The sequence below is a fragment of the Equus asinus genome, chromosome 8, assembly GCF_041296235.1.
Source record: "Equus asinus isolate D_3611 breed Donkey chromosome 8, EquAss-T2T_v2, whole genome shotgun sequence".
Classification (NCBI taxonomy): Eukaryota; Metazoa; Chordata; class Mammalia; order Perissodactyla; family Equidae; genus Equus; species Equus asinus.
This window is the reverse complement of record NC_091797.1, coordinates 30,486,719-30,601,864: the sequence shown is the minus strand read 5'-3', so window position 1 is coordinate 30,601,864 and position 115,146 is coordinate 30,486,719. Positions and strand designations below refer to the sequence as shown.

Below are 115,146 nucleotides of genomic sequence, written 5' to 3'. Positions count from 1 at the left end.
AATAGGTGAAGAATTTCTACAAATCAATAGGAAAAAGACAGGAAACATAATAGAAAAATGAGCAAAAAACTTGAAGAGACACTTCTGAAAGGTGGTATTCAATAAACCTATGAAAAAGTACTCCACTTCGTTAGGTGTCAGAGAAATTCTGGTTAAAACCACAATGCAATACCACTACGTACTCCCAGAATGACTATAACGGAAAGATTAACAGTAGCAAGTGTTGGCAAGGAGGTGCAGCAACTGGAGCTCTCAGACTGTTGATGGAAATGCAAATCGGTACAACCACTTAGGAAAAGTGTCTGGCAGTATCCAAAATTGAACACACATTTATCCTATGACCAAGCAATGCAACTGTTAGGTACATATACCCAACAAAAATTTGTGTATAACGTCTACCCAAAATATTGACTAAAATGTTCATAGCAGCACTATTCATGGTAGCTCCAGACTGGAAATGACATAGATGCCATTAACAACAGAGTGGATAAATTGTGGCACATTCTCCCAATGGGATATTACAGAAATGAGAATGGATGAACTACACCTGCACGCAACAACGTGAATGAGTCTCACTGACATAATATTAAGAGAGAAGTCAGACACAAAAGATGGCATACTGTGTGACTCCATTCATACAAAATACAAAATAGTCAACATTGATCTATGATGTTAGATCTTGTGTGTAGTGTAATTGGAAGGGTGTATATGGACTGTCTAATAAGGTAATATTCTGCTTCTTGATCTGGGTGGTAGTTACGAGGCTGTGCTCACTTTGTGAAAAAAATCAAGTTGTATATTTATAACGTGTACACTTTTGGTAAGTATGTTACACTTCAATAAAAAATTTTCAAAGAAGAAACTGAAAAACAAAAAGTCACATAATTTTATGAAGCTTTTTACAAAAAAATAACGCCACTGATGACTCCTTTTGCCTCCATTCCTATTTATTGGTCCCAGCCTTTTTTTTAACTTACCTATTTATTTTGGTATTACTTTCATAATTTTATTATTTTTTATCAAAGTTATTCATGAACATAGTTTAAAGATTCAAATACTTCTACAAGGCTTGTTATGGAAAACAACCCCACTCCCCACCCCACCTTATCTGCCCACTTCTCAACCGCCTATCAGTCCAACATAGCATGTTTGGGTTGAATGGATATTCATTGTTTACCTATGATGAGCACACAAACGTTACTCACTGCATAACCTCTCATTATTCCTTGATCTAATAAATTGCCTTTCTGTGCATTGTTTCTATGTTCTTACCATTAATTCAACCCCCAAATACCCCCCAGTATGTATCTCTTCTCAATTTGTTCGAACACATTAAGTAATCTATCACATCTTCTGAAGGAAATTCCCTCTTGAAGCCTTTGACCAACCTCTGTGGTCTTTGGAGTCTCCCTTCACTGTCTTCCTAGGAATTCTCTTCCTCCTCTCTCATGTTGGATATCCTGTTTCATACATATCAAGTCTTCTTTTTTGTTTATCTCCTTGTGGTAGGGGAGTACATTCTCTATAAGTCTCAGGTTTCTAAGAAGTCTTTCTTCCTCCCAGGCTTTTTGCCAAGTAGCTATTGGGGGTGCGTGGAGAGAGAGAAGAGGCTTAAGTGATCTCCTGGGGGACAGGTGTAGGAGGAGAATTGGGGTCCTCATGTTCTCAGTGTGTCCTTTGGCTCCTCTGGTTTATGGGTCGATATGCACTTGGTCACATTCACCCTGATGGCCTTTGGTTAAAGTCAGCACCAGTCTTTCTTGGCTGGGTCTGATCTCATTGGTCCACCTCAGCTGGTTCAACCTCCCTGAGGCCCTGGAAAGCCCACCGGCTCTCCTGAATCTCCACCATGTCCCCCATCCAGCCCCTGACCCAAGCCATACAAACCACATGCCTCTGTTGCCCTTTTATCATCTTCCTGCCACATCATGCTTCATGGCAGGCCCGTGGCTCTCAACTCAATATCCACCCTTGGAGAAGGACTGGAAATGCAAACTAGACCCTATCTCCCTGCCGGTTCACCTTGATTTGCCCACTTATCTCTATTGGGCACAAGTTTGTACCAACTTCAATGATTTCTTCTATTTTCTGGATGTTTCTGAAGCCATTTCCCCAGTTCCAAGTTAAGCCTCTTTGATTCCTCTCTCACTCTCATCTCCCGGCTTTCTTCTTCTTCAATCCCCAAGACAAGAAGAGACAAGCTTCATTTTTATTCCTTTCATATCATATCCTTGGCTTCCTGGCTCTAGTTGTTGCTTCAGAGGATAGGTGTTCCTTTTGGAAGCAATCCTCGGAGGTGGGTGTTATTATCGTCAGTATGGAAGGATGAGGAAGTCAAAGATGAGAGATTAAATTACCTGCTCCTTTGGTAGAAACTTGGATCTGGGTCTGGATCTTGATTTTGTTAAATGGGAGCTAAATGAATGTAGAAGATTATTTCTGTCTCACAGAGTCCAGCTTTGAAGCCTATTTTCTTGTTTAAAAATCCTACTTTAAATTTCAATAGAAGCATATTAGCTCTTTTCTTCTCTATTCCACTATTTTCTTCTCTATTCCTTCTGAAACATCCTAATCTCCTCACAGGCAGATTGATGACACAACCAAATAAGGAAGAGGTCATTTAGTTGCTGGGGGCAAAGAGAAAAGCACAATAATAGTTTCTCCCTATATTACCCATCCAGCTCCCTGCTTCCACTTGACTTCACTACTCCAAAGACTAGGGAATTTTAATCTAGACCTTCGAATGTGTGCATGCACATGTGTGTCAGTGTGTGTGTCTGCATGTGCATGAGAGTGCATATGTATATATGCGACAGTGTTGAGAAAAATGACCTTTCCAATTATTCTTCTAAAGCTGTTTTCTTATGCCATGAGTCTTTGGCTTTTAAAACCCCAAAGTCAAAAATTGACTTTTTTTTTTTTTTTTGAGGAAGATTAGCCCTGAGCTAACTGCTGTCAATCCTCCCCTTTTTGCTGAGGAAGACTGGCCCTGAGCTAACATCCATGCCCATCTTTCTCTACTTTATATGTGGGACGCCTACCACAGCGTGGCTTGCCAAGCGGTGCCATGTCTGCACCCAGGATCTGAACCAGTGAACCCCGGGCCGCTGAAGCAGAATGTACGCACTTTGCTGCACCACCAGGCCGGCCCCTGACTTACTTATAGTGGGTATTCTACTATCATTCCTTTTTGAGATAATAAAGCCAGAACCCTTGTTTTCTGTGATGGGGGTCACAGGAAATATAGGATAATAGGTTACTATTTTAAAAATCTTATATCTCCAGGATCTAAGTCAATGGCAACAGAGATAGAAAAGAGGACAGTAGCGGTCACCCAACCAAACCGCCACTGAGCTGCCCAACCCACTGGCTCCTCCTTTGGCTTCTTTGAGTCATCACCCTGGCTCCAACAACCTCCGAATGCAGGAAAATGAAGCCAAGATATTTTGAGTCTCAGCCATATGCCTGGCAATGTGTTCTGTACTTTCATATACATTACCTCATTTTATCCTCAAAGCAATCCTTCCAGGTAGGTATTATCATTCTCACTTTTTAATGATGAGGGAGCACAGATCGAAAGAGGTTGAATAACTTCTCCAGAGCCTCACAGCTAAAACTTTAAAGAAGTGGGATTCAAACCCTGTCCCTCATCACTCCTGACCTCACCATCCTCTCTCCATGTTAAGGTGCCTCTTGAGAGAATGTGCTAGCGCTACATGGGGAGGACTCTATAAAGACGAGTGTTTTCTTCTTTGTGGGAGATTATTTTTAAGAGAAGCATAAAAGTAAGTTTACCTGACCTGGCTTTAAACTAAAGGGATGGGATTTAAGCCCCTGCAGAGAAACATCACCAGCGGAGAGGGAGGCCCCAGCTCCCTGCCGTATGTTAGACGGAGCTCATACCCGCACAAGTCAAAAAGCCACCCAATCTGGAGGTACCGTTTGGGACATTTCCCACTCTTGTCTTTAAATTTAGGCTTTTGAAGGATATAACAATGGGTAAAGAAAACGATGCCTATGGTTCATACTTTTAAAGATTTAAAAAAATTCTAAAATGTATGTTTTCTTTCAGACCACCAGACTTTCCTGGTGCATAGAGGAAGTCGCTCAAACATTAAGAACCCAAATTTCCCCTTGTGATTCAGTTTTGGTTATCTATTGATGCATAACAAACTGCCCCAAAGTTTGCCGTCTTAAAATAGTAACCATTTTATTGTTTCTCAGAATTCAGCGGGTCAGGAGTTCTGGCAGGTCACAGCTTGCCTCTGATCCATGTGGTGTCCACTGGGACTGGGCTGTCCGTGAGGGTTTCTTCACTCACGTGTCTCAAGCCTCAGGTTGGAGGGCTGGAGTGGCTGGGGGATGACTGGAGCAACTTAACTGGGGTCACATGTCTGAGGCTTCAGTTCTCATTGGTACTGGCTTCCTCAGTTCTTTGTCCTGAAATCTCAGGATCTCTCCATCTCCATGTGGCCTCTCCATTCAGTGACTCCAGCAAGATAGACCGACTTCTTACCTGGAGACTCAAAGTTCCCAAGAGAGGGAAAATGGAAACCACCAGGGTTTCTGAAGGCTTAGGCTCAGAACTGGCACATAGCCATGTCCACTGTACTCTCTTGGTTAGATCAGGTGACAGGGCCAGCACACATTCAAGGAGAGGAGACTACACAAGGCTCTGACTATTAGGAGGCATCCATTAGGGGTCACCAATGTAACAGACCACCACAAATCTCAGTCTGCATCAGCCAGTCCTGCAGAGAGTTCCCTCCCCTGGCTTTGCTAGATGAGCCTACAAGAGGCCTTACATGTGTTCATAAACATCAGCTATAACCACCATGAAGTGTCCGCCATGTTTCTCCTCTCCTATTCTGGTTCCATGTCCATAGTTCTCAAAGGTGCTCAAGGCAGCTTTGCTGTTACCTCAACTGATGTTCTACAGAAGATGCCATCAGTCAGCCCTCAGATGTCACATTAGTGCTGGGGCCTCTGACAAAATGGAGCAGTAAGTCACACCTTTGCAACTAGGTCCCACAGCAGTGGGGCTGGTGTCTAGAGTCTCTGACATCTCTCAGCAAACTGCTCCTTCTCCTGATGCCCCTGGGCCTACTGACCCATGGCACTCAGACCCATACTGCGGCCTGGGGTGGTGGTGAGCAGACATCATGTTATCCCCTTCCCTTTCCCATAGATAGAAAGCAGAGGGTCAGTGCTCTCAGGCTTCCAAAGCAATAAAGCAGAAGGTGGAAGGGGAAGACGTCTTCACTAGCCAGACGAAATGCCCTGTCACTCAAATAATTTTGTGACAATCATCTTCTGACAAATTACTGAAGTGGAGTTGTCCCAGTCTACTGGAGTTGGAGATGAAATGTCACATATGTCTATAATAAAATAGCAGATCATAAAAGGATGTAAAGGGGGGCCGGCCCAGTGGCACAGTGGTTAAGTTCACATGTTCCACTTGTTGGCGGCCCAAGGGTTCGCCGGTTCAGATCCCGGGTGCGGACATGGCACCGCTTGGCAAAAGCCATGCTGTGGTAGGCGTCCCATGTATAAAGTAGAGGAGGATGGGCATGGATGTTAGCTCAGGGTCAGTCTTCCTCAGCAAAAAGAGGAGGATTGGCAGTAGTTAGCTCAGGGCTAATCTTCCTCAAAAAAAACAAAAATGATGTAAAGGATATTCTGTAAGGAATTTCTTCTCCACACCGTGGCTTGATGAGCAGTGCGGAGCTCCACGCCCAGGATCTGAACCTGTAAACCCCGGGCTGCTGAAGGCGAGCATGTGAACTTAACCACTACGCCGCCGGGCCAGCCCCCCAAGGAATATTTTAATGGCACAAAATCACAAAGCAAAAAGAACAGAAGAGGAAACAATAGCAACATAATGTTGGACACTGGAAAGCTGGCAAAGCAAATGGTAACAATTTAGCAGATCACAGAAAGCTGAGGGAAGCAGAGAAGCCACCAAATTTACGTCACAGAAGCTACAAAAGGACTTAGTGACCCTAGTCACCTATGGAGGTGAGTATGGGGCTAAAAACAGAATGCTTGGTTGAAAGTCTGCTTAAGAAGCAGTTAAATCCCAGGTACCTCTCTTCTGAGAGCAGGTGTGTGACTTCCCCTCCTGAACCAGCAGAAGTCTGCGAATTTATACCCAGAAGGTACCAATTAGAGAGTCTCTGGACTGGGGGACACCAGAGAGCGATGGTGTCATCCTGAAACAGGAGGATTAAGTGAAAGTTTAGAGTTTCCCACTGAAAGTTGAGATTCCCAGCCTTTCCCCCGACTTCGCTCACAGAACCCTGGCAGCCAGACTGGAACCCTCCAGACAAGAGATTGTCAGGAAATATGACAAGGAAAAAAGAAAAGACCTGAAAATACAGATGGGAGTTCCCAAGTAACAGCCTAGCTGGGTCGCTGCAGCAGACATCACTGCCTCTCCCATATGTCCTGGGCAGTCCCACGTCAGTGTACTCCTGCTGACGTCCAACTGCCAGTATCTGAGTCTGAGGTCTCTCCCCAAAGCCAGGGAAGGCTACTCCACTCAGGCACAAGGCAGGCCAGGAGTACTAGGGAATTGATCCCCTCTTCCCCAGGAGCAGCTCTCAAACAATGACTGTTGTGCTTTGATGTATAAATACCCCAGCTCCCTTGCCCTTTCACGCAATAACTCTGAGGTGTGTGTTTTACACCGTTTCCCCAAAGTTTCTACATAGTATTAAGCTTTAGTCATGCTCAGTTATACTCAGCATTATGGCTGCCTTGTCGTCCCTGTCTCACGTCCCTGTCCCCTACCTGTGTTTCCACTGAGTATTTCATTCGAATACACGTCTCAGGGTCTCTTTTGGGGGAAACCTAATCCTAACCGTTTAGCAACCATGTTAAAGTTGAAAAGCCCCATGAAAAGTGAACAGAACTTCTAATCTGTTTTTCAGTGCCCTGTTCTTAAACATAAGCAGACAGCCAAGGACCAGCAGAAATTTAAGAAAAAAATCCTAACTTGAAATATAGAGATCAGACAAAACAAATATAAAGGAATAACTTAGAGGAAACAGAGACTCAAAGAGGGAAGAAAAATTACCCTCCAAAATCTATTATTAATACATTCTAGACAGTTAAGGAAAGAAATTACATTCCTGAAATAAGAACAGAATACTATAAAAATAACATTCAGAGAACAAAACAGAGCTCTTGAAAATCAAAAAAATATTTGACAGCAGAAACTGAAAATATGCTGTAAGATTCAGAAGACAGAGTTGATGAAATTTCCCAGGAAGTAGAGCAAAAGGAAGATTATATGAAAAATGAGAGAAAAAAGGATTTAAAAATTTAGGGAATCAGTCCAAGAGATCCAGTATATGATTTTGGGAATTGTATTAAGAGAATATAGAGAAAACTATTGGGAAGATATCATCAAATAAATAATTTAAGAAAATTTCCCAGAACTGATGAATATGACTTTCTAGAGTGAAAAGGCCCAGCAGATTGAGAGAAAAATGTGCCAGTTCCAGAGCTATATCATTGTGAAATTTCACCAGTGAGGACAAAGAGAAGATCCTAAAAACTTCTGGAGAGGATAAAGCAGGTTTTATTCAAAGGATCAAGAGCCAGAATGTCATCCACTGGAAGCAAGAACACAATGGAGCAATGGCTTCAAATTTCCGAGGGAAATTAGTTTCCGATCTAGGATTCTATACCAAACCAAACTATTAGTTAAGTGTAAGAATAGAATAAATACATTTTCAGACATGCGAGATCTCAAAGCTTTTACCTCCCATGCCTCTTTTATCAGGTTGCGAACAGCCTGTTTATTCCACGGCATTTCACTGAAACGACTCCAGCTTTACTGCTGTCCAGCAGATGAGGGCTATAAGAAATACCACATTGCTTACAGATAAACTACATTCCCTGACACCTCCAGTATAAGACAAGTGATCCTGCTAAAGAGCTCAGACATTGGTGGGATCCAAAAATGGCCTGCAATAGTCAGTGGTTGCTGTGTAACGAGCAGCCCCAAGATTTCAAGGACTTACAACAACAACCATTTATTTTCATACTCATGGTACTGGAAGTTGGCTGTGGTTTGGCTGATCCAAGTTGGACCTGACATGGATTAGTAAGGCTCTAGTCTTCTGGTTGTGCTCAGTTCTGACCCAGGGTCTCTATTCTGGGGTACAAGCTGAAGAGGCAGTGGATATCTGGAATTTGCTTTTCTCTTGTCAGGTTAGAGGAGCACAAGAGACCAAGTCAAACTACAGAAGCACATTTAAATCATCTGCTCGTGTCATGGCCTCTGACATTCTATTGGCCCAAGCAAGTCGCACAGCAAACAGCATGGATGTATACTCAACTAGTGAAGGACCAAAGAATTGAGAAAAACAGTCCAAACCATTACAGAGCCATTGTCCCCTGCCTGTCCCCCAGACAGTAATACTCCCAGATTGATCTGGGAAGTTCACGAGCAAAGTTTCCCACATGCCAAGAGTATCAGTGGAGTGTGACAGAGGGCAAAACAGCCAGCACACCAAGGATGAGAGAGCAGGATGAAGAGAGCCTGGGTCTTGGAGGATGACGCAGTCAAGGGCCTTTACTAGCCTCCTACCTCCTGATGTTTTTGTAATATGTAACAATTTAATGTCTTTATTGTTAGCTGAGTTTCCTGTTGCTTGCAGCTGAATACATTCTAACTGATACAGGACTCTTATTAGCCCTATTTTTCTATGATACCCAGAGAAGTAGGTGCTAGAGGCTGGGTTTGAACCCAGGCTTTGTCTCCAGAGCACATGCTTTCACCTACTATGATACCCTGCCTTCCAAATCTTGTGTGAGGCTGAAGTCTCTTATGTATGCGTCAGTTGATTCAAAGGATAATGCAGGTAAATGCCCCCATGGTGAAAATTGGAAGGTTTGGGCATGGCAGTGAAAACGTACCAATACGGCCTTGGTCTGGCCCTGCAGCCAGAGAAGATTCAGGACCAGTCTCCCAGAGGCCCCCACTCAGATGTAGGGCTAATCCTACATCTAGGCGTTGCCCTGACTTTTATGCAGGAGTTATGTCACGTGATCGTGACCCCAGTCAACAATTTAGTTAACCTGCATGCCTAAAACAAGCTCTCTCAAGCACCTCCTCCCTTCGTCTCCCTGTTCTCCTTTGAAACAATGGGAAGGAAATTTAGCAAATAACACGCTTAAGCCATCCATCTTCAAGTCTACTCTCTAGACCAAGATCTCTGGGTCACATGGAAATAGCATTAGAGGTAGATACCAGGGACCGAGCCAACTCCCAGACCAGAGGGGTTCAGGCAGGGTTTATTGAATGAATGAACAAACTACCAACTAGGATCAGGGCCTGATCCTCACTGCAAGTCTAAAGGTCTATCTGCCAGTGTATTCAGTTATTGGAGCTCAAGGGGCTAACTGATGCTAGTCAAAGTCACATGAGACAGATAAGCTAGGATACCCAGGATGTCATGTCTTTCCAGTGAGTGAATTTCTCATACCTCTGTCCAAGGCACTTCCTGGTTCTGAGGTGCAGATGCAGAATCAATGTGATAGACACGGAGCGTGAGTCAGAGGGGTGAGGATGTGGCAAGGGAGGTTTCTCCAGGGGCCCACAGAAGCCAGTGAGCCATCTCTGCCTCCAGAGGATTTGGGACTTTTGAAGGAGTAATTTAAGTTCTCAGGTTTGGATACAATTTGGTCACACAGTGTAAAAATATAAAAAAAAAGCAAAATCTTAAACTGATATTTTGGAGGACTCCACCTGCAGTAAAGAAATCTAGAGAAAACCTACCCCTGTTCAAGCCCCAAACTCTGTGAGAGAATCTCCAGGGTCTTCCCCATGACCCTGCATAGCACTTGGCTCTCAGTTGGCATTATGATGATCCCAGAATCTCTAGGTGGCCAGGGCCACCTCTGGTGGAACCCTCAGGGTTCTAGCAGACCTCCAGTGATGACGAGGTCCCTGGCGCTGGCACATCTTCTATGCCCTCATCACTGTCTTTTGATTCCAGGCTTCCGCACAGAGGGACCAGGATGGCGCATGCACCTCCTTCCCTGGGCTTCTGCTTCCACAGCTAGGGCTGCGGTCCCTCTTGGTTTTTATCTTCTCCCTGTTCTGAAGCAGAAAGACTTCATGGGGAGCTCAAGTTTGCCATATCCAGAGATAACTTGTTTCATGTCCCATTTTCAGGTTGTTACTGTCACTCATTCACCCAAACAAATAGTCAACAAATATTTATTGATGGCCCACTTTGTGCTATCAATGTGCTAAGCACTGGAGTAGTGGTGAACAAAAATTAGGTCCCTGCCCTCGTGCAGCTTGTGGTCTGGCTGAGAATACTAAGATTTAGTGAGACATTACAATGAAACGTGAAGTGAGTTATGATAGAGGAAATAAAACGTGCAATGAGAGGGTGTGGAACGGGGGCACCTAATCTAGTGTGAGACAGCAAAGAGCTTTCTAAGGATGTGAAGTTCACAATGAGAACAGAAGGATAAGTAGAAATTAGCCCAGCAAAACAGCGGGGGCCGCGGGGTCCACTGTTTTGTACAAATTGTTTCTTATAGTAGAAAACACTCCGTGAGATTATTATTACTTGGATAGAGTTATAACCAACCTTAAAAAAACAACAACATATGCCTTTCCAGAGAAGAGAAAAAGGAGAGTATACTTTCAGACTATTTTACAAGACATAATCTTAATAACAGTAGACAAAGACAGTACAAGAGAGGATAACTAGATGCTAATCTCACTGAGAAACATAGTTGAAAAATCCTAAAAAAATTTTTTACAAATCAAATCAAGCACGTGTGTGTCTGTGTGCATGCACCTGTGGACTGTTAACCTGACAATGAAAAAGGAAAAAAAAAAGACATAAATATTCATTGTATTGTTTATAAGGATCTGATTGTCTATATAGAAAACCCACCACATTCTTAGAATTGATAGGAAAGCTTAGAAAAGTTACTGGATATGATATTAATAAGCAAAACAACTGGTTTTCTTTATACCAGCAGCAGATAGTAAGAAAATAAAATCTTATAAGAGCCCTTTACAATACAATACAAATTCTAAGATAATTAGGAATAAATCAAACAAGAATGTTCAAGAAATTTCTGAGAAAAATGACGCATGTTATTGAAAGGTGCTAAAGAAGACCTAAATAAACAGAGAGACATACCATGTTTATGGATGAGAAGACTTAATATTACCATAATGTTAACTCTCCCCAAATTAATCTATAAACCTAATACAATTCTATTAAAAATCCTCAGTAACATTTTTTCTGGACTTTATGAACTGATTCCAAAATTTATATGAATGAAAAAAGGATCAAAAATAACCAACATAACAAATTTGAGGGTTTGCCTTACCATATATCAAGAATTATAATAATCTTTTAGTAATTAGGATAGTCTGGTATCGACACAGGGAAAAACAAATAGACCAGCAGAGCAAAATAGGGAGTTTAGGGGAAAAAATCATGTATGCGTATGGTTACCCAATATTTGACATAGGTAGGTTGTCGTTGTCCTGTGGACAGGATTGAGTATTCAACAAACTGTGCTGAGACAATTGGTTCTCCATACGAAAAAATAAAATTTTTTCTGTATCTCATTCCATACAGAAAAAAAGAAGTCCAAATGGATTAAAGACCTAAATGTGAAAAGCAAATTTTTTAAACTTTTAGAAAAAATATAAGACAGTACATTATTGGGATAAGACGGAATTTCTGAAATAAGATTCTTGAAAAGTACAAGCCCTAAGGGAATAGATTGATAAATTTGTCTGTGTTAAAATTAAAAGTTTCTATTTATTAAAAGTCACTATAAATGGGGTTTTCAAAAACAAACAAATTAACAACAAAACATCAGTTACCTCTGAGAAGGGGTAACAGAGTAGCCAGACAACAGGATTATGAGGGAGAGTTTTTATTGGTTATCTTCTTTTTAAGGTGAAATTCACGTAACATGCAGTTAACCATTCTAAAGTGTACAGTTCAATGGCATTTAGTGTATTCACAATGTTATGCAACCATGACCTTTCTCCAAGCTCAAAGCTTTTTTATCACCCCATAAAAACACTTCATATCCATCAAGTAATCACTCCCCAATCCCTCTGACCTCATCCCCTGGTAACCTCTAATCTACTCTCTATCTCTATGGATTTGCCTATTCTGTCGGCATCATTCAAAAGGAATCATACAATACGTGACCTTTTGTGTCTGGCTTCTTACTCTTAGCACAATATTTTCGAGGTTGATCAAAGTTGTAGCATGTATCAGTACCACATTCCTTTTTATGTCTGGATAACATTCCATTCCGTGTATACATCACAATTTATTTATCCATTCATCAGTTGATGGACATTTGAGCTGTTTTCACCTTTGGGTTATTATAAATAACGCTGTTATAAACGTTCTTGGGCAAGTTTCTGTGTGGACATATGTTTTCATTTCTCTTGGGTACATGCCTAGGAGCAGAATTGCTGGGTCATGTCGAAGATAAACAAAGCTGGACATAGTTAAAGTGGTAAGATCAGATTTTAGTTGGTAATATACCACAGCAATAGGGAAAGAGTCCAGCATGAACGGAATCCAACTTTGATTTGAACAGAGGTAACTGGGCGTTTTAAAAGGACAATGAGGGAATAGGGAGGGGAGCGAGTGGGAGCTCAGTAGAGTCGCGAAAGTGAAAAGTTATAAAAAACGGGAAGGGGGGTTTGGGTTTGTTAGCTGGTGCTTGTCCAAGTGAGGCTCCTACCCTCCCACAGAGGCAGGGAGACAGGGGCCCTATCTCCAGGTGTTGGCTGGAACAAACAATATACTCTTTTGGCAACCTTGAGTTTTCTCAAGCAGGCACTTTAAGAGGGGCAAGGGTCATCCTAGGGATGTGGCCTTGAGCTGTTAGAAACTATGTTAGCTTTTTTTTTTTTAAGTGTTTATAGGCCAACGTAGAAAGGACTTAGAGGAACGTGGGTGGAGTTGGTTGAGGAGAGAATCTTTTTCAGTCATATGCTGATTCTATGTTTGACTTTTTGAAGAAGCCTGATTGTATAGCTTTTTAAATACCTGTGAATATACTGCTATTCCAAAAATGAAATTAATAATAACAGGCAATTATAGTAGACTTCATATATAGGCATATAAACAAGAAAGAATTACTACCTAGGATTTATAGAGAGCTTCCGAAAATCAATAAGAAAATGACAATCAACTCAAGAGAAAAATGAAAACAGTATGAAAAACAATTCCTCAAAGAGGAAACACAAAATGCAAATTAAAATAGCAATGAGATAGTATTTCACATCTAGCAAATTGGCACTGATAAGTCCGGTATCATCAAATGTTAGTGAGGCTATGGGGCCACAGAGACCTTCTCACATGGATGGGAATGTAAACTGGAAAAACTGACAGGCAGACCATTTGGCAATATCTAGTAGAGTTGATCATACAGTTCCACTTATAAATTTATACGCAAACCCTTCCCACATTTGCACAATAAGGCAAACAGAAGTATGTTTATTGCAGGATTGTTTTATATAACCATAAACTGGATATAACTTTAATATCCATAAACAAAAGAATGGATACATTATTTGTAGTATATTTATATAATTAAATATTACAGAGCTATAATGTATATAATTAAATGCATAGAACTGTACTGCCCAGTGTAGTAGACCAAGCCAAATGTGACTATTTAAACTTAACTTTAAATTAATTAAAATTAATTCTATGTTTTAAATCTTAAATTTAGTTCCTCAATCACATTAGCCGCATTTCAAGCGCTCAGTAGCCATGTGCAGCTCGTGGGTACCATACGGGACAGTGCAGATCTGGAACATTGCCATCACTGCAGAGAGTTTTATTGGACAGCACTGTTACAGACAGAGAAAATGAGCTATCTGGGTCTACATGTTTCAAAAAAAGTGTCTCAAAATATAAAGTTAGTAGGAAAGAGCAAGCAGGTTGCCGAAGGATCCCTAGACTATACGACATTATTAGTTGCCTTCAAGGAAGGGAAGTGTGAGGTGGGGGAGGAAGTGGCTGGGAGACTTTTCACACATACCCTTTCCATCCTTTGAATTTCAAACCATGCAAGTGTAACACCTACTCAAATAGAATAAAATAAAGTCTCCTGGCCCCAACCAATTCAAGAAAAAGGCCCAATGCGTGGGCAGCCTGTTTGGACTTTGGCAAAACCATATTTATTGGATATTTATTGAAACCTATCCACCAGGTTATCTAAAAAAAAATAACCTTGTGTTTCTTTTCTGTGATATTTTTACAATTTCCACAAAATGCGAAATATAAATATCTGCGATGACACTTCTACAGCAAGATCTTGCTCAGTTCTCTGTATTAGTTTTATATGGAAATGCAAACCTTTGGGCGAGGCCGAAAAAGTCGTGAAATTCCTTGTAGAGGAAAGGGGCAACAGAGGGATGTAATGTGAACACGAAACGAGACAGCAGCATGTTAGCTAATAAATAAATCTGGCTTGAACACACTGAAAATGCTGTGTATTTTCACAGATACACAAAAATATGGTAATAGCACAAAAGCATTTGTCAGAAGGATAACTATCACATTCATGGTAGTGGGTACCTCTGGGGAGGGGGAAGGGTATGAGGAAGAAGTATGCAGGGGCATCAACTGAGTAATATTTTACTTACTTAAAAAACAGGGCCAATTAGTAGTGCTGGATAAGGGGTTGGTGATTCTGTGAGGCTCTTTACCATAAAGGGCTTGCTGAATAGATTAGGAAAACTTCAAAAAGCTAAGTACCATTCTCAAAGTGACTGCATTTTTGCTTTGCATATACTGCTCTCAAGATTCTGACATCCAAAGGGAAGAAAATAAGAATTCTCCTAGGTCTAAGAAATTTACAAAAACCTCTTATTATCTGATTTAATTGTTCCAAATGCTTGCAACACATTCTTTAGATAAATTACAATGATATCTGTGAAATTTAATGATGGTTCAAAATTGGTATCAGTTGAGATAAATGGGGCATCTGTGAGTTTACTAAGCTTTTCCCAAAGGTGCATTCTATTCGAAGGCAAAAATATCAGTTTGTGATTACATTGTTTAAAGATTCATCCCATTATATACATAGAGAGAGAGTTTTTGTTTGTTTGTTTCTGTTTTTCAACTGAGGAAGATTTGCCCTGAGCTAACATCTGTTGCCAATCTTCCTCTATTTTGTACTTGGGTCACTGCCACAGCATGGCTACCAATAAGTGGTATAGGTCCAGGCCCAGGAACTGAACCTGGGTCACTGAAGCAGAACATGCCAAACTTAACGACTAGGCTCCCGGGGCTGGTCCTATTATACATTTTTTAAATGAAGTAAATTTTGAGTAAATCTTAAATGAAGTAAGAGTTTTCCCCTCTGAAACCCAAACAAAGAATAATGCTGTTGCTTTAACTTTCTCTTCCAGGTCACGTTAAGAAGCTCAGACTTCAGACTTCAGCGATGAGAGGCAATGCTTCTGGATTAGGGAGAGATGTGATGGTATTTGCACACGCTGGCTACAAAATGGAGAAAGAGTTGGCAGAAATTAAGAGGGGGCAGGGAGGCAGTCAGGATGGAGCTGCAGTGGTCCACAGGTGAGAGGTGAGAGAAGCCTGGCCTCGGGTGGTAATAGTGGAGAGGCAGAGAGATCAGAGATGTAGAAGGATGCTTAGCAGACAGAATCTGCAGGACTTGAAAACGGATTAGATGTGAGGCTGGCGGTGGTGGTGGAGACAGGGTAGTTGGAGGGAGAAAGTTAGATTTCTGGTGAGGCCGGTCACTGGGAGACAGGCACCAAATGAGGAGCGGGTGTAGGGGAGAAGGTCAAGAGCTCTGTTTGGACATGTTGAAGCAGAGTCGCACCTAGTGTGTGCAGGGCTTAAGAAAATCTACAAACAAGTTGATTTTTAAATCTATTACAAAATACATAGGCCAAGTGAAGTATAGTGATGTATTGATGAAATGCAGATTAACGGGTGAAAAGATGAACTTACGTATTTTTTTAACTGTCCAATCTGTGCACGTGAAGATTTTTTGCAGTTTCCAGGCATTATCTCTTCCCATTCAGGCCCAGGAACCATCGCTTCATATTCTTTGTTGTCAAATGTGCGGTTCCTGGATAATTTCATACTTCCCGCTGTGAGGAAATAGATGGCAACCCTGTCAGTGTTCACAGTGGTGTGGATCTTTGGCATGTTTGTACGGAAACAACACAGATCTCTCGCCTCTGCCGTTCCCTGATACCATTTACCTGACGCTGGTACGTCATTACCCGGGACACTGCCTCATGTGTGAAGCCTGGCTCCTGATGACTCTCTCAACAGCTGTTACAGAGCTTCCTTGATGACCACAAATGCAAGTCTTACTCAGAGTACGCAGGAAAATGTAAAAGATAATTTGTTTTCTGGTCATGCTAAATTTATTATTCGGAATTTGATAATGTACACATTAAACAACCCACGTTTCCACCATATACTTTCATAAGCTCTTTAGGATGCAATCGCTGTCTTCTTAGAATGTGATCTTTTTTGGTGATGTGACATGCCTGCCTTTTACACGCTGCCACCAGCAAGATGGAGCAAAAAGAGTGGTCCCATTTATACAACGATGTCCATGCCTTGACCAGCATCACTAAAGACTAGCCTGAGAGAGCAGGAGGTCACCACAACAACTGAAGAGAAGAGAGCTAGGGCCTGTTGGGTTGTGAACTGAGGTCTTGGAAGCCCACAGAGGAGGTGGGCAGAGCCACCCCAGAGGACAACCTGGCACGAGGTGCAGAGACTGTGGAACAGGTGGATGACTTCCTGGGGTACTAACAGAGCCTGTGGAGCGGCGCCAGCAGCCGGGGACACACAGAGTGAATGACTCCTTTGCCCACCTGCCACCCTCTCCAGCCTCCTCTCCCCAATTGTTCTGTGGTCCAGACCTTTTCAGTTCCATACACTAGAAGAGTTTGGCTCTGGCCTTCCATTCCCTGCTGTGACTCAGTGATGCACACTATTGTACATGCTGCACTAAGTATGTCACATCCATGATGTCTTTCGTTTTTGTCATTGCTTCTCTATCTGCGCATCTATCTATACTCCTCACTGGGCGAGAACCCCAAAAACAGTAGAGACCTGTCTGTCCTGCTCATTGCTGCATTCCCCGGATCCAGCACAGTGTGGCACGTTCACACAGCCCCTGGCTCCATGCTACGTTGGCCCACAATAAGCATTTCTTATGTTGAATTTGCATCTTGCGTAAAAATAAAACGAGATGCTATTAAGTATAGTAACACTTTTTTTTCTTTTATGACTAATTTTTTCTGAGGAGCGTGGTTCTAGACTTACTTTAAAGGATGTGTCTTCCCTGGATCTTTGACATTGCTTTTTGCAGTGGTAATGAACTTTACATGAGCAGTGGCTGTCTCCTGGGAGGCCTACCTATGGAGGGTGTGGTGGTGGTGAGTGATGCCTCCCTGGCAACTGGGACTGGGGACTGGAGAGGGAGGTCTTTGTGACTCAAGGCAGAAATTGCAGAGAAGAGCAGTATGTGTACAGACTTGCTTTTGATTTAACACTTTCCATTTCCCATCAAAGAAATGACAGTAAGATACAGAAAACCACATCTCTTTCTTCTAACCCAACCTCTAGCCCGCTTAAATGACCAGTTATTTCCAAGTCTGGATATGAAATTTTCTATTATGAGAAACTCTCTAGGACCTTCACCCAGGATGGTTTGCAGGAGAGGAACTTTGTGAGATGGGCACGTGGTTAGAAATAACATTCCTGTAGCAGTGTGAGCTGAAACATAGGCGATGCCTGGCCTCGGAAAGTGTCCTCAAGGCCAATGTCACAGGGCCATTCTCAGCCCCCATCTTGCTTCCCCCCATTCCAAATCTGTGCTGTTAGCTGTATTTGGACAGTTTGGGAAAACAGGGAGAGGAAAGATGAGACGGCAAAAGACATTACAGCCATCTGTTTGAAATTAATGTCAGGAGCGTTCTTATCTCTCTAAGAGCTGGAAAGTCACTGGGGAAATAATTACCATATGGAATAAAAGTCCCCATTAGTCTTTAGGTAAAGAAATGCAAACAGAGGGCCCGGCCCCAAGCCCAAGTGGTTAGGTTTGCAGCCTCGGCTTAAGGGGCCACATCCTCCTCTGGGGGGCCCAGGATTTCACCAGTTCAGATCCTGGGCATGAACCTAGCACCGCTCATCGAGCCATGCTGAGGCTGTGTTCCACACAGCAGAACTAGAAGGATTTAGAATTAGAATATACAACTATGTACTGGGGGGCTTTGGAGAGAAGAAAAAAAGATTGGCAACAGATGCTAGCTCTGGGACAATGTTTTTTAATTTTTTTTTTCCTTTTTCTCCCAAATCCCCCTGGTACAGAGTTGTGTATCTTTGGTTGTGGGTCCTTCTAGTTGTGGCATGTGGGATGCCGCCTCAGCATGGCCTGATGAGTGGTGCCATGTCCGCACCCAGGACTCTAACTGGCGAAATCCTGGGCCACCAAAGCAGAGCGTGCGAACTTAACCACTCGGCCAAAGGGCCAGCCCCAAAGGGACAATCTTAAAAAAAAAAAAGGAAATGCAAACAGAAATTTTCCAGTGTCCCCCATCTGACCTTTGTGTCCTCAAAGGTCACAAGGAGGAGAGACTGACTCCTCGGACTCAGGGAAATGTTCTTAAAACAATTTTTTCGTACCTAGGTATGATAAGTATGTTACATGACACTTGAAAACATAATGAAAAGTTCTGCATTTTGATTATTTTTCCCCCTCTTTTTCTCATGCATCCTTTTTTTCTCAAACATAATTTTGAATATAGTGTATTAGAAGGTGGTGGTCTTCTTTACTTAGGTTACATCATAAATGCTTTCCTTTGTGGAGGCTCAAGATATAGTGTTGTGTTTTTGGAAGCAAATATGCTATCATACCATTTTATTTTACTTGTGACCCATAAAGAGGGAAACTCTAGACGTGAAATTCACTTTGGCAACATAATATACAGATATGATTAATCGTAATGAAATCAGCGAGGTCCTAAACAGTGGGTTATCAATTTAAGGTCAGTGTACAAATGTAACTTCACATAACAAATATAGTCTTAACTTGAAGGGAACAAACACGCTTTGCGGTAACACACACTCTGACAAGTGCAATTTCCTGTAACAAATAATCAAAGCCTTAAATTTTAGGCTATAACTTTTGAAATTAGAAATAGCCTATCACAGAAGTTATGTGACTTTATCACATTTTTAAAGATGGAAAGGTAGCTCCCTTTACTGGAGACAAAGCATGAATAAAACCAATCTTAAGCCTTCTTTCCCTTGGCCAAATGTTGGTCCACCGTGATACGTACCATCTGCACCTGTGCATACCCCTATACCTATCCTGCACTCAAAGACTCATATCAACAAAGTTCTTTTCCTGCAATGTTTCCCATTAGATATCCTCATGACTTGTAACTGATTTGAACCAAGGTTGAATTACAGTCTTCGAAAATTTCTAGTAATTTTTATGCCACACCTATTACTGTAGAGTCTTCAAAATCACTATTTTCAGCGCACTGCCTCCTGCTTCAGGTGAGACGTAGAGCTGAGCGATCAAGGCCGTGAGCGAGAAGCCGGTGGCCCTGGGTTCCTATGGACAGTCCCAGCCAAGCTGCTTTGACCGTGTGAAGACGGGCTTCGGCAGCCGGGGCGCTCTTTGGCAACTTTTCCTGTCTCGGGATCTGAATGCAGGGTCGGGAGCCGATGGGCAGCAAGGAGAAAACCATAACGTAGACTGGGGGTATCTTTGGCACGTTCCTGGCTATCTGGACAGGCATCCGATGCTAATCAGGGCAATGGTTGCTCACTACATCGACCCCTCCCATCAGTCCCAGCCCATGTACTATAATAAAACCAAAGTCTTTGAGTAAAAAAAGAATCACTATTTTCAGTGGCTGCATCATATTCCATATGTTCTCAAATGCCTTTCTTTCATAGAATCCATCTCACTTTACAGTCGTTCACTGAATGGTGTGACCATGTGTTTAACGTCTTCTCTTCATTTGACTCTAAGTTCCTTAAGGGCAGGGCCATGTCAGTTTTGGCTCAGGGTTGAATCACCAGTAGCAGCACACACAGTAGATGCATTGCCCCTAATATATATGTATTATCCATAATATCTATATGTTATTATAAACACATATAGATTAAATTTGCATTATGTAATAGAGTTTTGTCATCTTCTATTTAATAGTCATCCATTGGAAATTTTGGTTGTTTACTTTTGTAAATTTTTGTGTACATTTCTACGTCCTTAAATTCTTAAATTGGAACGGTATGTTAAGAGATGTTGGTACTTTCAAGTTCCCTGAACTTCTAGGAAGGTAGTGTCAATTTATGCTCCCAGCAGTAACGTCTGAGAGTGCCAATATGACAAGGAAATAGATTTCATTCTTCTCATTTCCCTTTAATTCTTTTTATCTTATTGCGTAATATATTCATATGGTTCAAAATGTGAAAGTGCGCCCCCTGCCCGGCACACTCTGAACTGCCTGGTCCTCGCGCCATCTTGGTCTTCACTTCCTACTTGGCATAGACAATATAGAGGCTTTTCTCTCACCCCCAGTACTTCTTTCCTTGAGGGACAAAAGGCTGATGGTGCACCTCAGGCCTCGTGGTAGTTGTATTCTTCAACCACTGGCTATTCAAAGCTTGGTGCCTGGAGAGAGTCCTGTAATTGTCACTAAGGATTTGGGAGCAAGTGGCCTGGAGGAGGGCTCCTCCTCTGCGCCCTGTGTCTCTGGGAGGTGAGTGTGTGGGAGCCTCAGAGGGCTCCTCTGCACCCTTTCCCCAGGGCCTGTAGACCAGGCCCAGGCAGTCACTGTGGCGCTGGAACACTCTGGGGAGAGCTGGAGGCCTTCCTCTCAGGGTAAATCACAGGCCACTGCCCCATGACTGTCTGTGGAAGTGAGTGGGTCCGCCTCACAGGAGGACCCGTATCTATCTATGCCTTGCTTGTGTTATCAACTGGAACTCTGCGATAAAGGGAGAACAACTTGGGGGGAAGTCAACCACCTCTGGCTGGGTCCCCTCAGACTAGGACCTCAGCCCCTGGCCTGTACCCACATACCTGACCCCATGTCTCCACTCCTGTCAAGATGGAAGCTGCTTTTTCTCTTCACTCTTACTTTTCTGACTGCTCACAGCTGAGATAAGAACTTCCTCTGGAACTCTTTCTCCAACTCTTCACTTCTTTTTCTTTTTTTTTTGTGAGGAAGATTGTCCCTGAGCTAACATCTGTGCCAGTTCCTCTATTTTATGTGTAGGATGCCACCACAGCGAGGCTTGATAAGCAGAGTGTAGCTTTACACCCAGGATCCGAACCAAGGAACTCTGGGCTGCCAAAGCAGAACACACGAACTTAATCACTATGCCACCAAGCTGGCCCAACTCTGCACTTCTGAGAAAGGTGACCTGACAGCTCCGGTCTTCCTTCTACCGTATGGTAACATTTTACTTTCTGTCTCCCCTTCACTCCCAAACTGGAAGCCCTGGGATGACATCATGTTTGCCTCCTTCTTCAGGGTAGCCCCAAAGCCCAGGACAGTGCAGGACACAGAACCGGCACTTAAGAAACACTGCATGAATTGTACTTGAAAATTGAATGACCTATTAAAGCTTTTTATAACAGTTTTGAAAAATAAAATTCACCCTTTTAAAGTGTACAGTTCAGTGGGTTTTAGTATATTCACAGAGTTGTTCAATCATCACCACTATTTAATTTTAGGACATTTTCATCACCACAAAAAGAAATCCATACTCACTAGCCAGTCCCCATTCCTCGCTCCCCTGGCCCCTGGCAACCACTCAATCTCTGTTCTGTCTCTAAAGATTTGCCTATTCTGGATATTTAACACAAATTGAACCATATAATATGCCAGACAGTTCATATAAATGGAATCGCACAATATGCGGCCTTTTGTGTCTGGCTTCTTTCACTTAGCATAATGTTTTCAAGGTTCATCCACGTCGTAGCATGTGTCAGTACTTTATTCCTTTTTATGGCCAAATAACATTCCGTTGTATAGATGTACCACATTTTGCTTCTCTAAAGTGTCTTTCAGATTTTTTTTTCACATTTCTCTGTTTGTTCATTTTTATCTTTGGAATTTCAACTATGCAACATAAGCATGGAAAAAAGGCTGGGAGGCAATAGAGGAAAATATGAACAGTGCTTATCCCTGACTAGCAGAACAATGGATTTTTTTTCCTCTAAATTTTCTACAATGAAAAAGTACCACTTGAGAAAAAGAAAAAAATTATGATGAACGTTATTTTTAAAACTCTGCAAGTGTGGGACAACCAGACATGTACCTCCTGAGGAGGTGCAACTGGCATTCAGAAGAGAGGGAAGGACATTCAATGACACCACAGAATTACAATAAACCCAATCCAGAACGTGACACAATAAAATGTATTATTTCGCCAACAAATAGAAGGCTTTTTAAAAGTGTTTGTGTGGTGGGGCAGAGGGCCGGGGGGCTGTCATAGAGAGATGAAAGAGACAAACCAATCAAATGTAATCTTTGGATCTTGTTCAGATCCTGATTGTAAAAGCAACTGCAAAAAGACAGTTTGGGGACAATTAGGGAAAACTGAACCCTGACTGCTTATTAGGCGATATTGAGGAATTTTTATGTATTTTGCTGGCATAATAATGGTATTGTGGTACATAATGTAATATAATAATAGTAGTATAATGGTATATATATGTATTTTCCAGGGAAATTATATGATCTCTGGGATTTGCTCTAAAATAATTTTTTAAAGATAGCCCTACAAGCTAAGAAAGGTTTAAACGTGCAAATGTTTGTTTTTGTGAATTTCACAACGGGGCCATGAAGGGACCTTGGGAGAAGGTGCTCTGGCTCATCAAAGGTCAGCTGGGCTGGGAGCACAAGTGTGCAAGCCTTTGTGAATCCTATGTCCCAAGCTGGGGAGAGGAGGGCCAAACTGGATAGGGCTTCCCTACCCTGAGGCCATGGGGCCTGAGCATCAGGGCGGTGACAACCAGCCTTGTGGGAGAAGGTGGCAGAGGCAGAATGCGCAAGGGCCAGGGCCAAAGCAACACACCTTCCAGGAGAGTAGACACAAGAAGCTGCTGGGTAGGATGGGGGGTGGAGGGTTGACGTCTTTCAGATATAGTCAAGGTAATTTCACTGTGCACCTCTCCATCTGTGGAGAGGCCTGCAAAGGGCTGGGCAGGAGAAAAGGAATCTTCTAGAGAAACCAGGAAGAGAAGCAGGGGAGGAGGGCACATGGGGTTCAAGGATGTAATTTCCAAGGTAAGCAATCCTCCCCAGCTTGAGGCAGGGATCTCTGGGGAGGAGGGAAGGACCACCAAGGGCTGTCCCACTCAGCCCGCTCCTGAGGTGGGCAGACAGAAGAGACTCTGGCAGGACCAGGCATCGAGGACTCTATCATCCCCCTTAGCCCAACACCAAGGCTTGGAGAAAATTGACATCTTTACAATATCAAGCCCTTCTCTGCAAGTACACAGTATATCTTTCCATTAATTTAGATTTTCTTTAGTATCTTCCAATAAAGCTTTATCATTTTCTCCACAAAGGGCTTGCACACCTATTGTTAAATTTATTCCTAAGTAATTTATATTTTTGTTTCTATTGCAAATGGTATATTTTTTACTAAAATATTTATTGCAGTATAACATAAAATGCACAATCAAGTATACAGCTTGACTTACATATGCATATATTCATGTAACCAAATGTTATATTTTTTTAAAGTTACACTTTTTTTTTTTGAGGAAGATTAGCCCTGAGCTAACTACTGCCAATCCTCCTCTTATTTTTGCTGAGGAAGACTGGCCCTGAGCTAACATCCATGCCCATCTTCCTCTACTTTTATATGTGGGACGCCTACCACAGCATGGCATTTGCCAAGTGGTGCCAAGCAAGTCCTCACCCGGGATCCGAACCGGCAAACCTCGGGCTGCTGAGAAGTGGAACGTGTGCACTTAACCACTGCACCATCCGGCCAGCCCCTACACTTTCTTTTTAAAGATTTTACTTTTTCCTTTTTCTCCCCAAAGCCCCCGGATACATAGTTGTATATTCTTAGTTGTGGGGCCTTCTAGTTGTGGCATGTGGATGCCACCTCAGCATGGCTTGATGAGCAGTGCCATGTCCGTGCCCAGGATCCGAACCCGTGAAACCCTGGGCCGCTTCAGTGAAGCCCTCGAACTTAACCACTCGGCCACTGGGCCAGCCTCTAAAGTTACACTTTCTAACTGATGGTTGCTGATGACAGAAATGCAATAGATTTTGTATAATGATTTTTCCTATATTGATTTTGTACCCAGTAACCTTGGTAAACTCACTTATCAATTCCATCTGAATTTTCTTTGGGGGTTGCTACATATGCAACAATTTCATCTGCGAATATTGACATTCTTGTTTCTTCCCAATCCTTATATATTCGTTGTTGCTGTTTATTGGACAAGCTAAAACTTCCATTATTATATTGACTAGGATTATTGAGAGCAGTCACCCTTGCCTTGTTCCTCATTTTAAGAGGAAGGCTTTCAACATTTCACCATTACTGTGATGTGTGCTGTAGGATTTTTGAAGATATCGTTTATCAGGTTGGGAGTTTTTTTCTTTAATATCAATAGATGTTGAATATTTTAGGGTAGTTTTTCTGCATCAATTGAGATGAATCTTTTTTCCTCTTTGATGTACTAACGGGTCCATATTTCTCCTAGTCTAATGTTTGTTTTTTTAACTGATAAACGTACGTTGCTTCTCAGTTTCTCATCTCAATTCTCCCTCTTTACCCACCCATTAAGTGTTGGTCTTCTCCGGTTTCCCCCTTCACTCCTCTTCTCCTGCTCCTCTTTTCAAGCCCCTGCTTTTTGTAGGTTTCCTAAGACAGCACAGGTTCGGGGATGACGACAGGGTTTTCAGACACCATAAGCGTCTCCCCACAGTCTGTTCCCAGCCACAAGCAGGTCTGAATCCAAGTTAAAGCACTGGATTATAAAATAGGCGGCTTGAGTTCCAATCCTGTCAATCTCCAATTACGTACCAAGACAGATCCCTTGGTCCCCTACCTTTTAGTCTCATAAATAAAATGCCTGTCCTGTCTACCCCCAGGATTGGTTGGAAACTCAGATGAATAAACATAGTAGAACCACTTTGTAAATTTTTCACACGTAAGGAGTTGTTTTTGTTACTAGGATTGTTAGCGGTAGTGTGGGATGACAAGAGAGAGCTTGGATTTTGAAGCTAATGGAATCTAGACCCACTCCCAATCAGCAGTGTAACCTTGTACTTGTTACTTAACCTTTCTAAACTTGTCTCCATCTACCTTGCAGATAAAATATGCAAAGCACTTGACACATAGTAAGAGCTCAGTAATTATTAGTAGTATTATTAGCGATTATTAAAGGGGATCATGCATGTGCATTTAGTCTGAAAAGCATAAAATACTCCATAAATGGAAGCACTAAATCCTCTGTGGGTTCGAGGCTCTGAAAGCCCTAAGCCAGTTCCCCAGCAGCAGTAACAGCGCCCAGGTACAAGGGAGGTACAACGAGGCAGAGGACTGCAGAGAAAAAGCCTCCTGCCCTGAGCCTCGAATCCCCACCGTGGGGGGTTCCATGGAGCGCTGAACTGTACCCAAGGTCCCTAAGTTTCGTGACAAACGGCAAAAAGAGCAGGGAATGGGCAGACGCAACCACCCTCCCGCCCGCGTGGGGGCTCCAGCTCCCACTTCCGGGACCACTTCCACTCGGCAGGGGGTCGCCGCGCGCGAACCGCAGTCAAGTCGATCCAATCGCGGCTAAGCAGTGCGCTCTCTACCGAAGTCACGAGGGGGCGCTCGTCCCACCCCGCGTCGGGCCCGGCCCTCGTTTGCGCACGCGCGCTGCCTTTCCTCCGGCGTCCCCGCCCCCCCCCACCAGTTACGCTCGGGCGGCGTGTTTGAGGCATTTTCTGACGTCGTGCGCGGCGGCCGGGAGCAGAGCGGAAGTTGAGCGCGACTCCTGCTAGCTGCGGGGTGCCGGAGGGAGGAAAAGTGGAGCCGGAAGTGTAAGTAACCGGCCTGCCGCCCGGGCTCGGGAGAGGCAGGCAGGGGACGGCGCCGGCCGGGCGGGGTGTGGCCTCGGGAGGCGGAGGGCGCTGCGATTGGCCCTCGGCTGTGGCGACGGCGACGATTGGCTCCTGCGTGCGGAGCGAGGAGAGCAGAGTGGCGGCCGTTGGAATTCAAAAGTGGCGGGTGTGGCGCGGGGCTGGAGGGCACAGGAGCCCGGAGCGCGCGTGCTGTGCGTCGCGAGCAGGCGGGAGAACGCGGGTCCCCGCAGCCCCAGCGCCCTGTCCTCCTCTACTGCGCTCCCTTGACGCGTGTGGCACGGAGCTGGACATGGAGCCGCAGGTGAGTAGGGGCCGACGCGGGTCCCCTGCCCCCGGGAGCGGGGACGACGGCTGACCGTCCAGATGCTGACAGTCCCCGGCTTCCGGCCAGCCTTGGTCCTGCTGGTCCGTGCCCCCCGCGCGGTGGGAAGGGGGGAGGCAGGGATAGTGGAGAAGGCAGGGAGCAGCCCCAGGAGGTCGGAGGGCATCTCTGCCTGCCAGCCCCCAGCTTCAGGGAGTCCCTGATGCCCTTCCTCGCGTTCGTGTCTCCAGGATTTCCCATTTGGCATTCTCAGGCTTGTCTGACACGTTCTCGTCTCTCCCTTCCAACCCGCGATTGCAGTGTGTGATTGAGACGGGGGAGTTCGGAGATGACTCCGCCTCTGGGGAAATGGTGTCTGAGCCAAATCCCGGCTGATGTCCTGTCGTCTCTTCTCTCCTTATTGCTGCCGCTTCAGGATATAGGAAGGGGGGAGAGGGAATGGTAATCTCAATTGAAGGATCTCTCATTTTCTCTCCTTCCCCAGGTTTTGCAGAGATCTCTGCCCAGTGAGACTGGTTGACTTAGTTTCTTCTCTTATCGGTGCCCTGCTGCACCCCACAACCATCTGCAGCCTCCCCTCTCCATTGGATAGAGATGTGTGTGTGTGACAGTGAGAGTGTATTGACTTCGGGTGCCAGAAAGGGCTCCTGCCTGAATCCTCTGTTTACTAGTGTTTCACATTCAGATTTACTGAAAGTCAAGTTTCAACCTGAAGAGATACTCATTGTATCCTGACAGCCAAAGAGCACAGCAGTGTAATGTAATAGGGGAAAAGAGTAGAAGCCTTCTCATATTTATTCATCGAATATTTAGTAAGCACCTAGTATGTGCCAGGCACAGTTGTAAATACGGCAATGAAGAAGACAGAGATCCCTGCTATCATGGAGCTGCCATTCTATGGGGAGACAGACAATATGTAATAAATAAATTATATAACTCTATTAGAAGGTGGTAAGTCCTATGGAGAAAAGGAAAAATTCAAGTAGATTAAGAGGGAGGGAGGAGGGCAGGATAGAGTGTTAGATAGAGTGGTTTCAGTAAGCTCCCTTAAGGTGAGAGTCGAATAAAGACTTGAAGGAGGTGAGGGAGATAGGCAAGTGGCTGCTGAGGGAAGAGCATTCCAGGCAGAGGGAATCTGCTAGAGAAGTCCCTAAAGAGATGTATAGCAAAGCTGGAACAGAGCGAGCAAGGGGGAAAGATGGAGGAAGGGAAGTCAGATAATGGAGAGTGAGGTTGTTGATCCCACTGCTTCTTGTAGGGGCGGTTGCGAGGACTTTGACTTTGAGTGAGGTGGGGAATCATTGGATGGTTTTAAGCAAAGAGACAAGATCTGTCTTACATTTAAGAGGATCACTAGCTGCTGCATTGAGATTAGATTGTAGGGGGGCAAGGATAGATACAAGAACTGTTAGGAATGAGGTGGGGTTTCTCAACTTTTATGCTATTGACGTTTTATTGTGGCGGGCTGTCCTGTACTTTGTCCAATGTTTAGCAGCATTCTTGGTTTCTACCCACTGGATACCAGTAGCAACCCCCACCTAATCATGACAATCAAAATGTCACTAGAGATTGTCAGATGTAAAATCGTCCCCAGTTGAGAACCAGTGGAATATGATAATCTAGATGAGAGAAGATGGTGACTTGGATCGGGGTAGTAGCAGTGCAAGTAGTAACATGTGGTCAGATTTGCAGATAGAGTCAGCCACACTTTGCTGACATTAGGTGCGGTATGTAAGAGGACCAGAGGACCTTGGGTGTTTTGGCTTGAGCAACCGAAAGATGGAGTTCTGTCAACTGAGATGGAGAAAGGTGCAAGAGGAGCGAGTTTGAAAGGGGGTTGGAAATCAGGAGGTCAGTTTGGATGCATTAAGTCTGACATGTTTATTAGACTTCCAAGTGGAGAGACGTTGAGAAGGCAGTTCCGTATACACTGAGGAGCTGGGTCTGGGCTGGAGATATAAATTTCGGAGTTGTCAGAATATGGATGGTTTTTAAAGCCATGGGAATGGACTGGAGTGTGGATAGAGAGTAGAAAGACCACCAGTAAAGTTTGGAGAGATGAGGAGGATCTACCAGTGAGGTAGGAAAACCAAGAGAGGATGGTCTCTTGGAAGCTAAATGAAGAAAGTGTATTAAGGAAGTGGGAGCGATCAGTGCTGCTGATGAGTCAAGAAACATGAAGATGAAGAATTGACTTAGCGACACAGGGTTACATGTGACCTTGAGAGCAGTTTTGGTGGGATGGTGGGAGAGAAAGCCTGATTGGGAAGGGTTTAGGAGAGAAATTGGACACAGTGAATACTATATAGACACACTTTGGAGGAGTTTTGCTGCAAAGGACAGCAAAGAAAAAGGGTAGTAGCTGGTAGAGAAAGCAGAGTCAAGAAACTCTTTTTAGGTTGGAAGAAATAATAGCACGTGTTGTGTACTGACTGGAATGATCCAGTAGAGAGTGAAAGTCGATTGTGCAGAGGAGGGAAGGAAGCATGCCCCAGTGCTGTTCCTGAGGAGGTGAGGGGGTGGGGTTTGATGCACGCCTGGAGGGGTTGCCTTAGAGCAGGGCCTCATCTCTGCTCTGGGAAGTGGGGATAGGCGGGGTTGGATGAATGTCTGGTTCTCTAGAAGGTTGAGTGCAGATGTGTATTGTGGAAAGTTGGAGTCGTTGTGTCTAGCTTTATAGATGGGAGAGGAATGCGTACTGTACTCTTTGGAGTTGTCCTGAATGAACAAACTTTTGAACACATTTTCTGAACCCACACAAATTCTAGGGAGGTAGGTCTTTAGTGTGGTAGTGTAGAGAGAATGAAGAGCGTGGGTTATAAAAAAAAAATCCAGTGTTGGACCTTGGAACACTTAAAGAAAAATTTGGTTTTCCTACCACATTTGATTAAACGAAATTAAAATAAGCATTCCTTGTGCACATTTCTGCAGGTGACAGGAAAAACATACCACCTTCTTTTTCTTTTTCATTTTTATTTGTATAGAAACCAATGGTTTGGATGTATTACAGTTTAAATATTAAGTATTATGTAAGTATTCCGCCACTCTGGTTATATAGTTGTGAACAAAACTTCTTACGATGCTCACAGTCTAATGTAAGGAAAGACAATAAACCAATAAACTAAAATTTAAAAAACCAGGGTATCAGGTCGTTTCACAGTTTCTCTATAGTGATGCTGAGGGAACATCCTTGACTGTATCTCATTGTCTCACAGGTAGCTCAGACTCACTTTCCCAAAGGTGAACTTAGCATCTTTTAGAAACTAGCCCTTCGCCTACTCTCGGATCTCTCTGTATCATTTCTTACAACTGCATGTGAATCTATTATTGTTTTAAAATGAAAAGTTTATTTAAAAAACAAAAAACAAAACCAGCTCGTCTTCCTGTGATCTTGGTCGCTGGAGCCGTGGCAGGCATCCTGGAGTTAGCTTGGACTCCTGTGTTTCCCCTGCTGCCGGCCCTCTTTCTCCCTCCCCCAGGCCAGCCCCCAGTTAGGTCAGTACTTGGTTTCATGTAATCCAGCCCCTCATCTTCATCCTGGCCTTCTGTGAGATGGATTTCTCCTTAGCCCTCAAACTCTTAGAACAGTCCCTTCAACTTGAGTTCCGTGAGAGGTAAGCTCTAATGCCCTAAGGCATCCTTTGTGTCAACAATTAACTGCTCTCTTAGGCACCTAGAATAGTAAGAGCTTATACATTCTCGGGAGAATTGAGAAAATGGATCATTTTCTGTAGAGCTTAATTCTCCTGTGGTACCCCAGTTTGGAGAGGCTGCCCTCGAAAGTAAGCTCTGGGAAGGCAGGGGCTCTGTGCTCCTTACTGTCACCCCAGCACCTAGCACGTCTGGTACAGAGCAGTCTTTCAACAAATCTTAGTGCAAGGAGTCCTTGTCGAATGGAGGAATGAGGGAATGATGCAGTCTCTCTGCCCATGACACCCTTTATCTTCTACTTCCGTTCATCTTTCACCTTACAGTTCATGTTTTCAGTACAGATCTAGTCATATTACTCTCCTGACTAAAAATCATCAGGGTCCCTCTTGCCCTTAGTCAATCGCAGACTCGTTGTCATGGGATAGTGAGCGCCACAATCTTTTCCCTTCTGCTTCTGTTCTCATCTCCCCACTTTCCATGCACATCCCTGTGTTCAGCTGAATAGAACAGTTTGTCATTCCTTACCTGCATCCCTCCTTACTTTCTTCCTGGAATGCTCTTCCTCAGCTCAAGCCAATCAAGCCAGCGCTTTTTCATCCTCAAGCTTGGCATCAAAGTACCTTTTAGAAGTGTTCTCGGACACTCTCCCCATCTAAACTGGATGCCCACCCCCTCCTCTGGACTCTGTTTGTGATAGCACTCGCTAAAGTTTTAATCATCTCTTTAAATGCTTCTCTTCCTCACTGTCCCATGAGCATCCTGAGGGCAGGGACTACATCTGTTACTCCAGAACTCAGATCGTTTCCTGGCACACACAGGCACTTAGTAAATATTGAATGAATGCACTAAACTGAAGACAGAGAGAGACTGGCCTTGGAGTTAAAAGTTGCCTGCAGTGAAAGTCAGAAGCTGATCTATCCATGGTGCTTTCCTGATGATGGCATAGGAGTAGGGTGACCAGTCGTCCCGGTTTGCATAGGAATGACTGGTTTTCGCACTGAAAGTCCTGTATCCCAAGAAACCCCCGAGTCCTGGGCAAACCAGAATGGTTGGTCACCCTGTGTGGGAGTAACTGTGGGGTGGGCGTAATCCCAAGACACTGAATTGGGCTGCTTAGAGGAGGGGAATCTCTCTTTCTTTCCCACTGCCGCCACCTCATACCTGTACTTTGGTCGTCTCCAAACTGGTCAAGCTACTTCCTGGTTGTCCCCATGCAAGTCTGTCTACTTACAACTCATTATTATTCTTTATAATAGGCTCTTTTGTGTATTTTTCACGTGCCTAATCAGAAACTGTATCTGGCTCTCCAGGGAGCCAATATGCCGGGCTAAAGCCTAAACTCTTCCCTAGCTTGGCATCAAAGACCTACGAGGCAGTGTGCTCTAATGGTTAAAACCATGGCCTCCAGAACCAGACTGTCTAGATTCTAACCCTGCTCTGCCTCTTACTCGCTGATGACCTTAGACAAGCTGTTTTACCTTTCAGTGCCTTCTTTCCCTCATCTGCAAAATGAGACTAATAATAGCACCTCCTTAGTGGGCTGCTGTGAGGATTGAGTAAGTCGATACAGACAAAGCATTTAAAACAGTTCCTAATACATGTTACTTGCTCCTCCCACAGTCTCCCACAGTCTTCAGCCTTATCTATCTTCCACTCTCTCCCTTATTTATGATTCTCAGCTGTAGCTAAAAGGTCCTATTGGTTTCCCAGCCACACCATGTGCATGTTTGAGGTTTTGCCTTCTAAGGGGTGTCCATCTCTCTGCTTGTTTAGGTACTGCCCTTAAAGTTAGCTGAAGTCCAATGTCCAGCCAGCTTTTCCCTTAGAGATTGCTCCCACTTTCGCATTATGTCCCACTTTTCTTCACGCTTTTTGGCTGGCACATAATCTGTGAGCTCCAGTTTGTGGCACAAGAGGTACTCAGTTAAAGCTTGTTGGAGGTGATGTTGAGAATCAGGCCAGGAAGCCAAAAAAGGGAGTTCTTAGGACATGTGGGCTCTAGGGTCTTTTCTTAAGGGTCTCTCTTTTCCCAGCAGAGGTCACCCTTGTTGGAAGTGAAGGGGAACATAGAGGTGAAGAGACCCCTGGTCAAGGCCCCTTCCCGGCTGCCTCTCCCAGGAAGCAGATTTAAGAGGGGGCCTGACCAGATGGAGGATGCCTTGGAGCCTGAGAAGGTGAGCTGGGTTTGGAAGGCTGTACATGTACCTGAGTGTGTGTGTGAGAGAGTGTAAACCAATCAGGGAGAGTAACTGTGGACCCCATCCTTGTCTTTCCCCAGAAAAGGACACGAGGCCTGGGCACAGCACCCAAAATTGCCACATCCCGCCCCAGAGCACCAGCCCTCACCACAGTGCCACAGACACAAGGCCAGACCGCAGGTGGGCTCTAGGGGTGGCCAGAGGCCAAGGACACGGAAGTCCAGTGCTCTTGAGCTCAGTTATTTCTTTTATTTCAATTTTAGCTTATTTTGAATAGGTAATAAGTTTCACTTGTTTCCAAATTCCAACAGCATAAAGGTTGTTATACAGTGAGAAGTCTCCCTCCTACCCTGTCCCCTGCCACCAAGTTCCCTCCCCAGGGGCAGCTGTGTGTCCTCCTAGGGCTGTTCTGTGGGTACTCAAGCAAATATGGACATGTTCCTCGACATTCTTTTATACAAATGGTAGCACACTTTATACCTGATTCTGCCCCCGTGCTCTTTTTTGCTTACCTTAGTCCAACTTGTTTCTTGGCATGTTGAGTAATTTCTGGTCCTCAGAAGGGTATCTTTAGGAGCTGGCCAGACTTAGGGGAAGAGGGAAGTTATCTTATTTCTGATCCTTAGAAAAAGCAGCTCCTCTGCCCCTAGCCAGCCAGAGTACAGGACAACCTGAGAGTGATCGCTCTGCCTTTTCCTCTCTCCATCTCCTAACAGCACCAAAAGTTCCCAAGAAGACAGGACCCCGATGTTCCACAGCTATTGCCACAGGTAATAGCGCGTAAGAGCTGGGGCCAAGAAGGGATTTGGGGGCATATGTTAAGGGAGAATGATGGAGTTGGAAGGACACTGGTGCTGTAATTCCTTATGTCGATTCCCCAATCCCATAGTGTTGAAGAATCAGAAGCCAGGCCCTGCTGCTGTTCCTGCCCAGAAGCCTGGCAGTAGGTGACAAACATAATCATTGGGTGAGAGGCTGGGATAGGGAAGAGGAGGGGGTGAGTACCAGAAAAATCCAATTGGTCTCTTCCCTGTCTGGAGGGGAAGGAGATGTAGCATCAGGTGTGGAGGCCCTAAAGGCTAGGAGGGAGGAGAGACAGAGAGCCAAGACTTCCTGACCTTTATCCTTTCTGTGCCCATCTTAGCAGCAGCTGCTCCTTCCATGCTGGGGGGGAAGAAACCCAGCAAACGTCCGGCCTGGGACTTAAAGGGTCAGTTATGTGACCTAACCGCAGAGCTGAAATGCTACCGTGAGAGGACTCAGACGCTGGACCAGGAGAACCAACAGCTGCGGGACCAGCTCAGGGAGGCCCAGCAGCAGGCCACAGTCCTGGGGGCAGAGCGCAGGACACTGGAAGGGGAGTTGGCCAGGGTACAGGCCCAGGCTGAGCAGGGCCAACAGGAGCTGGGGAACCTGAGTGCCCGTGTCCTGGAGCTGGAAGAGCGGCTAGGCACGCAGGAGAGCTTGGTACAAGAGCTCCAGAAAGAGCAGTTGGGATTGCAGGAGGAGCGGAGGGGACTGGCTACCCGGCTGGAGGAGCAGGAGGTAAAGGCCAGCTTCTCCCCAGATGCTGACCCTCCTTTCCAGGTTACCCTGAAGTCGCTTTGGGCTTAGAATCCCTGACCACCTCTCTTCCACAGTACCCTTCTGTCCTCTACCCTTCTCCAGCCCAGCCCGCTCCTGACTCTCTCTTGCTTTCTGCCCCACTTCTCCCTCTCCTTGACTCTGTTTTCATAGCTCCCCCGGGATCTGTGTCTCCCCTGCTCCTCTCTGCCCTTCTCTCTTTCTCGAATAAAAATCCCCATGCATTCTCTCTCCCTCTTCTCACATCCGTTTGACTCCTTGGTGTGCACCAACTAGATTGAATTACTTACAGTCTCTCAAATGGCTCAGTTCTCTCTGCAGAGCATTTTGCATATGTGCTTCCTTCTTTGTGGAGCGTTCCTTCTGTAATCCGTCCTTCCCTTGGTTTACGCCTAGAATTATGGGTGTCAGCCTAGATATCATCTTCCTTCTGCCCCTTCTGGATATTCCCATAGCACTCTCTATTCTAGCACCATGATTCCTATTTTCTTATCTCTTTCTTTACCAGGCTGTAAAGTCCCTGGGGGCAGGGACTGCCCCAACTCCTGCCCCCACGCTATCATGACTTATTCTTCTTGGTTGCATCTCACCCTTTGTGTGTCTTCTGTTCTGGGCAGAGGAGGCTGCAGACATCAGAAGCAGCTCTGTCAGGCAGTCAAGCGGAGGTGGCATCTCTACGTCAGGAAACTGTGGCCCAGGCGGCCTTACTGGCTGAGCGAGGAGAACGTCTCCATGGGCTAGAGATGGAGCGTCGACGACTACACAACCAGCTCCAGGAACTCAAAGGCAACATCCGAGTATTCTGCCGGGTCCGCCCTGTCCTTCCAGGGGAGCCTACCCCATCCCCTGGCTTCCTCCTGTTTCCCTCCGGCCCTGGTGGGCCCTCTGACCTTCCAACCCGTCTCAGCCTCTCCCGGTCTGATGAGCGGCGTGGGACCCTGAGTGGGGCACCAGCCCCCCCTACCCGCCATGACTTCTCCTTTGACCGGGTGTTCCCACCAGGGAGTGGACAAGACGAAGTGTTTGAGGAGATTGCCATGCTTGTCCAGTCAGCCTTGGATGGCTACCCAGTATGCATCTTTGCCTACGGCCAGACAGGCAGCGGCAAGACTTTCACAATGGAGGGTGGGCCTGGGGGAGACCCCCAGGTGGAGGGGCTGATCCCTCGGGCCCTGCGGCACCTCTTCTCCATCGCTCAGGAGCTGGGTGGCCAGGGCTGGACCTACAGCTTTGTGGCAAGCTATGTAGAGATCTACAATGAGACTGTCCGAGACCTGCTGGCTACTGGGACACGGAAGGGCCAGGGGGGTGAGTGCGAGATTCGCCGAGCAGGGCCAGGGAGCGAGGAGCTTACTGTCACCAATGCCCGATATGTTCCTGTCTCCTGTGAGAAAGAGGTAAGCACTGATGGGCATTGGGATTGGAAAATGGGGGAAGTGGGCAGGGTGACACAAGATGGAGTTGGATGGAGAAGGGAACATGAGAAAGTTGAAGGATGAAGGAAGGGTGAGGTGTGAGGATAGATTGCCACATTCTGTTTTGGCTGGTGGGCTGTAAGGTAGATCTTCCTTAATAGAACCAGGGAGTGGAGAGGAGCGATGCATCTGCTGGAGGGGGCGTGGCGCTGGCCCTTTGCCCATTGCATCTCAGGTTTCATTTCCTACTACTCTCCTTGCCCAATTCACTCCAGCCATTCCGGCCTCCTGGCTGTTCCTCAGCCTGCCAGCCACACTCTCGGCCGTCCCTGGCCATCCTGTCTAAAATTGCAACCCTCACCCGCTCTTTATTTTTCTGTTTTATTTTACTCCTTAGTACTCTGAGACATACTGTGCATTTTACTAATTTATTTTATCTCTTCACTGGCTAGAAAGAAAGATCCAAGCGGGCAGGTGCTGACTCTTGTTCATTGCCGTACTTGACATTGCTGTGTACTGACTTCTTGCCTTCCTTTGCCCCTTGCTGCTCCCCATCCCCAGGTGGAGGCCCTGCTCCATCTGGCCCGCCAGAACCGGGCTGTAGCCCGCACAGCCCAGAACGAGCGGTCATCACGCAGTCACAGTGTGTTCCAGCTGCAGATCTCTGGGGAGCATGCTGCACGAGGCCTGCAGTGCGGGGCCCCCCTCAGTCTTGTGGACCTGGCCGGGAGCGAGCGGCTAGACCCTGGCTTAGCCCTTGGCCCTGGCGAGCGGGAACGCCTTCGGGAAACACAGGCCATTAACAGCAGCCTGTCCACCCTGGGGCTGGTCATCATGGCCTTGAGCAACAAGGTGGGAATGGGGTGGGGGCAGGTGGGACCTGGGGATAGGTTGAGGCTGGCCATGCTGAACTCTGTCCTATCCTAATCATCTGTCCCCGTCAATTCTCTAGGAGTCCCACGTGCCTTACCGGAACAGCAAGCTCACCTACCTGCTGCAGAACTCTCTGGGCGGCAGCGCTAAGATGTGAGTGATGGGGCAGGTGGAAGGCGTCAGGTGGAAACTGTGATGTTGGGGTCAGGGTGGGAAACAGAAAACAGTGGAGACCTGGTCCAGGCTCCACCCAGCCACTGATGCTGGAGTTTGGCCCCCTTTCCTCTCTCCACAGGCTCATGTTTGTGAACATTTCCCCGCTAGAAGAGAATGTCTCCGAGTCCCTCAACTCCCTTCGCTTTGCCTCCAAGGTGCGGTTACCTCCAAGCCCGGGCCGTGTCAGGACCCCTGGGTGCCTGTGGGCTTCTCCATCCCAACCCCTTCTGTCCTTTAGGCTAGGGAGCACATTCATCTAGAAAGGATTTATATTTGCCAGGCATCTGGGGCATTACTCACTTGGATCCATTTTTTACCTATTGGCTTTGGGGGTTTTTAATTAAGTTTTTAAAAATAGGTAGTTAAAAGGTCAAAACTAATAGAAAGCTAAACACAACAAATGAAGTTTTACCATCACCCCTATCCACCCCATCCTCCCTTCCTGTCCTAGGAGATGTAGTCATTTCTATCATTTATCATTTTACTTATCCTTCCAGTGTTTCTTTTTGCAAATACAAGCAATATGCACGTGCTCATTCCTCTCCTCATATAAAAGACATCTCTCATCCTCTGTCTCTCATACATATGTGGTTTTGATTCACAAGATAGCCCCAGGATTACTCCTCAACAGCACACAGACATCATCCCATTATTTTTACCTCTGCCTAGGACTCCACTGTGTGGTTGCACCAAAGTTTATCTACAGTTCCCTCTCCTGGACACTGGGATTGTTTCCACCATTTTTCTATTACAGACAAGGCCACATTGGCTAATCTTGTACACATGTCATTTTGTATTTCTTTAGTCGCATCTAACTAGGGAGAGATTCCTTGAAATGGGATTGCTGATCAAAGGAGACTTAGAGGTTTTTCAGACCATTCCAAACAGTGTGAATTCAGCCTTCAAACCACACGAGGGTTAGCCGTGGCCATCGCCATGAATTTTCTAGGAGACTTATGCTCCCTCCACTAGAGTTAAGTCAGAAAGTTCTTTAGTGTCTGCCTCCGGAGGGTGATTTTTCCTCTGGTTACCCATCTTCCTGAGGGGATAGCCCTGCGATAGCCCTGGCTTTGTCCAGGTCTCTGCCGGTGAGCCCTGCTGCTCCTGGGCTTCAGCCCCGGTGGCTGCCGTGGAAACAGCCACCTCCGCACCCTGCCCTCGGCTTCTACTTTGAGCAGGATTTCTCTTGCTGTCTTGCAAGTTCAGTTAAAGTTATATCAACATCATTAACACCCAACAACTTGAACTCTTTCATATCCTCTAATACCCGGTTTACGTTCAATTTCACTTGATTGTCTTAGAAATGTCTTTTATATGTTAGGTTTGTTCCAATTAGGATTTAAGCAAGGGCCGCCCATTTCATTTGGTTGAAATTGTCTCTACGAGAAACTTAAATGTATAAAAACCCCACCCCTTTTATGGCATTTATTTGTTGAAGAAATAGGGTCATTTACCCTATAAAATATACCACCTTCTGGATTTCAGTTGGTTGCTTCCTCTATTATCCCTAATTTTTATTATCTGGTAGTTAGATTTGGGGGCTTGATTAGAGCTGAGTCAGGTTCAAATTTTTTGGCAAGAAAACTTAGATGGTGCAATGCACTTTCTATTGCATCATATCAGGAGGCACCTAAGAGCTGGTTGTTCTAGTTTTAATGATATAAAAATTGATCATTGGATTTGGGTGTTGTCAGTCTGATCTGTCCATTTTAAAACTCCCTGTTGACTTTTTCACCTAGTGATTTTATCAAACAATGATCATACCTAGATCTGTTATTTTACCAGGGAGTTTTAAAATGGTGATTTTCAAATTGTTCTACATTTATTAGTCATGATTTTTTTTGTAAAGAACTTCCCCTTGCCATCTATTTGGTTATTCTGAAATTCAGTCCCTATAGAAAAGGCAGGAGAAATGCTGGATTCTTTATCAATTTTCAGTATTATAAGTTTATATCCTGGCAACTTCCAAAAAGGTAACCAGTGAATTTTTATCTGGGGGGATCATTTTACAGATGCCTGTGTATTTGATAGATATCCTTTGCAGTAGTTGTTCTTTCTGACGCTCAAATTGTCACATCTTTGGCCAGTGGGAGCGCCTTCAAGTTGGTTCCTGTGTCCTTTAGAGAGGTCCCCAGTAATCTTTATTCTAGATTCTTCTTGTACATTTCCTGCCGTGGACTTGGAACCATTCATTTTCCAAAGAGCCTTCTTTCCTCCTCTCTGCTCCTGCGGGGCTTCCATCCCTTCTCAGGCCTTTTCACCTCTTCCAGACCCTGTATGCCTAGTGGGCACAGCAGAACTCACCATAACTGAGGCCAGCCTGAACCTCCTTCCAGAGCCCTTATTTCAGTATTCTCTGAGGGCAGCCCTAACCGTGGGGGTTGGGAGGAGATCTTGGGAAAACTATTCTGTTGGTTACTCTAAAAACTTTTTTATTCTGTCTAAATCTCCTGCCCACAGGTGAACCAGTGTGTGATTGGCACTGCCCAGGCCAACAGGAAATGAAGACAGATCCAGATCCTCTGTGCAGGGGGGAGGGGGGCGGCTGAGGGATGCTTTATTGGGAGGGGTTGCTGTGTTACCTGGGCTTATCAAATGAAGTTTTTTGTTGTTTTTTAAAAAATAAAGATTGTATTAGCTGTTGCCCAAGAAGGGAGATATTTTTCATATCTGTAAACATGGGGACTGTGAGTCTGTCCGGGTCGGCCAAGCATTTGTGTGTTTCGCAGGGCGAGGGCTTCGGCTTGTCTCCCGGACGGGCCGTCCCCTGGCGCCTGGGTGGCCTTCAGCTCCCCTACCCTCCCCGTCGTCCGTATCCAGGAGGTGTGCGCACTAGCCATCCACAGCCCTCCAGTCACTGGTTGTGCGTCCCCCTTGCCCCGGCCATCCCCGCCCCGGGCAGGCACGCTGCTTCGGCGAGGGTGGGAAGCGGGGCACCCAGGCCCAGGGGCCGGGCCCGCGCGCGCGCCGTCCCACAAACCGCTGGCTCTCTTCTCCCGCCCTTTCCCTGCCTTCCCGTTCGAACCGCCAGGGCCGGCCCCGCCCGCTGCCCATTGGCTGGCTCTGGGTGGCGTCACCGCCTCGGTAGTAACCTCGGGGCCTGTGCCCCCGCCCTGGAAGCGCGGGGCGGGACGCAGCCCGCCGACTCCCTCGCGCCAACCGCCAACGGCCGCCGCCCCATGAGGGCGGGGCTCAGCGCTCCCAGGTGCCGCGCGCGGGAGGGGTCACGCGTGCGCAGAAGCGCGGCAGTGGTGGGGGGACGACTTGCCACGGGGAGGGCGGGAGGGGGCGGGGCACTCGAGGGAGGAGGGCGTGGCGGGGGCAATGGGAAGGGTGAATGGAGGGCGGGGTCGTGAACTGGGGCCGGGGGGCGGGGCTTGAGGTGACTGTGGAGGTTGGGGGGGCAGTTAACGGATGTGGCATGGGGTGGGGGCCAGTCGGGAGGCGGGCGGCCGGGAGGGGGGATTCCCTCCTGCCCCGAGGGCGGGTGTCCCTTCGGAGGAAGGGGCTGCGGGGATTCCCTCTCCCGCCGGGTCCGCCCGCCCGCCAGCCCCAGCCGCGGAGAGGCAGCCGCACGCTCGGCGCCCTCCAGGCCTGTTGGAGGTGAGGGAGGTGGGGTGAGGTGGTGCCCGCCCCCCCGGCTCCTCCTTCCCCCAAGTCCTCCCCTCCCACCACCCTCCGCCCGAGCCGGTTTGTCCCTCCCCTCCCCTCCCCTCCCCTCCTTTCCCCCGCCGCCTCCTCCTGCCGCTGCTGCTGCTTTGGCTGCTGCGTCATACGCCCCAGAGCCGCCGGGACGGAGGGGCTGGGCCTGGGGACCCCCCGGCCTCTGCCTGCACGCCCCACGACGCCCAGGCGTGCCCTCCCCGCGCGGGGGGTTCGCCTCGGTCCCCCACGTCTGCCTCTGCTCGGCTCTCGGCGGCCCCAGCTGTCACTGGTAAGGAGGCGGCGGGAGGCGCCCGTGGGGGGGCAGGGAGCCGGGGGTCGGCGCGCAGGGCGCGGGCGGGAGAGCCTCGCCGCCCTGGCATCGGGTCCGGCTGGGCCGACTCAAGTCCCCTCTCGGACTCGCCGTCGTGGGGAGTAGAGACCGGGACGGGGACACGCCCCCCTCCCGGGGCACTCAGGGAAGTTATCTAACCCGGGGGCAGGGAGCCCCGAATTTGAGGGTGACCTGACATAACCTGGCATCAGGACGATTGTTCTGAATGAGACACGCAGGCCCAGGGAGGCAGCCGTTTCTACTCTGGAAAACCTCTCCAGAAAAGCTCCCAAAACACATCTGTGGGTGACAGCACCCCAATTATGATACCTCTAAACAGCAAGAGAAGGTGACAGTAGAAACTGAGCGGTAACCTTTGCTTCTGCAACCATCGTTTCTGCTAAAATCTCAAGACCAGGATATAATATCCCAGGGGAGCTCTGTAAGCTGGGAATCTAGAGAACTAGGTTGGGGGGGTGGTTAGGGAAAGGAGAGCTAGTCACTGGAGTTGGAAGAGCAGGAGTCAAAAAGCTCGTGAGGGGTGCGGAGTGGTTTCCTATCTGGGTGTCTCAGGGATTTGAAGACTAGGGGCGCAGCCGCTTGAGCCCTTGAGAGAAACATAGCCAGAGAAAACATGGCCAGTCTCTCAGCATTCATAACCTCCTCCTCCCATCCCTCTTCTGACTAGGCCCCCCCAGGATGCAATGGCACAGCCCCCCCGGCTGAGCCGCTCTGGTGCCCCCCCACTTTGGGACCCAGCTTCCCCTGCTCCCACCTCAGGCCCCAGGCCTCGACTTTGGGAGGGTCAAGATGTGCTGGCCAGATGGACGGATGGGCTGCTATACTTGGGGACCATCAAGAAGGTAAGACCTTTGACCTCTGACCTGTCACCTTTTCCCCATTCCGCTTATCTAGTTCTGGTTCTTGTTTCATCCTCTGTGCTCATCCATTCCAGGTGGACAGTGCTCGGGAGGTGTGTCTGGTCCAGTTTGAGGATGACTCCCAGTTCCTGGTTCTATGGAAAGACATTAGCCCTGGTGAGACCCTAGAGGCCTGAGAGTGTACCTCCCCGGAAAACAGAAACCTGGCTCGGGGACAGAGAGGGGCTGACAGACAAACCCCCTGACACTGTTCCTTCACAGCTGCTCTCCCTGGGGAGGAACTCCTCTGCTGTGTCTGTCGCTCTGAGACTGTGGTCCCTGGGAACCGGCTGGTCAGCTGTGAGAAGTGTCGCCATGGTGAGACAGGAGGACACGGGAATGGTCCAGCTTGCCCTGGTCCTTCCAGGCTACTTCTGACCCTTCACTCCAGCACTGGTCCCCAGGCCACTGCTCTTGCCAGTCTCCTCAACCATGTAACCTCACTCCTTTCCAGCACAGGCAGAGGCAGCCATGGAATCGGGATGTGTGAGCTCTGCAGGCAGAGGGTGGTTCAAATACACCCTTTTGTAATCGTATGACCTTGGGCAAGACCCTAAACCTGTAGGAACCTCAGTTCCCTTACCTGTAAGATAATGGTAATACACAGAGCCCAGCAGGACCATGGTCAAGGATTAAGTGGGACGGATAAGACTCTTCCTGTCCCAATACCTAGCACACGCAGGTTGAAAATAAGGCTGTAATACATGTACAGGTTGTAATAAGTGGTCTACCATCAATATTATCATTATTCAGCTTATCACCAGGACTGCCACGTTCCAAGGGCCCCAGCCCCTGGAGAGGGAGAGGGCACATCCTGGGTCTGCCGCCAGTGCGTTTTTGCCATCGCCACCAAGGTAAAGACACCTTCCTGTGGGAGCCTCCCACTCACATCCTCTCCCAAGCCTTTCCTCACTCCCCTGAGGTGGCCCACCTGTTCTGTCTCTGCAGAGGGGGGGTGCGCTGAAGAAGGGCCCCTATGCCCGGGCCATGCTGGGCATGAAACTCTCTCTGCCATACGGGCTAAAGGGGCTGGACTGGGACGCTGGACATCTGAGCAACCGGCAACAGAGCTACTGTTACTGTGGTGGCCCTGGGGAGTGAGTAATCAGAGGCAGAGGGTTAAGGAATGAGTAATGTGGTGGTGGCAGAGGGAAATCCTAGGGAGTGAAGGAGAAAAAACGGTGAGGGGTGCTGAATGGGGTGGAAGTAGGTGGTGAGCAGGGTTTGGGGCAGTTAAGGGGGGAGTGTCTGGAGGTCACTAGTCCTGTGTCCCCCTCAGGTGGAACCTGAAAATGCTGCAGTGCCGGAGCTGCCTGCAGTGGTTCCACGAGGCCTGTACCCAGTGTCTGAGCAAGCCCCTCCTCTATGGGGACAGGTGAGACCAGGCCAGACTCGCTAGGAGCCCAGGGAGCCCTCCTGCTCTGCTCCACCCTCTCAGATCCCTTCTCTTCCCCACCTCTGAAGCCTTCCCCACCTGTTCACCCCGTCCTTGCTTGTGAGTCCTTCATGGCAATGGTATGGTCTCCCACATAAGGTATGTTCTCTCCCTCTTGCTCACGTCCAGGTTCTATGAGTTTGAATGCTGTGTGTGTCGGGGGGGCCCTGAGAAGGTCAGGAGACTACAGCTTCGCTGGTGAGCTGGATTGGGCATGACCTCAAGCTAACTCCTCTCTCAGCACCCCCAGTATTTCACCCTACATGCCCCAACCTCCTACCTCGGGACTCCCTTGGCTTTTGTAATGCTTCCACGACCTTGACAACTCAATGTTTCTGCAGGGTGGATGTAGCCCATCTTGTCCTCTATCACCTCAGTGTTTGCTGTAAGAAAAAATACTTTGATTTTGACCGTGAGATCCTCCCCTTCACCTCTGAGAATTGGGACAGTTTGCTCCTTGGGGAGGTAAGGGGTATGAAGCTTTGGGGGTTAGGGTGGAACAGGGAGATGTGAAGAAAAGGGGAAGGGAGGGTTCACTGCTTTCCTGACCCCATTTTCCTTCCTCGCCTGCAGCTCTCAGACACCCCCAAGGGAGAACGTTCTTCCAAGCTCCTGTCTGCTCTCAACAGCCACAAGGACCGGTGAGTTGGAAGGAGGCTCAGAAAGAGATGGAGATGTGGATGTGGAAGCCTAGGAGGGGAGGGGCCGCAAGCTACCTGGATCATCTCTGAAAAGGACTGAATGATGGCATAAGAGGGGTCTTTTTCTATAGCACTGACCCTATATCATTTCTCTCCTCACCCCAGTTTCATTTCAGGGAGGGAGATTAAGAAGAGGAAATGCTTGTTTGGTCTCCATGCTCGGATCCCTCCCCCTGTGGAGCCCCCTACTGGAGATGGAGCCCCCACCAGGTCACTGGTCCAGGGGGGATGGGGTATAATCTGGGGGTATATGTATGGAGATGGGGAGGTCTTTGGGGTGTCCGGGAGGGGGCTGGGGGGATAAGGAGGCCTCTTACAGCTTCCCTTCAGGGCAGGGCCCTGGGGGAGGGGTCTCACGTCCCCTGGGGAAGCGCCGGAGGCCGGAGCCAGAGCCCCTGAGGAGGAGGCAGAAGGGGAAAATGGAGGAGCTGGGGCCACCCTCAGCAGTGCGCAATCAGCCCGAGCCCCAGGAGCAGAGGGAGCGGGCTCGTCTGCAGAGGGCACTGCAGGTACAGGGGCAGAGGGAACGCCATGGGGCAAATGGCGGTGTGGGAAGCAATCAAGGATTCTCTCTCAGTCCTTTGCTCCTTCTTCCAGGCCTCAGTGTCTCCACCACCCCCCAGCCCTAACCAGAGTTACCAGGGCAGCAGCGGCTACAACTTCCGGCCCACAGATGCCCGCTGCCTGCCCAGGTGAGTGCTCCTACACCCAACCAGATGTGCTCCCTTGGAACCTCCCCTCCAACTATCTATATCCTCTGGACTTTCTCACCCCAAATTCTTTTCCCTCTCGCCCTTGGCTTCCCACTTCTTGTCTTAGAGAGACTTCTAGAACCAGTGTCTGATCCCCAGTATTCTGGGGATGGGGGTTCCTTGGGGTAGTGTTTGAGCTCTGCCCTTCTCACGGGGAGAGGGTCTGTTCCCCTGCCTCAGGTCCTGACTTTCCCCCTCCCCAACCCCAGCAGTCCCATCCGGATGTTCGCTTCCTTCCACCCCTCTGCCAGCACCGCAGGGACCTCTGGGGATGGTGAACCCCCAGACAGGTGAGATTCTACCCCTTTACCTGTCACACCCCTCTTCACCTCTGTGTTCTTAAGTTCTCAGTGTCTGTCCATTTCTTCATTCCTCTGATCCACATGGGGCATCCACTTCTGGTCAGTCTTCATCTGCATCTGGACTCACAATTGCCCTCTTTCCCTAGGTCACCCCTGGAACTTCACATTGGTTTCCCCACAGACATCCCTAAAAGTGCCCCCCACTCGATGACTGCCTCATCTTCCTCAGTCCCAGCCTCCTCCCCAGGTCTTCCTAGACGCTCAGCTCCCCCTTCTCCTTTGTGCCGTAGTTTGTCTCCTGGGACTGGGGGAGGAGTCCGAGGTGGGGTTGGCTACCTGTCCCGAGGGGACCCCGTCCGGGTCCTTGCTCGGAGAGTACGGCCTGATGGCTCTGTGCAGTACCTGGTTGAGTGGGGAGGTGGGGGCATCTTCTGAACAGCCTGCCTCTGTCCACCTCCCCATTCACACACACCGGCACTTTCATACCCTGACCTCTGACCTCACCTACAGCTGGGATGTACCTGGGGAGGTAGGGGGTCATTCTCCCTGCTGCCCAGGCTGGAATCCAGGTGGGGGGCTGGGGAAGAGGCTCTCTCTTCTCTACTCCCTTCATGATTCCTGACCCTTCCCCCATCCCTCTTCCCATTTCCTTTGATGTTATTTTGTTACAGCTTTTTAAATATTTTTTAAAATTATTTAACCCCTGGGGACGGAGACTGAGGGGGGAGGGGGGAATGATAAAGGATCCCAGACTCTGTATGATTAAAATAAAGATAAATAAACAAATCCAGCATCCCTGAGTCATTGTGAAAGATAGGACTAGACTAATTTTCCCAACCAAATTTCCATATGTGACAAGGAAAAAGGCAAAAGGCAGCAAGAACCAAAGATAGGATTTATTAGGGTGCCATCACCTGGAAGTCAGAGGGCACTGAAGTGTATGAGGGGAACATGGCAGGAACAGGGCTCATCATGGTTGGACTGTGCTGGAGTCAGAAATAACTGTCACCTGGCGCACCCAATTCAGGTATGGGATGTTCCCCTGCTCCACAGGCAATGCAATCACCTCGGCCACTTCATAAGGGTGCACAGAACTGTGAAAAAGATGGGGGCGATCACTCAAAGACTTACCCAAAGGAGCCCACCCCCTCAGACTGCCCAGCAAGTCCCACCACACAGTATACACCCTCCCCCAACCCATCTCCAAGTTCTCACCGAACAAAATCTGTCAAAGCTGGAACCAAGGAACTTTGGGTTTTAATCATCTAAGGGGTGAAGACAGACATGGTTGAATCAAGGGGTGGGGGTGATGGATTTCAGGATCAGGTGAGGGATAGGGTCAAAGGGGTCAGCCAATTGACGTTTTGTTGGGTGGGGGAATGTTTCTCACCATCAGCACCTCACTGTCCTCCTCAATCTTTCCTTTCCACTCATAGCTGAAAAGGTCAGGGAGAGAGTGTTGTGGGAGAAAAGATTTCCATCAAGGAAAAAGACTGCCAGTCAGCCCCTAGAGTTAGCTTAACCCCCCAACTCCTATGACTCACATGGATGTAATCTTAGGGATGAGGTTGACGCAGGCTGCCAGGTGCTTCTCCACTACAGCCCTGAAGGTGAAGAGACAGCCCCATTCAGAGCGCCCCATGACCCGGATTTGTGCACTGGCAGCCCAGAGACAGGCTTCCCAAGCCGGAGCAGGCAGGAAGCTGCGGGCGGGCACTGTTCTCGCCCACCCCCAACTCTCCCTTCATGATCATTCTTCCCTGCTTCACACTGAGGTCCCCACCTGGCGATCTCCTTGGCAACCTTCTCGTTGGGGCAGGTGACGAAGGCTGCAGAGACGGAGCCGGGAACATAGCCAGAGCCCGAGGCCTGCGAGGGCTGGGACGGGGGGCTTCCTGAAGCCATGGACAGCAGGGCTCGGGGTAGCAACAGAAGGCGGGAGGCCCCAGGCTGCAGCACTGGCATCCAAAGAAGCGACAGGAGCAGAGCGGCCTGAGAGCAGGAGGTGAATTCGGTGTCTCCCCACAAATCCCCCCAGGAAACTGCATCCCAGGAACCTTTGGCTTGGGTAGATACTCAGATTCTGCCCTCCCTCTTTTGCACTCCAAAGGAAAAGGTCCCTGAAGGTCGGAAAGAAACCTGGAAAATTTAAGGCAAAGACTCTCTTTTCACTGCCTCCTGAGGGGCCAACCTCTGGGATGTGGGCGCAGGTGGTGGTCGCGGCTTCAAGGACCGGAAGGGGCGGGGCCGGCCACTCACCCCTCCGCCGAGCAGGATTGCGGAAGCCCGCCCCCGCCGCATGCAGCCTATGCTGGAGGAGGAGGGTTGAATATCAAAAGCCACACGTAACGCCGAGAAAGGCCCCCAAACCCAGGAACAGCGACCTCTTCTTACCTGGGCAGCAGCCACGTGATAAGAAAACAGCGCACACCACGTGACAGTGGAAACCGGACTACCCCGCGCCTCCAGAGCCAGCCAATCCCGGCCCTCACGTGGCCCGGCTTGCCCCGCCTCCTGTTGAGGGAGGAGCGCAGGGGAAATCTGACCAATCGACAGCCGGATCTGCAGACGTGCACAGAAATGGCATGCTCGCTTCCGTGTAAACCGGAAACGGCCAATTGCGGGCTGAGGCGAGCTCCTGCGGCGTTTTCCACTGTCACGTGAGGGGACCGGGCCCCTCAGGCAGCGGGACCTGAATGAGCGACGCGAAGAGGCCAATCACAGGCCAGCCCCGCAGGCCACGTGATGAGAGAGCTGGCGCTAGGAAAGGGGGGCTGGAGACCCCGCAGACTCGATGCGTCAGGTTGTGGAGTGGGGAATCATACTTAACCCCCAGAATGTGCCCAGTGACAGCCCCTGCCCTGTTCCCGAGGCCTTAAGGAGTGGGAGGGTCTGAGCAGATTGAACCTCGGGGGGCGAAGAGAGCGCCCCCTGCCATTTTGGTTAGGACTGACAGATGCTTGGGTTTGGGAATGAACAGTGATGATCTGAGGAGAAGCCAGCTGTCCCTGGGTAGAGGGAAGTGATTAGGCAGGCATGGGCTTGGCAAGACGAAGGCTAGGTGAAGAAAGATGCATTTTAAAAGGACAGAGTGAGACCCTGTAAATGGGACAGAGGGGCTGAGGGCGCCTCAGCCTTCTTAACTGAAACCCCAAAACTAGAGACTGTGAATTGAGGAGGTGGGGGCACATGAGAGCTGCAGGTTAGAGATATGGAGAGGACACCAGGAAGTAGTCATGGTCCTTTTGTCCCTTACACCCTTCCTATTTGACTCTCCAGGACTGGTCTACCTCTCAGCCTTGGGTCTCCTTCCATTAACCCATCCCCCCAGGAGCCAGGACCTGCCCTACATAACCTCCCTGGGGCCCAAGCACATCCTGTGACCCAAAAATGGAGAGAGGGGCCAATGAGAGGAGAGACAGGTGGGGGGAGGCAGCAGAGAAAAAGGCTCTTGCCACTCCCCTTACCCAGTATCCCCCCAGGGTCTGGGGTCTCCAGTCTGTTGGGTGGGTGTGACCAGGCTGATGTCAGTGTTCTCTCATAGCTGCCTCTCTGGGGTTCGGATCTCCCTGAGATCCCTGCTTTGGGTTTGGAGTTTGTCTCTGAGATGGAGCTCTGTGGGGTCTTTCAGGATTTGCCTTGGGATCTTTCTCAGGATGGAGTTTCCTTTTTGTTTGGGGGGTTTCTGTGTCTGCAATCAGTCTCTCTCTGAGGTCTTTCAAACTCTTCTTGATGTGTTTGGGGTTTCTGAGTTCTCCATCTCTGGGCTAGCTGAGTGTCTCTTCTCTCTCTCCCTTCTCTCCTTACCCCCCACCCACCCAGGTCTGGAGTGTCTCTGTCTCTGAGTCTGCAGTTTCTTTTTTCTGAGATCTAAGACCGGGGTCTCTGATACCTCTCTCTGGATCTGAGTTCTCTAAGACCTAATTCTAGGTCTAGGTTCTTCTGAATCTGGGTCTCATCCTTTTCTCTGAGTCTCCATCTCAGGTCTTGGTGCCTGAAATCACCATCTGAGTCTGGAGTCTAAGATTTCTGTGGCTGTGGAGAACCTTTTTGAGACTGGACGCTCAGATTCTGACCTTTTATCCCTCTCTCAGGGGAGAGTCTGGGGTCTTTTTTTTCTGAAATTCGGGTCTCTTTTCCTCTAGATTTTGGGTTTGTGCCTCAGATTAACTCCCAGGGGGTAGCAAGGTATCTTTCTCTGGGTCTGGGGTCTCTCGGTCTCAGGGTCTCGGGTCTGCATCTTTAGAACTGCTCTCTCTCTCTGGTGTGTTTTTGAGTTAGGGGTCTCTCTCTCTCTCTCTGGTTCTCGCTGAGTAGGGGTGGGGGCTGCAGAGTCTCTCTCTCTCTCTCCTCCTCCTCCTGCTCTCTCCTCTTGCTCGCTCCCCCGCCCCCATCTCTCTCTCTCCCGGCTGCCGCTGCTGCTGTTGGCTCCTATTCTCCTCCTCCTCCTCCTCTCTCCTCCTCTCTGCTCCTCTCCGCTCCTCTCTCCTCCTCTCTCCTCCTCCTCCTCCTCCACCTCCTCCTCCTTCTCCCCCTCTCTCTCCCCCTCTTTCTCTCTTCTCTTTCTCCCCCGTCCCCCCGCCCCCTCCCCCCCAGGCCTGATGAGCAGGTCTCGAGCCTCCATCCATCGGGGGAGCATCCCCGCGATGTCCTATGCCCCCTTCAGAGGTACGTGGTTGAGGGGAGGGGGAGGGCCAGTGGGGGGGGGGGGGCACGAGGGGGAGGGGCAGGGGCGGGGGGTGGGGGGAGCAGAGCTGGGGCCAGGGAGGGGAGCAGCTGAAATGGAGGGAGAGAGGAGGACCGGGAAGGCAGGGATGGGAGCAGTGGAGAAGGAGGGGTTGGGCGCCAGAGGATAGGGGTAGATAGGGGCCCGAGGGGCCAGGAAACAGGCTTTGAAGGGGGCTGAGGGAAAAATGATGAAGGGGAAACACTGCCAGAAAGGGTGGGAAGATAGAAGGATAGGCTTGGGGGAAGAGCTGCAGAAATAATTTGGAGGTGGGAGCTGAGAGATGAGGAAAATATCAAGGAAAATAGAAGAACAGAGTCTTAGAAGAGGGGCTGGGGGGATGAAAACATAGGGGTGAAAAGAGAAGCCAAGAAGATGGGGGGTAGAATATGGTGAGGGGGCTCAGAGAATGGTAGGGGGTAGGGAAAAAAGAGGAGGATGGAGGGAGAAAAGAAGGGGCCAGATGGAGAGAGAGGGAGGCAGGGAGGGGGGAGGAAAGAAGGGTCCAGATGGAGGGAAGAGAGGAGAGAGGGAAAGGGTTGGGGGAGGAGAGACCAGGGCGGGGGGGGGGGGGGGGGGGGGGGTGGGGGCGGACCACATTATGTGTGTGTTTGTTGGGGGGGGGGGCAATACAAGTAAGATTGAGTGATGGGAGTAGGGGGCAGGTTAGGACCCTGCCCCAGGCTCTGGCCCTCATTAAGGCCTTTGACCAGTGAAATGTAAGCCCTGGGGTCTTATCCGCTCCCTTCACTTCACCACTTTTACCCCCCTCCCCCACCTCCAATCCTTATTTCCATTCCTCCTCCCTCCTCTGGTGTCCATCACCTATATCTTTCCCCCTATATGGTGTCCGTTCCTTATATGAGTCCCCCTTCTGTCCTTCCCCTGTATCAGTCTCTTCTCTGGTGTCCATGCTCTCTCCCTGTCTTCTATCTGGTAGCTCCCTTATATCTTTGCCACCTCTTCAGCTCCTCCTCCTTGACCCCCTGCACTAGTACTCCTATTAGGTCCACCTCATTTCCGCTGCCCCGTGTCCATTTGGGCTCTTCTGGTATATTCCCTTGTCCCTAGGGATTTACCATCATTTATGCCTCCTTTTCTCTTAGATCCATCCCTGCTATTTGTCCCCCAGCCCATCCTCTACTCCCTACCCCATTCCCTCTCTTGTCACAAGTCTGTGCCTACCCACTTTCCCGTAATACCTCAGCTCTTATCACCTACTCCTCTTTGCTTGTCTCTTCTCTTCCTGGGGTGTTGGAGATTTGGGGTGCAAAGACAGGTTTTGACGGTTGGAACAGGGCCTATAAGAGATGCCCATCTGAGCTCTGTGGGATTTCTCATCCTAGTACATCTTTCTTCTTTCTCAGCTATGTTCCTGTCTCTTGCATCTGCCTCCTAGAGTCATCCTTAAACTTAAGTTCAGACAGTGTGTGTGTGTGTGCGTGTGTATGTTTCCAGAGTTGCTCCTAAGCTAAGTTCCGTGTGTCCTTCCCTGCTCCCTGGAGGAAGGTGCCCCCTGAAGTCTAACTGCCTCCCGGTGGCTGCACCCTGAACCATCCCCTCCCATAATGATCATGTGTATCAACATTCTCCTCCTCTGGGGGTCCTCAGAGTCTGAGTGTGCGGGGCATGTTGCCTGCAGTGTCTGCAGTCTCAGAGCCTAGGTATTGGTAATCTCTGCATCTAGGGGGTACTGCTTAGCGTCTCTGAGATGGCACCGAGATAGTGAGAGTTTCAAAGTATTGGGGTTTCTAGATATCTATATTCTGGGGGTTCATCCCTCACTCTGATCTGCAGGTTGGGGAAACTGAAGGACATGTTTGTAGACAGAAAGGGGCTAGGTTTTTCAAAACTCTCCTACGTAGGGCATTAAGTTGGAATGAAGCTCAAAGACCAGTTCTTTTCCTGCAATATACGTATGATTAATTATCCTGTAAAGGAGACAGAATTTGATTTTTCTTCCTCTAAACTTTCTCTTATTCTGATGCCTTAAGCTTATTTATTTTCTGTCACTTTGTCACCAATTTGATTTCTCTCTTACTCCCATAGGGCCTGTCCCCTGTGTTCCTGTGATGGTGTGTGGCATTGGGGTTTAAAGGAGAGGCAGTTTGCAGGGATGGGAGCATGGGAAGAACAGGAGAGTTGGGGAAGAAGGACCCTGGGGGCATCTCTGAGCCTGGGCAACCCTTAGTCTACTGTTCTTTTCTAGAAGTTTTGTCCCCATCCCCAGCTTTAGTCTTTGAAGGCCCCCTCCATATCATGGGCCTGGATCTTCTGTTCTTCCCTTCCTTCTTTCTTCCTCAAGCTCCTCACTGTGCCTTGGGAAGGTTCCTAACCTGTGGAGTTGGCTTCCATCCTGTCCATGGAAACTAGGTGGGGAGGGGAGAGGACAGTATTGAATCTTTTGATCTCTGGGCACAGAGTGGGGGAAGAGATCAATTCAGTCTTTAGTCATTCAAACAAGGGCATATTTCCTACCTCACTCCCCAGCCCCTCCACAGCCAGATGCTGACAACATCCATCCTCCCCCTACCACCAGAAGAACCAGAACTTGCCCCAAAGGATGAGCAGGGTGGGGCTAGGGGAGGAGGGAATGGAGGATAGAGGAGAGGCAGGAGGGGAAGCCCTCTCATGTCTGACTCTGTGCGCAGGTAAGCCCCCTCACTTCCACTCTTTTCCAGATGTTTAGCTCTTAGAATTTCATGACCCAAATGTTTCTACATCTCCAACCCCATTCTTCTTTCCCACAGCTGTGCAGCTTTCCTCTTACTCTCTTGCAGACGGGTGGTTCTTGTCTTCTGTAGTTATTCGGACACCCTCCCTCTTCTCAGACACCTGCCACCAATGTCTCATTGTGTTTTTCTTCTGCCAGTTTTGCTGTACCCTCCACCTTTTTATTTTTCTGAAGGGGATGGAGAGCTCCTTCACCTGTCTCTGCCTCCAAACCTGTACCCTCTCTGTCATGATATAATTTGCTTCCCTGAACCACCTCTCTGTATGTCTTCCCCCAAGTCTACAGAGCCCCCTGTGATGTAACTCCCTTCCCCTCTCTCTCCCCAGATATAGAGGCTTATCTTCTGTTCCTTTAAAGTTACCAGGTGCCTCACCCCTAACTGTGATCTCCTCAAGGTGGGTGGGGTCCCCTTCTCCCACTTTGTGGACTCTCTTCTAGCCGTTATAGGCCTCTGTCTCCCAAATGCATATAGCCTCCCTTACCATTTCTGTGTGTCTCTGTCCCCCAGATGTACGGGGACCCCCTATGCACCGAACCCAATACGTTCATTCCCCATATGATCGTCCTGGTTGGAACCCTCGGTTCTGCATCATCTCGGGGAACCAGCTTCTCATGCTGGATGAGGATGAGGTGAGCAGGGTGGGAAGGTTGGGAGAAGACCTCTGGGTAATGTGGGAGAACATGGAGAGAAAGATGGGGAGAAGCTTCATGAGTGAAGGGGCGAGAGACACAGGACGGCAGACAAAGAAGAGAGAAACATGTGCAAGTGATAGGAAGAGGGTGGCCATTGAGATTTGGGTTGGGATGTGGAAAGGAGCAAGAATTCTCTCACCTTGGCCAGGGGGGTCTTTGAGGGCCATGTCCAGTGTTGGGGAAGAAATGTGGTTCCAAAGATTTGGGGGGTGCCTCCTGTTTTCACCCAGCGCGTGTTGTGGGATGGGTTAGGATGGGAAAGGGAAACCGAAGGACTTGGAGAAAGGGTGAAGGAATGAGAATCACTTGTAGGATCACCCCAAGAACCCTAATCTCTCCCTTGACTGAGCAAGATCCATCACTCACCACCCCTTGTCCTTTCCCCACATGGGGCAGAGTGCAGGGAGGGGAACTGAAGGGCTCAGAGAAAAGGCAGGGGAGAGTGGGGTCTTTGGGAAACTGGGAGGGGGCTGGAGGGTACTAGGAGAGATGACAGAGGATGTTGGCTTGGATGGCGGTGAAGACTGGGAAGGTGCCTCAGACCAGAGTTGAGAGAAACACTGAGAGGGCTTTCTCCAGGGACATCAGGAAGGAATATAAGGGAGGAGATGCCTGGGGATGAGGGGAACTGGGAGTATGGGAAGTTGTCTAAAGGAGTAAGAGTGGGATAGGGGCAGGGACTGGCCAGAGAAAGATGAGAAATGAACAGAGGGTTCTTGTGGGAGGTGATGGCCAAGCAGGGTGATTAGAGAGCCAGGGGAGTGTGGATTCTGATCTGGGAGCTGAGTTAGCAGTGGAGGGTCCATCCGAGGAAACAGTGGATGTGAATATGAAGGGTGGATGTCCAGAGGTATGATTCAGGGTGTAGGGGTGATTGGAGGACCAGCTTTAGAGACTTAGAGGGTAGCCTGTGAGACCAGAGAGGTGGTGAGAGCTGTGCCCAGAAGCTGTTGGAGGGTGTAGTGAGGCAGGGCTAGAACTGGAGTGGGGGTTAACCAGGGTTTTGAGGGACCTGGGGGCAAGAGAGAGTGTGGAGAGATGGCTGGGTAGAGAGATTCCAGGCCACAAAGTTGAGGCGTCTAGGGGAGGACATGGGAACGTTAAAGGGTGGTTTGGGGAGTCAAAGTTTTAGGCATTGGGGGGCATTTGACTGATTCACTAACAGTCACCAGTCTTAAGCGAAGGTGTGGGGTCTGTTGGATAAATTGGGGAAACTGGAACCAATAAGAGTGGGGCCTGTTGTGAGGATGAAGAACGAGGACAATGGGTGGGGTAATGAAGAAATGACAGATGGAGACAGGTTGAGGAGACCGGTGGCCAGCAAGCTGAGGGGCAACAAGAGTGGCCAGAGTCTGGAGTAGGAAGGGTGCAGAGAGAGGGGAGTGGGATGGAATTGGGAAAATGAGCAGTGTGTAGGGCCACAGGGAGCTAGAATTGATGGCTTGTGGAACTAGGGCTGGGGACTAGTGGGGTGGGGATGGTTCCCGTAGGGGTGGAGGAGATTGGAGGGTTGGAGAGGGGATGTTGGGGATGAGGCTTAGGGAGAGGTAATGGCTAAAGGGAAGAGGGAAGTGAGAGAGGTTGAGTTGGGGGGGGGGGCGATGGAAAGAGATGAAATGTGGGGGGAGGTGACCAGGCCCTCTGGGGGGTGGGGAGGTTGGGTCCCAGTCTGGCCGCAAGCCTGGCCGTGGGAGGGAGACAAGCTGTGGATCCTGATTATAAATGCAGCTTCTGCTACCCCCGTGACAGGCAGGGAGGGAGGGAAGGGGGTGAGGGAGGTGGGAGGTTGGGAGGAAAGCAGAGAGAATGGAGGAACTGAAGGTCAAGGGGAAAGTGGATTCAGGGAGTAGCAGACTCCTGAGGGGCTGCGGGAAGAGCTGAGTAGGGTTTGGGAGAATTCCCTGGAGGGTGTTTCAAAAGAAATGGAGGGAGAAAAGAGGAGGGTGGGACGGGAGGGAGGGAGAAAGACTTGGAGAGAGAAGGCAAAGAGAGATCGACTCACCCAGAGACACTTAAAGAGTGTGGAGGGGCAGAAGGTGGGCAGGCCGGGTGGAAAGGGAGGTTCATCCTTCCTTGGTGGGGGAGGGAAAGAGGAGGGTCGGCCTGGGCCAGTGAGGTCTGACACACCCCCGCATCCCCTAGATACACCCCCTTCTGATCCGGGACCGGAGGAGCGAGTCCAGCCGCAACAAACTGCTGAGACGCACAGTCTCCGTGCCGGTGGAGGGGCGGCCCCACGGCGAGCATGGTACGGCGGCCGAGCAGGCTCTCGTGCCCCGGACAGTGGCGGGGAGAGGGCTGAAGGTGGACCGGGCTGCAGGGAGCGGGGAGTCGGGGACCTGAGGGAGCTGTCAGGGGGTGGGAGGAGGCGGAGACAAAGTCTCACCTCCTGCGTGTGGGAGCCTGGAGGAGAAGCGCCCTCCTCTGGGATCTGGAGCGCGACAGGGGCTGTGGGTGAGAGGCCCCAGTGGTCCTGGCTCTGTTTCGCTCCCTTTTTCCTCTCCAGCAGCGAAGTTTGACTGTTTTCCTGGTGCTTGTAAAAATAGTCTCTTTAGATCTTTAGCTTCCTGTCCGAGTGTTCCTGCCCCTGCCCCTCCCAGCCGTTGGTCTGGGATCTTGGAGAGAATGACCTAGTTCCTGCCCTCCCTCCAGACCTCTGCCCCACCCCCAAGCTCCTGATTCTTCTTCCAGACCTTCTGTTCTGTGGGCCCTCCCTCATTTCTTGCCCCTTTTTTCCTCTTCTTTTCAACTGCTTCTATTTTCTGCAATTCTGTCACCCCCTTTCTCTTTCTTCCCCGATTTCTCTTATTTTCTCTACCCCTCTTGATTCCTCTGTCTCTCCCCACCGCTCCCGGTGGAACTCCATCAGACCCCCATCTCATCTCCTTTCTGTCTGTAGAGCTATCTGCTCAGTCTGTCTCCAACTCTCTCCCTCTCTCCATCTGTCTCTTCCTCTCCCTCCCTCTTTCTGCCCCCCCTCCACCCCCCTCTTTAGTCATTTAAAAAAAGATTTTTGTCTTCCTGAGAAGTTCGCTTAAAAGGTTTCCATGGGAACAGTGAGGGGAGATGAAGGCAGAGAACAGTGATCTGCAGCCAAGGTGCAGAGAGACGCCCTCAGCCCCCGGAAACCCCCTAGTCACTGCCCCCTATTACCGCATTCCCCTTCCAGGACCAGGGATCTAGGTCCTCTATCCCCTCAAACCCTGGTGACCCCTTTCTTCCACCAGCTCCCCTTCCCCTCAGGGATCCAGGCTTCCAGTTTCTCTTCCTTAGAACCAGTGGCCTGTCTCCGTCCCTTGGCTCCCATCAGCCCTCTTCTGATAAGCCCAGGCCTCACTGCCCTTGGGGGCCAGCTCTGGGACCCTGGGTGGGTGGCCAGGGATGTGTGTCATTGTCATGGAAACCTCTGACCATGGGGGTGTGTGGGTGGTACATCTCTGTGAGGCAAAGCCAGGTGGTGGTGGTGGTGGTGGTAGTGGTGGTGGTGGTGGTGGAGTGTGTGTAGAGAATGTGATGTCTGTCACATCTGTGTGTGTGTGTGTGTGTGAGTCATGCCATGTCTGGGAAAGGTTTGTGTGCACGTGTGCATACCTGTGTGTCCAGGCCAGAATGGTCACATGCTCATAGAGCATGTTTATCATATGTCCCGTGGTTGGTGTCTCTGCCCACATTTCCCCATCTTCTTCCTTACCCTAAGTCCTCAGGGTCTGGGGTCTCTGATGTCGGTCTCCTGTGTGCTTTGGGTGGGGGGACTCGTGTGTGTTTGGAGTTGGGGATGGTATGTGTAGGTGGTTGTGTTGAGGGTTCAATAGGGGTTGGGAGGGGGTCCAGGGGTATAGATGTTTTGGGAGAGGGTTAGTGAAAGAGTTGATAGCTGGGGAACGTTTGGCGTTTTTAGGGGCACATGGAATGTGTAAAGGGTCTGGAGGATGTGCAGGGGACACTGGGGTCTTTGGGGCCTTGCGAAGACGTGTGCTGAGGCTGTGGATGCCCGAGCCCAGGAGAGGTCGCCGGACCTTTGAGGAGTATTAGAATCCAGGGCTCCTCCTCTGCTGGGTGGAGCCGCCACCCCTCGTTCCCTCCGCGGTTTTGGTGGGGGGTCCTGCTCAGGCGGGGATGGTGGGAGGCCCGGTTGGTTTTGGGGGTCCCCTCGCCCCCCTCCCCCGTCTCTCTCGCGCTGTCTCCGGGCGACGGGGCTCGTGACAGAGGCGGCCACGGCAGCAGCGGTCGCCTAGCAACGGCGGCGGGGCCCGGGCAACGGCGGCAGCGGCGGGAGCGGCGGCGGAGGGAGCCGTTCCCGCGGCCGTCACCGCGCGGCCGTCCCGGCCGTCCCGGGCCCCGCCGCAGCCCCCATCGCTCCGGGCGGCGCGAGCCGGGCCGCACCGCCCCCTCTCCCGCCGCACCCCGCCCCTCCCCCGCGCAGGGGCGGGGCCCCTCCCCCACCGGGGACACCCCCGACCCCCCCCCGGGGGGCGGTGCAAGGTAAGGGCGGGGCCGGGCGGACGAGGAGCGCGCGCGTGTGGGGAGGGGGGCGCCGCGCGCGTGGGGACGGGGGCGCGCGTGTGCGTGGGTGCGGGGAGGGGGGTGGGGAAGCCGCGGCGGCGGCGGCAGCTGCTCCCTCCGCATGTTCTCGCTGCATCTTCCGAGTGGGGGGAGTTATGGTAACTGGAGGGGGGGCAGCGGAGGTGGGGTGGGGGGGGTCTCGGGGACCGGCTTCATGGAGGCCAGGGTCGCTAGCGCGCGCGGGGGCGGCTGGTGTGGGGTGGTCTTGAAGACCCTCAGTGGAGACGGCAGCCCGTGTGTCCGCGTGTGTGTTCGTGTTCATGCTCGTGTCCCGTATGTCTGTGCCATGTGCACACGGGGGCCCAGTTCCTCGTGCACACAGGTGCAGCCAGCCGTGTGCAAGCCTGTCCTGTCTTATCCTGCCTCTGCCCGGTTCCTGCCTAGAGGGCTGCTGGCCCAGCCACTGTCTTGTGAGCAGTCCCTGGCCATACTGATATATGTCACCTCTGACCCTAAGCATGCATGCCCCTGGCTAGGGCTCACCTCCTGTCAGTCTCCTGTGTGTGGGAATGTGTGGCTGCATGAGCAGGATTTTCTGTGTCCCTGGTGGCAGGTGTGTGTCTTTGCATGTGTGTTCCATCTTTGGCCTGGGTATCTGTGTCAATCCCAGCATGGGTGTCCAGGGTGTGTCTGGATGTGGGTGGTGTGCAGGTGGGGGGAAGGAGTAAATGTGTGTGAGTGTGTTCCTTGGAATCCTACCGTATATAAAACACCTTTGGGCTACACAGGTGTGAACCCCTGCTCAGTTGGGGAGTGGGGACAGAAAAGCTGAAAAGGGAAAGAGCGGGATAAAGAGGAAAAGTCCGGGGAAAGGAGAGGAGGAATGAGAGGCTTGGAGAGGAGAGGAGAGAGAGCCAGGGAGGAAGAATAGCTGGAGAATGACAATGTGGGAGATAGTTGAGCCAGATTTAGAAGAGAGAAAAGAGGATAAGAGAGCTTAAGATGGAGAACTGGATGGAGGTGCTGGGAGAAGGGGCCTGGGAGCTGAGGAGGCCGGAGGAGGACAGTCAGGCCTTTCGGGAAAGTGATCTCTGAGAGAAGAAAAGGGCGAGAATGGGAGAGGCACCGGGTTCATAGAGGCCCTGTAAGATCAAGCTTGATTGGATCAGGGGAGGCCACTCAGGCATAGAGGCTGGCTCACAGTGAGGCCTGTCACGGCAGAAACTGTCATTAGAGGTTCCTGTCTCCAGCACAGAGTTTTGCCCCCATTTCTCTGTCCAACTCTGTTCCTCATCCTGCTCTGGCTACCTCCCTCCTCTGGCTCTCCTTGAGAGCTGCCAGCTGGGTGTGACAAGAAAGAAAGGCCGAAGGGAAGGTTAGGATTTGGGGAATTGGAGAGCAGAGCAAGATTCTGTGGGTGAGGGCAAGATTAGAGAGGTTGGAGAGGCGGGAGTCCAAGCCCTTGCAGTGTGTGTGTGTGAGTGCAATTGTGTGTGTACACAGGGTGTGTACATGAGTGGGTGTATGCACAATGCCTGTGTTACGGGTCTGTGTAGGTGGCTGTTATGTGTGTGCATGCGTGTATACATCATGCAGGGATGGGACATGGAGACCCAGGATCACACTGTATCCTTATCAGGTTGGCTCTGTGTGTACACAGTGTGTGCTGTGTTTTCTGTATGTGTCGCTGCATGAAGCACTAATAACGAGATGTCTTGTGTTTCTGTCACTCTGCCCCCTTTTCCTATGTGTCTCTGTTATTCTTTTCTTGGCAGCATTGAGAATCTTTGTAAGTATGTGTGTATGTGACTTATGTGTGAGTTCATGGATCTTAGTTTCTGGCGATATGTATAAGGTTATATTCCAAGAATCAAGCAAACCAATTAGCAAATCCGTTCTCTTTTTGTGAATTCTGTAGTTCCAAAGCAAAATTGTAGTGGATTTAAAGTTAGACTTCATGTCTTTCTTAGAGGAGCTAGCATATGAAAATAATGGCTGAGCTAGGTTCCCTGGAGTGAGAGTGAGGCAGCCATACCTGAGAAATGCAGAGACTAGGAAAAAGATAGCCTGCACCCTTCGAAGCATGGTTGAGTGTGTAACAGAAGGATAAGTAATGCCTTTGCTTCTTGGTTTTTCGTTATTCTGGTAGCAGTCACGGAGTCAGGGAAGGGCTGGTGAAGAAAAAGGGGTTGTCCTGAGACAGAGCGGATGTGGTTGTACTTTTCCTGTGAATGAAGGATGTTCGCGCTTTTGGGATATGGAGACACCTCGATGTCGTCAGATCCATGGTGTACTCAAGCATGTATCTTAGAAGTTAAACTGGCTTCCCCTGTGTGGGGGCCATGTGTATGTCTCAGGGTTAAATGTCCATCTCTGCAGTGTGCTGCCCACATGATTGCCCAGGGGACTCGGGCCACGCATCCACACCAGCAGCTCTCGTGGGTGCGGGGTTCAAGTATGTACTCTCCTGTTGCAGTGCTCACATATGTCTAAGCATGTATCCCGTGGGGTCTGTGAGCCTCAGGGTCTCAGAATGTGGATCCGTGGCACCCCAATGCTCACAGTTGTCTGTGTGTCTCATAAGCACCTAGATCCCCATTTATTTTTGTATTGTGGTTCTCACATGTGTACCCCCACAGCTCAGTGTATGTTTCTGTGCTCTACACATGTGTTCCCGAGGGACTGACAAGGGTTCTTGTGTCATGGGATCCACATTTTTGTGTGCAGACCTCCTAACACCTGGGTTTTAGAGGCAGAGGGAAGCTGGGGACTGATTCTAGGGAAGTTTGCGGGAGATTTGCAATTCTGGAAGCAAACAGTGAAAATGTAGCTGTGGCTCTTCCTTGTTCTGGAACCTAGAGGGTTAACAGGCAGCTCTTCCGGTCCACCCGCCCCCCAAGCCTGTAGCTTCTTGTTGCCGTGGAGATGGTAGCCCCGCCCCTGATGCAGTACCTGCCCCCCCATTGGCTGCAGTGGTGACTGTGGGGCTGAGGGGGGAGCCCAGGCCTGGGCAGCCATTCTGGAGCTGGAGCCGGAGCTTGGCATCCCCCCACTTTCATTCTCCTCTAGGCCCTCGGCCCCTCTAAATTCCCTGGCAGCACAGCCTCAGCTTCCCACCTCGGAGCTGCCACCCCTCTAGACTCTTGGCAGTCTGAGCTTCATCCGCATTCACCTCCCCCCCACCCTCACTTGGGAGTCCCCGAGCCTCCACTGCCCATCCTCCCCACTCCCCTGCATTCTTTTTTTTCCCCTTCCCCCCCTTCCCTTCTGAGTCCCTGCCACTGCAGTGCACGTGGAACCCACCCTTCCTCCCCTCCCCCCATCTGCCCCTTCCTTGAATTTTCTGTCCCCAGGCTTCTTCCCCTGCTACTCCTCACAGGTCCCTTCTAAGACTTCCCCCTCCAGTCCAGGGAGGGGGTCATGGGAGGCAGCCCTGGCCCTCCAGACAGACAGGGATTCCAGGAAGGGAGATCAGGTGGAAGATGTGCCCAGCTAAGAGAAGAGGAAAGCCTGCTTATGGGCAATGACCTTTAACCCAACTCCCCCCCCCCCCCCCAGCTGGCCCCTTCCTGGGGGGGTGAGCACCAAGGACCTAGCTTCTGTGGACTTTTGGTATCCTTTATTACTGGGGTTTTACTGACCCTCTCAGCCATGCCCCTCTGCTGACTGCCAGTCCCAGTCATGGGCCTAAGGCCTCCCACCCCGTCCCCCTCCGGGGGCTCCGGCTCGGGTTCCTTGCCCCCTCCTTCCCGCCGCCAGCCTCTCAGCCGCCGCTGCTCTTCCTGCTGCTTTCCGGGGGGTAGGTGAGGCTGGAGCTGAGGGGCAGAGGGAGGTGGGCAAATGTACTGGGGCCATGGGTGGAGACCCAGACTAACAGCGACCCCTCCCCACTTCCCTCTGGCCCTTTCCTCTCCTCCAGAATACCACTTGGGTCGCTCGAGGAGGAAGAGCGTCCCAGGGGGGAAGCAGTACAGCATGGAGGCCGCCCCCGCTGCACCCTTCCGGCCCTCGGTGAGTGAGTGAAGGTGCCTGCCAGATGTGGCTCAGCTGGGCCCCCTCCCCTCCAGCCCCAGCTGGAGCCTCAGGATTCTGAGAAAGGGGGCAGGAGGGGGAAAAGAGAGAGAGAATGTGTGTGTCTCCCCACCTCTTTGGTTTTCCCCTTCTTGGCTCTGCCCCCCTGCCTCTCAGACCAGCCCTCCCACCTTCTCCAAGCTGGTGTGTGTGTTTGTGTGTGTGCTTGCACCCGTGGGAGCAAAGGAAGACAAAGTGGTAGCAGGGCTTCTATCCCCCTTTCCTCGCCTCTAGAGACTTCCCTTTCCCCCCGTCCCACCTTCATCCAGGGACTCTTTACCAGCTGAGGGGTGAGTAGGTAGCATTGACCCTGCCCCAAATCACCCCTACCCCCATTGTCACCCCCAGCAAGGCTTCTTGAGCCGGAGGCTAAAAAGCTCCATCAAACGCACGAAGTCACAACCCAAACTTGACCGGACCAGCAGCTTTCGCCAGATCCTGCCTCGCTTCCGAAGTGCTGACCATGACCGGTACAGGGGCTGGAGCGGGTGGGATGAGTTGGATGCCATATAGTGGGCTCTGGATTGAGATTGGAGGGATGGGGGTTACCTGAGTACAGAGGTTGAGGGCCTCAGATTGGTCAAGGGATGTTATAAGGCATGGGACAGAACAGAGAAGAGGAAGCAAGAGAGGGGCAGGGAGCAGCGAGAGGATGAGCAGAGAGTCAGGAAAGAGAGTGAAGGTGAAGCCAAGGAGGGAGTCTCCTGGCCGACAGAAGGATGGGCTCCATCCAGCCCAGGACTGAAGGAGCTGCACAGAAAGGCAGAGGAGTGACAGAGCCTGGGAGGGGCATTTAAGGATCCAGGGAAGGGAGGAGAGAGAGCGGTGTGATCTAGGCAGACGGGTGTGAGGGAAGGGACAGCATAGAGCATGACAGAGAAAGGGGAGGCCGGCACAGGTATACAGGTTGACAGAATAGGGAGAGGCTGTGGTTAATCCGTGGCCTGAAGCACTAGGAAGAAGCCCTTGGAGAAGTCCAGAGGGCACTGTCTCTGAGCCGGGGTTGCAGGAGGCTCATGTTTGCTTCTGTTGTCTGCTTCTTGGGGTCCCTCTTTGCGTTTCCCCCTCACCCAATCTCTCCCCAGGGAGAATCCTGTTCTTCCTTTCCCCCATGTCTGGCCGCCCCCAGGATTGGGCAGGTAGGGAGGTTGGGATAGGTGAGTCACACCTTCCCCAGCCCCCCTCCCATGTCACCAGAGCTGGATTTGGGGCCGGCAGGGGGTGAGGGCATGGTATTCCTGGCCGCGGGGGCGGGGGGCCGGGGGAGCGTCGCGCTGACGCCCGAGATGACGGGGCTGCTATAAATAGCTTCTTGGAGGCTCCCACACCCGAGCTCCCCCTCCCGCTTCCCTACTGCTCTCCACTCTTCATCCCCTGGCCATCTCCATCGCCCTCACTCTCCTGTGCCTCCTGTTCTGTGCCCCCATCCTCCATTCCCCTCAGCTCCTTTCCTTCTGCCTTCCCACAGTGATTGTCCGGGTTTCATCCCCTCTGTTCCCCATCTCTCTTCTTACGTCCATCTCTCCAGTTGCCCCTCCTCATCTTCTCCATCCTCTGTCTCTCTGCACATGTCCTTGCCTCCCTCTTTCCTGCTTCTTGTCCTATCTCCTCTTTTTCCCCAGTCCCCATTTTCAGTTTCTCATCTTCATTTTCCTTTTCTGCCCACAGCTTTCTCCTATTTCTTGTGATTGTCTCTCACTTTTCCCCTTGATTCTGCTAAAACTTGACCTCTTACCTCATTCATTCATTCTTTGAATCACTAAATGTTTTTTAGCCACTAGCTGTGTGCCAGGCCCAGACAGACATCTTTGTACTTCTGTTTTTTTACTTGCACTTTTTTTTCCCCTTGTATCGAGGCTCTGGTTTTGGGGGGTCACCTAGAAGTCCCACCTGGAAGTGTCCCAGGCCCACTTGTTCCCTTTTTTTTCTGCCATGGTCCATTTCTGGGTTGAGATATTTCTAGGTGTCCCCAGTCCTCACAAACCCTTAGGTGTGAACTGGAGGGAGGGGGTTTCTTAAGTTTCTGATTTCTCTTACATTCCTCATGTCCTTCCCCAGGATAGGCTGGATTTCTTTCTGTCTGTGTCCGTGTGGGATGGGGGTTCAGGAGGCCCTTTCCCCAAGTCTCCGTCCTACAGCCAGACTGATGATGCAGGCCCCTGGGTGTGTAAGCAGAGTGGGGCCCTGATCCTCTCTCCTGAACCTCCCGCCTGCCAGGGCCCGGCTGATGCAGAGCTTTAAGGAGTCGCACTCTCATGAGTCCTTGCTGAGTCCTAGCAGTGCAGCTGAGGCCTTGGAGCTCAACTTGGATGAAGATTCCATCATCAAGCCAGTGCATAGCTCCATCCTGGGCCAGGAGTTCTGTTTTGAGGTACTGGATCTAGTGACCTGGGAAAGGCTGAAGGGCTGGGGTGAGGGAAGGTGAGGGCAGAGGGGCCTGGAGAAAGTGGCACAGGTGGGAATGTCAAGAGAACAGAAACTTTTGGGGCTGGGAGAAAGGAGGATAGGCCAGGGAGGAGGAGATGGTGGTGGGGTCTACAGTACTTAGGAGTCAGCTCCCCTCTGCGGCCCCGTCTCAACTCCACACCCCTCTCTAGGTAACAACGTCATCAGGAACAAAATGTTTTGCCTGTCGTTCTGCGGCCGAAAGGGACAAATGGATCGAGAATCTACAACGGGCAGTAAAACCCAACAAGGTATTGGGAGTAAAGGGGACATAGACAGCATGGGCAAGGCAAAGGTCAAGCCACAGTGGAAGCTGAGAGACTGGAGAGGAAGAGGAATTAAAGGAAGGGAGACTTGGGGGAAGAGCGGACAAGGTGGAGGGGACCTGGATGAGCAGGAGGTGACCTCCATTTTTTCTGAGTCCGTTGTTTCTTTCCACCTCATGATCTGTTTCTCTACCATAGAAATCACAGACTACAGGGTTGATGGGGCTCTGCAAGTCCTCTGGCCCATCTTCCCTGCGGGCAGAAATGCCCCACTAAGAACCTGACAGGCAGCCGCCCAGCCCCCGCTTGCAGCGTTTCTGCAGGCCACATGAGTTGTTGGCTGGCCCAGCCTCCAGACCTCGGTTTCCTCTCTGTAAAACTGGCGGGAGTCAGGTTGGAAGAGATGCTCTCTGCAGTGTCTTTGGCTCAGAAATTCTGTGAGTCTGTGTCTTCCCAAGGCTTCTGTTTCCCAGGAGAAATGCTCCTAATTCTGTGAGTTCTTCTCTGTATCCCAGTTTCCAGTGAGCTCACAGTCCTGGTGACCCTCCTTTGGGGGACCCCTTGTTTCTCAGTGTCTTTCTTAAAGAACTAGACCCAAGACACTGGATGCGATCTAACTCATGCACCTTGCTCCAGACACCAAACACCATGCCCCTTTTGCATTGCAGCATCATCAGAGTCTCACCATGAGCTTGTGGTCAGTTGTATCCCCTCAGGCCCTTTTGATACTGACTATATAGCCTCACTCATCCTGTATTTATGCAGTTCACTTCTGATTGTCTTTGAAGGAGTCCCCCCCGTCCCCTTCAAATTCCACCTTAATATTTTTGGTTTGTTTTTCTAGCTTTTAAAATCTTTCCCAGTACTGCTTCTGTTGTCTGATGTATGAGCTACCCTTCTGTAGTAGTTTCCTGGGGCTGCTGTAACAAATTACCAAGAACTGGGTTGCTTAAAACAACAGAACTTTATCCTCTCACAGTTCAGGAGACTCCAAGTCCAAAACCAAGGTGTTGGCAGGGCTTTGCTCCCTCTGAAGCTCTAGGAGAATCCTTTCTTGCCTCTTGATAGCTTCTGATGGTTGCCAGCAGTCTTTGGCATTCCTTGACCTGTAGCTGCATCTGTCCAGTTTCTGCCTCCCCCTTCACATGGCCATCTTCCGTCTGTGTGTCTCTGTCTCCAAACCTCCCTCTCCATAGACACCAGTCATTGGATTTGGGGCCCACTCGAATCCAATATGAGCACATCCTAATATAGGTATATCTGCAAGGACCCTATTTCCAAGTAAGGTCACATTCAGAGGTTCCAAGTGGACATGAATTTTGGGGGTACTCTATTCAATCCAGTACACACCTTCTCAGCCTTATGATTGCTGTCTCATAGACTGTCTCACTTTCTCACTGGCTCTCCTCTTTTGGTGTCTCTGTCTCTCTGTCCCTTCCCCTTTATCCGCTGTGCTCACCCCACCATGCCAGGACAACAGCCGCCGGGTGGACAATGTGTTGAAGCTGTGGATCATAGAGGCCCGGGAGTTGCCCCCTAAGAAGCGGTACTACTGTGAGCTCTGCCTGGACGACATGCTGTATGCCCGCACCACCTCCAAGCCCCGCTCGGCCTCAGGGGACACCGTCTTCTGGGGCGAGCACTTTGAGTTTAACAACCTGCCAGCGGTCCGTGCCCTGCGGCTGCATCTCTACCGTGACTCAGACAAAAAGCGCAAGAAGGACAAGGCGGGCTATGTCGGCCTGGTGACTGTGCCCGTGGCCACCCTAGCTGGGCGCCACTTCACAGAGCAGTGGTACCCTGTAACCCTGCCAACAGGCAGCGGGGGCTCCGGGGGCATGGGGGGCTCAGGAGGGGGAGGGGGCTCAGGGGGTGGCTCAGGGGGCAAGGGCAAAGGAGGTTGCCCAGCTGTGCGGCTGAAAGCACGTTACCAGACAATGAGTATCCTGCCCATGGAGCTGTATAAGGAGTTTGCAGAGTATGTCACCAACCATTATCGGATGCTGTGTGCAGTATTGGAGCCTGCCCTGAATGTCAAGGGCAAGGAGGAGGTTGCCAGTGCACTGGTTCACATCCTGCAGAGTACGGGCAAGGCCAAGGTGAGTGCTGTGCCTTCAGGAAAAGGCGACCTGGGTGTGGGCACTTGCGTGAGGGGACAGTGAACATAGGGCACTTCTGTCTTCATGAGCTTGGGTTGTACAGAGGCTGACCCTTGGATTTTCCTTGGCCCCAGGACTTCCTTTCGGACATGGCCATGTCTGAGGTGGACCGGTTCATGGAACGGGAGCACCTTATATTCCGCGAGAACACGCTCGCCACTAAAGCCATAGAAGAGTACATGAGACTGATTGGTCAGAAATACCTCAAGGATGCCATTGGTAATGGCCCACCCTCAGGTCCTCTTCTTCGCAAACCTACCAGAGATCCACCCCAACCCTAAACCCGGCTAGTCCAGACCCCAGATCCACCTTCCTCAGCTTGATGCTTCCAAGCCCAGAGTCCCCGGACTCAGCCTCCAACCGCATGATTCCAAGATTCCCCCAACCCAGGCAGTCCCTGTCCCTGCCCTTGGAAAGTGTGACGATACCCGGTTTTGCCCCCACCCCGACTCCCCAGGGGAATTCATCCGTGCTCTGTATGAGTCTGAGGAGAACTGTGAGGTGGACCCCATCAAGTGCACGGCGTCCAGTCTGGCAGAGCACCAGGCCAACCTACGAATGTGCTGTGAGTTGGCCCTGTGCAAGGTGGTCAACTCCCATTGGTGAGACTGGGAGCGCTGGGTTGGGGGGCCGGGGTCGGGGGAGTCGTGTGTTCATCTGTTCATCCATCTGTCCATCCTCAAAGAGGATTGAGTACCAGTTATGGGCAAAGCATTGTGCTGGGTGCTGTAGAGCAGACAGAAGAATGAGGCCTCGTCCCTGCCCTCAAAGGGCCTCCACTAGAATGAGGGACAAATTAGATGTACAAAAAGCCACAGAACAGTTGTAGTATGTGTTAAATGTCAAGGGAGGGTCCTCCAATACAACATAAGGTCAGAAAAGGCAGAGCTTTGATTGTGATAAGCAGGGAAGTCTTTGTGGAGGAGGTGCCCCTGGGCTGGGCTGTGAAGACTGGGTCAGGTTCTGATACATGGATATGGTGGGCAAAGAAGACATTCCAGGAGAAGGCTGTGGGACACACACATGCATAGAGGTGAGAAGGCCTAGGAGCTTTCAGGGGACAGCAGTTAGAACAGGTTTAACAGAGCACATGGCTCAGAATGGAGAGTGGAGGGAGAGATGTCTGGACAGGAGGATTAGAATGGGAATCTGGAGGGCCTCAGCTGCCAGGTTCAGGAGTCTGAGTTCATTGGTAGGTCATGGGATGCCACTATGGTGCTGGTGCCAAGAGGTATCATGATTGAGAAGATTAATTCTTAAGTAGAGTGGGGGGTGGGGGTTGACGAGTTGGGAGAATGAAGTCCAGGCTAGTTGGAAGCTCTTGTTCATGGGTCAGGCATGGAAGTCAGATCCTGAATCAGGATGGTGACAGGAAAGTAGAGAAGCGGCTACTGTAAGGAGCCACTGAGGAAGAGCTTTTTCACCTGACTGCGGGAGCTGAGGTCATGAGGCTGGTGTGTAGGAGACCTGTGGCCTCAGTGACAGAACCAGGGAAGTCAGGAGGAGGAGCCAGTTGGAGGTGTGGGGGCGATGGTGAGCTCCGCCTTACTCCAGTCAGAGTTTCCGGTGTTAATGGAACACTGAAGTGGAATGGGGAGGTGGGGAGAGTGAGCTCTGAGCCATTCCAAGGACTGGGGATCATGCCGGGGGCACCTCCATCCCCATTTCCCTGGAATCCAGAAGAGTTGGGGGGTCCGAGCTCCCTGTACCTCAAGTGACCCACCATCTCTCTCCCATCTCTGTCTCTCCCTGGTGTCTGTTTCTCTTCTCCTCCTCTCCTTGTCTCTCTCACACACCCTCCGTCTCTCTCCCGCGTGTCTCTCTCCCGTCCCCTTCTCTCCCCCTCCATTTCTCTCTCCCTAATCTGTCTGTTTCCTCTGCCATAGCCCTCTCCTTCCAGCAGCCTCCTGTCTTCCTGCAGTCCCTCCCTCCCTGTCTCTCTCACCTGTTTCTACACCCTCACCTCCTGCCACCCCCCTCAGCATGTTCCCTGGAAGCTGAGGGTCTCTGGGGCTCAGTCCCGGTCTCTCTCTTTCTTTCTCTCTCTCTCTGTCTCCCCACCCCTTCCCCCCAGCGTGTTCCCGAGGGAGCTGAAGGAGGTGTTTGCATCTTGGCGACTGCGCTGCGCAGAGCGGGGCCGGGAGGACATCGCTGACAGGCTGATCAGCGCCTCACTCTTCCTGCGCTTCCTCTGCCCAGCCATTATGTCGCCCAGTCTCTTTGGGCTCATGCAGGAGTACCCAGATGAGCAGACCTCACGAACCCTCACCCTCATCGCCAAGGTCATCCAGAACCTGGCCAACTTTTCCAAGTGAGGGAAGCTTCAGGGCTGGGGGTGGGCAGGAAGGGTCTCCTGAGTCCTCAGAGACCCTAAGACCGGGGTGGGTGTGAGGCCTTCTGCGTGTGTGACCTCTGCCTTCTGGATGCCTTGGCCAGGTTTACCTCAAAGGAGGACTTTCTGGGATTCATGAATGAGTTTCTGGAGCTGGAGTGGGGTTCCATGCAGCAGTTCCTGTACGAGATCTCCAACCTGGACACGCTGACCAACAGCAGCAGCTTTGAGGGTTACATCGACTTGGGCCGAGAGCTCTCCACACTGCATGCCTTGCTCTGGGAGGTGCTACCCCAGCTCAGCAAGGTCAGCAGATGCCCCTTTGCCCCATCCCCAGATGTCTCCAAAGGCTCCTGTGGCCTGAGGGACCACCCCCTCCATACATTTTTCTCCCTGCCCTGTCCTCCGACATATCACCACCACTCCCCCAGCTCAGACACCCTCCGCCTGCACTCTCTGAGGCCCTCTTAGAGCTGGTCACGTAGCCCCCAGGTAACAGCCTCACCCTTCCAGGAAGCCCTCCTGAAGCTGGGCCCGCTGCCCCGGCTCCTCAATGACATCAGCACAGCTCTGAGGAACCCCAACATCCAAAGGCAGCCAAGCCGCCAGAGCGAGCGGCCCCGGCCTCAGCCTGTGGTGCTGCGGGGTCCGTCAGCCGAGATGCAGGGCTACATGATGCGGGACCTCAACAGGTGAGCACCTGAGACCCCCACCCTTGTGCCCCAGAAACCCCTCCTTTTCTGTTCTGGATGCACTTCACTGGACATCATTCTAGGGCTTGAAAGAAAGGGAAAAACAGCAGGTTCTCAGAGAAAATGGTAAGGGGACAGGTACAGTCAGTGGTTAGGCTGAGAGTCCTTTAAAGCCAGAGGGAGCCCGAGGAGAAGTGTGGAGGCTCCTCCAGCTCCAGCTTGTTGTAAGCGTAGGGGTCTGGCTGTCCCAGAGCTGAGGTTCAGCCAGTGCATGCTGGATCAACAATGTGGTGTCAAAACATGCAAATATGTCTGTACTAGCTGGTAAATAGGCACCACCCCCAGCCTCCCACTAGAACCCCAGAGACCTTGCCATGATCCAGCACTAGAGAAGTAACACCAAGACCCTAGTGGGCCTCCCGAGCCACAGCATACGTTCCGATGCAACGGCGACGGGCCTCAGCTGCTGCTCACTGTTTGATGACCGCCCTGCTTGTTCCTCTGCCATCTCGCCCTCCATGATGCCATACCCATTCCACCATTCCCGCCTCCCCTTCCATTCGCCCATGTCTTCTGCCCACTGCTCTCCTTCTCTCTCTGTGCTCGCCCCTCTTTCCATCTCTCTCCAGCTCCATCGACCTTCAGTCCTTCATGGCTCGAGGCCTCAACAGGTGAGGGGCTCTCCCCTCCCCAGCCCTCCTCTCCTGTCTGCTCCCCCCTTCCACTCCAGTGGCCTTCACCTTCCTCGAACTCTCCTCTTCTCCTCCATGCACCCTCATCTCCTCCATATCTGCCCAGACCTGGCCCTCATCCCCCTCCTGCTGCCCACATCTCCCCTCCTCTAGGCCTCCCTCCCTTCCTGGCGGGGCCTTGTCCTTGCCTTCTGCCCACATGTCCCCTCCCATCCTCCCTGCCTGCCCTCTCCAGAGCTGCTGCCGCCAGCTCTCAGCCCTTCCCTGCAGGTCCCACTTTGCACCCCGAGGCCTGTGCCAGACCACAGCAGGCTGCATCACCAGCAGCCTTGGTCTTACCTCCTGCTTGTGTGCCCCCTTCCCTTCCCACAGCTCTATGGACATGGCTCGCCTCCCCTCCCCAACCAAGGAAAAGCCACCCCCACCGCCTCCTGGTGGGGGGAAAGACCTGTTCTATGTCAGCCGTCCGCCTCTGGCCCGCTCCTCGCCAGCATACTGCACGAGCAGCTCGGACATCACAGAGCCAGAGCAGAAGATGCTGAGTGTCAACAAGAGTGTCTCCATGCTGGATCTGCAGGGCGATGGGCCTGGCGGCCGCCTCAACAGCAGCAGTGTGTCCAATCTGGCGGCTGTTGGGGACCTGCTGCACTCGAGCCAGGCCTCCCTGACAGCGGCCCTGGGGCTGCGGCCTGCACCTGCTGGGCGCCTCTCCCAGGGGAGTGGCTCGTCCATCACTGCGGCTGGCATGCGCCTCAGCCAGATGGGCGTCACCACGGACGGTGTCCCTGCCCAGCAACTGCGCATCCCCCTCTCCTTCCAGAACCCTCTCTTCCATATGGCTGCTGATGGGCCAGGCCCCCCAGGAGGCCACGGAGCGGGTGCTGGCCACGGCCCACCTTCCTCCCATCACCACCATCACCACCACCACCACCACCGAGGTGGAGAGCCCCCAGGAGACACCTTCGCCCCATTCCATGGCTATAGCAAGAGTGAGGACCTCTCCTCAGGGGTCCCCAAGCCCCCCGCTGCTTCCATCCTTCACAGCCACAGCTACAGTGATGAGTTTGGACCCTCTGGCACTGACTTCACCCGTCGGCAGCTCTCACTCCAGGACAACCTGCAGCACATGCTGTCCCCTCCCCAGATCACCATTGGTCCCCAGAGGCCCGCCCCCTCAGGGCCTGGAGGTGGGAGTGGTGGTGGGGGCAGTGGTGGGGGTGGCGGGGGCCAGCCGCCTCCGTTGCAGAGGGGCAAGTCTCAGCAGTTGACAGTCAGCGCTGCCCAGAAACCCCGGCCATCCAGCGGGAATCTATTGCAGTCACCGGAGCCGAGTTACGGCCCTGCCCGTCCACGGCAACAGAGCCTCAGCAAGGAGGGCAGCATTGGGGGCAGCGGGGGCAGCGGTGGCGGAGGGGGTGGGGGGCTCAAGCCCTCCATCACCAAGCAGGTAGGTGAGGGTGGGAGGAAGGCCGGATGGGTGAAGAGCAGGGAGGGAAAGAAATGGGTTGGAGAAGTGGGGGTAGAATAGTCTGTGGTGTGAAGTTCCTCACAGTTTTCTCACCTCCTTTCATTCATTAAACAAATGTGTATAGAGTGCCCGCTCTGTGCCATGTGCTGTCTGGCACTGTGGATTCGGCAGTGAACAACAGACACAAATCCCTGCCCTCACGGAGCTCACGTTCAGAGGGGAGACATGATAAATAACGCACATAGCATTCCCGAGGTGACCAGTGCCAGAGCAGGGGAACAGGGTGGGGACTGTCAGCTCTTCTGGCAGTGCTCTCCCTCTCAGTGCACCCTGCCTTCTCCCACCTTCCCTCTCTCTGCCCCCACCTTGCCTCATCCCAGCACTCTCAGACGCCATCCACGCTGAACCCCACGATGCCAGCCTCCGAGCGGACGGTGGCCTGGGTCTCCAATATGCCTCACCTGTCAGCTGACATCGAGAGTGCCCACATTGAGCGGGAAGAGTACAAGCTGAAGGAGTACTCAAAGTCGATGGATGAGAGCCGGCTGGACAGGGTACGCTGGCCCCACCAGCCCCATGCCCACCTTGCCCTTTCCCCACTGGGGAGGCCTCTAGTCATTGCCAAGGGAGGCATCCAGGGTCAGGTAGTTATGATGGAAAGAAAAGACAAAGACCTGCTCCCCTCTCTTGAGAAGCCTTCAGTCTATTAGGGGAGACCAGATATAATCAGTCTGTTGAAAAGCCAATTTCAACTCTATTTTGTGGGTTATACACATCGTAGACCACGTGGGGAAAACATGTTCTATCTCAGGTTTACCTCCATGTTCTTCCTCAGGGAGAACGGAAGCCCTGGCTCTCAGGACTGCTCGGGAAAGGAAAGTTATTTTACCAGCAGTGTGAGCTGATAAATTGGGCAGGGGCAGAGGGGTTGCATTATGCTTAGCCAGTCACTGTCCCATGGGCATTGGTGACAGAGGGTCGGTGTTGGGATGTGGTATGTATTGACCCAGGTGTGGAAAGACCATCCAGACTCTCAGCTGGTGGTGGACCAGAGCAAAAGACAGCAAGAGTACTGGGGCACACACAGATAACTTAGCAGAAAGTTCCTTAGGGAAGCCGTTGCTCCCAGGACCCTGAAGAAGAGGGTGGCGGCAAGATTAGGTTATATGTGAAGAATGTAATGACTCCAGTTTGGGGGAGCAGAGAGGTTTCCTGGGGGAAGTGGTCTTTGAGCATAGGAAAATTTGGGGACTGATTAGATGGGTTTGGTCCAGCAAATTCCATGAGAATTAAGCCTTGATGCTCCAACGGAGCCATCGTAGGTAATGAATTAACATCCTTTATGTCTAGAATGGGGTTGGTTATGTATGTACCCTCTTTGGAGAATGAGAAAGGCCTCTCAGATCATTTATTCTGTTCTGTGCTTCAGATGAGGAGTCCTTGTTGAGGAAGGCTGTAGACTAGTACTGTCCAGTAGAACTTTCTGCAGTGATGGCAATGTTCTCTAATCTGCACTGACCAGTACGGTAGCCACTGGCCACATGTGGCTGGTACAATTAACTGAATTTTTAGTTTTATTTATTTATTTTGGTGAGGAAGATTGGCTCTGAGCTAACATCTGTTGTCAATCTTCCTTTTTTTTTCTCCTCAAAGCCCCAGTATATAGCTGTATATCCTAGCTGTAAGTCCTTCTAGTTCTTCTATGTGAGATGCTGCCATAGCATGACTTGATGAGCAGTGTGTAGGTCTGTGTCCAGGATCCAAACTGGTGAACCCCTGGCAGCCAAAGCGGAGCATGTGAACTTAACCACTATGCCACCAGGTCGGCCCCAGTTTTATTTAAATTTTAAGTAGCCATATTTAAGTAGCTAATGGCTACTGTGTTGGATTGGTTGGCACAGCTCTCAACTCGAGCTAACAGGGCAGATAAAATGAGTCTTCTGAGCCCTCCCAGCCCCCGTATTCAGGGTCGTTATCCACAGAGGGGCAGTGCTGGATTCTCAGCCTGGACTCACTTGAAGCCCAGATGCCGTGTCCCCAGGACAGAGCCTTTCCTCTCCCTAGCCAATGTCTTTTCCTCCTGGTCTCCCCAGTGTGCTCTGGGGCCTGGGTTGGGGCTGAGGAATCACCTTAGCTTTAATTTTGGGGTACAGTCACTCAAGGTGTGTCCGTGAGTCTCCCTAGGTTCCCGTGTGGGTCCTCATGTGTCCAGACACACAGGTGAGGACATGTATATACCTCTCGGGGTGTAGGGGTCTGTCACCTCGCTCCATCTTGAGGGAGCCTCAGCTCCATGGAAGGGCCTTCTCAAAAGCGAGCGTGTGTATGATCAACAGGCAGGGGACGGGCTGGAGAAGGCAGCTGGGATATCCCGCGCAAGGCAGTGGCTGTGCCTGGCAGGCAGGGAGGGAGGCTGGGTGGTGGGCTCAGGGCAAGGCGCCCCTCACAGTGCGGGGTCGTGTGCCCGGCGGGCAGGTGAAGGAGTACGAGGAGGAGATCCACTCACTGAAGGAGCGGCTGCACATGTCTAACCGGAAGCTGGAAGAGTATGAGCGGAGGCTGCTGTCCCAGGAAGAACAGACCAGTAAAATCCTGATGCAGTATCAGGCCCGGCTAGAGCAGAGCGAGAAGAGGCTGAGGCAGCAGCAGGTGGAGAAGGACTCGCAGATCAAGAGCATCATTGGCAGGTGAGGAGCGGCCCGGGGAGGGGTAGCAAGGGAGAACCTGAGGCTGAGGAGACCCAGGGAGCTCCCCCTCCAGCTGCCAGCCCCCAACTCAGGACGCCGTGAGGAAAACCCACCATCCTACTCCCACGGGTGCCACCGCTTACCCACCACCAGAAGGGAGAAACCTCTTGCTTAGTGCACTAAATGTCCATTTACCAACTCTGACCTCGCTCCTGATAGACTAACTTCTGAAGCCCTTGGAAAATGTGCCTGTTACTGTCCAGCCATCACTGTGTGTCTGCACCCAGCCTAGGCTGGGACTACCCACTGGTTATTCTCAACCCAGCCTGGGATGTTCCCCCAAACCTAGGCAGGGGTGCCTAGCCAGAGGAGCCCCTGACCATCCCCATCCTGGCCAGACCCTCCCTCTCCAGCCTTGGAAAGGTGTTCCGTTAGAAAATAAGTAACCCCTGTTTCATAAAGCCTGTGCATGCTTTCAATTGCTCTGCCAAGCAAGGGGGTCAGTTATCTTGAGGACTGGGCAGGACCCCGGGCCCCACTCCAACCAGAGCCAGCTCCATTTCGATCCAGTCTAAAAGTATTTTTGAGTACAATTAATTAGAAGAAAAAGGCTTGACTTGAAACTTTTTTTGAAAACGACTGCTCTCCTTGATATCCTTTATGAGAAATCACCTTGAGAATCTCTATCAAAGGCAGGGAGACGCTGGGAATGATAGTGATTGCAGAGATCCCTCTTGGGCGAGGTGTCAGGTCTTCAGCCACAGAAGGTCTGTGGGGGGGCACTGGCCTGAATGGAGGGTGGAGGGCCGGGGGGTCTGGGTGGTAGAGCTCTCTGAGGCCCAGAAAGCTGTCCTTAGCAGGGAGATGTGAGGGACCCTGAGAGGAAGGTGAGTAATGGAGTCTTTTGGGTGGAGAGGGACTGAGGGAGAGGGGAGAAGGATGCCCGAGGCTTTTCCAGAGAGGTGCAGGGGTTCCCTGAGATCAGAAGTTACATGGGCAGGTTCCGAGCCCGTGCCCGCCACTAACCCCACTGAAGCCCGTCCCTTCAGGCTGATGCTGGTGGAGGAGGAGCTGCGCCGGGACCACCCCGCCATGGCTGAGCCGCTGCCTGAACCCAAGAAGAGGCTGCTCGACGCTCAGGTGGAAATTACAATGTCATTTATCTTCTCCGTGTCCCATCCCCATCCATCCCACTGTCCTTCGTGCACTCACTGCACCAGCCAGCCCAGCCCCATCGCCATCTGTCTCTCCCACTGTCTTCCGTTTGTCCACTGGCTGCTCCTGGCAGCCCCTCAGTGACCCCATCTTCATCCCATCGTCTGTGCCTTTGTCACTCCTGGCAGCGTCAGCCCCACCCCCGTGCCTTCCCACCCTGTCTTTCCCACTCCTGTCTGCGTCTCAGGATCTCTTCCAGAACCTCAGTCTCTCTGCCCCTAGACCCTATCCAGTTCCCAGGTCCCCTGCCCCTTCTGTGCCTGCTCCTGTTCAAGTCGGAGTTCAGCTTCCTCTGAGCTCTTCTTGGGCCGGGAGGGCTGGAGGCTGCAGTTTGCTAGAACAGAGCACAGGGCAGTATGAGTTCTAGTTTCCCCAGGCTCTGGACGGTGCCCTGGGGAGTTGGGGTCCCCATCACCTCTGTTCTCCTGGCTCCCCAGTTTTCCTGACTCCTTGGCAGCTCCCGCAGAGCTTCCTGTTCCTGACTCTTCAGATCTTGAAGGCCTCCCCCGCAGGCTCTCCTTTCCCTCAGTGTTTAAGTCTAGCCTCCTTTGGTCTCTCTCCCTCTGGTCCTCACACCTGACTGGCTTTCCAGCTCTCTGCTGCCCTCCTTCTCTTCTCACCAGCCAGCTTTCAGGACCTCCCTCCTGTGCCCTTACCCCTTGCTGTCCCCAAATTCTGCTCACTTTCCCTCCCATGCTCCTCCTTCCTCTGCTCTGACCGCCAGGCTTCCCCACCACCACCACCAAGGCTCCTGACCCCATGACCCCACTCTCTCCCCCTGCAGCTCCTCATCAGGTAATTCTCCTGGTTCCGCTTTGACCACGGGCGGAGGACACAGGGGGAGGTGACTCCGGACCACTGCAGGTTGGTCATGAAGCCCACTCCCCTCCGACTCTCCAGAGCCTCTCCCCGCTCACTGCTGCCCTCCACACCCGACATCCTCCACAGACCCTACCGTCCTGACACCTCCCGCACAGACCCACCTCCCAAGGCACTGCCCCAAGAGAGCCCTTCCCGCTGCCTCCCCGCACTCTTAGTAATACCTTTCCAGCGCCAAGCACTCACCCCTAGACAGGCCCAGCCCCAGCGCATCCCCAGATCACACTCCCTTCCTACACGCCCTCCCCAGCCTCCTCCTGACTCAGTCCTCCTCCTCTACCTCTCCAGTGTATGTCTGTCACCCCCCATTTCACCAGAGCGTCCTTGGGGGTTGGGATGTTGGGGGTGGGGTTTGTTAAAGGGGTGGCGGTGATGATGGGTTGGGGGACCCTGGCTAGAGGGGCTGTGCTGACTGCAGCAGGTAGGTTGGGGGTTCCCTTCCTTCCCTAACCTTGGTTCTCTGCCCCTCCTCCTTCCACCCCCACCTGTTTCTCTTCCTCCTCCCTTACATCTATGAGGTAGAAGGCATCAGGGGCTCCTAGTCGGCCCCACTGGGTGGGAACTAAGAGTGGGTAGGTAACTCACGGAGACTTTGCAGGGCCCTGGAAGGAATGCTGTTCAGATGTTGGGACAGTAGGCAGGGTGAGTAAAGCAAGGAGCAAGAAAGGAGCCTTGACAGATGTTAGGACGTGGACTGGCCCATGTGGCGTGGGAGTTGGCAGTGGGGTGAGGCGTCTTCCTAAATAACATCATGGGCTCAGGAGCCATGTTGATTCCTAGGCAGAGATGCCAGGGACCGCATGTTAAATAATCTTTCTTCTTGTCAGAGCTCACATCCTGGGGTTGTGAATGCCACTCACTACCCCTCTCCCACCACCCAGTGGCCTTGCCGGACACATAATCCTACCTAAAAAGCCAGTAAATGGGAACCTGTCAGCCACCGACATCATTTCTGAGTTGCTTTATTTTCTGTGGGATTGATCTGCAGTGGGCAGTGGCTCCTCACACTGTAATTTTAACTCTGCCTGGCCAGCCTCTCTGTCAAAGTAGTTAGTGATCTGTAAACAGATGCTAAAAGGCACCAGGGGACCTCACCATTTAAAGGACTCCTGCAGTGACTTCTTTTGTAAAATGAATAATGGCACCCTAATTTATCTACTTTCTAAATTTGGGTCCATGGGGGTGTAGGGGGCATGCCTATGTGCTGTCACCAGCAGACAAGCAGAGGGAAGGGAATCTGAGGTTTCCTGTCCCTGCCCTCCTGCCACACTCAGGATCCCCCACCACACGCAGTTTCCTCTTTTGCTGACTTGTGGAGTGTGGGATATGCTCAGCAAGCTAAGAGGGCAGCTCTGCTTAAGACCGGGGTTTTGGTGACCTTCTGAGAGGTGGGCTCTGTGGTTGGGAAGGGAGAGCTGGTTTGGGAGCCTCTACTTGGAACATGTTTGTTTCCTTTAGAGCTATGGTCACACATAACTAGGTTGCCCAGGGCTAAATGCCCTGTGGCCCAGGAAATAAATTTGGACACTTTTTCTAAACCACTTTTAGGTACTGGTCCCTCTGCAACTCAGCCATTAATTTAAAAATTAATTTGGTACCTCTATTTTAAAAAGCCAAGTGAGCGACCAGAAGTGTAGTACAGATGGCTTTCTTCTCCTCTCCCAGCAGAGGAACAGAAGCCAGAGCTGAGGGCAGGAGCCAGGAGTTGGTCCAGGAGCGGTAGGGGGTGACAGAATAGGCCCAGGGGTGGGAGTAGGATCTGGTACCCCTGGCTCTCTAAGTGGGAGCCCAGGGAGAGGGACTGAAAGGAATGTGGGGGTGGAAAGGAATGAAGCGTTTCTGCTTCCTGGGGATGCAGAGATTGGGGCATGCTGTGTCTCTGCAGAAGCTCCTGGTCGTTTCTGCCTCTGCTGTTAGCATGAGGCAGCCCTCCCACAGTATTTGTACCTTCCCACATCACCTCCCTGAATCCCCTTCCTTTCCCCCCCCAGTACAGTTAAACCTCTCTAATTTGGAATGTTATATTTGAGAAGATGGCCACTCTGAATAAGTGACAAAAGTGAATGACAGTGTCTATTTAATGAAATGCATGTCTTCAAAATATATACAGTAAGTAGAACTCGATGAACAAGGCTTTTCCACTCGAGGCCCTCAGGGAGCATGCGTTAATGAACAGATAGGATTGAAAAGTCTGTTTTCTAGTACAGCTTAACTATTCCCTCCCACAGGCATATTTCCACTATTAATTTGCTTAGCACACCCTTTCTTCATAGATAAAGGAAAACTCAAGCCCAGTTTTTGTTCAAATTATGAAAAAATTCCAAATCCACGGGGGTTTGGATTAATGAGGTTTTGCTGTACTGCCTCCCCTTGTTCCCTCAACACAAAGCTCCTACCTTGGATTGGAGGTGGGCTGAGAGGGGTTCCAAGAGGAGGGTGGGCTGGGCAGGGCAAAATAACAAGGGTGAGGTTGGGGGTGAGGTGGGAACTTGCTTCTTTTGAACTGGTTTCCTGGTGTGAGTGACTCCCTGGGTTGAAGGAAGGCCCCTGTTAGGAGTCTGGGGTGAGATTCTCCTCTCTCTGATCCCAGAAGATGTAACTTCTACTGCAGGTGAGAGATACAAGAGGAGGATGGGGGAGGGGTGCTTCCGGGGAAGTGGGTGGACATGGTTTATGGAGGGGGCTGGTTATGGGGGAGGCCACTGCTAGGGGACTGGCACCCAGGCCCCCGCGAAGCGTCTCAATAAGTCCGCGCTCTCCTCTTTGGTGTCTTGCAGGAGAGGCAGCTTCCCCCCTTGGGTCCAACAAACCCGCGTGTGACGCTGGCCCCACCTTGGAACGGCCTGGCCCCCCCAGCCCCGCCCCCCCCACCCCGGCTGCAGATCACCGAGAACGGCGAGTTCCGAAACACCGCAGACCACTAGCCCACCCAGCATCACAGACCTTCTTCTCCCTCCCCATGCACCCCACCCTGGAACAGCACCAACCACCAGGACTGGACGTCGCCGAGGGACAGCGGGATTGCCTCCCTAAATGCCTCCTTGGGGGGCACCAATCCCCCACCCCCACTGCACCATTTCCAGGAGGGAGAGTGGGGACCCTTAGCTGCCCCCTTTTCCTTCCTGTTGGGGTGCTGCCCCCTGTGACCCCCAGGGACCCTTGCCCCAGGACACCACCTACCCCACACAGACCCCTTCACTCCGGGGTGCTATCCCCATCCTCTGCCTCATCGTTCCCCTGAGCACTGGGGGACAGACCCTCGCCCCCACCCTGGGGGTGCGGCACCTCCAAACTTTCAACTTCAGGGTGATTTTTTAGCAGTAACCAGAGCTGACAATCTAACTCCCCTCCACCGCCCCATTTTGGCCTCCCCTGTCCCCCTTGTTATGGGGAGGGGACCCCGGGTGAGGGGGCCCTATTACCCCTTGATTTCTCAGGAGCGTCTGGGGGGGCTCAGCACGCACAAACTCCTTCTCCTCCTACCACTCTTAAATTTACTCCCTCCCCACCCAGAACCCAGATGGGGTGGAGGGGCCACCGGGGCAGGGAGGGGGCGGCAAGGGGGGAATGGGAGTTGTCTCCCCTTCCTCCCACACCTGATCTGCTCTTGGCTGGTCCCAGAGCGGGGTGAGGGGGCTTATGCCCCCCCCTCCCCCAGTGTGTTGGGTGGGGTGGAATTGAGGTTAGGGTGAAGGGTTAGGGTTTAGGAGGGTGTGTATGTTGGGGAGGACAGACTAGTTGATCTGCCCTACCCTAACACATACAGTCCCCCCTGCCCCTCCCCTCTCTCTTCTTGGTCTCTACTCCCAGGGGGAGGGGGGAACTTACTCTAGGAAAAGCCATGTCTCTCTCCCCCAGGGTGGGGGGACCTGTGTTGGGGGGGGGGTGTTGGGGGCCCCCTTCCATGACTCTGTCCCCCCGGGGGGAGGCAGGACAGGGCTGGGCTTCCCTCTCATCCTCCTCCCCTCCCCAATCTCCCTCCACCTCCCTCCTTCCCTCCCGCCAGCTCCACAATTTTTCGGTGTTTCTCTGTATATAGCTCTCTGGCGGGATAGGGGAGGTAGGATGGATGGGGTTTGGGGTGGGTAGGTCATGGGAGGGGTGAAGCCCCTCCTTGGCACCCCCTCTTCCCTGACTGCTGTCCCCTACCCAGCCTTGCCCCCTCATCCCTTCTTGCGTTTGGTATTGAGACTCTGTTCCCAGACTCCACCCTTCTTTCTTTTGTATGGACAGTTCCCCTTCAGTCCCATTCCCCTACACACATACACCCAGCCGGGGCCAAGTTTATACTTATATAAAAGTTGTAAATATGTGATATTTTATCCCTGTGCCCTTTCCTTGCTTTCCCAACCCCAGACCCTACCCCTGAGCCCCCCCCCCCTTCTTTGGCTGTTGTAATTATCTGGGATTTGTACTGTACATATCCGGGGTGTGTGTGTGGGGGCTGGGGGCAACCCCTCTGTACAGAGCTTCCTGGCCCCCTCCCCTCCATGCTTCCCTCTCCCCCACCCCCCTAAGGGTAGGGAGATGCTCTTCCTACCTGTTTTATTTTGTTTTCTCGTTCTCCCTCCCCACCCCACCCCACTCCCAGCCTTCTCTATCCCCCCTCACTGTCCCTTTTTCTCCACTCCCAGCCCCATTTCCTTTTTTTCTGGAGTGTGTGGTGAAACAGAAAAATCATGTTTAATAAACGGAGATTGTTCTTTTATCGCTGTGCTGACTTTCCTAGGCTGGGATCTCCAGGGAGACCAGCAGGGTGATAGGATCTGCCTTTTGAGAGGAGGCTGACAGCCTGGGAGAAACTATATCCCTGCGTGATGCCATAGTCTCCCCCTAGAATCTCTCTCCCCGACCCAGTCAGGAGATTCACTCCGTTTTTGACCAGGGGTTTTGCAGTGGCCAAACGTACCCAGTCTAGCTCTTCCCTCACCACTGCTCCACTTAACCCGAGGGAGAAAAGAGTCAAGAAGCAAGCACCAGCATCTGATAAAAGATTCCAAGTATATTTATATGTATCTCAACAACAAAAGAAATTACCTAGAAATAGGGTTGGTTTAATTGCTGGTTAAAATGCTCCCGTGCGGAATGGAGGAAAGAACCTGGTTCCAGTCGCAGGCCGACCACTCGCCAGCCTCGGTGTCCCCCGAGGAAACAAGATGGCAACACCTACCTCGCGGGGCGGGGGGAGGACACAGGGTGCTGTGGACAACGCCTAGCCCACACAGCAGGTGCCCACTTAATCTCGTCCTTTCGGCACCTACCGGGGGACTGGCGCTACGTTTACTCGCCGCGGTGACTCCCGCGTCACTGACTCCGTCCGGGCTGCGCTCTCCAGAGCCGCCCTCCCCACTCCCGCAGGGACGGCCACCCCACGCGGCGCCGCGGGGGCCCGCGGCCTCTTGCCAGCACCGCCCCCTCACCCGCGCAGCCAATCAACACGAGGCTTGTAGGCCGCCGCCCTCCGATTGGCTGCGGCCCTGGCCCCGCCCACCGCGCCCGGCGTCGGCGTCCGGCGAGGAGGCGGCGGCTTCCGGCCCAGGACAGCGCGGCAGCTGTGGAGGCGTTCTGGGTCTGCCGGGTGAGTACTGGCGGGGTCGTGGCAGCGGGGTGGGTCGGTCAGGGCCGGCGAGCTCAGGCTCGTGGCTGAAGCGCTTCGTCCTCCGCGGTCCTGGAAGTGAAACCCCGGTTGGTGTCTTGTGGGCAGTTTTTGTTTTCTCGGTGGAGGAGTGCGCGGGACCGATCGGCAGAAACCACCGCTGGCCGAATAGTTTCCGCGTGTCGGGGGGTGGGGGAGGCGGGTGGAGTGCGAGGCGACCTGGTCCCTCTTAGCCGGAGCTTCTGTGACCCCATCTGTTTCCTCCGCAGCCTTCATCCCTCCGCAGCCTTCAGTCTGCCCCGGCCCCTCGTCTCCTGTGCTCGATCCTCCGGAGGCTCTTTCCGAGGAGGCCATGGATACCTCGACGCCCTTGCCTCCCGTAGCCCCCTCCCCGAACTTCAGCCCAGCCCCACGGACGATCCAGATCGAGTTTCCTCAGCACAGCTCGTTGCTGCTGGAAGCCCTGAACCGCCACAGGCTCGAGGGAAAGTTCTGCGACGTGTCCCTCCTGGTGCAGGGCCGGGAACTTAGGGCTCACAAAGCCGTGTTGGCCGCGGCCTCTCCTTACTTCCATGACAAACTGCTTCTGAGGGACGCGCCACGGCTCACTCTGCCCAGCGTCATTGAAGCGGATGCTTTCGAGGGGCTGCTCCAGCTCATTTATTCAGGGCGCCTCCGCCTGCCGCTGGATGCTCTCCCTGCTCACCTCCTTGTGGCCAGTGGGCTCCAGATGTGGCAAGTAGTAGATCAGTGCTCAGAGATTCTTAGAGACCTAGAAACCTCAGGTGGCGGACTTTCAACCCCTGGATCGACGGCTTGCCACACGCTTCTTTCCACCACATCCTCTCCAGGAGGCTGGTGCATAAGCTCTTCCTCTTTCCAGACCGAGGTGCAGTCGTCCACTTCTACACAGAGTCTTGTTGGAGGAGAGGGGAGTGAACTGGAAGATGTGTTACAGATTCAAATTGAGGAAGAGGAGGAGGAGGACCAGGGGTCAGCAGCACCCTCTCAGACTCCTCAATCTCAGAGAGCGTCAGGGGATTTTCCTCGCCCTCATGGATCCCAGCCACTGCCCGTGTCCTCTACTCCCCGCAGGCTTCCAGAGGGGGAGAGTGCACCACTTGAGCCTCCTGCCCCTCAGACTGCACGGCCTCTCAAAGTCTTCTACATTAAGCAGGAACCCTTTGAGCCTAAGGAGGAGAAATCAGGAGGTGGAACTCAGTCTGGAGCAGCAGAGGAGGAGACCAAAGTGTTTGCTGGAGGGGGCTCAGAGGGGAATGGAGAGCTAGCGTTCTTGCTGCCGTCAGCAGCAGGGGCAGCATCTGGAGGAGCGGGCTCGTCAGGGAAACCAGTGGATCTTCACGGGAATGAAATCGTGTCAGGAAGTGGGGGACCTGGAGGAGCAGGGCAGGCTGTGCACGGGCCTGTGAAGCTTGGAGGGGCACCCCCTGCCGATGGGAAACGCTTTGGTTGCTTGTGTGGGAAGCGGTTTGCAGTGAAGCCGAAGCGTGACCGGCACATCATGCTGACCTTCAGCCTTCGACCCTTTGGCTGTGGCATCTGCAACAAGCGCTTCAAGCTGAAGCACCATCTGACAGAGCATATGAAGACCCATGCAGGAGCCCTGCATGCCTGTCCCCACTGTGGCCGTCAGTTCCGAGTCCATGCCTATTTCCTTCGCCACCAGGACCTGTGTAAGGGCCAGGGCTGGGCCACTGCTCACTGGACTTACGAATGACTGCGGAAGCCAAATACTAACTTCCAGTCCGAGAGCGCCACTGCTGCTGACGGAGTCTTACCCTCACTCCCACACACCTCCATGCTGGATCTTGTAATCAGGCCAAGAGAATAGATACGTTGTAGACCTCCTTTTCTTGGGTGTGGGCCTCAACCTCACAGATCTGGAAATTCAGATTTCTCGTCTCACCCAAGGTTTTTACTAATAATCCTACAGGAAAGTGGTTTATAGGTATATGTAAATTGATCACTTGCCCATAATAGACTTTCTTTTCATACAGGAAACCTGATTTCAGGTTAGAAGTTTATTTGATGAGAGAAGAGTTAGAAGAAAAAGACATGATCATTAGTGTTTGATTCAGTGTCCACGAGGAGGTCAAGGAGCTGGTCTCCATCTCGAGATACGTTTGACTCAGAGTTTGAGTAATTTAGAGACCAAGCTCTAAGGTTGCCTCCCCCTCATCACTGCTGAGATGATGCGAACAGAGTTCTCTTTATGTACTTTCTTTTGTTATATCTTTCCAGACACCCCTCAGATCATAACTTGCTTTCTTACAGTAGGTACCTTCCCAGCACCTGTATTTTTTATGTTGTAGTTGAGCACGTTAACAAATCAAGCATTCCACGTGTCATTCCGAGCGCCCTCCTGAGTAGAGTGTGTGCCCTCGGCAGCCGGTGCCTCTTGTCTACTTTTGACCACCAGTCATCACTCATGTGTTGATCATAGTGATTGGAATGTGACCAGTGCACTCAGGAGATGACAACTGACCTGAAATGCTCTCAGGGCAACACCACTGCTCTGAACAAGTGGCCTTGGTCACAGGGACTCAGGGCTGAGATGGGGCATGCTGAAGGGTGGAGAGTAACTGTGCAGTGGGACAACACCCCCTCCCTCTCCCCGCACCCACACAGGACAGCCCCTTGGTTGAGAGGTAGAAGGGTAGATATTGGGATGGGGAGTTTGTCACAGGTTACTTAATTTCTTCAAATAAACTTTGTCCTGAAACCCAAGCTGACAGTGGACTGAGGAGTAATTTATGTGGGAGAGACAACCTGAGAACAGAATTGCAAAGACTTGGATGCGATCTGTATGCAGCTGGGCCATGTTGATGGGGGGAGAGTGGGATAGTTTCACACCATGCAGAGAACACTGTCCCGGACTTCAGTGGGCCGGATTCTAGGCCCTGACCTGCCAGTGAGTAACCTCTGGTGTGTTACCTTATCTTTCAGAATCAGCTGTCACTTTTTGTGTGTATGTGTTGGAGGGGGAAGGTGATAGGTACCTTTAACTGGTTCTCTGTCTTTTTTTTTAAAGGGATTGGTTCCGCTGACCTTTACCTGTAATACTCCCTGGCTTCGTGTATTATGTGTAACGTTTGGTCTGTTCTACAAACATTTAATGCAAAGCCTTGTACTGGACCCTCACTTACATTCTGCCCTCAAAGATTTCACAGCTACTACCATAGCTAGACAAGTAATGATGATGTGGTGTGATAAGTCCATGGTAGTGGGCAGGACAAGCTACTGTAGTGGCACAAAGGAAGGCCAGCAAAGACCTATTATAGGTCAGCAGAAGTTTCACAAAGGACTCCACATGCCAGAGTATGGCAGTGGGTGTGGGTGGCTGAACTGATGTGGAAACATGCATTGAAGTCACAACTACCGGGCCAGGAGTGATAGCCTTCCCCAAAGCATGTTCCTCAAAAGTTGTTAGTTCTGGCACCCAGAAGGGGCTGAAAAGTGTGACTTTATGGTTGAGAAGGTGGATTCTGGCTGGGATGTGTCAGCCTCTCTAAAGAGCCATGCCATGGTACCATCCCCATGGTAGGGACTGAGAACACATTGGGAAAGGGGTCAGAGGGGACTGCCAATCTTGGATCTACTAAAATCCTACCCCCCTGCCATTCTTTGGCACACGTTCTGTAGGTGGCTGTATCCATTGGCCAGGATCCTTTGTTTGCAAGCAATGGAAGCTGGCTCTGACTAACCTTATCAAAACAAGACTCTGTAGAAGGATGTGGGGTGGCTCCTGGAACGGAAGGAAGAGCTGAAGGACCAGCCTTTGGAAGGACAAGGCCCAGGTCAGCTCAGGGCTCCAGGAAGCAGGAACTCTTAAGGAATCTTTTCAGGTCGTATATTTTGGGATGATGACCCAGTCGTTTTTATTTCTTGTGTCACTCATCTCAAGATGAAATTTTCTGGGAGAGAACTCAGCCTCAGTCCGCCCTCTGGCCAGAGCACCTTGATCATATGTTCTATTAAGGCAAAAAAGTAGACATGGAATCCTCAAGGGGAAATTGAAGTCCTGGGACAGAAGAGTGGGGAATGGGTGCTGGCCAGCCCACAGCAACAGAGGCCCACCCCAGACAATCTCCAGGTGTTGCCCATCTTGGGATCCTTAAAGCCTCAGATATACCTGGCACTTAACAGGTGTTCAAGAAACGTTGAACCTGCCCAACTTCTACCTGTGCCCGCTGAACTTAAGGCAGAATTGCTTCCCCTCTCTCCTTAATCCCCACAGCACTTCATTACTACATCTATAATGCCTATTAAAACATCGTGTTAGGGGCCAGCCCATGACCAAGTGGTTAAGTCCACACGCTCTGCTTCAGCGGCCCAGGGTTTCGCTGGTTCAGATCCTGGGCATGGACCCAGCACCGCTCATCAGACCACGCTGAGGCAGCATCCCACATGCCACAACCAGAGGCAGTCACAACTAGAATATACACGAGGTATGGGAGGCTTTGGGGAGAAGAAGAAGAAAGAAGAGGGAAGAAAAAAAGATTGGCAAGCGATGTTAGCTCAGGTGCAGATCTTTAAAAAAAAACCACCATGTTAGAGGTTTTCTTTTTTTAAGTTACTGGGTATTATACAGAAAATAAGTTTCATGATGAAAGATTTGAGTTTAAACAAACTTAAACATGTACCTCTCTGCCTCTGTCCTTTCGTCCTTATAGTCAAAAAGATGTCCCTCCTACTGTCCAATGCTGGCCCCCTTCCCAGGGCCTTTGCTTTTTAAGTTATCCCCTCCATCCTGTATCTTCACCCTGTCTCTGGAGTTCCTCATTAGCATTTAATCATCTCATAGAGTTATGAGAATTAATACATGTAAAATGCTTAGGACAGTGCCTTGCACTCTGTAAACTCAGTAAACATTAGCTGTTATTACGAATGAGAACGTTAGTCAGCTCCCCACACCTTCGCTGGGTTCAGTTCTCAGGTAGGGATCACATACGTGAAGGGAAAACATTTTCACGTAACAGGGAAATGAGGCATACAGCGCTCAGCGAGGCTTAGATGTCATTGTTATGCCTTCCTCATAGATGCCGGAGTTCTTCAGGGCTCTTGCACCCTCCTTCTCTGTACACTGCTGGCTGATTTTTATCCACTCTGCTGAGTTAAACCATTTAAATACTGATGACCCTTAATGTTGTATCTCGTTTTCCTGACCCCCAGACCCACCTAGATTTCTTCCTTTCCTTCCTTCCTGCAACAATAAGTGCCTGCTGTGTATCAGACACTGATGAAGAAAGGGGAAGGTATCAGAGGGGCTTGGACCCTGGATTACCGCTGTAAGAGACATGTTTAAACCAGCTATGTGAATACTTCATAGGCAGCTCAAGCTCAACATGTCTGAATGCTCTACCCCACCTCTAGCCATCTGCTCCTGTGTTGTTTCCAGTTTTAGTAATGGCTCCACCATCCACGCAAATGCCCAAGACTGGAACCTAGGAGTGTTCCTGGACACCTGTCTCACGTCCCACACCTGTCCTACCAATGCTGTCTCTCCTAGATGTTTCAAATTGATACGTGCCTTCATTCGATACATTCCTTCATTCTCACTGCTGCTACTGTAACCTCCTAACATGTTGCTTTCTGTCTTGCTTCCCTGTAGATTTCACTCTACACACTATGGCCAGAGTGATGTTGCCAAAGGAAAAAGCACTGTCGCCAGCTCTCCACCTTAAACCTTTCATTTGCTTCCTCTTGCGCTTTCAAGAAGTCCAAATGATCTGGTCCCAATTACTACAGTTTCGGCTCTTATTACTGTCTCCCCTAGGCCTCTGCTTTTTCTGCTCCTCATGCTCATCTCTCTACCAGGAATAGTTACCTAGAATAGTGTTACCTACCTAGAAATAGCCCTCAATGGACTAATTCCTACTCTCTTCAGATATCAACTTAAACACTCCCTCTAGAAATCTCCTGACCGTTAGGCCAGGTAGGACCTCAGCTGTGTGCTCTAGTGGCTCTTATTTCCCCCTATGATGAGACTTTCCTAGAATTTCCTTTATTCAAAAGTATTTGCCAACTATCCAGGATTACCCATTATATGTGGGTGCTGTTTTAGGTGTGGTGGATGTTGCTTGCCTTCATAATATCACATTCCAGTGCTGAAAAGGAAATAAACCAGGTAATAAGGTGGAGAGTAACAGAAAAGGAAAGCATACTGTACACATGATCTAGTATCCACAGGCAAAGAAGGACCCAGACATGCAAAGCAAGTGGGGAAGGGGGTTCCAGTAAAGCGATTCATTGGTGCAAAAGCCAGGAAAGAGAAAGAGGCTGGTATGCTTGACGAGGAGACCAGTGGACCTGGAGAGGAATGAGATGTCTCAGTCTGTTTGGGCTGCTATAACAGAGTACCATAGACCGAGTGGCTTATAAACAGTGGAAATTGATTTCCCACCGTTCTGGAAGCTGAAAGTCCAAGATGAAGTGCCAGCAGATTCACTGTCGTCAGGACCTGCTTCCTGATTCATAGATGGCCATCTTCTCGCCATATCCTCACAAGGCGGGAAGAAAAAGGGAGCTGTCTGGGGTGTCTTCATAAGGGCACTAATCCCATTCAGGAGGGCTCCACCTTCATGACCTAATCACTTCCCCAAAGCCCCACCTCCTGATGCCATCACATTGTGGGGTAGGACCTCAGCATATGAATTTGGAGGGGACGGAAACATTCAGTCCATCGCAGATGTGACTGAAGAGGTAGGCTGGGCCTGGGTTATACAGAGCCTTTCAAAGAGTGATAAGAAAGTAGGATTTTATTCTAAATGCAGTGGGGAGGCAAAAGAGTTTAAACAGGGGAATGACGATCTTTTAATATTTTAAAGAGATTCTTCTAGCTACAGAGCAAATATTGGAGCATTAGAGGGCCAGAGTGGAAGCAGGGAGACCAATTAGACTGTTTCAGTAGTGCGGATAAGAGATGGGTAAGATATGGAGAGAAGTAGATGGATTAAAGCTTTATGTGTGGAGGTAGGACCCACACAGGGCATTCTAACAGATTAATATAGAGATTGTGGGAAAGTAAAAAAATCAAGGAAGACCTCTAGAGTTTTGGCTTGAGCAATTGAATTAGAGGCCATTTAACAAGTGGAAGACAAGAAAAGAACTTAGGAGTGGATCAAGGGTTTTGTTTGAATGACTAGAAGCTATCCAGTGGGCAGCTGGATGTACTCATCCAGTGTTCTTCTAGACCAGGAGTTGGCAACCTTATTCTGTAAGGGATCGGACAGTAAGTATTAGGCTTTGCATGCCAAGAAGCGAAATCAAGGATACTATGTAAGTACATAAAAATTAAAACAAATTTCCACAATTTTTTTTTTTAAAGATTGGCACCTGAGCTAACAACTGTTGCCAATCTTCTTTTTTTTCCTTCTTCTCCCCAAAGCCCCCCAGTACAGAGTTGTATATTCTAGTTGTGAGTGCCTCTGGTTGTGTTATGTGGGACGCCGCCTCACCATGGCCTGATGAGCAGTGCCGTGTCCACGCCCAGGATCTGAACTGGCAAAACCCCGGGCCGCCAAAGCGGAGCACATGAACTTAACCACTCAGCCACAGGGCCGGCCCCTCCAGAAATTTTTTACTGACAAAATTCAAAATATAATAATTGAGTACAATTTTTTATAATACAGGTCTGCTGCTTAACTGAGGCTCAAAGTTAGTGCTCCCTATCATCCACATCAATTGCAAATGTTCACCTGTTAATGCTGATCTGTAATGAGATTTTACAGATTTCATTTTTGAAAATGTCTTCACACAGATAGTACTGCCAAATACTGGTATCAGTCCAAGAGCATATGATTTTAATTGAGTGTATTCATCACTTGAAAGCCACTTATAGGATTCTGTTATCTTCTCCTCTTGATACTTGCCTTTTATCTCAACATTACATTGTAGATTAATCACATCCAGTTGAAGGTTAGGTGTAAGCTCCTTATATGCAATATAGAAATTTCCTTCGCGTTTGCATTGAGGTCTGAAAAACACTGTCGGAACTGTAGTTTGAGCCCAGAAAATATATCTGCTGCAAATTTATATGGGAAACGAGATCTTGCTTCTTGTTCTAACTTTCAGTAACACCGGAAGTATGTATGGCCGCTTGACACCACCTGTGATTCAGACAACGATAATGGCTGCTGCATATATGTCTCACAGAGGAGCACTGTTGTGCCTTGGAACTTTAGATTAAATTCATTAAGAAACATTACCATGTCTGCACCAAGTGTCCACTGACGGATGAGTGGATAAACAAAATATAATCTATTCCATACAGTGGAATGTTAGCCCTAAAAAAGAAGGAAATTTTGACACATGCTGTGACATGGACTAATGTTGAAGATATTATGCTAGTGAAATAAGACAGTCACAAAAGGGCAAATACTGTATGATTTCACTTATATGAGAGACTTACAGCAGTCAAGGTCATAGAGACAGAAAGTAGCGTGGTGGTTGCCGGGGCCTGGGAGAGCGGGGAATGGGGAGTTATTATTTGATGGGTACAGAGTTTCAGTTTGGAAAGATGAAAAAGGTTCTGCAGATGGATGGTGGTGATGGTTGCACAACAATGTGAATGTACTTAATGTCACTGACCTGTATACTTAAAAATGGCTTAAATTGTAAATTTTATGTTAGGTATGTTTTCCCACAATAAAAAAGTAAATAAATGAACCACGAACAGATTAAAGGATCTAGGCATTGAGCATCAGTGGCTGCTAACACCACCGAAAAGACACAACCAGACGTTATGTGCTTCTGATGGAAAATACCACCACCACCTTTGAATTCGTCTGGCCAAAAATACCGAACTTGAATGTGGTCAAGCCTTGAAATATAACTATCAATTCACAGAAAATGCAGAGGGCAGGAAAACACGTGAAACCACACCGCAGTGATGCAATCAGCAAAACGGAGACTGTAAGAAATTCTAAAGAACAAACAACCCATTTTCTTCACCAAAAATTGCCAAGGGGAAAAAGGGATGGAGGGAAACCTGTAGTTTAAAAGATTTAAAAAGACATATTAACCAATCATAATATGCCGACCTTATTCAGATCATAGTTTTTTAAAAAGATTTAAAGTAACATTTATGGCCTTTATGAGACAACTGGTGACTCAACTACTGGGTGGACATTTGATGATGTTAGGAGTTATTTTTAAAATGTTTAGGTATGATAATGGTATTGTGGTTAACGTTAAAAAAAAAGTCCTTGTCTTTTGATGGCATTGGTTATTTATGAGTAGATAAATTCATCCATAGTTATGGATTGAATAAAAATACCAAATACACATATATATGAGCTCTAGATAATTGTATAAATTATAATTTTTGGATATATATCAATTTTTAAAAGATTGAGAAATACGTTAGGAAATAGCTATACTCTTTAAGAATGTCTAATCAGAAATTTTATATTATGAACACATTCTGGTTTGTTATTCTGGTTCAAGTTAATAAAACTTTCTGCTTGACTCTTAAAAATAACATAATCAATTGCTCTATGTATCGAAGTAGAAAAATCTCCAATATATATTGTTGAGTGAAAAATATCGAAGTGCAGAACAGTAAATATAGCATGCTGTATTTTGTAGAGAGACAGTGCAGGTGGGAGGAAATAAGACAGGTATAATATTTGCCTACATTTGCAAAAACAAGCATTGCTAGAATAAACAAGAAACTTCTTTTCCCAATAAAAACAGGAAAGGAAGTTGAGGTAAGGACAGAAACGAGACTGTGTACTTTTAGACCTCTGTGTGTACTTTGAATCACGTAATTCTATTACCTAATCAAAAAACAAGAGCAAAAATTAAAAAATTCTTTTAATTTGAGAACAAATGAACTGAACCATATCAACTTGGCAACATAATCACGTAGAGACATGTTTCTTTTAAAGACTTTACACCTTAATGGGATGTACTTTAAGGACAAAAAAAAAGTCTCCAACTAAAATTTTAAACTTTATACCCTTAAATATGAAACTTTCTTAAATTTTAAATTTCTCTCAAAAGTTATATTGTTTGTAGTATTATCAGTACTGGAATTTTGAAAATATAGTATTTCTTATAAATAGGTTAAAGGACATAAGTAATTATATTAATAATGTAAGGAATCAATATTGTTAGTGTAAGAGAAAAGATATACAATTGGATAACCAAAAAAACTAGATGAAAACATAATAGTGTTAAAAATGAAACATCAATGTGAACTCATGGGTTTTCAAATACATGCTCTCTGGCCGCGTCCATTGAAATGGACTAGAAGCGACGAGCAGCCCTAGCGCGCGTGATTCGATCTCTAACACCATCCCCACGAGAGCAAAGTCTGGCTTCTCTGAGAAACTGCTGATTCCAGGTCTAGAGCAGGCACTTTTCACGGTGCACCCAGGACACCTTTTTGTGTAAAGAAGCAGGAAAGCTTTAGAAGATAATGTTATGTCAAAAACCTAGGAGCCCATGTGAAGGTGTCCCCACTGAACAGAGCTGTGACAATCTGAGCAGCTAAAAGAATAATGATTGTATTGAACACATTGAATCAAGGAAAATTAATTATTTTATAGTGATACTCAAAATGAGAGTAAGTCAAGAAGTCTCATTTGTTACCATTTGAGGCAACTATGAAAACAAATACTTACTTTGACAACTTGTAATTAAAGGGAAAATATTAAGCGTTTACTTTGCTCTTCCAGTAAAAATTTATCTTAGAATAACCAAATAGTCCTAGTTAATGAAGAAAACTTTCACAGAATGCTAGTTAAACAATGTGAAGGAAATAAAAGTATTAGAAAAACATGATTTCACAAACTCCAGTGAAATGATGGATTCAGGCAATGATCATGGGTTGGTGCTAAAACCAGTTGATGATTGATTGTTGTAAACATTCACATAGAAACAAAGTAACAGCACACAGACTACTTTCCAGTGTCGAGAAGGAAAGCATTAAATGTAAGTCGGGTGATCAGTGTGTGGCCACCCTAATCTGTGGGTGAATCCGCGTCACTAATGCTTGAGCATATTGTCTTCTAATGGAACACAGCACAAGTACACAGCAACACGACAACCCGGTGACTTTATTCTCCCTAGCACCTTGTGTCCCAGTTCAGGCATGCCTCAGAGAATCTAATCCGTTCCTAAAAACATGTTCGATAGTGAATTTTTAGATAGTGGGAGTCTGTGCACCATTATTTTAAAAGGAAAAAATGATAATATATTCTGAACCCATCTAAAAACCCCCACCAATTTCTCTCCGTTCTTGAAACATTCTAAAAATATGTATATAACAATCAACCATGTTTTTCTGCTTAGTATAAAGCCTTTAAAACACCAGTTACCTAATTGTTTAACGCTTAATTAACTCATTAATGACTTTGTGCAGTAACATTATAGGATACGAATCATGTTTTCCTTTTAACTGCAACAAGTGTGTACTGTAATGTAAATGAATAGCGAAATAATATGTCAAAGACACCTAATGAAAGTAAATAATACTTAGCAATAATAAAATAAATAAGGCAAGTTTTCAAACATGATGACTGAAGATTGCTGTGTTTCCTGAGCGAGGTTTGGAGATGAGAAGGGAGATGTGGAGGCCGTCATCCTGTTGCTGTTCAGTGGTGGATGAGGATGAACAGGAAGGAGTTGCGGAAGGAGCGGGTGACACAGTAAATGCCTGAGCTTCGTCCTTGTCCGGATCCGAGAAGCTGGCGGCGAGTCTGCTTTCCTTGGCAATGGAGTCTTCAGGAGTGGATGGTTGTAAATAATCTTCTGAAACTATTGACACAGCATAACAGGAAACTCGAAATGGACAAGTGTTACATTCCCTTTGCTCATGTTGTGCAGCTTCTGATAATCCTAGACTGTGCTGGGAATTGCATTTTCGAATGTGATTTTTCTGCTCCTCTCAGGACCATGATCTCTTGTAGGCAACAGCAGTCATCTGTCCACATGATTTCAAATTTCCTTTAAAGATTTGTTGTCAAGTATTGAAGCTCCTTGTTTCAGTCTGCTAGGGCTGCCATTCCAAAACACCGCAGGCTGTGTGGCTTAAACAACAGATATTTATTTTCTCACAGTTCTGGAAACTAGAAGTTCCAGATCGGATGCCAGCAGGTCTGGTTTCTCCTAAGGCCCCTCTCCTTGGCTGGCAAACCATCACCTCCTCACTGGGTCCTCGCATGGCCTTTTTCTGTGCACGTAGGAACTCTGTTTTCTTACAAGGACACCAGCGATGTTGGACGCGGGCTTCCCCCTTGTTACCTCATTTACTCTGAACTGCCTTCAAGGCCAGATCTCCAAATACAGTCACAGCGAGCGTTAGGGCTTCGGCATGTGAATTTGGGTGGGTAAGGGGACACAATTCAGTCAGTAACCCTCCTCTTCCTCCAGCTTCCTCGAGCATTATTCCTTCCAGTTGGATGTGCTTCTTGGAAGGAACACAGTAAAACTTTCCAGGATCAACATTTGAATAATTTGTCTTTATTTACTCACACACAGCAAATCGGGTGTTCATAGAAAGGGAAACATGCATGGCCATGCATGTATCATATTATGCTTTCACCTCTTAAAACACTTGATCACTTTCAATATACGTGGTTCTCTAATCTCCTAATTCAACTGCTTTCTTCACAGGTTTTCCACAGGTTTTAATTTTCATTTTCTTTTTTTTTTTTAAAGATTGGCACCTGGGCTAACAGCTGTTGCCAATCTTTTTTTTTTCCTGCTTTATTTCCCCAACCCTGCCCCCCCCCCCCACAGTTGTATATCTTAGTTGTAGGTCCTTCTAGTTGTGGGATATGGGACGCCGCCTCCACGTGGCCTGATGAGCGGTGCCATGTCCGCGCCCAGGATCCGAAGCCTGGGCCGCCGCAGCGGAGTGCGCGAACTTAACCACTCGGCCACGGAGCCGGCCCCTAATTTTCATTTTCTAATAGGGGGAACTGACACAGAAAACATATAACATTAGACTGTCTATCCTTGCACCAATACCACACTGTCTTAAAGATTATTACATCTTTATAGTAAGTCTTGATATCTATCAGTGTAGGTCCTTCAACTTTGTGTTTTTACTTCGAGACTGTAATTGCTATCCTTTGCCCTGTGCAATTCCATATACATTTTAGAATCAGTTTGACAATTTCCACAAAATGCCTGCTGGAGTTTCACCTGTAATTGCATTGAATCTATTGATGAACTTGAGAAGAACTCATATTTTTACAATATTGAATATTCCAATCTATGAATATTGTATAGCCCTACATTTGTTTAAATCTTTACTAATTCCTATCAATAGTATTTTTTATTGTTGTAAAATACATATAATAGTTACCATTTTAATTATTTTAAAGTAATATAGTGGTATTAAGTACATTAAAAATGGTGTGCAACCATCACCATTATCTCGTTCCAGAACTTTTTCATCATCCCAAACAGAAACCCTGTACCCATTAAGGAGTCACTCTCCATTCTCTTGTTCACCCACCTCCTAAAATCTGCTGTCTGTCTCTATGGATTTGCCTATTCGAAATATTTCATATAAATGGAATCATAGAATATGGAGTCTTTTGTGTCTGCCTTCTTTCAGTTAGCGTGTTTTCAAGGTTCATCCATATTGTAGAATAGATTAGTAATTCACACATTTTTATGTCTGAATAATATTCCATCGTATGTGTATACCACATTTTGTTTATCCATTCTTTCACTGTGGGACATTTGAGTTGTTTCCACCTTCTGGCCATTGTGAATAATGCTACTAGGAACATTAGTGTACAAATATCTGTTTGAGTCCTTGTTTTCAATTCTTTTCACTATATACCCAGAAGTGGAATTGCTGGATCATATGGTAATTCTATGTTTAATATTTTGAGGAACTATAATTCTGTTTTCTACAACAGCTGCCATATTTTACATTCCCACCAGCACTTTGCCCATTTTTAAATTGAGTTGTTTGTCTTTTGGTTGTGAGTTATGAGTTCTTTACATATTCTTGAAACTAGACCTTTCTATATATATATATTTTTATTAAGATTATGATAGATTACAACCTTGTGAGATTTCAGTCGTACGTTATTGTTAGTCATGTTGTAGGCACACCACTTCACCCTTTGTGCCCTCCCCTCACCCCCCCTTTTCCCTGGTAACCACCGATCAGTTCTCCTTGTCTATATGTTAACTTCCACCTATAAGTGGAGTCATATAGAGTTCGTCTTTCTCTGTCTGGCTTATTTCGCTTAACATAATACCCTCAAGGTCCATCCATGTTGATGCGAATGGAACAATTTGGTCCTTTTTTATGGCTGAGTAGTATTCCATTGTGTATGTATACCATATCTTCTTTATCCAGTCGTCAGTTTCTGGGCATTTAGGTTGGTTCCACATCTTGGCTATTGTACATTAATGCTGCGATAAACATAGGAGTGCGTGGGACTCTTGGGATTTCTGATTTCAGGTTCTTAGGATAGATACCCAGTAGTGGGATGGCTGGGTCATAGGGTATTTCTATTTTTAACTTTTTGAGAAATCTCCATACTGTTTTCCATAGTGGCTGCACTAGTTTGCATTCCCACCAACAGTGTATGAGGGTTCCTTTTTCTCCACAACCTCTCCAACATTTGTCACTCTTGGTTTTGGATGTTTTTGCCAATCTAACGGGTGTAAGGTGATATCTTAGTGTAGTTTTGATTTGCATTTCCCTGATGATTAGCGATGATGAACATCTTTTCATGTGTCTATTGGCCATACTTATATCTTCTTTGGAGAAATGTCTGTTCATGTCCTCTGCCCATTTTTTGATCGGGTTGTTTGTTTTGTTGTTGTTAAGCTGTGTGAGTTCTTTGTATATTATGGAGATTAATCCTTTGTCGGATAAGTAGCTTGTAAATAGTTTTTCCCAATTAGTGGGCTGTTTTTTTGTTTCAATCCTGTTTTCCCTTGCCTTGAAGAAACTCTTTAGTCTGATGAAGTCCCATTTGTTTATTCTTTCTATTGTTTCCCTCATGTGAGGAGTTACAGTGTCCGAAAAGATTCTTTTGAAATTGATGTCAAAGAGTGTACTGCCTATGTTATCTTCTAGAAGACTTATTGTTTCAGGCCTAATCTTTAGGTCTTTGATCCATTTTGAGTTTATTTTGGTGTCTGGTGAAAAAGAATGGTCAATTTTCATTCTTTTACATATGGCTGTCCAGTTTTCCCAGCACCATTTGTTGAAGAGACTTTCTTTTCTCCATTGTAGGCCCTCAGCTCCTTTGTCAAAGATTAGCTGTCCATAGATGTGTGGTTTTATCTATGGGCTTTCAATTCTGTTCCATTGATCTGTGCACCTGTTTTTGTACCAGTACCATGCTGTTTTGATCACTGTAGCTTTGCAGTATGTTTTGAAATCGGGGATTGTGATGCCTCCAGCTTTGTTTTTCTTGCTCAGGATTGCTTTAGCAATTCGCGGTCTTTTGCTGCCCCATATGAATTTTAGGATTCTTTGTTCAATTTCTGTAAAGAATGTCCTTGGGATTCTGATTGGGATAGCGTTGAATCTGTAGATTGCTTTAGGTAGTATGGACATTTTAACTATGTTTATTCTTCCAATCCATGTGCATGGAATGTCTTTCCATCGCTTTATGTCGTCGTCAATTTCTTTCAAGAAAGTCTTGTAGTTTTCATTGTATAAATCTTTCACTTCCTTGGTTAAATTTATCCCAAGGTATTTTATTCTTTTTGTTGCGATTGTGAATGGGATTGAGTTCTTGAGTTCTTTTTCTGTTGGTTCATTGTTAGTGTATAGAAATACTACTGATTTCTGTATGTTGATTTTATACCCTGCTACTTTGCTGTAGCTGTTGATTATTTCTAATAGTTTTCCTATGGATTCTTCAGGGTTTTCTATATATAAGATCATGTCGTCTGCAAACAGCGAGAGTTTTACTTCTTCGTTGCCTATTTGGATTCCTTTTATTTCTTTTTCCTGCCAAATTGCTCTGGCCAACACCTCCAGTACTATGTTGAATAGGAGTGGTGAAAGTGGGCACCCTTGTCTTGTTCCTGTCCTCAGAGGGATGGCTTTCAGTTTTTGTCCATTGAGTATGATGTTGGCTGTGGGTTTGTCATATATGGCCTTTATTATGTTGAGGTACTTTCCTTCTATACCCATTTTATTGAGGGTTTTTATCATAAATAGGTGTTGGATCTTGTCGAATGCTTTCTCTGCATCTATTGAGATGATCATGTGGTTTTTGTTTCTCATTTTGTTAATGTAGTGTATCACGTTGATTGACTTGTGGATGTTGAACCATCCTGTGTCCCTGGTATAAATCCCACTTGATCATGGTGTATAATCTTTTTGATGTATTGCTGTATTCGGTTTGCCAGAATTTTGTTGAGGATTTTTGCATCTATGTTCATCAGTGATATCGGCCTGTAGTTCTCCTTCTTTGTGTTGTCCTTGTCAGGTTTGGGGATCAGAGTGATGTTGGCTTCATAGAATGTGTTAGGGAGTACTCCATCTTCCTCAATTTTCTAGAATAGTTTGAGAAGGACAGGTATTAAATCTTCTTTGAATGTTTGGTAGAATTCTCCAGAGAAGCCGTCTGGTCCTGGACTCTTATTTTTGGGGAGGTTTTTGATTACTGTTTCTATTTCTTTACTTGTGATTGGCTGATTCAGATTCTCCATTTCTTCCTGATTCAGTTTGGGGAGGTTGTAAGAGTCCAGGAATTTGTCCATTTCTTCTAGGTTGTTCAATTTGTTGACATATAGTTTTTCATAGTATTCTCTTATGATCCCTTGTATTTCTTTGGTATCTGTTGTGATTTCTGCTCTCTCATTCCTAATTTTATTTATTTGAGATTTCTCTCTTCTTTTCTTGGTGAGTCTGGCTAAGGGTTTGTCGATTTTGTTAATTTTTTCGAAGAACCAACTCTTTGTTTCATTGATCCTTTGTACTGTCTTTTCATTTCAATATCATTTATTTCTGCTTTTATTTTTATTATTTCCCTCCTTCTACTGACTCTGGGCTTTGTTTGTTCTTCTTTTTCTAGTTCTGTTAGGTGTCGTTTGAGGTTGCTTATGTGAGCTTTTTCTTGTTTAGTGAGGTGAGCCTGTATTGCAATGAATTTCCCTCTTAGGACTGCTTTTGCTGCATCCCAAATGATTTGGTATGATGTGTTCTCATTTTCATTTGTCTCCGGATAATATTTGATTTCTTCTTTAACTTCTTCAATAATCCATTGTTTGTTCAGTAGCGTGTTGTTTAGTCTCCACATTTTTGCACCTTTCTCTGCTTTATTCTTGTAGTTGATTTCTAGTTTCATAGCATTATGATCAGAAAAGATGCTTGATATTATTTCAACTCTCTTGTATTTATTGATGTTTGCTTTGGTTCCCAAAATATGGTCAATCCTTGAGAATGTTCCATGCGCATTGAGAAGAATGTGTAGCCTGCTGTTTTTGGATGAAGTGTTCTATATATATCTATTAAGTCCATCTGGTCTAATTTTTCATTTAATTCTATTATTTCCTTGTTGATTTTCTGTCTGGATGTTCTGTCCATTGGTGTTAATGGGGTGTTGAGGTCCCCTACTATTATTGTATTGTTGTTGATGTCTTCTTTTAGTTCTGCTAAGAGTTGCTTTACAAATTTTGGTGCTCCTGTGTTGGGTGCGTATATATTTATAAGTGTTATGTCTTCTTGGTGGAGAGTCCCTTTTATCATTATATACTGTCCCTCTTTATCTTTCTTTATCTGTTTTGCTTTGAAGTCTACTTTGTCTGATATTAGTATAGTGACACCTGCTTTCTTTTGTTCATTATTAGCTTGGAGTATTGTCTTCCATCCCTTCACTCTGAGTCTGTGTTTGTCTTTGGGGCTGAGGTGTGTTTCCTGGAGGCAGCATATTGTTGGGTCTTGTTCTTTGATCCATCCTGCCACTCTGTGTCTTTTGATTGGAGAGTTCAATCCATTTACATTTAGAGTGATTATTGAGATGTGGGGGCCTACCGCTGCCATTTTATGTCTTGTTTTCCAGTTCTCTTCAATTTCCTTTGTTTCTCGTCCCATGGTTTAGTCTGTTCTGATGGAGAGCTGCTACTCTCTGTTGTTGTCCTTCTACTTATCTCCTCTGCTCTTGGTTTTGTAGCCCCTTTCCTTTTTTTGATTTTTCAGGAATGAGGGTTTTCCTGAGCATTTCTTGAAGAGGAGGTTTTGTGGCGATGAACTCCCTTAATTTTTGTTTATCTGGGAACGTTTTTATTTCTCCATCGTATTTGAAAGATATTTTCGCTGGGTAGAGAATTCTCGGCTGCAGGTTTTTGTCCTTCAGATTTTTAAATATATCATTCCACTCTCTTCTAGCCTGTAAAGTTTCTGCTGAGAAATCTGCTGATAGCCTGATGGGGGTTCCTTTGTAGGTTAATTTCTTCTGCCTGGCTGCCCTTAGTATTCTCTCCTTGTCGTTGACTTTTGCTAGCTTCACTACTATATGCCTTGGGGTTGGTCTACTTGCATTGATAAAGTTTGGAGATCTATTGGCTTCTGTCACATGAAGTTCCATCTCTCTCCCCAGGTTTGGGAAGTTCTCAGCCATTATTTCTTTGAATAGGCTTTCTGCCCCCTTCTCCCTCTCTTCTCCCTCTGGTATACCTATAATCCTTAGGTTGCATCTCCTAATTGCATCAGATAATTCTTGGAGACTTTCTTCATTTCTTTTTAGTCTTAGCTCTCTCTCCTCCTCTGCCTGCAGAATTTCTATATTCCTATCTTCCAAATTGCTAATTCTTTCCTCCATATTTATCGGCCCTACTGTTCAGTGCGTCTAGATTTTTCTTAATCTCCCCTATTGTGTTCTTCATTTCCAGTGTTTCTGTTTGGTTCTTCTTTACAGTATCAAACTCTTTTGTGACATAGCTCCTGAACTCGTTGAGTTGTGTATCTGAATTCTCTTTTAACTCATTGAGTTTTTTAATGATGGCTGTTCTGAAGTCATCATCATTTAGGTTAAATATTTCATTGTCTTTGGGATTGTTTTCTGTGTGTTTGTCATTTTCCTTCTGTTCTGGAGATTTAATATATTTTTTCATATTGCTTGATGGTGTAGATTTGTGCCTCCACATAGAGATAGAGCTTAGTTACTGCTTCCACTTGTTTCTACTGGTGTGGTGGGGGGACAGCTGTTTATACTGCACCAACCAGGAACCCTATCAGCTGTTGCTAACTGGGCCTGGGCCCCTCCTCGCAGTCACAGTGATCCTGTGGGTTCCCTTTTCAGCTGTGGGGGCCGTCACAAGGGGGCTTCAGGCTGCTGGTGCCTACTGTTGCAGACCACCTAGACGTGCTCCCTCCTTAGGGTCTGCAGCGGTGTTATGGACTTTCCCAGTGGCCAGGGGCAGGATCACTTATATTTGCAGCTCTGTCACTGTCAGTGCCCACAAAATCTCACTTGTCCACTATGGGTCACAGCAGAGCTATGGGTGTCTTCTGCAGTCTGTGGTTAGCTCACCTAGCCATGCTACTTTTGTCCCAGGGTCTTCCAGCCTTGTGGTTGCCAGGTGGGTGCTCTCTACTAGTGCTGTGCAGAGGCTATTGCTGAGGCTGCTGTGAGACTGTAGAGTTTGCCCCTGGGCCATGGAGCCGGGTCGCTGGAACTCCACCCAGCCCCAGTCCTCTCCCCTAGGATCTCAGGGATCCCCTTGCCTGGGGGATAGCTGGAGACCTTGAGTGGCAGCTGGCTGGCTGCTGCCCTGCCTGGGATTCTCCTCTTTGGGACCCTCCCGGCGTTGTGGATGCTGGGTGGGGCCTCTCCGCTAATGGCAGGTAGACACTTTGCCTGCTGCCTGGACGGAACTCTGGAGTTTCCCCCCCGGGCCACGGAGCCGGCTGCTTGAGCTCCACCCAGCCCCAGTCCTCTCCCAGGAGATCTCCGGTAGTCCCGAGCCCCTCCTGGGTGAAAGCCTGGTCAGTGGAGCCGGCAGCAGCGGCTGGCGGGCCGCCGTGCCCTTTGGGATTCTCTCTGGGAGCCTCCCGGCATTGTGGATGCTAGGTGGGGCCTCTCCACTAATGGTGGGTAGGGGTTTTCCCCACCGCCTCTGGTGTGTAACTCTGGAGCTTCCCTCTGGGCTTAGGTGTAATTGCGGGGGGCTTAGGTAGGGCTCTGGTCACCTGTTTCCACCGTCGCTCCTCTGGTGTGTGCTCCCTCCTACCCTTGGTGTGTGGTGATGTTCTGGGGGTGTCTGCTGGAAGAAAGCCGCTTGCAGGTACTAGGCTGTTCAGGGGTCAGGGTCAGAGAGTTTTCACCTATTTCCACCTCCTGCCAGAGGGAAGTCCGTCCGCCTTCCAATGTATAGCAGCGTGGGTCTCTCAGACGTCCTGAGTTGCTATATGGATATCCTTTGTTAAGCGATGAATGTCCAATTAGCTGTAGATTCGAAGGGGGAGAGACAAAGAAGACTACTCACACCGCCATCTTGGATCTTCTCTCTCTGTATATATTTTTTGCAAATATTTTCTCCCATTCTGTGATATATTATTTGCAAGTATTTTTTCCCATTCTGTGGATTGTCTTTTCTTTCTTTTGATAGTATCTTTTGATGCACAAACGTTTTAAATTTTGATGAGCTTATTTATTTTTCTTTTGTTGCTTGTGCTTTTGGTGCCATATTTCAGAAACCATTCCCAAACCCAAAGTCATGAAGGTCTCCCCCTAAGCTTTCTTCTAAGGGTTTTATAGTTCTCACTCTTACTTTTAGGTCTTTCATCCATTTTGAGTTAATTTTTGTGTATTGTGTGGGGTAAGATTCCAATTTCATTATTTTGCATGTAGATTGTCTAATGTGCTTTCATTTCTGCCTGAAGGGCTCCTTTTAGCATTTCTTATAGAGCAGGTATAGTAGCAATGAACTCTATCAGTTTTCATTTGTCTGGGAACGTCTTAATTTCATCTATATTCTTGAAGGATAGTTTTGCTGGAAGTAGACTTCTTGGTTGACAGGATTTTTTTTCCATCAGTTTAATTATGTCAGCCCACTGCCTTCTGGCCTCCACGGTTTCTGATTAAAAATTGGCTGTTAGGGGCTGGCCTGGTGGCATGGTAGTTAGATTTGCACACTCTACTTTGGCAGCCCAGGGTTCATAGGTTCGTGTCCCAGGCATGGACCTACACACTGCTTGTCAAGCCATGCTGTGACAGTGTCCCACATATAAAATAGAGGAAGATTAGCACAGATGTTTGCTCAGGAACAATCTTTCCTCAAGCACAAAAAAGAGGAAGATTGGGAACAGATGTTAGCTCAGGGCTAATCTTCCTCACCAAAACAAAAAACAAAAAACAAAACAAAACAAAACAAAAAAACCCCAGCCGTTAATATTTGTTGATTATCCCTTGCACATTATGGTTCATTACCCTCTTGCTGTTTTCAATTTTCTCTTTTTATCTTTGGCTTTCAACAGTTTGATTTTGTATGTCAATGTGGGTCTCTTTGAGTTTATCCTACTTAGAGTTCATTGAGCTTCTTGGAAGTGTAGAGTCATGTCTTTCACAAATTTTGGGGGAGGGGGTGGTTTCAGCCATTTAACTTTTCAAATATTCTTTCTGCCCCTTTCTCTCTTTCCTGTCCTTCTTGGGACCCCCATTATGCATGTGTTGGTTTGCTTGATGGTGTCTCACAGGTCTTTTAGGTTCTATCCATTTTTCTTCATACTTTTTTCTTTCTGCTCCTCAGACTGGATAATTTTATTTGATTTATTTTCAAGTTCATTGGTTCTTTCCTCTGTCTGCTGAAATCAGCTGTTGAAACCCTCTAATGAATTTTTCATTTCAGTTATTGTACTTTTCAGCTCCAGAATTTCTATTTGGTTCATTTTTATCATTTCCATCTCTTTATTGATATTCTCCATTTTCTCCCCTGTGAATGGTCTGTACTTTCTTCTTTCTTTGAATGCTTCATAATTTTTTGTTGAAAACTGGACGTCTTTAATATTATGTAAAAAAGAAAAGAAAAGAAAAATTACTCTCTAGGTCTTTTCAGTTTGGCTCTGGGTTGGGGGAATTCCTTCAATGCTTAACCAGGCCATTTACAACTCTGTCTTAGCCTTCACTTCCTGCTTGTGCTCTTCTCAGGTCTTTTCTGAGCATGCATCCTGCCCTGGGCATGTGTGTGGATATCTAGGTTCCCCAGTCTATACAGGAGCTTTTCAAGAACGCTGTTCCCCACTGAATCTCACTCCCTGACTTTTACTCCCAGGTTTTTGGCATGTCTGTTGTTTGCTCCAACTGTTATATTTTGCCCCAGGTGGCACCAGCTTGTTCATTTGCCTTTCAGTGTTTTTAAGAATGTCCTCTGCATAGCTGCTCCACCCTGATAGAGTTCTGAGATAAGAAAAACAAAGGCAAGTGCTTAGGTCAGTTCTTCGGGAAACCCCAGTCAGGTCACACAGACAAACAGAATTCCCTGGGAGCAAAGTCTCCTCTACTCTCTCTAGAACCAAGTATCCTCACAGGAACACAAGCTGCCATCTTCAAGACTGCCCCCATGCTGGGGGTGGCAGGGGGGTGGGAGTAAGACTAAAGTAAAACACCTCAAAGCTCTCCTGCCCTATTACAGTAGTCTTTCTCCTGGTTAGGCAGGCACTTGGTTGCTGTAAACCTTTCACTAGCTTCCAGAGTCCGATAAGGTTGATTCTGACTATTTTTGACAGGTGGTTTGGTGTTTCTGGGGATAGCTGCACTATTCTCACTCATGTAACTCTCAGTGATGTTTCAAACTTTTAGTTGTAGAGATCTTGCACATCTTTTGTTAGATATTTTTCTGGGTATTTTATGTAATGATAAATAGTATTTTTTAATCTCATTTTCTAATTTTGAGTTACTGGTATATAAAAATGCAATTTATTCCTTAATATTGATCCAATGATCATATTAAATTTATTTATTAATTCTGATAGTTTCTATGTGGATTCTTCTGGATTTTCTATGTCATCTATGAATAATGACAGTTTTATTTTTTCTTTCCAATCCTTTTACTTTTAATTAAATTTTCTTGCCTTATTATAAAAGCTAGGACCTTTAATACAATCTTAAATTGATGTGGTGTTAGTGAGCATCCTTGTCTCATATCTGATCCCATGGGGAAAACTTTCAATATATCACTATTGACTATGACGTTTGCTGAAGGTTTTTTTAGATACTCTTTTTTAGGTTATTGTTAAGTGCCACCAATATGCTGAATGAAGAAAATGACAGACTCTAGCTAACTAGCCTTAAACTCAGGAAAGGTGCGAGAGGCAGATTACCTCTATGACGGTATTTTAAAAGACATGCATCACCTGCAGCTAGAGGGCTGATTGAGCTGAAAACCAAGCACATGACTTAATTGTAAGAGTATCAGAATTATGCAGAAGGCTTAATTCACAGCCTCGTTAAGACTCCTACATCAAAATCAGTGTGCTGATAAGGAGAGAGTGGCACCCTGATACCTGTGGTGGACATACTTAAGAACCTTGAACCCCAATTGCCCTGATCTCTGTAGACCTAAAGAAGCGTCCCATTTCCCCCTTGTTGGAGGATAACAGCTTCCCCTTGTTCAGAAACATGTGGAGGCCACATCTGAGGCAGATGCCTTTTAAGATGGTACCTGCCCTCCTCAAGATTTGTCCCCAACTTCCCTCATGGCTTCTAGGCCAATAATCTAGATCATTTTTTCATCATGGCCCAACTGGGAAAATGCTGACTTCGTTTTGGGAGAAAAGAAATTATTCACCAAAAGAGTTGCAGGATTTAGCTAATATGTACCAGTAGTAACTGGGAGAATATGCCTGGGGATGGGGCTCTTGAGGGTGCTGGACCCAGGGGATTGGAATGTAAGACTGGATAAGAAAGAGTATGCTAATATAAAGACACTCTCCTGTGGCTCAGGAGTTAATGTCCTGGCAAAGATATCTGGAATAATCCTAACACATCACTGAGAAAGCTCCTTGGAGCTTGGAAAAACAATGCCCCATAGTAAGAGAGGTGGAGATGCTGGAACTGTCTTGGAAAAGTTAAAATGTAGACATGCTAGAATGGGTTTACCTGAAGATTAAAGAGCCCATCAGTTGACTGTGTTCCCTGGGGGGCCCAGAGGACATTCCCCTCGGTAAAGTAATGAGAAATGTGCTAGAGATGAGCACTGACGTTGTCGAGAATATCAGCAGTAGCTGTTCTTTGAAAGCGAAGGTTCGTCCTGGAGGAGGCTGATATGGAGCTGGAGTCCCTAGTGTCGATGGGGACGACAGGATTCTGAAAGAGTAGAGGCCCTGACTCAATTGTCAGGGGCAAAGTGGACATACTTAGTGTAACAGGCAGCAGAGCCAGAGTGGCAATCAGAGGGAAGACACCTATGGAGATCTGTGGCAGTGGCTGGCAGGCCATGATATTCCCAGTGCAAGATAGACAGAAAGCCAATTAGGATATTCCTCAACCTATATAACCAAAAAAAGATCAAGAGTGGATGAGCCAAAGGCTGATGCTTGCTACTGAAAAGAAAAATCGATCCTTCATTCAACTGCTAGCTCTGAGGCAGTGCTCAGACCCAGAGGAGACTGACTTATCTTGAGGAAGGACTTTGTGACAACACCGTAGCGGTTCCTCTAATCCTAAAGGGACCTATTGCAATTTACTAAGGTAACTGTACACAGGAAAAAGAGGAGAAACAAGATCTTTTGAGAGATGTGGGTTTCGAAACTGGTATCAGGATACCGAAAGTGACATCTTGGTCCCCATTAAGTGGTGTATGGAGGCTGAGTGATACTTGGAGTTCTGGCCCAGGTTTTTCCCACAGTGGGCCTAATGGGTCTGCGCACAGATCCTCTGGTACTATCCTTAGCTCTCAAAAGCCCAATAAGAATGGACATATTTAGAGTCTGGTAGACCCCTCACAGTGGTTCCCTGACTTATGGCGAAAGAGCCATAAGGGTAGGAAAAGACTTGTAAAAGCCTCTAAAACTGTCTCATCTCCCCCTACCAAACCAAAGTAAATCAGAAATAGTTTTGCCTCCTACATGGAATGGCAGACATTAGTATCATCCTCAAATACTTAAAGAACGCAGTTGTTACATATTATATTTCTATTTATTTCCCCAGTGTGGTCCCTGTAAAAACCAGATTGACCGCGGTGGGTGGCAGTGGACTGTTTGGTCGTCCAGCACAGCCTCTGGCTCTTGGCTCTTGATCTGGTGATTGTATTCTTTTCTATCTGTATCAGAAACAGTTCACATGCACATGGAATAGACAGAAGTGTACAATCATGGTCTTTCCCAGGGCTACTGTCTTGCTCCCTCCCTTGCTCTGTCTGTCACGACATAGGCTAACACGACCTTGATCCTCTGGACATTCCCCAGAATGTTATGCTGATCCACTACACTGAAAACATCTTGGGTCAGGGAGCAGGAAGTAGCAAGTTCTCTGGATGCCCCCATAAGACACAGGTATGCCAGAGGGTGGGAGATAAATGACACACAGATTCAGGGGTTTCAAATATTGGTGAGGAATAAGGTGTCCAATAATTTTGGACGTGATGAGACATCCTCTCCATGGTAACGGGCAATTTACTGCACTTTGCATCTTCTGCCACCAAAAGGATGCAGTGACCCTTGGTCTCTGGATTTTGGAGACAGCAACATCTACTTGCTTAAAATCTTTTTCCTTTCTCTTTGGTTTTCAGCAGTTCTACTATGATGTGCCTGTGTGTGTGTGTTTCTTGCATCTGTAGTTTGATGTTTATTAATGATTGGGAAAATTCTCAGCCATTATTCTATCAAATATTGCTTCTGTCACATTCTCTATCTTTTCTTCTTCTAGAACTCCAACTACACATATACTACAGTTTTTACCATTTATTATTGCTCTTTTCTGTATTTTTCATCGTTTTGTCTCTCTGCTTCAGTCTGGATAGTTTCTACTAATCCATTTCCCTGTTCACTAATCTCTCCTCAGCTGCATCCATTCTGCTGTCAAATTAAGTCTGTTAAGCTATTAATTTATTAAGTTATTAATTTCATTGATTGGATTTTTACATCCTAGAATTTCCATTTTATTTATTTTTATAGACTCCAATTCTTATGTAAAATTCTCCATTGTGTCATGTTTTTTCTTGAACGTATTAATTAGCCATTTAAAAACCTGCATCTGAAATCCTAATGTTTGGATCACCTAAGGGTCCGTTCCTGTTCACTTTTTTTCTTGGTCCTGTTTCTTAGTACGCCTGGTAGTTTTTTATTCAGTGCTGAACACTTTGTATGACATATTGTAGAGGCGCTGGGTGATGTTATCTTTGTCCAGAGACGACTTACTTGGCTTCTCCAGGCAGAGAGTCAGAGGCAGGACAGATTAATTGAATCCACTCAGGAACTGAGCTACTTTGTGTCTGGTTTGCTCTGCGAAGCTTTATTTGTTTCCGGTTTCAGGTTTCCCATTACTCCTAGGATGTAGACCTTAAGAGGTCCTAACTGAGAGGCTTGGGTTTATGGGGAGCCCGTCTCTTTAACCGGCCTGAACTCCACGTTTTATGTCCCAAGCACCATGAGACAGCCAAGAGCTCTGTTTAGATTCTCATCTAGCACAGGCTTTCTGCTCAGCTTCTCAGCCTCTCGCTCTGCTACTTGCAAAGAAGTAAATGCCCGGCAGGGAAAGTGCATTTTTTAGGACTCTCCTCTCCAGGATCTTAGCCCCTCACGTCCTGGTTGCTTCAGGAGCCTCCTCAGCCCCATGAGAGAGCTGCTGAGCTTCCTGGCCTCTTAGTGGCCACTTTCTGATAAGCTTCTCGGCCCCTCGCCCTGCGCCACTTACAGACTGGCAAATACTTCTAGGCGAAAAGTGGAGTCAAAATGGGCTCACTTCAATGATTTTCCATTCTCTCTGGAAACTTGGCCCCTCAAATTCTGGCTGTCTTGATAGCTCTCTGATGCCTTCAAATAAAATTTTGTTTGTTTTGTTTTCATTTTTATCTAGGCTTTCCTTTTCTTGATGGGAGGGCTAGTCTGCTACAAGCCAGTCCATCACAGCTGAAAGAAGCTCCTTCTTCACTTTGCACCCCTTTGCTTGCTTCATCTTGCAAATCCTTACAGCACTCTTGGATTAATAATCTTGCCAAGTTTTTCATGTAAAAATTGGAGCATTGATCAGGAAAGAATGAGATGCTGAACTTGAAATTGAGACATCTCAAATGAATTGAAACATCCAAATAAAACTGATAATCTTGAACTCCCAGGTCATTCTAAGCCCCCTTACCAGTGGACATAGTTTGCCTTCTGCTGTCTGATAGTACTAGTTTTCCTCTACTTGAAAAACTCGTGACAGCCTTACCTGAGCTAGATGCCTTGAAAGAGGATGCTCGTTCCCCTCAGGATCCACCACAGCCATCCCGTGTTGCCATTAGACCTATCTCTAGTGTCAAATCTTAGCATGTTCCAGAGGGACAGGAACACAATATGAGCCACGAGAAAGTCACTTAGGCACCAAAAGAATTGCAGGACTTTGCTAATATATATGGGCAGTAACCTGGGAACACGTGTCGGAGTGGATTCTAAGGTTGGTAAATCAAGGAGGGCAAAATATAACACTACATCAGGCTAAATTTTTTATATGAATATGTTTACTAGAATTCCAGGCTAGAATTCTAGCTTGTGTAGCTAGAGGTGGCTCTAACTTTTTATTTAGTTGAATGACTGAAACTTGAACTCAATATTCAAGTTTAATGAGGTCTGATTTTGAGATTAGGATGCCAGAGCTCCGCTGGCGTGATGTGGAGAAGGAAATCCAAAGGTGTGGGGAGATCACAATGTTGGACAGGATTTATCATGTGTGACCTATCCCTAACTACAGTCTATGTGAAGACCCATGAAGACGCTCCCTTCACTAAGGCGTTGAGAAATATATTAATGACAGGAGCACCTGCATTCTTCAAAAGTTCTATGGTTGCTCTCTGCTGTAGGCCAGTTATGACTGCAGAGGATGCCACCTTCCAGACAGGCTCCCGGTTTCAACAAGGATGATGGCATTCCATTGTAGCAGAGGCCAAGTGGAAGCACTGAACCATCAAAGACAAGATGGCCACATCAACTGTGAAGGGCCCCAGGGATGTTTTGGCCATCAGAATGCCTTGGCCTCCAGAGATCTTTAATGGTAGCTAATTGATCATGGTGTCCCTAGGAACGGAATAGGCAGTCAGCCTATTAGAATATTGCTTGATCTATATAACAGGAACAATTCTTGGTCTGGTAGCGAAAAACCTAACTTGACTCACCGTAGTGGAGATGATACCCTCTCACCCAGTTTCCAGACTTAAGTCAGTTCGCAGACCCAGAGCCCTTTGAAAAGGCCAGGTTTCCTTGAAGAAGGACCTTGTACCACTGCCACAAGTAAACACCTTAATCTTCCTCCAAGCATCCCCCAAAGGACCTGCAGCCATTTTCTAGAGTGGCTGTGCGCTGGGGAAAAGGAAATACCCAGACCTTCAGGGATGACTAGACACTGGCTCTCAATTTCGGCCAATTCCTTAGGATTCAAAACGCCACTGCAGCCCACCATTCGAAGCAGGGGTATATGGTGGATAGATGGTGGAATCTCAACCCAAGTCTGACTCACAAGGGGCCCAGTTGGCCCATGAACTCACCCTGTGGTTATTTCCCTGATTCCTGAAAGTATAATTGGAACGGATGTATTTGGCGGCTAGCAGAACCCTCACACCAGCTCTGACCTATGGGATTATTAATTATTTGGTCGTTATGGTGGGTAGGGCTAAGTGGAAGCCTCTGGAACTTCTGCCTCTTGCCAAGATAGTAACCGGAAGCAGCACTGCATCCCCGTGGGAAATGCAGACATTAATACTCCCATCAAGGACTTGAAAGAAGCAGGGGTAGTGATGCCTAACCCTTCCGTCTGATTCACCACTTTGGCCCGTGCTAGTCAGGCGGATCTTAGAAAAATGACTGTGGCCTATTGTGAGCTTAATCTAATGCTGACTCCCACTGCAGCTGCTGTCCAGATGTAAGATGTAGGCTCTTTACCGTGGTGTCTTTTACTGGACCTATGACTCATCTAGAAGTTGGGTGTGTGTGTTTTAAACTTACAAAAATGTGGAGCTTTAAAAGTATCTTTGAAAAAAATCGATTTCTAACAATTGCATTGTGGTCTAAGTATATGGTCTTGTATGATAATAACCTTTGCAATTTGTTGAGACTTACGCCAAGGACATGGCCAATTTTTGCCATTTTTGTAAATGTCTCATATGTATTTGACAGGAAGGTGTGTTCTCTAATTATTATATACAAGATTGCTTATTGATGGTGTGCTAGTATATTTCTTACCTTGCTTGATCTAGAAATTTCTGAGATATACTCTAAAATCTCCTATTTTCATTGATAATTATAAATTTATTCTTATAATTCTGTCAGTTTTTACTTCTTATATTTATAGACTATATTATTTTGTACATACAAATTAGGAATTATTAATTCTTTCCTGTGAATTATATTGTCTACGATTATGGAGAGATCCTCCTTTCTTTTTTTTTTTTGCTGTGAAATTTTTTTTTATTTATTTATATTTTTTCTTGGGTTTCATTGGTTTATAACATTAAATAAATTTAAGGTATACATCATTATATTTTGAGTTCTGTATAGAAGTCCTCTTCATTTCTAATAATACTTTCTTTTGGTTAGTTTTTTTTCTTTATGTCTTTTACCATTCATTTATTTTCAACTTTTCCGTGCCTCTTTGTTTTAAATGTACTCTAATAAATAGCATATAGCTTGATATTTTAAAATTATCCAATCCAACAACCCTTGTGTGAAACATGAGAAACATATTTATTGCGGTTAGCAATATATTTGGATTTATTACTATTATCTTGTGTGTGTGTATGAGTTTTTTAAAGCTTGGCACCTGAGCTAACAACTGTTGCAATCTTCTTTTTTTTCCCTGCTTTTTTCTCCCCAAGTCCCCCCAGTACATAGTTGTATATTTTAGTTGTGGGTCCTTCTAGTTGTGGCATGTGGGACGCCACCTCAACGTGGCCTGATGAGCGGCGCCATGTCTGCGCCCAGCATCCGAACCAGCGAAACCCTGGGCCGCCGAAGACGAGCGTGAGAACTTACCCATTCGGCCACGGGGCCAGCCCCTATTTTGTGTTTTGTTTCTTGATTTTTCCTATGCTGCTTCTTTCCCCCTTTCCTGCTTGCATTAGAAATAATTGTGTTTTCTTTTTTCCTTTATTTCCTCTTTAGTAGTTTGGAAGTTACGCTTTCTATTTTCATTCTTTTAGTAAATATCTTTCATATTCTAACACGCGTACTTGACAGTCCAAAGTTGGTTAAACTCTGTACCTTCTTTCAGAACAAGAGGCCTCATTGCTACCACACTGACCGCCCGCTCCCCCGGCATGTTACTGTGTCCAGCATTCAGTTGTATTGATTTCACACCCACCGCATGGATGTTGTTGTTACTATTGCTTCATCCAGTCAACACCTGTCTAAATGTCTTCACCTCCTTATCTGCATATTCTTCTCTCTTGCATCTCAGTGTTTCGTTCCTTCATCCTGAAATACATCCCTTAAGAATCTTTCACTGAGGCTGCGTAAGTGATATACTCTGAGTTTTTCTTTGAATAAAAATGCCTTTATAGGGCCGGCCTGGTGGCACGGTGGTTAAGTTCGCACGTTCCGCTTCGGTGGTCCAGGGTTCGCCGGTTGGGATCCCCGGTGTGGACATGGCACCGCTTGTCAAGCCATGCTGTGGCAGGCGTCCCACATATAAAGTAGAGGAAGATGGGCACGGATGTTAGCTCAGGGACAGTCTTCCTCAGCAAAAAAGAGGAGGATTGGCAGCCGATGTTAGCTCAGGGCTAATCTTCCTCAAAAAAAAAAAAGACTTTATTTCATCCTCATTTTTAAAAACTAACTTGCTTTATATTTTAAAAATCCAGAATTTTAGATGTCTTGATATTACAATCTTTGTGTCTACATTTTAGAAAGAAGTTTTGCTTACATCAAATTAACATGAATACATCTAACAAAATGAAAAATAATTTCTTAATATCATCTACTATCCATTCCATATTCAGATTTTCCCAATTATCCCAAGAAGGTCTAGTTTTCCAAATGAGACCCAATCCAGAACCGCATGCTGCATCGGTTCATTTATTGTGTCCTTTAAGCCTCTTTTAATCTCGAATAGTCACTTTTATCATGACACTGATGAGCTGAACAGACAGGGCCGCCTGTCCTGTGGAATATCCCACCTTCGGATCGGACTGCTTCCTTGTGGTGGTGTTAGCATGTTGCTCTTCCTCTTTCCTCTGTATTTCCTTTAAACTGTAAGTTAGATCCAAAGGCTGGATTAAATTTAAACCAAACGTTACTGGCTAGAGCACATCACAGGTGATGCAATATTCACATCAGAATATAATCATATGTTACTGATCCACCTGTTAGATAAGCATTCTTGTTTTGAGTTCTGTGAGAGGATTGTGTCCTTCATTAACGATTTGTTTCAAGTGTTTTCTACATAGGACGTCTGTGTGAAAGATTCCAATGAGGATGCAACACACAAGAGACTGGGCAGAGTATTGGAAAAATGCATGCTGAGGATGGAGGGGCATGTAGATTTAACTTCTAGCTAGCACGCATTGGGACCACTTGGAATATGCCTCTGCACACGTAGGAGAATTTTTCTAGGATATAAATGTAGAAAGTATCTGTTGGTTCACAACCTCAGGAGCTTCTGGGGTGATATCTGAAACCAGCCCCCAGACCCAGAGGGCAAGCTGAGACCCTAGAAAGAGGCAGGCCATTCCAGATTGGTAGGTGGCAGTTTTAATAAGCACGGGAACTTACTTACAAGGCTTGTCTCGGGCGGCCACAAGACAGGGAGATCTCCATACTCGCCCACCAAATCTTAAAAGTTTATATAGAAGCCTTAACTGAGTTCAGTCACGTATGCTGTCCAGATGGTCTCAACAGCACAGCGCCCTCTCAAGGCTGCGTCCTTGAAAATGGCTCCCACTGTGGGATTGATGGGGAGAGAAGATATTCCCAGCACAGGGCGGGTGGTGAGGAGCGTCCGATTGCCCAGGTCCAGTTCTCGGGTCAACTGGCGGTCACGTCCTCTCAGTTACCTCCTCCGACAGCAGCACTGATGGGTAGGAGGAAAATGCATCTTCAGCTTTACCACTTGATACCAAATTACTCTCTAGCTAGCCAATTTATGCCTCCGCCAGCAGCATGTAGACATTGGTTTTCCCCAATACTTGGTATTTTCCGATTTTTTTTTTTACTTTTATCAATATGATTATGTGAGATAATATCTCATTGTGGTTTTTTTAAAGTTATTATACACATCCTGAGATTTCACCTCTAAATTCTTGAATATTCATCTTATGAAAATCAGGACATTTCCTACTTAACCACAATATCATTATCGCTAACAAAATAATAATTCTTTATACCACCCGATACTCAGTCTATATTCATATTTGTCCAACTGTTTAAAAAATCAGGAAAGATTAGGTAAATCTAAACAGGAGTTGACTTTATACTGGGGGTTTGTTCAAGTCACCTTTGTTCTCAAATGATGGATTAGCTGGGTGTAATGGTCTAAGTTGCCAGATAGTTCCTCTGGGAACCATGAAGACGGTATTTCCAAGTCTGCGGTTGAGAAATTTGCTATTCATCCAGGCATCCTTGCTTTGTGGAAAACACATGTTTTCTTTTCAAATATTCCCCCATCTTTGAGTTCTTCCACTTGTCTCTGATGTGTCTGGGTGAGGATTCAGAAGATCTTGGGATTTCTTCCCTGAGACTGAGGATGCTTGTCCAGAATCAGTTCGAACAGATGATCAACCACGATCTCTTCTGATCATCTCGTTACCCGCTGTAGGAGTCTAAAGCAGTGCCTGACACGCGTTAGGTGCTTATTAATAGTTGTGAGTGAATCTGTAAATACATGAATTTTTCTCCATTCTGCCTCGTTCTCTCTGTTCTCTCCTGCTCAAATTCTTTTCAGACATCTGTTGGAACATCTCATTCTAACCATCATGCTTTTTCTTCTCTTTTACATATTTTTCATCTCTTTATCTTTCTGTGCGACATTTGAGATAATTTTGTCAGATTTATCTTCCAGTGCCCTATTCTAACCTCAGCTACTTCTCATCTTCTGTTTAACTCATCCATTGAGTTTATAGTGATCATTTGTAATCATTGATACCTATCTAATCTTTTTTTATAGCATTCTGTTTATTTCTCATGCTTTTGATTCCTTGTGTTATGACTTCAATAATTTTTAACATACTTATAACTTGAACCACATAATTCCAATGTCCGAAGTGCCTGAGGGTCTAATCCTGTTGTTTGTTACGTAGGCAAACTCTCACTCATATGGATCATTTCCTCATGGGTTTTCTAATCTGGGATTGTGAGCTCATGTTGACGGCCTTGAGACAGACCTTCATAGGCGACTGAGTAGATT

At 48.4% G+C, this 115,146-nt stretch overlaps 5 protein-coding genes and 1 pseudogene across 43 annotated transcripts; 5 read left to right on the top strand and 1 right to left on the bottom strand.

Moving 5' to 3' along the window:
- The first annotated feature begins 15,592 nt into the window (after window positions 1-15,592).
- LOC106834636 (reactive oxygen species modulator 1 pseudogene) lies at window positions 15,593-19,847 on the top strand (annotated as a pseudogene).
- Window positions 19,848-25,838: 5,991 nt separating this feature from the next.
- Window positions 25,839-39,060, top strand: KIFC1 (kinesin family member C1). 16 transcript variants are annotated; one of them, XM_014846318.3, is made up of 11 exons: window positions 25,839-26,110; window positions 32,162-32,299; window positions 32,404-32,503; window positions 33,040-33,093; window positions 33,213-33,266; window positions 33,468-33,868; window positions 34,525-35,304; window positions 35,884-36,174; window positions 36,275-36,348; window positions 36,491-36,566; window positions 38,872-39,060. In XM_014846318.3, the coding sequence occupies exons 2-11, from the start codon at window positions 32,273-32,275 to the stop codon at window positions 38,914-38,916; spliced, it is 1,902 nt and encodes a 633-aa protein (XP_014701804.2). In that variant the 5' UTR covers window positions 25,839-26,110; window positions 32,162-32,272; the 3' UTR covers window positions 38,917-39,060. The 16 variants fall into 16 exon arrangements, with proteins under 16 accessions (XP_014701804.2, XP_070371206.1, XP_014701801.2 ...); XM_070515105.1 differs by having other exon boundaries at window positions 26,038-26,110; window positions 33,213-33,290; XM_014846315.3 differs by having other exon boundaries at window positions 26,038-26,453.
- Window positions 39,061-39,799: 739 nt separating this feature from the next.
- On the top strand, window positions 39,800-45,283 carry PHF1 (PHD finger protein 1). 3 transcript variants are annotated; one of them, XM_014846306.3, is made up of 15 exons: window positions 39,800-40,345; window positions 41,076-41,250; window positions 41,343-41,424; window positions 41,530-41,625; window positions 42,061-42,161; window positions 42,256-42,404; window positions 42,587-42,682; window positions 42,872-42,940; window positions 43,084-43,207; window positions 43,316-43,383; window positions 43,549-43,653; window positions 43,763-43,952; window positions 44,041-44,135; window positions 44,408-44,485; window positions 44,644-45,283. In XM_014846306.3, exons 2-15 carry the CDS (start codon window positions 41,092-41,094, stop codon window positions 44,930-44,932), a joined length of 1,701 nt encoding a protein of 566 aa, XP_014701792.3. In that variant the 5' UTR covers window positions 39,800-40,345; window positions 41,076-41,091; the 3' UTR covers window positions 44,933-45,283. The 3 variants fall into 3 exon arrangements, with proteins under 3 accessions (XP_014701792.3, XP_014701791.3, XP_044632344.2); XM_014846305.3 differs by having other exon boundaries at window positions 44,405-44,485; XM_044776409.2 differs by lacking the exon at window positions 42,587-42,682 and having other exon boundaries at window positions 39,847-40,345; window positions 44,405-44,485.
- Window positions 45,284-45,373: 90 nt separating this feature from the next.
- Window positions 45,374-47,093, bottom strand: CUTA (cutA divalent cation tolerance homolog). Of its 7 annotated transcripts, none has more exons than XM_070515100.1 (7): window positions 46,892-47,093; window positions 46,637-46,808; window positions 46,281-46,489; window positions 46,042-46,101; window positions 45,888-45,933; window positions 45,713-45,762; window positions 45,374-45,591 (listed from the first exon to the last, which is right to left on the bottom strand). In XM_070515100.1, the coding sequence occupies exons 3-7, from the start codon at window positions 46,460-46,462 to the stop codon at window positions 45,468-45,470; spliced, it is 462 nt and encodes a 153-aa protein (XP_070371201.1). In that variant the 5' UTR covers window positions 46,463-46,489; window positions 46,637-46,808; window positions 46,892-47,093; the 3' UTR covers window positions 45,374-45,467. The 7 variants fall into 7 exon arrangements, with proteins under 7 accessions (XP_070371201.1, XP_014701794.3, XP_044632347.1 ...); XM_014846308.3 differs by having other exon boundaries at window positions 46,757-46,808; XM_044776412.2 differs by having other exon boundaries at window positions 46,689-46,808; window positions 46,892-47,056.
- A 29-nt stretch (window positions 47,094-47,122) lies between these two features.
- On the top strand, window positions 47,123-80,374 carry SYNGAP1 (synaptic Ras GTPase activating protein 1). 16 transcript variants are annotated; one of them, XR_006531842.2, is made up of 21 exons: window positions 49,073-49,165; window positions 52,466-52,587; window positions 54,793-54,898; window positions 61,073-61,164; window positions 61,573-61,694; window positions 63,442-63,595; window positions 63,822-63,920; window positions 65,408-66,034; window positions 66,169-66,313; window positions 66,552-66,696; window positions 68,169-68,405; window positions 68,531-68,732; window positions 68,940-69,118; window positions 69,748-69,789; window positions 70,183-71,257; window positions 71,659-71,832; window positions 73,754-73,965; window positions 75,015-75,105; window positions 75,965-76,044; window positions 78,051-78,168; window positions 78,837-78,967. XR_006531842.2 is itself a non-coding variant. In XM_070515091.1 (19 exons), exons 1-19 carry the CDS (start codon window positions 47,243-47,245, stop codon window positions 78,981-78,983), a joined length of 4,029 nt encoding a protein of 1,342 aa, XP_070371192.1. In that variant the 5' UTR covers window positions 47,123-47,242; the 3' UTR covers window positions 78,984-80,374. The 16 variants fall into 16 exon arrangements, 10 of the variants coding, with proteins under 10 accessions (XP_070371192.1, XP_070371191.1, XP_044632332.2 ...); XR_006531845.2 differs by having other exon boundaries at window positions 75,002-75,105; XR_006531843.2 differs by lacking the exon at window positions 78,051-78,168 and having other exon boundaries at window positions 78,837-78,968.
- A 1,150-nt stretch (window positions 80,375-81,524) lies between these two features.
- On the top strand, window positions 81,525-84,408 carry ZBTB9 (zinc finger and BTB domain containing 9). Its single transcript, XM_014846304.3, has 2 exons — window positions 81,525-81,637; window positions 81,925-84,408. Exon 2 carries the CDS (start codon window positions 82,008-82,010, stop codon window positions 83,391-83,393), a length of 1,386 nt encoding a protein of 461 aa, XP_014701790.1. The 5' UTR covers window positions 81,525-81,637; window positions 81,925-82,007; the 3' UTR covers window positions 83,394-84,408.
- Window positions 84,409-115,146: the final 30,738 nt, after the last annotated feature.

Bases quoted from the DNA above. Each gene is read 5' to 3' on its own strand.
- KIFC1 (XM_014846314.3), top strand. The intron at 36,349-36,490 runs GTGAGTGATGGG...CTCTCTCCACAG, and splicing joins CTGGGCGGCAGCGCTAAGAT to GCTCATGTTTGTGAACATTT. The intron at 36,567-38,871 runs GTGCGGTTACCT...TCCTGCCCACAG, and splicing joins CCCTTCGCTTTGCCTCCAAG to GTGAACCAGTGTGTGATTGG.
- PHF1 (XM_014846305.3), top strand. From the start codon at position 41,092: ATGGCACAGCCCCCCCGGCTGAGCCGCTCTGGTGCCCCCCCACTTTGG. The intron at 43,384-43,548 runs GTGAGTTGGAAG...TCCTCACCCCAG, and splicing joins CTCAACAGCCACAAGGACCG to TTTCATTTCAGGGAGGGAGA. The intron at 43,654-43,762 runs GTCACTGGTCCA...GGCCTCTTACAG, and splicing joins GGAGATGGAGCCCCCACCAG to CTTCCCTTCAGGGCAGGGCC.
- CUTA (XM_014846308.3), bottom strand. From the start codon at position 46,798: ATGCGGCGGGGGCGGGCTTCCGCAATCCTGCTCGGCGGAGGG. The intron at 46,102-46,280 runs GTGGGGACCTCA...CTTCACCTTCAG, and splicing joins GTTGCCAAGGAGATCGCCAG to GGCTGTAGTGGAGAAGCACC. The intron at 45,763-45,887 runs GTGAGAAACATT...TTCACCCCTTAG, and splicing joins AGGACAGTGAGGTGCTGATG to ATGATTAAAACCCAAAGTTC.
- SYNGAP1 (XM_044776397.2), top strand. From the start codon at position 49,099: ATGAGCAGGTCTCGAGCCTCCATCCATCGGGGGAGCATCCCCGCGATG. The intron at 69,790-70,182 runs GTGAGGGGCTCT...CCCTTCCCACAG, and splicing joins ATGGCTCGAGGCCTCAACAG to CTCTATGGACATGGCTCGCC. The intron at 75,106-78,836 runs GTGGAAATTACA...GGTGTCTTGCAG, and splicing joins AGAGGCTGCTCGACGCTCAG to GAGAGGCAGCTTCCCCCCTT.
- ZBTB9 (XM_014846304.3), top strand. From the start codon at position 82,008: ATGGATACCTCGACGCCCTTGCCTCCCGTAGCCCCCTCCCCGAACTTC.